Source organism: Crassostrea angulata, chromosome 6 (genome assembly GCF_025612915.1).
Source record: "Crassostrea angulata isolate pt1a10 chromosome 6, ASM2561291v2, whole genome shotgun sequence".
NCBI lineage: Eukaryota > Metazoa > Mollusca > Bivalvia > Ostreida > Ostreidae > Magallana > Magallana angulata.
In genome coordinates, this window is record NC_069116.1 from 13498206 (window position 1) to 13635595 (window position 137390).

A 137390-nucleotide genomic window follows, 5' to 3' on the forward strand; every position below is an offset into this window, starting at 1 on the left:
AGAAGATAACGATGACAGGAGTAAAAAGAAATATGGCATGAAAAAGGATTTTTACTCTGACAACACATTCTTTACTGATGAACTGTAAAAATGCAATTCATGATGATACTTTGTATTATCAATTTATGTTTTAACCGAATAAACAAACCATTTCTTATATACAACAAAAATGATACACGTGTAATGAATGCCGACTGAGAATGCTCAAAACTTTTGATTCGTTTACTTTTACCGGATAAGACCTCGGGAATTTGCTACTTATAGCAGGCCCAGGATATAACAATAAAAAACACCAAAGTATAACACTCTTTTTATAGATTAAAAAAAATCAGTTTTCTTTCATTTTCAAACTTTTCTGCGTTTCAAAGCTAATGAAAGTGAATGTTATGTTATGTTATAAAATTTTGAAACGAAAAACAAACAAAAAATTGTAAGAAGTTTACCTTATCTTTATTTAATGTCCACCATAATATGAGACTGAGACAAAAGAAACTCAATTTTTTTTTCAAAAATATAAACAATATCAATGGTTAAATATAAGATTAAGAAGAGATATTGAATGAAACTGAATGTATTTTGACTTCGGTTTATGTTTTCAAATGATTTCACCAAGGTGATTTTGAGTCCGTCTGTTAAGGCTACTGTAGATTCTTTATTTTACGCGAGTACTTAATTCCGCGATTCAACGGTTTTCCATCAAATCGCGAATGCCGAAATTTTATCATAGTTTTATGTAGTTTACATATGTCTGAAAATTGAAAATTAAAAGCGAGATTTTAAAGTTTGCGAGACGGGCTTCTCGCGATTTCACGCGGATATTAATTCCTCGCGTTTAATAAGGAATTTACAGTATTAACAAGGAGAAAAAATCCCAAAAGAAGTTGATAAGTTGAGAAATTTTTAAACACATTTCATGGGCCTCTTGTTCTCAAAAAGTATCAAAGAAAGAACTTTCAAATTATCAGTGATTGTAGATAGTCTTGAACCACAGTGTCTCTAGTTTACCCAAACGTCCGCAATTACTTCCAGTCGTCACCAGATGTTACCAAAACAACGTATTTTTTGATTTTTATATTCTTCAATCATTTTTTAAAAGCTGATAGAAACGCTTTAAATTTATGAATGCAGAATATATAATTTGTTTTAAAAGTATTCCATGCATTCCTCAAAAACAGGGCTCCAAACTCCTGAAGTGAGACCTTCGCATAGGTAGCAAGGGACAGTTTCGAATAAAGTAATATTTTTGAAAAATTGAGAGTTGCTGTACTTGAAATCTTATGAGTGTTGCTAAAATTCATGAAATTATTTTTAATGATTATCATTAGTTAGAGGTGTGTCTGTTGTTGAAATTGATATGCAATATGTAGGCCCCTTATGTTAGGTACATGAGAATAAGAAGTAAAATGCGAAACCTGCAGCTATGACTGTTGTGCTGACTTTACACAGTGAAATTGCAAGTTACAGACGGGAGGTAAAATAACACGAAAAGTAGGTGGATGGGACATTGTAAATTATACACCGGTAAGTTTCTGACATGTGATAGTGCAACATGCACGCTGTACGGAAGGTCAACCCTCTGCAGGGAATTAGCTGGGGGAGGTCTAAAAAGCTGAAAAATCATGAAAAATTAGCAAAATATGAAAGGGTCAAAATCTCATAAAAACCAGTATGTAGAGAATTTTACAGGTTTTGACTAATAATTTTCTTCACAAAATGGTGATTGGCTTTATAAAGAGTGAATTAAAGGTATTTGTGCTGAATGGGAACTGAGGAAATTCTAGTTACAGAGTTCCGAAGACATGCATCCCTTGGCTACAATGAATTGTATAAAAAAAAACTGTCCCCTGCAACCAAAGCTCAGTTGTTAGAGTGGTGTGCCCAGGCGACCCGAGGTCCGTCCCCGAGTGCCAAATATTTTTGCTTCCCTGTGTTAAGATTTTTGACTTTATATTTGAAATAGTAGATTTTACTTATTATCCCCTCGCGCAACTTGTTGCGAGGGAGATATTGCATCGCTGCTCTGTGTGTGTGTGTGTGTGTGTGTGTGTGTGTGTGTGTGTGTGTGTGTGTGTGTGTGTGTGTGTGTGTGTGTGTGTGTGTGTGTGTGTGTGTGTGTGTGTGTAAACACCTTCAACCCACTACAGTACCTTGTTTACACATCAACCAACTCAATTCATTTCGGAAACTCACTACACAAATCACTGTAGTGAGTTGCAATTCTTTTGGAATAGCTATATTTTGCCTTATTATACCCCAAAAAATCAAAATTACGCTTGGTGTCGTTTGACGGTTTACACACGTTTTTTCACACTCCAATTCCATGGTCATTTTTATTCGTTACACACTTTGCCATGTTGACAGAATCTGCGCATGCGCAATCGATGTAAAAATGGCGTCTATGAAGTGATGCAGATAACAAATTCACTCTGGATTATTTCTGTGATACATTCGCAACATCAAGGTAAGCTTTAGTTGCAACTCCATCAATTTAATCTGATGGAATAGAAATATTAAATGAAATTAAACGTGAACACGTGCTTTTCAGTTATAGTCAATGATTATAATTCCGATAGTGAATCCTAAATAAACACATCTTTCATTAAATTTCATGACTTAAACAATGTAAAAATTTTCGTTACAATTAAACCTAATTTAGTTTTAAACTTGTTAACGTACAGAAAACAATCTTGAATTAAATATTTTAATAATAGGAACCAGTTTGTTTTTTTTGTATGGTGTAGTGACTTGTTGTGAGTGTAAACAAAGTGTCATATTTGTAACTTTAAATAATATCATGTTTTATAAATATTTGAAAAGTATGGTATCTAATAAAAGTTAACTTTATTCTTTATAATTTTTTAATCATTAATTTAAAACAAAAACAAACATATATAAGATTATCCAGGAAGTTTGTATAGCACGATGTAGTGATATGATGGGTGTGTAAACAATGTAAACACATGATATTTTGTTAAAGTCAATGTTATTCAGAATGTATATTCTAATTAAACACATCTTTCATCATTTTTAATGACTTAAGCAGGGTTAAATATTTCACTTTACTTAAGCTTAATTAAGTTTTTAACTGAATGACGTACATAAAAAAGCAGCCATTCAATTTTTAAGATTGTTTGTTTTGTTTTTGTTTTTCGTATGGTGTTGTAATTTATTGTGAGTGCTTACAGAATGTCATTTTTTTAAAATTTAAATACTTTATCGAAACTGTTAAATATCTGAAGGAAATCGTATCTGATATGAGTTAATTTTATTCTTTATAATTGTTTAGTCATTATTTTAAAACTAAAACATCCAGGTACATGTAATGATTTGATGTGTGTGTAAACAACGTGGCGTGACTTTTTGAATGTAACTATTTTTCATATCTGCATTGCAAAAACTAATAATATCTTAGCACTTTTTATCGGTATGATCAAACAATACGAGCTTATTTTTATCATTTTGATTATTTTAAAATCCATTGATTTCAATTTTAAAATGTGCCATTTTTAGTAATAAAAGTTACACAATCATTAAATTTACTGATTTCATTTCAGAGTATTTTAGACCAGTTATGGGCGACTTTAATTTGATTTTATGATTTATTTCTTTGTATTTCTCTGAAACAATCAATAATTTTATGTTGTTTTCGGGATTTTGTTTTAAGTAAAGAAAAAGAAGATTTATTACTCCTAAAATATACATTCATTCTGGATTTATTTTTAACATTTTTAAAAAGTTAAAATTCAGTTCATTTTACACCATTAATCCAATGATGCACATTTGCAATGCCCCTGTCATATTTCAGTTAAATCGATAGCTATGTTTGAAATGAAAAAAAAAACCAGTTCTTGATTAAAAGAACTTAATTTTTCCTACTCCAGAAGAGACGAAATAGTCTGTTGAAGAGGAGGAACGTGAAGACGAAAATGAAATTTAGTTAATGAAAAAGAGAAACATGGTATTGTTTCTTTACCCATGAATCTAATTTAAGTTCTCAGCTTATCAAGGAACCTATAAGATAAGGAGTAAACATTATACAAGTTGAGGAGGTATGTTTTAGATATTGAATGTATTTAAATTCCACAATATAAATGTATTAAATGGCGTACGCATTAAATATTAGGTATATCGTAATTTCCTTATTTTACACGAGTGCTTAATTCCGCTGTTTTGTATCAAATCGCGAGAATAAGATATCGCGATCACAATTTTGTTGTTATTATTTCCTCTAGTTCAAACCGTCTGAAAAATGATAGCAAGATTTTTAAATCCACGAGGAATGCTTCTCGCGATTTTACGCGGAAGTTAATTCCTCGCGTTTAATTTGGAATATACAGTACACAGTGCTGCATTTCATGAGCTATGTGAGGATGAGCAATTCTGTAACTCATCGCAAAATTTTAGAATGTTTAAAATACTTCTCACCTGCAGTAATAACTGACCTTATATTGTAGAATGCAAAGCATCAACAGAACATGGAGTATTAAATGAAATAATTTATCATCTAAATATTATTACCTGTATTTATGAATTGTAGATAAATAGGTCTTATTTCTTTTTTTCTGACAACTTCTTGATATCAAACATTTTTCAATTAGCACTATTTTATAATGTAGTTCTGAACTCTGACTATGTACGAGGGTTCGATTCCCTCCCTAGGCATAACTAAAGCTGGTGCAAAGTGGGCAGAAAGCCTAGTGGCCCCGCATAGTCAGAACCGCACAACTCTGTGTACAGGCACACATTTTATAGGGGGAAGAATTTAGCCGTGCTTACATAACACTATACACAAATATAAATAAAATATGTACACCATTGCCAGTTGAAACGATCGAGGTCAAGCTTGAAATACATTACGTTTATATCAGCTAGATGTAAGATTTAACATATAACACAAACAGACACAAGAAAATACATTTTCACCATAAAGTGGCCTCCGGATATAACGAGCTCGGATATTACGAGGTACCGCTTACAACGAGATGAATTTTTGGTCCCAAATTATTTCTTTATTATTTCCTTTTAAAAAATTCCGGATACAACGAGATCGTTTATAACGAGACTCCGTATATTACGAGGTATAAATTTGTGCCCGTTGGTGCCCGCTATCGGATATAACGGGGTACTCGCTGCGCGCTTGATTGCACACGCTAGTCACAGGTAACTAACGGTATTGCCATGTATGGCCATCCAATTTCTACGTAGCTCCCGCGGCGTGTAACTGCGTTTCCACAGAGTTCTACTTAGCGATAGACTGCGCTCTCGCTGAGTATCCGCCGAGCGCTCATGACATGCTAAAAAAATTTACCTCGCATCCACAGCGTGCTTTACTTATTGGTAGGTGAATCAGTATGTGTACAATTGTGTGGGAAACAACTTTACATCTAGTAAATATACGATAAAAACATTGTTTTTGTTTTAATGACATAAGGTACCTTGTAATTGAAACGTAACTAATTTTTAAATACTTTGTGAAAGACAAAAACTTAGTCAAAGAACCGTTAGTTGTTATAAAGCATAGAAACAAGTGAAAACACCAGAACAAAATGGCACGAAATCCATTCACGCGCTTTAATATGCCCTGTAATATTTGCAAATGCTACATTTTACTTAGTCATCCACATCAAGTTTGAGAATACTATACATGTACTGTTGTTTCATCAATATTCGTTGAATAATCCAATTTTCGTGGATTTCGTTGTTAAGTTGATTCACAAAATTAAATGTTCATTGAAGTGCAATTTCTATAAACATTTTGTAATGATGGGGTCATTAGCCACGAATTTACGTATCCTTGAGATTTTGATTTACACTTTCTCCATGAAAATTGATACCCACGAATATAAATGAAACCACAGTATCGCTTAGTATTGTACATTAGCAATTGTTCTTTCTGTGGCCTGACTGACAATGCACTAGAAACGCCGTGCAAGCGCGGTATAATTTAAAAGCATTGAATGCTTATTTCTGGATGTCGTCGGTACCTAACACACCAAGAGTTGCAGACAAATTGAATACGGCGCGTTAGCGTGATATGATAATAGATTTTGTCTGCATCGCTTGGTGTGTTATTTAGCATTCAATGCTTATATCTATATTTTCATACTGATGTCTATTTGTATAAAATAGTGTGTATCGTCGCTATAAAGCCATTATATGCACTCGTACTCAGGACTATGAAACATACATGGAACAGCCATATTAACATGCTATTTAGATCGCCTCCGCCAGAAACTTTGTCCAAAAATTTTTTTTTCGAGGAAATGATATGATTTAACGAATATTTTCAATTAGTACATATCAAACTGGTTATGTAAGTTTAAACGTTTCAATTAATCTTACATTAAAGAAACATACTCAAAACGCGTGATGACGTTTATATTTGTGCTCTTGGTGCATGAATTAGCTAAGTGTATTCACAGGAAATTGAACGTCGAACATGAGGGGAAATACACACTGAATGTAAATATACGCTAATATTTACATTTTCCAGTGTGTTGCCTGTGATAACACTACGTATCGATTTTGTACAATATAACCCATAACTTCAAATGACGCCAAATTGAGGCGCCAGCGGGGTTTGCTAATTTATATTTAAATATTTAATCGTACGATGGCTTAAAATAATGTAAATATAAGTAATAAGGAATCAGTGTTTTAATATTATGAGGTGATAATTTTAGTTGGGGCGTGATCAAATCTATCTTAAAGCCCTTCAGCCTTTATTGGATTTGTTAACGCCCCGACCGAAATTATCACCTCATAATACTCAAAGAATGATTCTTTATTCCTTAATTGAACGCAGAAGAAATTAAACGTCAAGAGAGCGCAAGACTCCGAGAGGTCTCTGTGCACGCACTATCGACCAATTACTGCGTCTATATTCGATTAGGTGCGTTCCTTTAGCGCGCCAACGGAGCTCTCGTGACGCTCTTGGATACCTTACGGCGCTGTCACGGCGACCTCACTCCGTTACTACTGCGTGTTTATCAGAACGCAGAGCCACGGCGCGTTCCTTGTGCGTGTTCAAAGTGCGCGCCGTCGCATGGCGTTCTACAATTTTTTTGGCGATCCCATCGTGAAAAAAGAAGATGCCGTTGCGTTGTTACGGCACTGTAGGATACTATTCTGCAAGTACCTTGGCGTTTTACATTATTTAAGGACGCAGCGGGATGCAGCCCCGGTATGACAGTGTTTTACTTCTTTCGCAAAACGCATTCACACAAGTTTCTGCTAAAATATTTTGTCTGTTATGATGAGGACCAGAATCAAATGAAGGTCACCATGACAAAAGAATGAATTATGTCAACATTTTATGTTAACACACAGCCAACTTGCAACACTATTTAACGCACTTGCAACCAACTACATCTGTGTTAAACAAAATCTTTCAGTTCCTTTAATTGCAAAATGGATTCAAACCAGTATCTATTGGGATATTTCTTAACGTAGCTGTTTGTTATGAGAATCAGAATACAATGAAGGTCAGCATGACAAATTAAATGAAATTGGTCGGCATTTTATACACATGTACATGAACACACACCGGCAACTTACTACACACTTTTACACATTCAACTCACTACACATTTAAATTAAACATTCCCAACAGTATCATGAAATCGCAAGGTGGATTCAAATTAGTGTCTTTTGAGCTTATTTCTTAAAGTGTTTCTACAGAGAATCGGAAAAAATTGTCACAAGTTGAAAAAAATAAATATATTCTGTTTTTACTTCTATTCGTATACACACCAGCAACTTACGTCACCATTTAACACACAAGCAACTGAATACATCAAACTTTTATTTCGCAACAAGAATTAAACCCAGTACTTATACGGGATCAATAGGGTCTAAAAATGGCCACGGCCATTGAGCCCTCTTAACACACGTGCAACTAACTACATTTATGTTAAAATGTTCGTGCAGTTCCCTTCACTCGCACAACACATTCAAACCAGTGTCATTTTAGTTATTTTTTTTTCCTAAATGTAATTGTCTGTTCATGTATTGAATTAATGATGTCCTCATTTTTTTTCCAACAACTTACAATGCATATGAACACAAATACAACAGTCCTTTATCAAACCAAATATCGTTACATTGTCCTTACTCCTCATCAAGGTTCTAATCAGTGTATTCAAAAATTCTGCATGATTTTGTATGATGATCAGAACGGACATCATGGCGACATATTGAATTGTAATATTAAGCATGTAATTTTTTAGTAGACTGGTCTGCATCCTAAATACATGTACTTACATGTACGGATACATAGGACAGCTCCTACTTTCGAGTATATTACATACCATGTGATCCTTGTAGTTACTAGTTGGCTGGTAGTTACTATTAATTTCTTTGCATTGTGCCGATAGAGTTATAAAATTAATAAAGTTGGAAATAATATAAATATAAATAATAAGGAATCATTCTTGGAATATTAAGAGATGATAATTTCGGTCGGAGCGTGGTCAAATCTATCATAAAGCCCTTCGTGCCTTATTGGATTTGACCACGCCCCGACCAAAGTTATCACCTCATAATACTCAAAGAAGGATTCCTTATTCCTTTAACAAAGCAGTTGATTCTGCAAATTAAATGTATCGATGTCTTATTGCAAACGAACATTATTTATAAGGCAGGGGGTTCCATTTGAATGATCGTTGCACATACATCACAAGGTTGTCGTTTGTTCCCAGTGCACTTTACAGTATGTACATGTATCAGTTAAATTGCATCTAATTAGCATTTTTCACACACGAAAACAATACTCCGAGATCGTAAGCCATATCCTCCATGTAGATTCCCAGTTCTGTTTATATTACCGATACGTTTACCCACTTAACTGGCCCGCTCCAAAATTGTTTTTGTTTTTGAGAATAACCATAAAATAATAAAAAAATTCTACACATCCCCCCCGTTTACGAGTTCTGTCTTCTCGATCAATGAAAAGCATTGTCCTTGGTACCATACATTTACCATCATTGAACCCTCTACCACCTACGTATCCCCATCGGCGCTTAATCCGTACTAAGAATTTCTCGTATCAAAATTGAATGTTATCAACTGAAACTACTAGTTCTTCAATTTTTAATGAAATGAAAAACGAATATGTTGACAGAGTTTAAATATTATACAAATATTGACTGGGGTTGAGGGCAACATTGATTATATTAGCCCCCGAGGGATGAAATATTGCCTCAATTTGGCGTCAATTGAAATCGATATAAAGGAGAAAATCAAAGATTTATCAATTCAATTTGACACTTTTTACCCAGAGAAATTAACATATCTTACGGAGATTTATAATGGGCAATGTTTACATTTTTTTCTCCATTCGGAAGTATTCGGGACACCATGCACAATTTTTGAGCGTTATAATCCGGGAACTTTTCATGTCTTCTGCAGTGCAAAATCCCCTTACTCTTACTATTTTTGGTTGTGTATCGCAACCTGAAGCGGTAGATGGGGCGTTTCAAAACATTATCTGGATTTTTTTTTTTCATTCTAGTGGATAGACGTAGTTTGCGCACCAAGGTATTTATGTTTATCATAAAGCAAAAATGTAAAACGAATGTATCGACTTAACAATATACCCTTCTAGGAGGAAAGGTAAATCGTTATTCAGACACGTATCAACTTTTTTTGCAGTGTTAGCGGGTTATGTAATTTTTTTCTGCAATGATCGCTACCTTCATAATTTGCATAAACCATCAAAGAAAGCATTATATTATTTATCATTACATCTTTCTTTTAACATATTAATGAATTGATCGTAAAAAGTAAGAAAAATTTACAAAATCATTGTTAATGTACATCAGTACTTTAGATAAAAGAAAGAGCCAAATCGACCTCTATAGGAATTTGAGTCTGACATTATCTTAAAATTTTAAACGTATTGTTATTCAAATGATATGAATGAATAATTGAAACTTGTTTTACAGGAATTTAATTCATAATGCATTTAATTTTGCTGAGTACTTATCAAGGTAAGACAAAAATGAGCATTTAATAATAATAAAGGGCGATTAAATTTCTATGAAATATCTAGGCCCAGCAAAGCCTATAAAATTGCACATTAAATAATATTACTGTAAAGATAATTAAGATCAGTGATACAAGTACAGACTCATTTGTGTTGAGTGTGTACTGTAGTATGTATAGACGTACGTATAGTTTCTCAATCCTTCTCTTTCTTTCTCTTACCAATTTATAGAGTGTATCGATATTGCCCTTTCCGATATATTTCATTTTATCAAATAAAATATACAACATGACTACCGATGGCTTCCTTGCTTCTTTTTTCAGGTAAAATCTAATTTATGGTTTTTTTCTCTTCAATTTTAAGGTTAATTTAATAGCATTTTCATTTCTTTATTTTGAATGTATAACAGTTCTTTTCATCGTTGAAGTTAATTTGTTTTTAAGCTTCCGGCTCTCAAATTTTCTTAATCAAGTTCTCTTTGGTTTAAACCTTGCTTTTCTATTCTAAATTGTTAACTTTAGTTGCAATTCTGTTTTGGTTTATGAATTCATTATTTTAATCAGTTAGTTATAGATATTTTTGTTTATTGATTCATATCTGACATTTGCGGCACTAGCGCTTCATTTCTTTTTACAAAGTCGGAAATAGTTATTCCGGTTTTGGTTCTTGATTTTAAGACTTGTGTTAATGCAACAGTAACATTTATATAGTAAGTTTGTACTTTAATACTTAATTGATCCATATCTAAAAGAATACTCAGGTAAATTTATGCATTGTTTGAAGTACTGTGTCGTTTGTGTAAAGCCTTGTTAACCAGATCACTGTTGACTTTATTTACTTCAAGAAGTTCGAATTTCCTCGACAGAAAAATGTTATTGTTTAGATTTTTTATACAGAGTGAGTGTTTTTATTCTGTTTAATCACTCTAATAGACACCAGCTTTAGGTAGGCTAGGGCACCCACATTTGTAATGCGTAATGCAGATAGTTACATGTATGTATACCATATTTTTACTGGTGACTAAAATTTTGTTCATTTTGATCGGAGACCTGCATCAATAAAGTAATCATCATTTTCTAAAGGTTTTTCTGCTTCTATTTTCAGTGCAAAAGTCTCAAACCTTTTTGGACCGGACATTGCCAAACTGGTCCTCCACAACAAGCGAGTTTTCAAAAGAATCGATCCCCATGCATATAACATTGTAGTAGTTCAATCAACACAACAATATCTATATGTATCGGTAGGTAAGTACAGCCATATTGTTCTCACTTGAAAAGAGCTTTGCAATCAAAGTATGCGATCTTTATAGTATACAGTATAACATGAGCATATTAATGCGGGATAGGGTACGTACTCCGTTCTCTTGCTCTTTCTTTCTATCGGTCTTCCTCTGTCTCTATCTCTGTCTTTCTCTCTCTCAGAAATTGGAGGATGATAAGTTTTATACTAACATGGACCTAATGCTGTGTGTATCAACGATGTAGTGACTTGTATTGACATCTTCTGGTTGTGTGCTGTGATAATGACATAATGACTTGCACCTTAGAGCAATGCTGTTTCTTAGATGTAACACAGTATAATATGCAGATATTGCTCATGTTTTACATGTGAACATATTATTTTTGAGAAAACTTCAAATATTTGTCCACATATATGACAAAGGTGTAGTGACTTGCTCTGCATCAACAATGTACTGACTTATTGTGTGTGAAATAATGATCTCTCTCTCTCTCTCTCTCTCTCTCTCTCTCTCTCTCTCTCTCTCTCTCTCTCTGCAATGCAAATGTTCTCTAACAGCTTCCTATTCAAAATATGCAATCTTTTGAATACTAGAATGCTTCAGTCCTCGAAAATGTTCTACCTTCGCATTTGTGCATTTGCTCACTGTGCGTTCATCGAGCATTTGCATTTGTTGTGCGTTTATCGTTTACAATTCACCTTTCACGAAGCATTCAGTATTCGCTCATATTGAGTTTTAGAGTATGCATGCGCTCAGCAATCATTTAGCGTTCGCTTACTGTTTAATTTAATTTTCGTCTCCATTGTCATTTGGGACATCATATTAGAAAACAGACTGGATAACAAAATTGAGCATTGGCAGAAAATTCATATAATACAGCAGGGATGTCTTTATATATGTTTTATTACATGTTGCAAAGTATGAAGATTGTTGGCAGTAAGTAAATAAATTTATTATGAATTGGCTAGTTAAACTTTTTTAATTATAAAACATCATCACTGTTTGGTTCTATCTGTCTGAAAAGATGTTGTTTTAAAAAATATTCTATCCACTTAATCAAAACTATGTTGTTAGCAATTTTGTATATAATGATAATGAATATCGAGTCTGATGCTATACACAAGCCGTCAGCATGTAAAGGCATTATTGCATACTTGTTGTATGAAGAGTTTTAAGGAATTGTGGATTTAAATATTTAGTGCCCATGGGCCACATCACTCACCTGAGCAACAACAGCCTTATATACTAATATCAGATTTATGGAGGCATGTACAAAATATCTGAACAATGTACAGTAAAACATGGTTATAGTGAACACAGTCGTTTAAAATGAATTGATGCTTGAAGCGAAGTGAATTTCATTCCCCGTAACTTTATTACAAGTTGTAAACTTGATGGATATAACGAATTACGCTTATAACAAAGTAAAATTGCCCGTCCCTGGGACTTCGTTATAAGCGTGTTTTACTGTAGTAGAATAGATCCTAATATAATAGATTTGTAAATTTTTCTCTGGATATTCTCATATTAAATATTACCATAAAGTCCCGTGTATAACACGCACTTTTTTCAGTCAAAATTTGATCAAAAGTGGGGTGCGTATTTTACATAGGACCAACATTTTACCTCATTTTTTTTTCAAGCCGTGATTCCTGATACCATGGAGGTAGTGACAGCTGATATAGCGTGTTATGCAAGTTGTATGAGTGTATACTAAATTTACTGCGTCAGAAATACCTTATTCTTAGTTTTATTTCCATGTACATGTATTGAAATATTTATCCTCTCCAGGTACTTAAATAACAAAATTATTTACGTCTCTGTCCTCTCTCAACACTATTCCTTGCATCAAACAAATTTAAATATCGCCAGTGTATTCCCTATTATGTAAGCAGCCACCTGTTGACTCGGCGCATGGTCAATGTTTGTTTAACAATTTCCGGTGTCAGAGGCATGCACCGTTTTCATGTCGGACTTCACAGGGTGTTTTCAAGTGCATGTAGATTAGCAATAATTATGATTTTATTTAACTTTATTAGTTTATGTCCAGTTATGCAACTTAAACGTTATTGCTTTACATAGACTCTGCTAAAAATACATCGATCATTTGTACGACTTGATAATGACAGTATATGACATACATAAGTTTCTTCACAATGTTTATTTAACAACAATCAAACAGTTTGATTATAATTAATCAATTAAATCATTTCTCTTGATGTTGTTTTGGTTTATATCTGCAAACATTATTACTTAAGCACTAGGCTCAGTTGCCATTCTTCTCTACTTATGATGATTTTCAACTTCTCCGCTGTTGTTTAAGAAACTGTATCTGTACGAAGTGTCGAATGATAGGCCCTATTTGATACCACTTAGGTAAATCATACCATTTTTTAAAGTAAAATTGTAAGAACTTTGACTCTAATATCGCTTGGGCCATGTTCCGACCACAAAATTACAGTAAATTGCACTTGGGTTATAAAATTATCATTAAACATCGATAGTTATTTGGAAAAATGGCAGCCTTCGATTTTCATCGTCTGTCTAGCTATGTTCTGATTACAAAATTACAGAAATTGCTTATGGATTATAAAATTATCATGAAACATTGATAGTTTTGGGGGAAAAGGCGGCTGTTGATTTCGACATTTTCTGAGTGCGTATTATACATAGGACCTACTGTTTTTTCACCATTTTTTGGACAACTTTGAGGGGTCCGTATTATACACGATACTTTACGGTAAGCCCCTGTTGTAACAGGATGATATCATCATATCACATTTTGAGCTTTGCAGTTCACGAGAAGATCTTAAACATATAAACCTACATCAACCTTTGGAATCCTTGTGGGCCACAAATATTGTACAGAGGCCAAACTCTAAACAATTAAGAGTCAACAATGTCAATACTTTGCATATAAGTAATACTGTATATGTATATCTTATCATTTGAGTTTTTGAAAATAATTTAATTTTTTTCCTATGCAAAATTGTACCCTCTGGATACTGTGGTCCCAACCAACCCCCAATTTGAAAGAACATGATTTTGACAAACTTGAATAAACATTATCTGAGGTTCTTGAAATCATTAAAGTAAGGTTTAAAAAGAATAATGGTTTGTTTCCGCTTTCATGCTTAAAAAAAGTAGGGTTGGTAGGTCAGAATTTTTGTTAATTTTTACCAATTTTTTTTTTACCTTTATTGTAGTATGTTTACATGTATGTGCCTGTTTGATATTGTAAAAAATAATAAATACTTATAATCTTTAACCATAAGTTGAACAATGCCTGAATTCTTCAAATTGATATTTATTTTCATTACAATACATGCTACATGTACATACAACAAACATTGGCATAGTCATTCTAATGAAATTTATTGCGGGAAGCCATTGTCTGCTTTCACTTTTAAAAAATAACAAGATTTATCTTGCTTAAAAGACAGTGTCATTGTTTGGTGGATAACATCTACCATAAGAGCATATAAAATTAATATTTAGATTCTCATCCTGATTTGCAAAACATATGGGGTGGGTGGGGGGATTTTATTTATTATTTTTTATTTAAAAAAAAAAAAATTCACCGGTCATGTTCTAGAAATAACAATTGCTCTATTCTTTTAAGTTGTAAATGCTTAAATGAGTACACAAACCCAGTTATAATCTTTTAATTCCATTTTATTTTAATGCATGAAGAAATTTGTATCCTTATGATAACAAACATGACTAGAATCAAAACGGTAATCAACATACCGGGGTATTTAGGCATGTTTTGAATTTTTAGTATACGAGCCAGACTTTTTTTCCCCAAAATTTTTTCCACACATTTTTTTTTTCAAAATGAAATAAAATACATCGGGGCGGGCCATTTTCAGAGGGGCGGGCGTGAATGAGAATCTAAAAATTAATTTTGTGTGGCCTAACAGGTGTTTGCTAATAAGGGCTGAGTGTTTCGTGAAAGTGGCCAACCATCCATGAGAGTTGACAGAGGTGTAAGCTGAAAGTCATATACGCAAGACATTTCAATAAATACTTTCTCATGGATGTCACCTGACTATTTAGCTGGCCTATCAATATATATTGTATATATGGTATATTCTCTCTCTCTCTCTCTCTCTCTCTCTCTCTCTCTCTCTCTCTCTCTCAGTTCCTATCATTTTTGCTCTTTTATTTTTCTGATGTAAAGTTTATTGTCATTCTTTGTTTGAATTTTTTTGGGTGAAATTTGCATTGAGATCGACACATGTTTTTGTCATCATAAACAGGGTGATGAAGCTCACATTTGTCATTTGATAATGCATGTTTTCTGCTGTATGGAACATGGCAATGCTAACAAGATTATGTTGATCCAAATCTTGATATCAATTACACACATTTTATTTTGAAATAAAGTGTTTTTATGGTATAGCTCAAGAAAATTGCATTTTAACAAAAGTTTAGTTTTCACTTACTTTCTCAAACCTGCAAAGCTTATTCCTTTTTTTTTTTTTACAATTTTCACATTCTATCTAGGCAAAACCATCATGTTGAACAAAATTATGTAAAAAAAAAAAGAAGTATAAATAACTGATTGTAAATCCAGTGTTTAGTCTCTATCAATTTGAAAAAAGCTATCTGGCAATCTGAGTCATTGTAATAATTCTCTTTTATAATTACATAATGTAAAAGCAGTATAGCATACTAAGGGTCATACAATGCAGAGAAAATAAGATCAATTTGTTAAGTGCCTAGTTTGATTTTAAAGTAATTTTTTTTAATTACATATATAGGTCAAGTAAACTTTGAAAAAAAATCTGAGAGCTTTTTGGAATGTATGTGTGTTAAAGAAAAGGTAGCAAGACCTAGTAACTTCATACTGAGTTTAGGATAAAGTACCCTATAATGTTTTTGTAAAATTGAGAGTATAATTTTATGTATTTGAAGGCTTTTGAGTGTTGCTAGAATTCATTAATTGATTTTAAATGATTATCATGCGAGAGAGAGAATGAGAGAAAGAGAGAGGTGATATACATATCATATATATACTAATGAAATAAAGTTGAATAAAAACAATTTAGTAAAATAAACCATGATGTACTTTTGTGCATTAATCAAAAGTCATAATTAAAAATGTAATTTGTAATCATGATCATGTAATTTTATGTAGATTATGCTAAACATTTTGATTTTGATGATTCTTACATACCTTTAAACTATTATATATTATTCTCTTGTTAGTTGTCAAGAAAAGTTACTTGGTTCATAAAGGGAGGGGGTCCTTCTATTCTTCACATTTTCAAAAGTTCAAATTTGGTTCATTTTACACCACCTATCCAATAATCCACATTTGCCAAGATCCTGACTAAAACTTGGTCATATTTCAATCAAATTGATAGCTTGGTTTAAAGTGAAAAAACATTTTTTGATTATTAAAAGGACTAAATTGATATTCTTACAGCAGAAGAGATAGATTTCTTTTTAAAAGGAAGAAAGTGAAGATGAAAAAGAAATTTAAAGAATCATGGTATTGTTTCTTTGCCTATGAATCTATTTTCAGTTTTCAGTTTATTAAGGTTCTCCGATCTGTCAGCCTCAAGTTTTTTTCATCATAAGAATGATATTTTTATACCCCCCGCAAACGAAGTTTGGGGGGGTATATAGGAATCACCTTGTCCGTCCGTCCGTCCGTCCGTCTGTCCGTCCGTCCGTCCGTCTGTCCGTCTGTCTGTTCAATTCGTGTCCGGTCCATATCTTTCTTATGGAGAAACATTGGAAGTTCTTACTTCACACAAATATTGCTTATGACGTAAGGGTGTGTCATGACCTTGACCCAAGGTCATTTGGGCAAGGTCAAGGTCATTGGCAGAAAAAGTTCAAAATTCGTGTCCGGTCCATATCTTTTTAATGGAGAAACATTGGAAGTTTTTACTTCACACAAATATTGCTTATGACCTAAGGGTGTGTCATGACCTTGACCCAAGGTCATTTGGGCAAGGTCAAGGTCACTGGCAGAAAAAGTTCAAAATTCGTGTCCGGTCCATATCTTTTTAATGGAGAAACATTGGAAGTTCTTACTTCACACAAAGATTGCTTATGACGTAAGGGTGTGTCATGACCTTGACCCAAGGTCATTTGGGCAAAGTCAAGGTCACTGGCAGAAAAAAATCAAAATTCGTGTCCGGTCCATATCTTTCTTATGGAGAAACATTAGAAGTTCTTACTTCACACAAAGATTGCTTATGACCTAAGGGTGTGTCATGTCCTTGACCCAAGGTCATTTGGGCAAGGCCAAGGTCACTGGCAGAAAATACAAAATTCATGTCCAGTCCATATCTTTTTAATGGACAAATATTGGAAGTTCTTAATTCACATCAAGGTTGCTTATAGTCTGAAGGTGTGTCATGACCTTGACCCAAGGTCAATTGAGGAAGTTCAAGGTCATTGTTTTTAAAAAAGAATCGGGCTCAGTATACTTATAATTAAAAATGTTTATATTAAATGGCTGCTTGACATGTGGAATTTTGTTTGATTCGAGTCATGTTTGTTAACATAAGGATGCAAATGTCCTCATGCATTAACAGTTAACTTGAACTAAAATGGAATTTAAAGAATAGAAATTGGTTTGTGTACTCATATTAGCATTAACAGTTTTATTAAAAAATAGAGCAGTTGTTATGTATAGAAAATGGAGAGTGAAATAGATTCATCCGATGTTTTCTATAATAGAAAAAATACATGAGTTATGATTTTCATAGCGGGGGGTATCAATTGTGAGCTTGCTCACAGAACCTCTAGTTCTTTCAACCTTTATAAATGAATTGATATAAAATGAAAGTTTTAGAGGGTATCCATGCATTTTACAAAGTTATTGCAAATTTACCTACGATGGATATATAACGGAATATATAAACAAGTTGAGTTTTAAAAAAAAAATGCTGATGCATCGATGGCTCGAACTCTATAACAAGATGTATCTACATGGGAGAGCTCCGCGGATCCACTACGCCAATCATGTAGTTCTATGATTATTTGTTATACTAGCAGTATAATACTAAATTAAATTGTCTGTATAAAAGTCAGATTTATGGTACGAATAAAAGAAAGGAACCTTTTACATAAATAGTAAACATTATTAAATTGAGAAGTTATGCTTAATAGATATTAAATGTATTTAAGTTTCACAATATGTATTACATGCTATAAGCATGAAATTGTAGGTAAACATTGTGCTGCATTTGATGAGATATGTGTGTATCAAATGCATGTGATGATGAGCATATCTGTAATTCATTGCAAAAAAACTTGCCTCCTGCAGTGATAATTAAGTTTATTTTGTTGTTTGCTATACATCAGAAGAACAGCAAGTAAATCTGTTGGCCTCATAAAGCTTCCTTGTTACCAAACGCACATATTCATTTAAACAATGCAGATAAACCTTCCTGTCTTTTTGACCACTTTTACATATAAAACATTCTTTAATTGATAAACGACATTTTTATGGTGTAGTTCTGTACTTTGACTATGTATGAGGGTTCGATTCCCTCCCTAGGCATAACTGAAGCTGGTGCAAAGTGGGCAGATAGCCTAGTGGCCCCGCATAGTCAGAACTGCACAATTATAATTATATTCTGTGAGGCACAAACTATAAATTATATTGGGTGGGAGGGAATTAACTCCTGCTTGCAGGAGACTACAGAATTTTCAACTGAGCTAAATGTAGCAATTTACATGCAAAACACTCAGGTGGTCTATAAATACAGTAAATATATTTTCGCTATATGTATTTTAGTGACTTTCCTGTGTGTATAAACATTATGTAGTGACATTACTTGTATGTATCAACAATGTAGTGACTTGGCTGTGTGTCTCAACAATGTTGTGACTATGTCGTGTGTATCTGAGCAATGTAGTGACATTGCTGTGTGTATCAACAATGTAGTGACTTTGCTGTGTGTATCAACAATGTAGTGACTTTGCTGTGTGTATCAACAATGTAGTGACTTTGCTGTGTGTATCAACAATGTAGTGACTTTGCTGTGTGTATCAACAATGTAGTGACTTTGCTGTGTGTATCAACAATGTAGTGACTTTGCTGTGTGTATCAACAATGTAGTGACTTTGCTGTGTGTATCAACAATGTAGTGACTTTGCTGTGTGTACATAAAATATGTAGTGACTTTGCTGTGTGTATTAACAATGTAATATTTACATTCAGTGTATATTTCCCCTTATGTTTGCATTGGACGTTCAATTTCCTATGAATACACTTTGCCAATTCATGGGCCATGAGCACAAATATAAACGTCACACGTGTTTTGACTATATTTATTTTTGTAAGATTAACCAAAACATTCAACCTTACATTACCAATTTGATATGTACTTTTGAAAAATAATCATTGCATTATATCTACTCCTTAATTAAAAAGATTTTTCTCAACAAAGTTTATGGCACTATATTTTTAGCCGTGGAAGCGTACTAAATAACATGTTAATATGGCTGTTCCATGTATGTTTCATATCCCTTACTGAGAGCGTATATAATGGATTTAAAGCGACGAGACACATATATTTCATATTAGAAATAGACATCACTATAAATATAAATATAAGCATTGAATGCTTATTTTTGGATGTCGTCGGTCCTATGACACACAAATGCGGTGCAGACAAATTATCATACCGCGCTAATGCGCTATTCAATTTGTGTGCACCACATTGGTGTGTCATAGGACCAACGACATCCAAAAATAAGCATTCAATGCTTATTATAAGTGACTATGCTGTGTGTATCAACAATGTAGTGACTTTGCTGTGTGTATGAAAAATGTAGTGACATTGCTGTGTGTATCAACAATGTAGTGACTTTGCTGTGTGTATGAAAAATGTAGTGACATTGCTGTGTGTATCAACAATGTAGTGACTTTGCTGTGTGTATCAACAATGTAGTGACTTTGCTGTGTGTATGAAAAATGTAGTGACATTACTGTGTGTATCAACAATGTAGTGACTTTGCTGTGTGTAATAATCAACAATGTAGTGACTTTTGTTGTGAGACTAATGCACCATTGAGCAATGCATCTTCTTGGTTGTAACAAAATATGTAGATACATGTACTTGTTATTGACTTTGTGAACATTTGAATGTTTTGCTAAATGGATGACATCAGTGTATAATTATAATGTAGTGATATTTCTTTGTGTATCAACAATGTAGTGGCTAATGTATGTGTAATTATGATAAATATCTTGCTGTGTGTATTAACAATGTAATGACTTGTGTTTGATATAATGATACACATCTTTCTCTTTTCTGTCTGTCCATCTGTCTCTCTCTCTCTCTCTCTCTCTCTCTCTCTCTCTCTTCATTTCAATATACATCTAATGTACCTCAATTGTTTAAACTTTTCATCATTATGATATATGCTGTTTGAATGATGGAGAAAAGAATAAAACAGGAATATAAAAGAGAGAAAAATAGACTAAGATTTAAGGTACTTCAATACACCCAGACTTATACTTTTTAAGACACTACATCACAAGATGGCGATTTAAATGTTTTGTTAAACTGTTTATATCGTTCGATTCGGTTGTATATCTTCGTAGCTCAGTGGTTAAAGTACTGGGCTTCCGCAGATCATGAGTTCAAATCCGCCTGGAGCTTTTGTTCATGTTTACTGAATTAATTTTTCGAAAATGTTATTTTTCATCCAAAATTGCACCTTTTTTTTTTTGCCTATTTGACTTAAATACTTCTTATCCATTATATTATCTATCATAATCAAGTAATTTTCTGCTGATTTGAGAAAATACTTAAAGGTGTAGTGAGCCACCTTAAGTCAAGCCTCAGTCACAACTGGCCGTACGTGTTTGGTGATCGTGCTTGCCAGTCGTGGCTCCCGTGGCTGGAAGCGTTAAAAATCGTATTGAAGTGATTGCGAGTGTAACGTAAGACAAACGGACGTTTGACGTGCCAGTCGGATGTGTTACGTACAATTTTTGTTTAAAGACGGGTTGCCACTCGCAACGTGCGATGCCCGTAGGAACCGTACTTCCGTCTTACGATTGTCTTGCACCATACGTACGTTTGCCTTGCGAACGGCAGCAATAACATCAGCGTCGTAGGTTACCTGCAAGTCTTAATGTGCCCCACGACAGCTGCACGGACCATTATTAGTTTTCAGTTAAATAAAGAACAGTTTTTCTCTAAACATGTACTGAAATATAACTACTGTAAGCAAGTAAATATTGAAACGTCAAAAAGAACTCGAAGAAAAGAAGACTATTATTCTTTAATTGCTGTTTTGGTGATTAGACTAGCTAAACTGGTCGACACAAATTAAGAATGTTTTGAAATCATAATTGATCTTTTATATCTAATACCATAAAATATTGAAAACTTTTCTGAAATCTAGAAGGAAGTCTTTGCAAAATCTCACATCAACGAATTAATTATAAACTGATAATATTTTTGGACACTGTAACGTCTTTAAGGTGGAATAACACATCATCACAAAATGGCTGACCTCTTATCATGTAAATCACTCCATAGCCGAGTGGATAACGTGTCGTGCTTGTGATCCGTACATTCCGAGTTCGAATCCCACAAGGGCTTTTGTTGTTACTTACTGAATTGAAATTTTTAGATTATCATTTTTTTATCCCCAAACTGCAAATTTTTCGCTTATTTGACATATGTACAGTTTATTTATCATTATATCTTTCATAATCAAATAATTTACTGTTAATTTGAGTGACTTTTTCCAGGTATGTTATTCCATCTTAAATGAGTTTACAATTTTGTTTACTCTTTGTTGAACTTTACAATATCTTCGAAAAATGCCTTGACAAATCTTTCAATTTAAGTAAAGAAAGCCACATTGAATTACATTGTTTTTACATATGTTTTTTTTTATTATTAAAACACCATTTACACTTCATACATTTTAAAAAATCAAAGTCTACCTATTCTTTTCTGATATTCTGATTATGATACAATTATGAAAACATTTTATAAAGTTTGAATGATCAAATGAGATGATAATCAATATTTTCAAAATGGAGAAAGTAATTTGTTTACAAACAAAAATTACATACTCATGAAAACAAGAACTTCTTCCAGTAGAGTGTGTTGGAGTTTTGGGGGTTTTTTTGTAGTTGGTTTTTACTTAGTTAGAAATATCGTCTGCGTGTAAAGATCATTTTTCCTCTCCTTACTCCGAAAATGTACATATGATTCTATCTTAGCACGCTTGCAGATCAAAGTGATTAGGAAATCCTATGCCTTTTTTCTACTTTTACGACTTACATATCTACTTCAATATTCAGTTCTTTCATGTCATGTCCCGTTTTTCTTCTTTGCCTTCCATCTTTTTGTCCAAAAGAACGTATTTGTTTGTTTGATTTTGGTTTTAAGAAGAGGGTTTAATACTAGAATCTTTGATTTGATTTTGATAAATGGTTAAACCGTTAATTCTCTTATCTCTTATATTCGCACGTACCACGAGCAATTGGTGTACGCATGACGTAAGTGTGACGTACGTTTACTAGATGCGTTTAATTTATATATTGATGGTGAGCACATGCGACTTGCAGTCAACGTACGTATAACGCAAGGGACGAATGAGATATCATTACGTCAGTCGTGCAATTCAAATCGTACGGTCATCTTACGAGTTCCTTGAGTGAAGCGCAAGTGCATCGTACGTATTTAGATCTCGCAAGGAAACTGTGGTGATTGTTGTGCATGTCCAATAGCCACTGTGCGTGCTTACGGAAAGCGTACGTCTTTCCAAATTTGTAAGATGCACTTGCATGTCTCGCAAGAATTTCATTAAAATCCGCCCCTAGACCACCCGTAGATGCACGTACGACCATTTGTGGCGAAGGCTTGAACAAACATACCTAGAGTTACAATTATTCCTAATAAGTTTATTTTAAAAGCAAAATCACAGTTAAGCTGAGCAGCACGTGGTACATCTCGTTTCTGATCTAAAAGATTAATTTTAATTGTTGTATATTCAGTATTATAAACTGCTAGGTTTGATTAAGTTTGCATTCCATTGTTGTCAATTTTAAATAACATTGAATTATCTATTCCACTCCTAAAACTTATTATTTGATATACAATCAACATATATGAAACTATGCCTAGAGCTCTCTCTCTCTCTCTCTCTCTCTCTCTCTCTCTCTCTCTCTCTCTCTCTCTCTCTCTCTCAGCGCCGATCAACGAAAAATCAGCCCGACGTCCAACTAAAATCACACGTACAGCAGTGTCTCCCCAAAAATGTATTTTCAGTATTAAATCACATAATTAATATAAATACAATGATAAAGTTCATTTTTGTAGAAAATAAGAAATAAATAAATACATAAAGTAAACATATTCGTTATGCACTCGCGTTTGCGCTCTATTTGCGTTCTACGTGCATTCACCATTCATCAATGCGCGCCGTACAATCACCGTTCACTTGGCGTTCGGTAACCGTTTGCCCTTCCTTCATGTAGGAAAAGTACATGAAAAGACAGATTACAATGAATGAAAAATCAACAAACGTAAAAAATAATTAAAACCAAGATAATGTAGAACGTTTCATGGACTGTATATACTAGTAGCATATATCTCTCTCTTTCTTTCTCTCTCTCTCTCTCGTACAGCACGGTTTATTTTACAAAGTTATTTCATTAGTATATATGATATGTATCTCACCTTCCCCACTCTCTCTCTCTTTCTCTCTCTCTCTCTTTCTCTCTCTCTCTCATTCTACGCGTGCTAGGGGAATCGATCCGTACTCTCGCTCGCTTGCTCTCTTTCTCTCTATCTCCTCTTTGTTTTCTTTCAAAGAAGTTGGATTATAAGAAATTTTACATGCGCATTGATTGCATATAAATACATGGTAAAATATTTTTACCTCTGTTTCTTATCTTTATGGTAATTTTTGCGTTTTATAGTGTAGTGACTTTTCTGTGTGTATCACAATGTAGTGACTTGTTCTGTTGTGTCTTTGATAATAATGGTTTTAATTACCTAGATGTTATACAGTGGGAATATAGAGCTTATAAAAAATGATTTTGTAAAAACAGTGTAAAGTATTGCAAAATTTTTGCCAGCTGTATAGTAACTGTGATGTATGTATTAAAAGTGTAGTGACTTGATGTGTTGTGTGTGTGTGATAATGACATGATATAATGGACTCTCTCTCTCTCTCTCTCTCTCTCTCTCTCTCTCTCTCTCTCTCAAAAACATGGAGTTTGAAACTTTATACATGAAAACATGCATTACAGATACCGGTATATTGACAATATTGTAACCTCTGTTTCTAATTTTGTGTAATACCTTGCTTTGTCGGCGCATTGATAATGTTGTGAATGCGAGTTTAAACCTTTTAGTAGGCCGTGATCTGAGCAAAAGCGAAGTCATTTTTTTTTTATTTTTATAATTTTCATAGTTTATATAGCTCATTATATGTTTATGATCAAAATCTGTAAAAATAACCTACACCCGTTTTAATATTTCTTGTTTAGCTGACGACTCTTTTTTAATTGGTTTAAAACTTCATATATGCAAGACATTAAACTCCTGTACAATATTAGGTATTGTGTGGACTTATGGTGTGACATAAGACATAAAACATAGGTCGTTCGTGCCGCGCTAAAGTGGCGAAAAGGATTTTTGGTCCAGTGGGACCCCTGTGGTGTGTTCTTCTAATGTTGTAGTAAGCAAAATGTTTAATATGAATGTGGAATTTTGTCTCCAAGAGGCGTTGTCTAAATCGGCACCAAAAAATAAAAAAAACGCACCAAAAAACAAAACAAAACAAACAAAAACAAAAACGACTAACAAATCAAATCAATACAATATGCATGTCATTCCTGCAAAAACACAGCCGTTGGAATATGGAGTAGGCTTTCTCCATTTTATATGTTCACTTTAATTTATTTACTAACTAAAGACTTATGGATTTTTCAGAATCTAATATTACCCATGTTCAATCTGATATTATTTACCAATTTCCAGGGTGTTCTGTCTATATTAGCACACGTAAGTTTTAATTTTGTACATTGTACTTGTACATGTATGCCCATATTATCTGTGAGACAAAGATGTATGAAATATGGCAAAAATGTACACTAATCATGATAAAAAATCCAGCAAAATACCGGGTATATAAAGAGCAAACGCTGACATATAGAACATCAGATGGTGGATCAAGTACAACTGATTCCCTGATGACCGATCGCACTTGTTGTTTAATTCCAAAATGGAAAAATACATAAACAGTTCGTTGTTTGCCATTAATGAGTGACTTGCTTGTCAAAAGTTAAAGCGTGAATGATTCAAAGGTTGTAAAAAAAAATTAAACAAAATGGTGACCGTGCGACATGGAATTTAAGAACTCAAGTTACACCGGGTGCGTTCTCAATGCAGTCCTGCTGCGTTCTTTTAAAAATGTAAAGCATCAAACTGCAAGCAGTAAAAGCTCATACAGCTCACACAGCGCCGCAACAATGCAGCAACATCTTCATTTGTCGCGGTGGGATCGCCTAGAACGGCATGAGACGGCGCCCAATTTGAGCATACACAAAGTACGCACCGTGTTTCTGCATTCTATTAAGCACACAGTAAATAATGAAATGTGTTGTCATCATGACAGCGCCTTAAGGTCTGCAACAGCACTACTACTATAGATCTCCGTCGGCGCGCTCAAGCAACGCACATATTTGCAGTAACGATAAGTTGATTGCGCATGCACAAAGACCTCTCGGAGTCCAACAAATTTGGGATGTCACTGCGTCTCTGTCGCGCTCTCAGTGCGCATACACAGCGTTTGAACGTGTTATTTTTATTTTCGCGCGCTCTTAGAGGTCGCTGTAGTTGCGATTATTGCGCTCTCTTTGCGTTCCTTCTGCGTTCAGTTTTCTTAACGTAGAAAAATTCTGCTGAGTTTATGTAATAACACATTTTTTACGGGCAAAATGGGAATTTTTTTCTATGTAAAATAATAATCGTTTTTTGTTTAATATATTAGAAGCGTAAAGTTTTTCAAAGTGGGAGAATGACTGGGGGATTTTGTTCTCATCAAAAATATCTTGACAAACCTTGTAAACTGTATTTGTTTGTTTTCAGTGTTTAGAATACGTTGCAATTGTCAAGTATATATAGCTGCGTTAACTATCATGATTCACAGTGTAAAATTCAACAGTTTAGTCAATAATGTTTTATAAAAAATAGCTTAATATGTATTTTTTTCAGTTGATGTACAAACGATCACTTGTGGTGATTATGTTTTCTTGCTGACCAGCTATGATTTTTTTATGTAACCGTATTTTGATTTTGCTTGTAAAGCACTGCAATGAATAGAAAATTCAAACCCACATTCAGATGCGCAAGTATAAGAAAATCGCTTAGAATTAAAACGCAGATAAGATTATTTATGAGATTATAATGCGATATATAGTATATACATCAAAATGTAGTGATTTTCATGTGTGTTGTCAATAGTGTAGTGAAATGCATGCCATTCTGTCAGTATTGAGTTGCATGTGTGTTTTCATAAAGTGTAAAAATGTAGTGAGATGCACGGCATTTTACAGATTCTTATTTTAAATGAAAATAAAAATCGCAGTATATAGCGATCATTAGGATACTATTTTAAATAGAATTCTGAATTTTCTTCGCGTTTAGTATACGAGAAAGCAGTGTAGTCAGTTGCATGTAAATTTTCAGGTGTAGTCAATTGACGGTGTTTACAAACCTGGTGTGTGTGTGTGTGTGTGTGTGTGTGTGTGTGTGTGTGTGTGTGTGTGTGTGTGTGTGTGTGTGTGTGTGCGTGCGTGCGCGTGCGCGTGCGTGTGTGTGTGTGATTTAAACAAAAACTGATTGTACTGGGTTAAAAACGTTTACAATGCGATTAAAATTGAAACTGTGTACTGGATCTCTTATCAAACATATACATTGTATAATGGCGATGTATTTACGGTTAAATCCAAGCTGATAACTTACAAAATCAGCTCATTTTTAGATACATAATTTTATATTTAATATCAATGTCTAATCAAAATTTATGTAGTATAGTACGAGTTGTTTGTTTCAATCATAGGCATTTTTTGAGTTTGTACAATCCTACTTAAATTGAGGTAGCAAGGGACAGTTTCGAATAAAGTACCCGTCAATATTTTTGTAAAATTGAGAGTTGCTGTACTTGAAGGCTTATGAGTGTTGCTAAAATTCATGAAATGATTTTTATTGATTATCATTAGTTAGAGGGGTGTCCCTTGTTGAAATTGATATGCAATATGTAGGTCCCTTATGTTAGGTACATTAGAATCAGAAGTAAAATGCGAAACCTGCGGCTATGACTGTTGTGCTGACTTTACACAGTGAAATTGCAAGTTACAGACGGGAGGTAAAATAACACGAAAAGTAGGTGGATGGGACATTGTAAACTATACACCGGTAAGTTTCTGACATGTGATAGTGCAACATGCACGCGGTACGGAAGGTCAACCCTCTGCAGGGAATTAGCTGGGGGAGGTCTAAAAAGCTGAAAAATCATGAAAAATTAGCAAAATATGAAAGGGTCAAAATCTCATAAAAACCAGAATGTAGAGAATTTTACAGGTTTTGATTAGTAATTTTCTTCAGAAATTGCTGATTGGCCTTATAAAGGGTGAATTAAAGGTATTTGTGCTGAATGGGAACTGAGGAAATTCTAGTTACAGAGTTCCGAAGACATGCATCCCTTGGCTACAATGAATTGTATCCAAAAAACTGTCCCCTGCCACCTGAGTTTCATGATTTGATCCGGTGAGTGTTCCCACTAGTCTTACATAACCACTGTCTTTGGTAATTACCCTGACTGGATTACACAATTGTGACCGCGTAGATTTTACGGTGCTAGAGAATACTTCTGGGTCTTCATCGGTCGTGTGCTGTACGAACCGGGTGAGGGAATGTTGGCGTAAAGGATATAAGGTATAATGTTGTGGCGCGCTGTGGGCCGTAAGCTAAAACGAAGGGTAGGTTTGCCGTATTCCCGAAGGTCCATCAGTATACAGTTCCAGAGAAATAAACAGGCAATTGATGTAGGATTCCGAATCGAATTTATAAGGTGAGACTCAACGATAGCAACATTACAACAATTTAACAGACAGACATGTTACAAACAAGTCGGATATGGCCAGTAGCGGCCTCCGGACGTGGCCGAGGCTGGCCGCCGTATTTCAGACTGCCGATTAATAATTGTACATAACTATTTATAAGAACATTATCTGAACAATGAGTATACATTGACAAGTGATGACTTAAGTAAGCTGAGTGAAAGGTTAACAGATATAAAATAATTAAATAAACTCAATGAGTCTTTGATGTCCAAGAAATGAAAAACTGATAATTGCACAATATTTAATTTTGTTTTTAAAAGATTAACAGTCCTTGAGACATGGCACTCTGTCTCTTTGAAATCACATTAAGAGTCCGAAAAGTGTCAATTACTAAATAAATAAGCAACTTTGTAAGAAATAAACTGTAAGAAAATATTACGAAACATATGTTGAATTTTAAAAGTCAAGTCCAAAATAAAGTTATATTTGAACAGTGAATTCTGCACGGTGATACAATTCTGATTTTCGAGTGATTTTCTTTACGAAAACAGATAAAGTAAATTGTACGATAAATAGGTCGATTTAACTGCTCCTCTTGTTTACAGGAAGTCAATTGAATTCTACAAACAACACTATCAATTTCTTATTTAATCCTTGTTTAAATACAGAAAACATTAAATTTCTTCGGCAGTAAGAGTGTCCTTAAACTTCTATAAAGCTTCTGACTTCATTTTGCTTCTTCTTCACAGCATTGGTTACTTTTTGTCTTTAAAAATAGGTTATATATTTCAGTTATTTGTTTTAATATGATTTGGGTTCGACTCTGATTTTTAATTTGTTTTAACTTTAGAACGACTGCTTTAAAATCCTCTTTCGAATCAACATCATGATCTAGCCTGATGAGTGCTTTATACATGATGTCTAACAGTCTTGTGTAACTTTTGACTGAAATTTCGGTAGGATTTGATATTTCCCGAAAAATGGTCTGAATCCTATATAATCTTTCAATGTCATCTCCAATACCAAGGTTTTTTCCCCAGACGGGATTACCCCAACCTGATTTTGGCCAAAGTTCTTCTTCAAGGAAGAATTTAAGTAAACTGTATAATACATGGACTGACTTTTTACGTTCTTCTTTTGATTCAAAAATGCGATTGAATTCTTCAGACAATGTCTCCTTCAGTTTGCTTTTTTCTTGGTCTGTTAAATCCTTAAATAATGTTTCCACTGATCTCCCAGTAAGTCTTCTGATGGTCGCTGCCATAACTTCCTCTGTCAGTTTCAGACCTTCTTTACCCAACAGGTTGTACAGCCCTGTACACAGTTCTTTACTATCTTTCTCTGCAAAAATTGTATTTTCACATTTACTTTATTTCTTTGATCAAAATTGTCTATCTGTGGATAATGATTTTTTTACTGTTTAGTTTTTTGTAAAATGATTTTTGTAACATAATCTAATATATAATTTTGATTTTTGGCAGCAAAAACAACCTTTTTTTTCTTTCTACTCAAACATTTTTAATGGAAAAATATTTTTTTCTTCATGATTTTCTGTATTATATATTCATTCATAATTCTAATTAATATTTCTGTTCCATAAAAATGCAAGATAAACATTTGATTAGATATATACATCATGTTATATTGTTCACCAAGATAAAAACTTGGTGAGTCACGTGATCAAATCCTGTGAAGCCAAAAGGGCTTCTCAACAGATCTAATCACGTACCAACCAAGTTCATATTTCGATGAACTTTGTAACAATTCTGTTTATTTCTTATTGTGTGAAACATCTCAAAATCGGAGAAAACCAGACTCTTTACCAACTGTTGCGCCGAAAAAATGGCCGGTTTACAGGGGTGAAGGTTTACCAAGATTCGATAAAAACTAGCCAATGTCAAGGAAAATACATATCTGTTTAACGTATTTATATAAGTATAATATAGATGTATAATGCATCAGATTTATTTACAAAGTAGAAACTGTTCACTTTGATCATGAGAGTAAACCAGCGTCCCGTTAAATATCTTATTATCAAACTACTGAAGGTACAAAATCAAGAGGCCTAGGGGCCACATCGCTCACCTGAGCAACAATAGCCTTAACTCTGATCAAATTAGCATTACAGTATCAAAATCTCTTGGCAACTAAGTACAGAAGATCTTGCTTAAAAATATTTTTATACACTTATCTGTATGGAAAATGTCAAACCCCTTTTGTTGTTGTACCTGTTAGAACATTTTTTTCTATTTCTCAACCCCCCATTTTGTGGCCCCAATTTTCTCTAGGGTATCGTGGTTTGATCAAAGTTTATTCTGCACTACCCGTTCTTACTGCTTTTTGGACTAAGAACTTTCCCAGAATATTTTTAAAGATGTTCTCTATATATTCCTATGTAAAAATATATCACCCATAGGGGCCCCCGCCCTACCCATGGGGACCATGATTTAAACAAACTTAAATCTACACTATTTGAGGATGTCTCCACAAAAGTTTGAGCTTTTCTTGCATAATTGTTTTTGAGAAGAAGATTTCTGAAGAATTTCTCTATATATACCTATGTAAAAATTCATTCCACATTGTGGCCTTACACAAGCCCTGGGGACCATGATTTTAACAAACTTGAATCTACCCTACCTGAGGATGCCTCCACACAAGTTTAAGCTTTTCTGGCAAAATAGTTTTTGAGAAGAAGATTTCTAAAGATTTTCTCAATACATTCTTATTTAAAAACCTATCCCCCCATTATGACCCCACCCTACCCCCAGGGACAATGATTTTAACAAACTTTAATTTACACTAATTGATGATGCTTCCATAGAAGTTACAGTTTTTCTAGCCTAACAGTTTTTCAGAAGATTTTTAAAAAATACCAACAATTTTTCAATAATTCTAAATTCTCTTCCCTGAAAAGAGGGTGTGGCCCTTTATTTGAACACACTTGAAACCTTTTAACATAGTGGTGCTTTGTGCCAAGTTTGGTTGAAATCTGTCCAGTGGTTCTTGAGAAAAAGATGAAAGTGTAAAAAGTGTATAACAACGACAGACGACAGTCAATGTTTTGCTATTCATTTTTTTTCGACACTTAATTTTTCCGGTACGTTCGACTCGTCTTGAAACGCTGTTAGAAAATCCACGCTTCATGAATTGTTTAGCTTTGCATTTTTGTATTGAGTTGTGCTTAGCTTATGGTTTGAGATCGCACTCTTTTGCGAGTTTCATTTAGGAGAGTGGATCTTGCGATTTTGCCATCTAGTTCTTTCTTTAAATATCGCCGTGCTTGCGATGTCGTTGGGGGCGGCATGTTCAAGGACATTGGAATCCAAGATTGACATAGCAGCGACAGATAAAAAAGTATATTCACATTCTACTGTGTTTTCATTTAATTCTGTGATCTTTGAATGCCTCTAAAAGCAACAACTGATAACTTCGTATGAATTCAAATGTAATTTACACATGTAGTTTTTAAACATTGATTTCTATGTTATCGGATTACGCAGCACTGTTAAGGTCTACTTTGTGGTCCCACCGACAAGAAAGTACGCAAAAAATGTTAACTATAGCATAACACGAAACAACAAGTCATTAAAAATAATCATAAAATAAGTAGTTAGCGATTGCTATCGGTACGAACACATTAAATTACATTAAAATTACCTCTTCGTGCAACTTTGTAGTCTAATGAGTACCACAACGTTAAATGAAAAAGTGACAATAACAAACCGTGATCCATCTCAAAATCCAATGAACGAAATACATCCCTACGGACAATCCGAGTGACACCATGTGAACTTCGGGAGTCTGTGTTCCTTATAGACTCTGTGGAGTGAAACCTTATACTGGGAGACGCGTCTGTCCGTATGGTAGTGTTATACGTCATACTGAAAGAGGAAGTGCCCAACAAAAGGTATCCTCGGGGACAGACTGTCTACCAACATGTTTGGTGGTTAAAATATAAACAACTGACTGATCGCGATGCACTTGTCGATGTGACGTCATACTGTTAATTTTGACGCATTATTATGTGTAGAGAGAGGCGGATCGGTCATTTTTTTTACATGGGAAAATGCATTTTTTAATTTTGCTTTTATTCGACCTATTTTAGAGTATGCTGATATAGTTTGGGATATTTTTACACAAGCAAATACAGAATTGCTTGAAAGGTTCAGGTAGAAACCGCAAGAAATATAACTGGTCTTAGAGTTTATTCCTCCATATGTTTACATGTGAACTAGGCTGAGAACCTCAACATCTTTGAAAAACAAACCATAAACTACATGTACATCTTATGCATAAGATGATTTTAATGGTACAGCGCCAAATTATTTGTATGTAGTTGTCCTAAATCGAATTAAAACAAAAGTGGACAAGAACCTACGAGACCGACAAGCATGGTTCAGAAGAGAAAGATCGTGTATTGACCAAATAGCCACAATGTGTATGATTATAGAACATTCAATTAAATGGAACAGCTCCCTCTATGTAAACTTTATAGACTTTGAAAAAGCATTTGACCGTCTATATGGAGAAATTTTATGCAAACTACTTGACCACTATGGCATACCAACCAAACTTATAACTTAGATAAAAAATATGTATAGTGACATGAAATGCCAGGTCATACATGGAGGAGATACAAGTGAAGATTTTGAAATCAAAAAACAGGTGTACGACAAGGTTGATTGTTCTCCCCCTTTTTGTTCCTTTTGGTCATTGACTGGATTATGAGAGAAACAACAGCAGGGGGAAAAAAATCGAATCCAGTGTAACCTGATGAACTAACTTGAAGACCCAGATTTTGCCGATGACTTGGCTCTTTTATCACATACGTACGACCAAATGCAAGAAAAAACATCAATCTTAGTCAAAAATGCAAGACTGGGCTCTGAATCAACAAGGAAAAAACAGAGCAAGGAGAATAAACACAAACCACATCAACAGCATAGAAATTGATAACACCCAACTGGAAAATGTTACATCATTCATATATTTAGGAAGTGTTGTTAACCATAGTGGAGGAACACAGGATGATGTAAAATCACGCCTAGCAAAAGCATATACAGCATTTCGTATGCTAAGAAAAATTGAAAAGTCCAAGAACATAACAATCAAACCAAACTCAGGATATTTAATAGCAACGTAAAATCAGTGCTACTTTACGGGTCGGAAACATGGAGCCTCACAATGGCAGACGAAAAAACTCCAATCTTTTGTAAACAGATGTTTGAGAAATATCCTTCAGATATGTTGGCCAAACAAAACGTCAAATGAAGACCTTTGAAGAAGAACTTACCAAATCCCTATTCCACAAAAAATCAAAAAGAGAAAATGGAAATGTATTGGTCATACACTAAGGAAAGGCAGATCTAACATCACCTGTCAAGCCCTCCCATAGACTCAACAAGGGAAGAGGAAAAGGGGAAGACCAATACTAATCTGGAGAAGAGTCCTTGAAAAAAGAAATGGCCGAGAAAGGATACAGCTGGAACACCATCTACCAACTAGCAAAGGACAGAGAGAAGTGGAGAAGAATTGTCTGTGGCCTATGCTCCACAGGGGAGTGAGGAAGGCTTAAGTCAAAGTAAGTCAATCCATTTATTTTATGCTTACTTCATAAACTTTCTTTTCTGGTAATCTGACTTGCATTTTCTTGGTATCAATTTCTATACCGAGAACAGTTGCCACTTGTTGGGGACCCTCACTATTTTCCCATACTATTGGAACCTCAAATTACATGTACCTGCATATCTGTACAATCGTCCTACACTCATATGCGTAATTATCACCAACAAAAAATCTTTTAAAATCATATTACTAATGTAAGACTTCGCTAGAGTCAGCGCGCTTGCACACTGGCCACTCTAAAAAGGAAGAAAATGTCTCAAAAGTGGAACACCCAAAGGGAAGCCACTTGTCGAAATAAAAACCATCAAATTTAAAACCTGGAAGCTCAAAATCACCCGGTTGGATTGGCAATAGTCTGAGTGCACTTTTAATATCCGAATAACTTATTGCATTGCGATCCGCGCCAAAACGTTAATCCATGCTAATCCCCTCGTCAAAGGTGTAGTTCACAAAACAGAGCTCGTCGTCATTAAAGTGATTGACGGATTTCTGGGTGGGTTATGAGAGGAAGTGAATATCTCTGAATTCACTCTCCACTTTCTTGGGTACTTCTCCCAGCGGTGAAACTCGGAGAGTTGACATAGGTCGCTATTTAAAAGGACCGACCTTTATAATATTATCTGAATGTTAATAAAATGACGGCAAATTAAAGGTCCTCATTTTTACTTGTGGACCATGATAGTGCAAACGAAAATCAAACTGAAAACTATTTATAAGCTCTTCTGCTACAGTCCCCGCAACGTTATTTTTTACAATCCTATCCTTTCGTATCGTGTATCAATCCTATCGTATCGTGCGTGTATACTGTTCTATCGTGCGTTAATTCTATCCTATCGTGCGTGTATACTGTTCTATCGTGCGTTAATCCTATCCTATCGTGCGTTAATCCTATCAGGTTTATCGTTTAATTTCAACAATTCTTCCGTTTATCCTATCGTGTTAATCGTTTCGTGCCTTTTCATAAGCAAGTAAATTTATTACTAAGTTGCAACTCGTTCGGTGCGCCGTATACTAATATTTATCGAACAAGAATTGTAAAATCCTATCCAACATTCCGTCAGGATACTAATTTTTAAATTTTTTAGATCAAAATTAACCAATATTATATGTAAATAATATCTGTTAACATTGAAAATGAAAAACGAAGTTCTTAGGAACAAGGTAACATATTTACCTGTATATCGAATATATTAACGAGGCCGAGTACAGAACGAGTACGCACGCTTTCGCGCAGCGTTTTATTTGTATTGTGACGTCATCTTTTTGCTTGGTTGACGCCATGGCATGATAGTTTCAACTGCAGATATTCAGCGAAAATTGTTGAAAATATATCGTTTGGTGCGTAAAAATAATGTTATATTGTGGAAAAAACATAAATGTCTCGAAGTATAAGCTATATTTGGGCTCAGGTCGAAAACGTGAAGAGGGTTCAGCAAGCCTAGCCCTCTGTCACGTTTTCTTAACCCGCCTAAATATATCTTAATTCATATATTTCAAGAAAGTAACCATGTATTTTATATTAATGACCCTTAATATGTTATGTTATATATTGTTTTATTAATTAAATATGTCTGAATGTTTTAATAATACTATATAGATCATCTTTTCCGCCTTTGTCAAATTATCTGACTAATCTGGGAAATTGGGCATACAAAAATCAACTTTGAAAAGACCCCTGGTACAAACCAGGTGGTAGAAGGGTTTTGGTATTTGACCATTTGACGCCTTTTAGCAATAACTTTAATATGTTGAACAGAAAAAGAAATCCCTAGGGCAGAAGTTTTGAAAAAATGTAAAAAAAAAAAAAAAAAAAAAAAAAAATATGCAAAATTGATACATTTCAAGCAAAATCCCATAGGGTCCTATGTTAAAGATAAACAAACTTTGAGATGACCCCCTAAACAAACGGTGTGGTAAATGTCTTATTTTTTAATCATAAAATAATAATTATATCAGTAGAAATTCATGTAAAGAGTTTCATCCAAAAATCTAGTGCAGAAAAAATTAGACCCGGCCTCGTTAAATCGTACGCAGAGTGTACATACATGTATGTGTAAATTCGGATGGATATTCTATAAGGAATTTTCCTTATTAAGCCAATTTGGTAATTGTGGAATATGCCAGAGTAGATTTTTGGATTTTTGTAGGTTGCATTGGCGTTAGGAGAGCTTGAAAATTATTAGATAGAACATAGTTGCGAATATCTGCAGTTGGCTGTATTGCAACATTTCTTGTTGTACCTAAAACAAACACTTGTTTTGGTTAACACTTGCGTTGCCGCGAAGCTAGATTTCGGCTTAGATGGGGCGGCTATCAAACGCAGCCATAAATTAGAATTTAATTTTGACGAACGCTGGCAAGAAATTGTTTGACGTATTCTGAACTTCTTGTCCAATTTTTTTTCTCCAGCCCATGCCCGAAAATCTCCTTGCATGATCGCGAATAATAAACATATAAATAGATTCTACGAGTTCCGCTGTCCTCCCTGGGTGTCTTTGAGCATAAACATGCAAAGATATAAGGAATGCATCTCTCAATCTATCGATGGTTGCCTTTTCTGCTCTTTTATTTAAAACGAAACTTCTTCCGGCAGCAAACTGCTTTAATTTCGCACTGCCTGATGTTAGCAATGCTAAGTTGATATAATACATGTAACCAGCCCAATTTTTCTGTTTTAATAAGAGCGGCACGTGGAAACTTACATCGTGTCCAGCACATGCCTCCATATTTAGCATGGCTCCGATGCTATCTGCCGATGTTAAAGCAGTTTTCACCGGGATTGACCAGGACAAGTAAAATATAATTGCCTACCCGCCATTATTTGCACTTCCGTATCATTTTTCGTAAGGTTGTATCGATTATTTAAATGAAAAGATACCTATTTTTATATTAGAATTGCCCGTACTTCTCCGTTTAACTTGTCCGGATAAAGAAAGCGGCTTTAAATAAGATTCTTTGAAAATTTGCACTGCTAATGGTAAAAATAATGTCTAGATGATAATATTTGAAAATTATGCTAGGTATTCCAAAAGACTACCTTAAGAAAAAAAAGAAAAATATGCATAAAATATCTCAAAAAGAAATTTTAAATTATTGTTCACATCAAAACAAATATAAGATATGATATTTCAAACTACTATGCTTCCATTGATTCCTATTTGAGGAATGCAAGTAAAAATAATCAAAGTTATATTGGAAGTTAATAACATAAAAATTCACACCAACTCTACTTGATATCCATCAATACATCAGACAGGCAACACTGGCACTATGAACTTTGCATTTTTAGATGCTGACAAGATATAACGTGTAGATACATACTTCAAGTCAATTTCATATTAAGATAACAACAATAAAGAACTTCCTGTTTTGCAAATCAAGATTACAACCATATATCAAATCTTGTCATTCGAGAACTTGAATACTTTTTACATTTATCTGGAATACCTGTTAATAAAGCAGTAAGTCATGACAGTTTAAGCTACAATATGCTTAAATCCTGCAAAAACCCCATTTCAAAACCCATATGACTGCTACTTAACAAATTATTATCATTCAAGACTTTCCCTGACTGTTGAAAACGGCACACGTAGTTCCACTATGTAAAAAAGAAGATCAATCTGTAACTTCAAACTACAAATCAGTTTCACTTTTATATTAGTAGTATTTTGGGGAGAATCTTATCCAAACCTTAAATTTTTTTAAAACTTCAACATGCTTGATTTTTTTCTGGGGGGGGGGGTTGCCTGGTCATTGATCAACATATTGGGTTGATCATTTTCATAAACGACTTGGCTTTACCAGTGAAATTGATCAATCTTTTACACTTTCGTAGTTAGTAAAAACCTCAATAGATTAATAGTGAGAAAGCTCATATCTGATACTCCGAAACAAAATACTGTAACTAAAGTATTTCTCTGTTGGAAAGTACCTGGAAATTGATGCGACATTTTTGTGCCAGTAAAATTGAACTTCCACAAATGACCAAACCTTAAAGTCATGACATAGTTTGTGGTCACATCAATATTAGGATCAAGTCTTAGCCCCTAAATAATTTCCATTACAAAACATGGGTGAAATGAAATTAAACATTTTGTTTTATAATGACCTTGAACTTGCAGAGATGACCTGGGTCAAGATAACTACAACCATCATGGCATAATAAAAAATGACATTAAGAAAATTTCAACCATCTCAAAAATCAATAAAACGATATACAAATACAAAGCAGGGCAACACGGACCTCTAGGGCTAGGTGCCTAGGAGGAGTAAGCATCCTCTGCTAACCGGTCACACCCGCCGTGTACCCGTACGTAATCTTTATGGATACCAGGGACTTCCAGTGTTTCTTCAGGAGGAAGATATAGCAGACATAAATTATGAACCTTTTCTTTCAGTGACACCTTGAACTTTCCAAAATGACCTTGATCAAAATCATGACACACCCTCAGGCCATATACAATCCTTATGTGAAGTAGGAACTGCCATTGTTCTCTGCAAAATATATTGACTGGACACTGCTATACAGACGGACGGACGGACATACAGACAAGGTGATTTCTATATATGATTATCTCTCCAAACTGAGTTTGCGGAAGGTATACAACATTTTTGACATATATCTAGAAAAAAACTTTCACAGGATGAATGACCATCTTTAAGTCCTCCTTAAAGAAAGCTTAAAGGTGTTTAAAGGTAGCTTAAAGACGATCTTTAAGCCACCTTTAAGCTATATGTGTTGCTTAAAGGTGGCTTAAAGAAAGCGTAAAGATGGCTTAAAGGCAGCTTAAAGACTATCTTTAAGCCACCTTTAAGGACAACTTATAGGTCCTTATTGTCCAAACTTCTTTAAGCCACCTTTAAGCCACCTTTAAGCCACCTTTATGCCACCATTAAGCCATTAAAAAAATTTAATTCAATATTGTGCTTAATTTCCAACAAAATGTATTAACTTTATGAAAGAAAAGGTATTAAAACGGTTTTTGTTCTAGAAAAAAAAATGAAAAAAAAAAAAACCGCCCACGGCGAGAATTGAACCTGGGGGCCTTAGTTTACTAGCATCACCACACTTCCTCTGCGCCACGGCAACTTTCATACTTATGAGCGTTTTTATATCCTATATATCAGTGGATAATGAATCAATGTATTGAATGTGTTAACTTAAAAAGATTTTGACAAACCATTCAGTTTGTAACAATCAATTATATCTAATTTATAAATTACATGCATGCAGTATTCAGAATGAAATACGGAACTTGGTCTTCAGTGAACAAAAATATATTATACCTAAATGGAAACCGTTAGGTTCACTAGTAGGCTTTCTTAGTTAATAAATTTAAACATAGTAGATATACGTTCATCTAATTTATAGCTATAAAAATGTAAGAAAGAAAATAAAATCATTTCTTTTATTAAATGCATTGATACTATTAGGGTATTTGTTCAATTTCCCGCAATTTCCCGGTTTTCATGATCGCGGCGCCGTTTCAATATGTTTAAATATTTACATGTAATTGTATGTACAGGATTTTTAAACAATCAATTCTATAACAAACAATATTACCAATTACCGGTGACGTATTTACTGCATGTGGCAATTGCAAATGATGTATACATATACTTGTACATACAATTGTATGATGTGCCAGGCCGGGTATGTGACATATTTACCCTTATACATATATTTAAATAATCAAACCCTATTTATGATCACCGGTACATTAATTAATTAGCCTCAAGATTTTACTCTTACATAGATGTATCGTTAATTTGTAGACGTAACATTTTTGAAACCCAGAGCTAGAAAATAATACTTTGAAAATGAATTACAAATGTAAATTAAGTTTTATTCACTAGACTTATCGTATACTCGTACATACTAAGATTCAACGCCTTTAGAAACCCTGACGTGCACCTGGGCACACGGCACACCTGTTGTGTATATCTTGTATATTCTGTGTTAGTTCCAGGGGTTTTCTTAAGTTGGACAAACAATAGACTTTAATTAGATATACACAAACATGCACCTGGGCACCCGACACAACTGTTGTGTATATTTTGTATATTCTGTGTTAGTTCCAGGGGTTTTCTTAAGTTGGACAAACAATAGACTCTAATTAGATATACACAAACGAACAAAACTATGTCTAGACAAACAAAGCAGTAATATCCTGCCCGATATAACAAAGGCAATTGAGAGTCTTTTCATCTTTAACATGTATCTAGCAGATCTAGAGTTAGAAATAATGAAAATTGAAAAAAAATACAAACCTTAAACCGATTATCAAATTAAATCATGCATTTTGGTTCATTGTCTTTATTTTGTTTGATAACCGGATGAACTGAGAGAGAGAGAGAGAGAGAGAGAGAGAGAGAGAGAGAGAGATTTTTTTCACCGATTAATTTATAATAGGAAACAAACATACTTTAATTAGTTTTATGCACATATTTAGATACAGAGACTGCGTTCACCCCTACAATAATTTTGAAACCCCCCAAAAATTATAAAGAATTTTATACCGGCAATCTGTGTCCATCGGAGCGGTGCTGATGATAGCGATCTGTAGTTAATGGAGCGACAATTAAAACCGCCTGGAACACCCCCCCCCTTCCTTGGAAATTATATTATCACTCGGATGACCCCCTCCCATCCCTATAAAAGAGCTTTTGCATTTAATATATGTATTTATTGTTCAGCTTGATCAAACTTGACTTAAAGGGAACTTAAAGATGGTTTAAAGACAACTTAAAGGGAGCGTAAATGCCACTTAAAGATGCTTAAAGGTGGCTTAAAGATGGCTTAAAGGTGACTTAAAGAAGTTTGGACATTAAGGACCTATAAGCTCAGCTTAAAGGTGACTTAAAGGTGGCTTAAAGATTGTATATCCTTTAAGCCACCTTTACGCCACCTTTAAGCCACCTTTAAGGACTTGCTTAAAGATTGTTTTTCGCCCTGTGTTTGTTATATACAAACCTGTTGGATGTGCTATCCTTTTTAAAATTTCCACGGTGTCATTAAACACATCAGTCTTTTCCTGCGTGTCTCCTTCTTCATAATCTGATTTGTCTGAAACATTACATAAACCTGATGCATTTTCTGCTGATTTTTCCTTATCGTTTTTTCTTCATTTTAACGAAGAAAAAGAGTGCATTTTAAGTATTTTTTTCAAATTTATAGAAAATGAGTAGCTTTATTGATATAACAAAAATCTACTTAAACAGAGTTTTAATTTTTAAATCATTGATTGAAACCTGATGAAATTAATGCCTTTCCTTTTTCACTACCTTGGATATTTGTACTCTTTTGATTAGGTAACTAATAATAATACCCATACGATGCGGAAATCATCTTCAACATAGCATTACTTCTAAAAAGCTATAATTGACTCATATAACATTACAGAGAATATAAGTTGCGCTCACCTGCTGTTGTTCCTCCTTCTTTTAAATCCTTTGATATGTCAACTTCTACTGGTTTACTTGTATTTGACTTCACTTCATTTGTCCTGAATTCATCGTTATCACCTTTTTGATGTTCATCTAAATGTACAGATCAGTATTATATAATTCTATGCAAATCCATCATGCTAATTGTAAAGAATACAGGTTTCAAATCCAGAAATGAATGTTATACATGAGTTGTGTATGGCTTTAGGTTCGTGTTGTTTGTTTTAAGTTGTAAATTGTCAAATTCAGATTTTTATAAAGTTCAATTTCATGAGTAAAAATAACACTTAAAGGCTCTATAACAAACAATAAATGCCTGATTTTCATTAATATCATCAGTGGAATTATTTCGCATTTTTTGGAAAAGGTCATCCTTGAGAAAGTATAAGGCCTAGTTTTATTCTAGTTTTTTAACCAGGTAGGGAAAAGTTGTTCGTTAATTAAGGTATACGTTTACTCAGAATAAAAAAAAATATCCACTGATGATTCTGAAAAACCATCTATTGTTGGTTATAGACCTTTAATTGAAGTGGATTTTTTTTCACTTAAGAAAATACCCTAAATATTTTGCACTATGAATGAGATTTTCTTAATTGTGATAATATTACAAATAGCTAAGCTCTTTTAAAAATGAAATACAGTTTATGAATGGCAATGACACGAAATAAATACAAAACATTGAGATTTCATTCATTTTTATAAATATGTTATGTCAATCATAATTTATTTCATAAATCTGAGAACGCAAACCATGAGTAAACAACGTCCTTCAAGAGATTGTTTAAACTATTCAACAAAAATAACGGATGAAATGGGTGATGGTCGTTGCATATTCAACACTCCTTAATGTCCACTTTACACAAGCTTCTTTTAACACAAAAGTACGGCAATATAAAGCTACTGGAAATCCGTGCGTTGTATGTTAATATTTAATAGTATAGGATACATATACTAACAACCTAAAGTTTGTAAAAAAAAAAAAAAAAAAACACCTTTCATGCAATTCCTGATTTGTACCAGATATATACATGACATTATGTAATATTTTTCTCTTGCAATAGAATCTTAGAATTCAGCTCTATGAAACAAAGCAGAATACTTAGCACAGCTTAGATTATAGACTGCACACAAAATCCTACAATAACGGTAATTTCTCCGTTGACAATGCCACTCTCTTAATATGTTTTATCTTTCTGTGATCATAAATTCGAACTTACAAATACTTATGTTGTGATATGTTGGCCACCCTTAAAGTACCTTACATATACTACTTTTTACAATTTAATTTATGTGATAATTTTCAACAAAAATTCCAGAATTATCTGCCTTATGTGTTTTTCGGTGGACAGAAATGGATTTAGAACTAAACTCTTGAAAAATTAATTCGTTTGTTCTCAGGCCCGCCTACATATGATTTAACATTTCTAATTTTTATCTGTAAATGCTTAAAGTAAAATGCCTTAAGTGTGCTTGTAAATTCTAAAAAGAAAAATTTAGTATTAAGGACCACATTTAAAATAATTAAGTCAGGTGGTGGTTCAAACTAGATTCCAATAAATTGCAAATGACCGTCCAATTTGGTTACAACACATTGTGTTCGGTTATGATCGCGACGGCAATGATTTTAGTTTCGATATGAAGGTCATTGGTTAACTTCAAATACAGAAGGAGAGTTCTTGCAGTTTGTATTATTCTAAATATCCAATGATATAATTAAACACAGGTCTCTCTCAAACCTCGTATAAACATGAAGCTGTGGTGCTTTCAGAAGAACATGTCAATTTCATAATTCCATTTAGTTGAGCTAATAAATCTAAAACAGATACATTTATTGCCATGTAACCTTTATTTAATTAAAAACATCACTTTTGTTTGGAATATGATGATAAGAAATGCACCTTTAAAAAAAAAGAAAATCCAGCATGCCATTTTTATAAAACAAAAGAACCGCCCGACCGCATCTGTCTTTGAAAATATTGGCCTGTGAACCAAGTATTTAATGTTTCATTGCCGAACATACATTTTTGTGGGGGGTTGGGGGGGGGGAGAATACTTGAACATGTACCATTTGATCAATAGTGATACAACTTTTCATGCTATTTTTATCTATAACCACACAAAATGATGATTGGTAAACACAACAATGATATTACAATGAACCTACTAATTTTACTTGTTACCTGTTGATACTTCAGAGTTCTTTTGTTTTATGATTGTCGGAGAAGAGGGAGCTTCTTCAAAGTGCTCTGATGAATCAGATTCATTCATATCTGCAGGACCATAAGCATAAGAATTAACTGAATATAAATAGAAACTTTATTAAATAGCTTTTATCACAGATTTCTCGAATTTATAACATCTATAACAAAAAAGAAGAAGGTGGAGATGACATGATAATTTTATGTCATATTTTAACAAGGATATTTTTAAATACTTTTATTAATGTTTTAACATTCTCTTGCTTGATGTAAAAGAAATCAAAAAGTGGAGAAGATAAAAGCACTTTTCTTTTTCTGAATACAGATCTGGAAAGGAATCAGGTTCTATTAGATTTAATAATTTCATGACTATAAAACAATTACAAAGAAATCTACTAATAACAATCTAACCACTCTTTCTTGTTTCATTTGTAATTTCATCTTCATGCCTCAACGTTTGGGAACGTTTTGATGTATCTTTCACCTCATTCCTCAAAAATGGTTGTTGTTCTAAATTATCCTCATTCCTCACTGTGTCACTCAATTCTTGACTTTCCACAGGATAAACTATCATTTGAAAGATAAAACATGAGGTAATCAGAGGTTATAAAGCTCATCGAGAGAAGGCATCAACTTTATGAAATAAAGATGTATATATAATTCACCGAACTATCAAGGAGTAGCGTTCCTACTTTTTAACGCATACTCCTTACCCCTCCAAAACGGATAAGGATTCTTATGATTTGCGAATTTATGTTTCTTTTTTCAATAATTTTTTTCTTGACATGCTATTGTTTCTTGAATGAACCTGCCCCCCCCCCCCCACCCCAACCTCCCCAAACTTTCAAAGACGATGCTACGAGCCAGTTTTGTGAATTCTTTTCTGAAAAATCAGAATCTGTGGTAATTTATCACAAACTGTATGTAAAACCTGTATATAAAACCTTCAATAGTCCTTAGTTACTCTTGCTGATTGAATCAATTTTGTTACAAACCTATACAACAAAGTGCTATTCTGAACTTGAAAGAAGTGCTTCACTTTGTTTTGAAAGATGATTTGACGTTGTATATAACTATTTATCATTTTTATGTGCATTTAATATTTTTAATTTAATGCTGCGATGGTAAAATTTTGGCTTTTTTAATCTCTGTCTAATTTTCTTCATTTCATGATCACACGCATCATCAATTAAAAAATATCTAGCAACGTTTCATTACTTTAACTTTGTTTCATAAGAAACTCTTGGTATTGACTATATTGACTTGATAAAAACGAGTGATCGGAAATGCTGATAAGAATCTTCAATTTTTGGTGAAATAATCATGCTCATAGGAAAAAGATGATTACTAAATCAATTATACACGAAAGTTTGATTTCATTTAACAATTTTTTTTTGGGGGGGGGGTAATATATAGATTCTTTTCATATACTACGATAACTATTACTGCATGGAATATCATCTCTTCAAAGATAACAATTTTAGCTCATTTCTAGCTGATAACTGTATGGACAAAATACAAAATCATTTTACCTATTTTGCACAGTAGATTATCCATATACCCACGGATGAATAAAATCGCAGCAATAGACAGGAAGACAGCAATGCCAGTAAAAAGAGAGAAAATCCTTAAATAAAAAAACACAACTGAGTTTCGAGCTACGGAATCAGTTTCTTGTTTTCTACCAATCAAATCATAAGAATTAGGGTCAAAACGAGACCACAAGGTGTTTTAGTACCCTGGGTTCGGGAGAGGTAACATGTTGTAAATATATATATATATATATATATATATATATATATATATATATATATATATATATATATATATAAAGAGTTTTATATTATATATATATATATATATATATATATATATATATATATATATATATATATATATATATATATATATATATATATATATATATATATATATACATAATATTAAAATCTTTTCCATGAATTTAAGTGAATAATTGACAACTTGCCTCAAGACTTCTTGTCCCCAAGACAACTCGCCATCAGTTGAAATTGGTTTACTTGTACATTCGTTTACAACTTCATTAAGGTTTTTTTTCTTTAATTTCAGCATCTTGACCGATAAACACTATGTTGTTTATCTTCATTGCCTTTAGTGATTTAAGATTTTAATTGTATTTTTTATTTCATTTATCATCATTGTCACAAGAAAAGCAAAACGCTATCATTTGATCGTTAAAGGCAAACCTGTATTGGTTTTACAACATAACAAGTGTAAGGTATTTTAAAATTTTAAATAATAATTTCCTCTATATGCTCTATCAGTAAAAAAAACTGTATAAGGAACAATACTCTATAAATAATAGATTGGTCAATCATTATACATACACTGCATTTGCCGATTACAAAGTGAATTTAATTTTTAAAAAATAATAAATGAATTAAAGTTGTGATCGAAGGCTTTGTTAATGAAAAGAGTTTAAAGAAAAACATTTTTTTTAAAAAAACTGAATATACCAAATCATAGATAAATATCTACAATAAAATATTGGGGTGAGTTTTTTTCAATGGAGGTTAGTGGTCTTTGATTGAGGGCAGGTTGTCTTCGGTTGTATGAGGGGCGGTAAATCTTGAGGGCAAATTATCTTGACTCTATTTAATTTTACATGTAGCAGTTTAAAGCTGATTAGAATGACTTATTCACTTTGAAAGAGTTACTATTTTCTAGAAATTTTGCTTTAGATTTGATTCAATTTTTATCAAATATTTTCCATAATAATTAATGTAATGATGAATAAAAATTATTTTATCCAGCAAAAAAGTGTCGAAATCTAAACCAAAAATGTGTTTATATCTATATTGAAAAAGGTATAAATACTTAATGTAAATTTAACTCATAATGAAAATTATCACTTACAATCCTATACATAAGGAGTTTTCTTCTATAACTTCTGTAAACAATGTTAAAATACTGCTAAAACCATGAATTTCATATGCTGTCGTGTACATGAATAATTACAAATTGGACAATCCCGTCTTGAGACTAATATTGGGTAAATACATAAACAATGTCCGCTAAATCTGTATAATAAAGTTTGCGGACACGAACAAATTATTAGTTCATTGATAATTGTTTTTACGTATAAGCAAAGGAATTTACCAGGCTTTTGAAGTTACAGATGATTTTGCAATATCTCCATTTGAGGTAGCATTGTTTGAGGTAACTAGAGCTGGACTGAAATAAAAATAAACAATTTTCAATATCGATTTCAACAGGCAAATTTGCACCTGAATAATTTCTGAATCTTTAAAAAGTAAACCTCAACAATGTCACAATTAAGTTGTCAAATGTGTATTTACATACAATGACTCAATGACGTATTTTGAATAGATGTGCAATGGCATATAGTCAATGCAATAATGTCAAGTCATACACCTATTTATGCTTTCATTAAAACATATGACATTTAACAAACCATTCAAACTACCTTAAATTTAGTCTTATTCTATTGAGATATATTTCAGAAGAACAATGTTCTAAAAACTGAACATTTGCCAAAACTTCATTATACATTGATTTCCTTGACCATTTGTGATACAATAAGTTTAATTTCTGAACGACGTCATGTAATTAACAATTTTTTGCTTTGGTTTTTGTATTTGAATCTTTAAACTAAATAGTTCATTAAATCGGCCCTAATCGGCACGTGGCACTTAATTTAAATATCAGTAGTTAATATTCAGGTCTTTCGTTTCCAACTGAAGACCTTATAGTGATTGTTAGGATTTTTAAGGTCTTCCGTGTCCAACGGAAGACCTTATAGTGATTGTATTGTTTTTTCTTTCTTTCTTTCTTCTTATTTTTTTTCTCCTTTTTGACTGCAGGAATTTTCAACGATGGCTGAATAGATTTCCCTGAAATTTTCAGGGATGATAGAAAATGATCATATCTCGAGGCGTTTTTTTTTCTTCATTTTTTCAAAATAATAAGAAAGAAAGAAAAAACCTATAGCTAACAATCACTATAAGGTCATCCGTAGGAAACGGAAGACCTTAACAAACATATTTTGTATGTTCCCTATTTAAATCAACCTGAAAGTTTTTTAAATACAGCGATTTCCTTTGGAGCACATTGCTTAAAGTTCTTGGGTGTTAGACCTGTATTTTAAAACTCACTTATTCAAGCACCACTGTGTTACCTTGATACTATGGGTTTTCCGTGTTATCTACATTGTCTCAATCCACCCTGCTGCAAATGTGTACGAGCTTTCGTTCGGGGTTTAGATAGTACAAAACAGGTAAGCTGAATTTTCCTATATTTTTTAAAAAATATTTTGTTATTTGGAATGAAATCCATATATATGTAAAATTTTGGGGGGGGGGGTCAAACTTGGCAATTTTTGCCCACATCGCCTTAAACCTACCATTTGAATCTCTTTTCAGTGGAGTATAAAATGAAATAGAAATAGTTACTTTAAAGATATTATGTTTGTATTGCTATAAGCTCAGGTAACTTAAGGTAAAATCTGATGTAAGATAATGTAAAAAAGCACTTGTATATGATATTTTTAGCGAAAATTTGCAACACTTCATGGTCTTTAAAAATTTGTATACTGTAGTTTAAATTTGATTAAAATTTAGCAGTATGATTGTCAAGGCACCGAAAATAGATATATTAAAACAATAAACATTTGACCGTGGGTTTTAGATGAATTGAGGTTTATGTACTGTAAATCAACTTTATTCGAGACGACTTTATTTCGCGTTTTACTTCTGATAAACTGATTTGCGACGACATAAAGACATAACGCTTAATTGCAATTAATTTAACGAACGTCACCCAATGGTAGATTTCGAATTGTCAAAATACACCTCAATGTTTGTGTCTTGTCAAAATACACTCAAAATACACCTCAATGTTTGTGTCTTGAGTAATTTATAGGTATGATTTATATTATTTCCATAAGATGATAGATTTAAATTAACTTTCACATAATATTAAGCCATTATTTTGCTTATAAAAAAATTGAAATATTTAATTTCACAGGTGTTTCGTACTACCTTAATCTACGATGGAATTAAGTATTCACGGAGAGTACTAGGCTTTCATGACTCTCATTATCTTAGCATCATTGGAGCAAGAGTAAAAAGTAAAACACCAGCCCAATACGCCTTGTGGGTCAAAAAGTATTCAGCTGATTAACGGTTACATAAATGGTGATCCAGCAAAACAGCAAAAGCAGAAGGTATGAAAAAGTATTAAAGCAACGGTCTTCCACATAAAGCTGCAGGGTTAGCATGTACGCTTTAAAATTATCGGAAAAGAATTTGCATCTTTGTACATCATCACAGACTACATTGTTACTGAAACTTTGTTTAAGCTCTACGTCAAAAGATACAAACATCATGTCATAGCCAGGCTTTTAAGTTCAAGATGCATGATTTGTTACAGCTGTAAATTTTGTTTTATCTTTTTTTTTGTTATATTTAAGTTTTGTTTTAGATATTAGTTGAACACAAATGTATATAATATCTTTTTTTTTTTTTTTTTTTTTTTTTCCATGATTTATTTGACAAAGACAAAGACAGCAGAAAGAGATACAAAGGATACAAGTACACATATATCACAATGTAATAGCTTGTCTCTTAAAGAGAAAGATCATAATGTAGGTCTATATATTATGCATATATATACATATATCTTTACAAATGTACCTGTATACTACTTGAAAAAAAAAGATAGTGAGAATAAGATGAAAGAAAAGTGTTTGTGTGCGAGGTGGGGTGGGGGGGGTAGTACATTATATAACCTATTGAATCTAATGAATATAGCTAGTATATCATAATAATAAGTCACATATTTTTTGCCAGTGCCTTTCAAACTCTGAGAATCTACAATTTTTAAGCAAAATATATTTCTCCACGGAAATTCTGTTTTTCATTATATTTTCGAGTGCACCAAAATTCAGCTTTGGAACTTCTTTATATCTACTTACAAATATGTATTGTTTTATTATTAGAATTAAAAGATTATGTACTTTATACAAATTTCTCTCTTTATATTTTCCAAATAAAATTGAGTTTTTGTCAAATGTTACTTGCATTTCCAATTTCCTTAACAACCACTCCTCACATAGTTCCCAAAGTTCTTTTACACAATAGCAATCTACAAATAAGTGTTCAATAGTCTCATTAACTCTTTTACAAAAGGAGCAGACTGGGGATTCTTTAACCTTAATCTTGTGAAGATAGTCATTTGTTGGTATTATTCTGTGTAAAATTTGAAATTGTAGCCATTGTAGTTTTGACTCTTTAGTAATTTTAAACGGAAGTTCAAATATTTTGTTCCAGTCTTTGTTGTTAAAAATAAAGCCCCTTTCTAGCCATTTATTTACAGATGTAATTGGATCTCTTTTCTCCTTAATAAGTTTGTTATACATGTCTTTACAACCTTTTTTATTGGTGAAGAAGATATTTATATGACTGGGGATACTTGGGCCAGACTTGTATTTGATTTCATTGATATTGTCTTTATCTAATCTTTCAAATATTGCTCTCCTTAGGCTTGCGTATTCGATAAAATTTGTTTTTATATTTTGGTTTTCTATTGTTTCTAGACTAAGAAAAACACCCTCATTATCAAAAAGATCTTGTATATGTATAAAACCAGCATTAAAATAGTGTTTTAGGAAAAAAGAATGGTTATTAACTTTTATTTTTGGGTTGAGCCAAATGTTTTCAAATGGAACATTCATAACTTCCTGTCTAGTTGCTTTTACGATTAAAATCCAGCTGTTAAAAACTTCTTTCCAAAAAATATTTTTTGTATTTTTACATAAATTAGCTGTAAAGTCCATACCTTTAACCCATAAACCCGTATATAATATCTTAATATATATAATGCCAAATTCTATAAGGATGTTTAAAAACTTAATGCAAAAACTATGTGTCATAATCAACCGATAGTCAAGAAAGGTTAACCATCAACAGAAAGTCACGAATTTCACAAATTACAGAAGCTTCCTTTCTTTTAATGATTATACACTATTATTCTATTATACTATTTATTCTGTCTGCTTGATGCCTTTGATAATCATTAATTACATAATTAATCTGCATGTTCTACCTAGTGAACATGCTGGAAATGCTGTAAAGCTTATGCACTGCAACTGATAAATTGAGAGGGCAGTTTGCTGAATAATGGGAATTTTACAATTTATTACAGTTCACATTCAGTAAAAGATCATTTACCTTGTAGAAGTAGATAAAGATGTACTACTGTCTCTTTTTGCATAACATGCAGTAACTGAAAGAGAAAATGAATAAAAATAATTCATTTAATTTCGAATCAAATCATTTGATGCCATGCAAATTTGTATTATGACTGGTATACCAATACCCCAGATGCATATTTTCGTTGGTTGTCAGATATCTTTTTCGAAATATTGATTTTAAGAATTTTACATAATATAAGTATTTGCTCATGTAATGTTATTCCTACAGATTAAAGTTTTACACAGGTATTATTTCAGCAATTTTAGTTCAGATTTAGGTATAACACAAGCATCTGCACATTTAGATCAGTCATTAGAATTAAACAGGTATCATTCCTTAAGAGTCACTAAGATATAGTTTAAGTTATATTGAGATACATAATCTGCTAATCAATGAAAGATTGGTTATCATATCAAGATAGGCATATCAAGATAGGCAAATAATTTCAAGTAAAATGGATATTCTCAATCTAAAATCATTGTGTTTCAATGTTAGACTCACCAACTCACCAACTTTATTGCAGTGAGCTTATTATTTATTCATTCATGAAATGTATCGAATCAATCAGCATTACTTTGAAATTCATTATTGCCAAACTTTTAAATAACATCAATTTTAAGCTGTCCTTTTCGTTTATTCTAAGTTTCTTCTAAAATAATTATCTAATAAATATAAATTGAATACCAACCTTATTCCTACAATATAGATGGTCATTAAATTAATTGCGTATATTAATTAATACGTTTTATTTTAGTTTTATACTCCAAAAAATTGATTAACTACTGCATTTAATTTTGAGATTTTTGATTGAAGTTTCTACTCATTGAAACAATTTTCCTTTAAAAGATTTAACGCATTATGGAATATAAAAAAAACAATATTTTTGAGATTGTGAATAATTTCAAAAATGACAAAACAATTCGTGGGTTATAAATTTTAGTTGTATTAACATATTGTGAGGAAGCTATCTTGAGGCCTTTATTGCGGCGGCATTTCAATAGTTTCGCCCTCTTTAAAAATTAAAAATCAATTCCTCAGTAAAAAGATGTTTTTCTTGAATCTTAATTATTTACTTAATCTTTTTTTATTTTTAATGTATAAGTTATATGCAGAATGTTTGTTAGAGTGGGTTCAGCAACATCCTCGTTTACCAACCATGTGTCGAACTTCTCAAAACTATATTCCATACGATTTTTTTCATTGTTCTTAATATAAAATAAATGATATTAACAATTTTGCATAATAATTTATGTATTTATCATTTAAGCTATTTATAAACCATATTTTCATGTTTTCTGAACGCATTTTTTTCACGATTTTCATGATACAAGTAAAGACATCTTGCAAATAAACAACAAACTGCCTGCACCAGAGTAACTACTTACACTTTTCGTATTTCAATACATGTAAGATGATGTCCGTAAGCCATAATTAATTTTAACTGATAAGTAATTAATGTAAATTTGATTTTAAAAACCTACTTTCATTTTTGATAAACAAGCTCGTAATAGCAAAATTGAGAGTAAGGTGGCGGACACGCTTTAGAGGATCCATGTCAGGGGTAGTTTGTATCAAAATATATACTTGCATTGAAATTCAATCCAGATGCTACAAAAAGAATTAAGGCCACGCATATGCATATATAGACAATTTCAGTTTAAATTTTCATCTCTTCCCGTTCTTTAAACGCACGATGCTGTTGTATTTTAATTTCATTCAGTTTTAAAGTATAGTCTAAGAAAGCAAAGTAAGAAAAAAATCGGACACAGAAAATACAATAATAATTTTAAAAAAAAATAACCTGGTTTAATAAATTAAGCAATGTTTTATATTTATGTGTAAAGTGTAAATTCCTACGCTTGTGAAAGTTTTCATCTGGCAAGAGTACATGTAATAAAAACATGCATCTTAACTAATGCAAGGTTCAAATTAGTAAATAAACGATATTTTATGGGTTCAAATACAAACTTTCTTGACAATAAAGAAATCTTGTTGGAATAAAAGAAATGAAAATCAAATATTCTTGTGTTAAACATTTAAACCCATTTGCTTTGGGGGGTTTTCTTTGTTTTATTTTGGGGTTTTTTTTTCTCGATCTAACGGTTTTTGATAAGAAGATTTTATTTAATTCCAATGCCAAACAATTTTCAAGGATTTTAAATTAATATCCCCTTGAAAAAGGGTCTGACCCTTTGTTTTGAATAGCTTGAATCCATTTACCTAAGAACGTTTTGTATGAAGTTTGGTTGACAGTGACCAAGTAGTTCTGCAGAAGAAATAAAAATGTGACAAGTTTACAACGACAACGAAGAAGACAGACAACGGACAAATTTTTATAAAAAAAAAAAAAAAAAAAAAAGGTCAGCTAGAGTCTCTTGCTTAGGAGAGGTATAATATTAATTTACCCGGATCGATATATCAATATTTAAAATCAAAAGACACATCTTGCTAAATCAACATTTTTAAAATATGTATTTGCATGCAGGATAACAAGAAAAAACTCTCCAGAGTAAAGGTTCTCCTATCGAACCCGTATCCTATTCCAGAGTATGACTTTTCAATATACCGGTTTTTGCAACAAAAGAAAATCATTAAAAAAAAAAACTCATAAAGCTTTTCAAGTATTTAGAAATGTTATGCTAGTAGATTTTCTAGGTAAGTCATGCTCGATATGCAAAGAAGTTTTAAGTGTTTGTCTTTATAGTTTAGCTATGGACCAGAGTGTTACTATTGAAATCAACAATATCTTCCCAAACAAAAAATAAGTACATTAAAACTTAAAAGAAGTACATAACAAGAGGCCCAGGGGCCACATCACTCACCTGACAACACCTGCCTTAACTCTGATCAAATTAGCTTTACAGTATCAAAATCAAAATATCTTGACATTAAAGTACAGTATATTATCCTCAAAAATCTGCCGATTTTTATCCACATATTTGTTTGGTAAATATCAAGCCCCTTTTTTCACTATTCCTATATAACCCCCCCCCCCCCTCCACTTTATGGCCCTACTTTTTTTCTAAGGAATCATGGTTTGATCAAATTTTATTCTGCATGACGTGCTTTCACACAATTTACTGCTTTTTGGACTGAAAACTTTCCAAGAATACTTTTAAAGATTTTCTCTATATATTCCTTTGTAAAAATTCATCCACCATTGTGGCCCCGCCCTACCCCCGGGGACAATGATTTAAACAAACTAGAATCTATACGATCTGAGGATGCTTCCACTCCAATTTGAGTTTTTCTGGCCCAATAATTTTTAAAAAGAAGATTTTTAAAGATTTTCTCTATATCTCCTTATGTTAAAATTCATCTTCCATTGTGGCCCGTCCTACCCCCCGGGGACCATGATTTGAACAAACTTGAATCTACACTATCTGAGGATACGTCAACTCCAATTGGAGCTTTCCTGTTCTAATACATTTTGAGAAGTAGATTTTGAAAGATTTTCTCTATTTATTCCCGTGTAAAACTTGATCCCCCTATTGTGGCCACACCCTACACCCAGGGACCATGATTTCATCAAACTTGAATTTACACTACCTTTTTTTTTTTAAAGATTTCCTTTTTATATTCCTGTGCAAGTCTTAACACCCCCCCCCCCATTGTGACCCTGCACTGCCCCTGGGGAATATGATTTGGACAAACTGGTATCTACAATGTCTGAGGATGCTTCTACACAAGTTTGAGCTTTTCTGGCCTAATTGTTTTCGAGAAGAAGATTTTTTTAAATTTTCTCTATATATTCCTGTGTAAAACTTGATCCCCTAATTGTGGCCTCACCCCACCCCCGGGGACCATGATTTGAACAAACATGAATCTACACTATCTGAGGATGCATCCACTCCAATTTTAGCTTTTCTGGTTGAATACACTGAAATCTACATTACCTGAGAATGCCTCCACACAAGTTTAAGCTTTTCTGGCCAAACAGTTTTTGAGAAGAAGATTTTTATAGATTTTCTCTGTACATTCTAATCTAAAAATCCACCCACTCCCCCATTATGGCCCCACCCTACCCACGGGGACCATGATTTGAACAAACTTAAATCAACACTACCTGAGGATACTTCCTTACAAGTTACAGCTTTTCTGGCCTAACAGTTTTTGAAAAGAAGATTTTTGAAAAATGCCAACAAATTTTCGATAATTCTGAATTATCTCCCCTTTAAAGAGGGTGTTGCCCTTCATTGGAATAAATTTGAATCCCCTTATCAAGTGATGCTTTGTGCCAAGTTTGGTTGAAATCTATCCAGTGGTTCTGGAGAAGATGAAAATGTGAAAAGTTTACAACAACGACAACGACAACGCCAACGAAGACAGACAACGGAGAAATTCTGATCAGATTAGCTCACTTGAGCTTTCAGCTCAGGTGAGTTAAAAACGTTTCAAATCTGAACGAGAGGAACAGCATTTTACTTACATTGGATATTTTTGTTGGACTCGAACTGACGATTGTGTTCAGAACAAGTCAGACTGATTCCTGGGTTGCACTGCCTTTCATCAACATTGCCACTTCCATATGTGTTGAAATATGCACATTTCCCTTTAGTGAAAAATAATTATGATTGTACATTACCTTATTGGACAGACATGCATTAAAATCGATTTTTTCATTGTTTTCAAATACTTTGGTATTTAATCCGGTACAACATAAACTATTATTTATAGATAATCATCTATTTGTGAACATATAAAAGCAAAACATTTGGTAGTTACATCAAAACATTAAAATGTTTTGTTTAAGTTCAATGTCGATACCGGGTTATCTATGCAGAGAATGTTTTATTCACAGCAAAACCTATCTTGCTGAAGATTAAAAGAAACTTTTCTACTGATGAAAGTCATAGTAACACTGTGCGTCAATTTCAATTTCTTTTGTCTAATATCATTTTCTAGTAGTATTTCTTTTGTATTAATTATGGGTTTTTTTTAAAAACAATCATCGTTAAATATTACTGCGCTACAGGAATTTGCTTTGGTGATAACCTATTCCCCTTTAGTATGGAACATGAACTGTGTTGATGTTTTATATATACCGCGGTAATCAGAAGATTCTGAGAGAGAGAGAGAGAGAGAGAGAGAGAGAGAGAGAGAGAGAGAGAGAGAGAGAGTACTTCAGCCTGCTTCTAGACGTTCATGCGATTATTAGTATAAATATTACAATAGAGCTGATTAAGCCTTTTAGTATAGGTTTCGTCAGATGATCCCTAGTTTATATTGAGCTTGAGACATAAACTTGTTAGAAATTCTTAGGCCAGCAACTTTAGTTAGGCCAGTTTCCTGGGGAAAAAGGTCCTAGCCTAGACTAATAAGGTCGGTAGCCTTAAGGTAGCTCGCGGGTTTACCTGCTTGTGAGAAAACCTACCTTGAAAATTTGTCCACGTGATCCATAGGTTTTAAAGTTTTATTTCTAAAATTTATTTAAGATTCGTCTGCGCGGTAATAATGTTATTGTGTTTCAAATACAGTGTCATTAATAAAATCAAGCAATGCCATTTCAATGAAATATATAGTAAAATGCACATTTTAACCGAGAAACGCATTACAAAACTATGCTCCAAACTTTTTGTTGATATTTTCATAATTAATTGTCCTGCAGGATCTTGGGTGTAACCGGATATGTGTCTACAGATGAACTTTATAACCGCTCGTCTGGACACACGTTAAACATGTTACCGTTTCATTAATTCACAATTTACTTCTAGTTCACTTTTCAAAAACATCAAACTCAAAGTTTTTTTACATAGATATAGTAGAAGGTCGCATGGAAGTGAATATGAATTGTTATATAACCTTTTAAATGTAGAGTTTCAACATTTCATAGAACTTAGTTATTCAATGACTAATCCTTACCTTAATATACGATTTGGCCTCAAATATAACCCTTTGCAAACATTAGGCATTTTCAATATTATACAATATTAAGTTTAAAAGTATTTTTTTTAAAACGCAAATAACACAATCATCATGCTCTAAGAGTCTTAATTATCTTACTCGACATCATTAAAATATTCAGGTTTTGTAAGGGGTCTATAGGAAAGTAATTAGTATACAAAAAAGAATTGGATATTTGACTATTTGAACCACTGTAACCAAAAACATCAGATTAAAATTATTCTACAGGTATTGTAGTACACGTTTACTTTGAATTAGTTTTATTTTAACGTGGTCTTCGTACTGAAAAATAGACAAATATTTCAATAAGTGTCTTTTCTAATACAATCATGTATATAGCCATATATATTGAAAATGCATCTGCTGAAAATGTTAGGTGCGTTGCCTAGTGGTAACGCGGAGGTCTTTTTGATTTTGTGGTCGCTGGATCGAATCCACTTAGTAGAATTTTTTTTCACTTAAATTGAAACATGAACAGAATAGGGAAATTAAGTTACACGTATCTAATCTTCTGGGGTTTTTTAAAATTATCTTGTTTAATTCAGTCTGAGTATGAGCACACCCAATATATATTATATATATCTTCATTAACACTGTAGATGTACTCTATTTACACTTAGATCCATTGCACTTTGCTTGAACTTATCACAGTTCAGAATATCAACTACTGTTATACACAGAGTTTCCCGAACTTATGACAAATCAGTTGTTACAGACACCATTATAAAATCAGTAGAGTGTATCCAGGTTTCAAAAATCATATTGCGACAGCTTTTTACCTGAAGCTATTTTTGGTAACAGGTACTTTCCGTCCAAACACAGGTGTGGGCGAAATAATTGGAGAAGGCGCTATACCTCTTAACATAAAATTGACTGAGGTGTTTTCATGCGATAATCCAGATTTTTTTTCCCAAAGGGGGGTGGGAATGGGAGTTTTATAATATACTGAATTTTCGAGGCATAATATCGGTAATTTGACTTTGAGAAATTAAAATTTTTCGGGGGGGGGGGGTCCATTTTAATACTGCGATGTAAAAATTATCATATTGTTGAAAAACATTACGTTGTGTATTTATTGACAAATGGCAATGAATAGGGTGAGCTGTGCTAAAAGTAAAAAAGAGCTACACGATGATTAGAAACGTGGTCGCTCGTACCTCCAGGTATCCACTTCCACTCCCTACAGACCTCAAACTCTTGGGTATAACTCTCATCAAAGAGACAGTGATAATCATGGTGACTACAGATCAGTCGGTACTGTTGGTTTGATGGTTTAGCCAACTCCAGACAAGTTGTGTTTACAACAAGCCTTGACTGTGTCTGGACATTTTGAATGACAACAAATGCTATGTACACGTCAACCAAATATCCATTCGTCATTCGTGTAAATTTTCTGCAAAATATACGTTAGCATGATATAAATAAAATGTACACATTCATAACACGACAAGTTGCATATTGTAAGTACATGTATTTGTTTGACCACTTTTGGTTTGGGAAATCGTTGTTTTGGTTTCTAAGCAAAAAGAAAGACTTACCACGACAATTGTTTCATAATTCAACAAAGTAAATTAAACTGCGCTTTCTTGTTAATCTTAGTGTCCGTCATCAATTATCAACATAAACCATTTCAACTTTCGTTTCAGAAAGTGGAAATGCCATTTGTTTCGCTGTACTTTCATTTTGAAAGAGGTGTGGTCGCGATTTGTTTATGTTCTTTTTTTATTTGAACAGTATAAGGTATACATGTAATAATAGATAATAGATAATAGATAAATATAGATAATAATTATAGCTTTCAGGTAGAAAATTGTAAAGCAAATGAAACGTTTACCAGTGTAATACAACTGATCATTATGGGTGTAAAATTATAAAATACAAATGCAAATGCTTCGTTTACTTAAAACAAAGTTGTGACATCCGCACTCTGTTTATAATATATGTCAGCTGACTGTAAAATGGAACAATTAAATAAAGGGGAAAAAACCCTGACCATGCCATATTGAATCAGGAAGAAAATTATGAATACTTAGAAAAAAGTTAAACATTTAATCTTTCTTTCATGTTAAGACGGAATACGTGTACCACCTACCCATACTTCATCCTTCTTGCATCATTTTACCAAGCTGTTGTCCTAAGACAATACTTTTATAGCTTCCTTTGAGAAAGGAAAACAAGACACGGTCCTTGATGGCCACCTGATTATAATAGCCCTACCTTAGTATACCTGTTTGACATACCTACTGAGAGGCCCGACAGAAATCTCCCGGGTATTTAGAATGAAGCAAAAAAAAAAAAAAAAAAAAATTTAAAAACTAATCGAACTGAATGCTTGGTACCAAGTGACTCCAACAGAGACGCCAGAGTCCTCTAGCTGATATTCAATATCCGCCAGTGTGAACAATTTCTATCAACATCGGACTTCACACAGATCGTTTGGCGTGTTTCTAAGTTAAAGTGTACTGTCAAGACAATTCATTTGTATTAAGAAATGTGTATCATGTTTGCTGAAATCATTTAAAATGAAAATGATTTCTAACCTACTAAATACATCAATTCATCGGCAAAGAATAGTTTTTTAACATAATCAAAGTATACTAGAATATGATGATAACATAGCAATTATACATGTAGGTCTTTAACACGATAATATGTCATGCTCATGAGCTAATGTCGTAAGATAAATGTTGTGCAAAACATACATGTATCACTGGCGTCGGAAGCAAATTGAAAGTGGGGGGGGGGGGCTAGACTAATCCTCAGAAATATCGAGGAAAAAACCTATTTTCCAAAATCATGAAAATCCTAATCCGTGGGGGGGGGGGGGGGGGAGTATACCTATACTTCCGAAAATAAATTTCTCTACCCAAAATTCTTTCCCCCAAATCACAAATCATGAAATTCCTAATCCGTGGGGAGGGCAATAGTAGTCCCATTCTTTGCCTATTATATGGACCTTATTGAATAGATATGATAAATGAATCGAAATGGTAAACATGCAAAAACAACGTCAATGACCAATAGGCAACTTCTTCATAACCGTCAAGCTAACTTTATAATTTTACATAATTGTCACTCTTAATACTAGTACATGTACCTGCACTTATGCTACATCAAAGTGATCAAATTCATTCTTGTCTAAAAAAAAATTAACGAATCACCAAAAGACATAAAAATAGATTTTTATTTAATGAACATTGTACAATGTAAGTGAATAACATAAGTTTACACAGCATACTGGTTTTTATAAAAAGATGTTAATTTAATTAAATTGTTTTTTCAAAAGAAAGTATAACATAACAATATGGAGGACCATCTTTAAAGTATAGATGACTTATCTATATGGAACCTGGACCATGAGAGAAGTTCCAGACAAATGATCACAAAACCATATAATACCATATAATAAAACAAAATTAAAAAAAACATATAATCTAAAACTACTGTTTCATTGAGAAAATATAGGTCTGTAGCATGACTACCGGAACTTTTATGATAAAATTTATGCATCAGGATGCATTACATTAAAGTTTGCTGATAATTGAGACATGCTCCTATAACATCAAACTTCTTCAAAAACTTTTACCATCTACAAAACGGAAGTTTAAAATAAAGCATTTGAAACCTGACTGTGTACAAGGAATGACGTATTACGCTCTGTTGATTCAAGAATGCGATTGAATTCTTCAGGAAATTTAATTTAAGTTGTTATTTCTTGGTCTGATTAATAGTTTAATATTGTTTTCACCCATTTACCAGTCACTCTAGTGATGGTAACTGTCATAACTTCCTGCTTCAGATCCTCTGTAACTTACTGCTTCAGACCCTCTGTAACTTCCTGCTTCAGATCCTCTGTAACTTACTGCTTCAGACCCTCTGTAACTTCCTGCTTCTTACCCTCTGTAACTTCCTGCTTCAGACCCTCTGTAACTTCCTGCTTCTTACCCTCTGTACCCAGCAGATTTTATAGCTCTGCACACAGTTTTCTATCTTGTTCATCTGCGTAATAAAACAGGAACATGAAAGGCATTGAATGAAAAATGAGGAAATCAAATCACATTGGGTATGCATTGATCTCAAGATCATTTTGACATTCAAATACCGGAAATTCTGTTTTCGTGTTAAAATTACATGCCAGATAACATGTATTGAATTTATTTGGTTTTAATAATTATGATATTGGGCAAGTATAAAATTTGTTATGTGGTACTCGTTTTACATGTTAAAGAAGTCCCACTAGCAAGAATATTATCTATCGAATTGAAAACCTGTAGTACTGTAGCTCTATCTGATCAGAAAATTTAGGATGATAACCATAGAGGTACACGCAAATGACAAGTAACTTACAGTTCATGAAAATGTACATTTGAAATTGTACCTACCCCTTACTTCCTAGGTTGTTTTTTTTAATTTTGAATTTTTTTCAAACTTAAATAACTTGCTGCAATATTAATCCGGCAAATTATAGTCTCCATTTTCCTCTGTTGAATAAATTTGTTTTTAAGTTCAATGTTAGCATTCAAGTTTATTTACCCTCGTACTATACCGTGATTCAGTATACGCCCCATTCTTGGAATTGCCGATTATTATCCCTAATTGGTGGCTTTCTTAAGAAAGAAGTCTTTCCTGGTTTTAAACTTGTCACAAGTAAATTTTATTAAATGTTCATTAAATCAAGGTGAGAGGAAATTAGAATATCCTGGGTTTTTTTTACTGTCATACAACTTGGCACAGGAATAGTAATCAAAGCTTAGAATTTAACGAGGACTATATTTTTGGCGGAACATTTGCGTAAGAAAATATCACATGTTTTGCAATTCAGAATTGCTGTAGATTCATGAGTCTATATAGCATTTTTAAAACAACAACATTAATGTTCGATAACATTAATGTTGGTTTTTCAACTAATGTGAACAAATGATAAGATGTTTGGGTTTCAGATAATAATTTTGAAATATGATTTGCCTATCAAATTACATTTTTATTGGCTTATTCTCTTATAAAATGGTCAATATATTAGCTTTTCTGTCAATTCATGTCTTTGTATTAAGTCTTCATAATATATAAATATAAGAAATATGTCAATACATGTATTGGAAGCATGAAAAAATAATCAAAATATCTTCAAAGTTTAAGAAAATTAGAGGAAATGCAGGCTAAGCAATATCCGTTTTAGTTTAAATATTTGTAGAAATATTCAAACATTAATTTAGTAAAATAAGCTGATAGACATTCTGATATTCTATCATTTCACTGAAGAATAGAAACTTAAACATATGTCTGCATAAGTGCAGATAACTACATTTATATTTATCATTTTTTAATATGAGGAAAGAAGGTAGTGACATTGACCTGACCTTTATGCGAAAACAAGATGGTCCACTTTGATTAAACTGATAGAATCATTTGATTATATGATCTGCTTGACTCTGTCCAAATTTCATAAATTTCTTAATATAGGAAGTAAGTCTGTATACGAGAAGACTCCTTCCTTAAACCATTTTGTTTCCCCTCGAACTGACATGTCACACTTTAATTAGTTACAACAGGGCATGTGACTGTCGGATAAATTTCCTGCTGGTGAGAATATTTATTCGGCAATACGGCCAACGCTTTGCCTACTAATCTCGACATTTATTTTATCTTAAACAGAAACTGGGTTCTGTATATATTTTTTTTAATTTGATTAGTTGCTCTTAATAATGACATGAGACATGACATGTGTCTGGAGCAAAATAAAATGACAAATTTTGAGCAAACCTCTACAGAGAAAGAGAAAAAACATTCAAAATAAAATAGCAACATAACATTGAAAGTGAACAAGAGGCAGCAAACATTTTCTAGGACTATTTAAAAGTGACAGTTGAGAATGAGAATTTTAAAGAGTTCAACGGTATGACTGTGTAAAATTAGACGAGGTGTAAGGCTACTTTTTCATAGGTTAATGCGTATATCATTACTTCTTGTGAATAAATGTCTCACTGGATAGTCCTCAGGAAAATAAACACTTCTGGATGACTGCAGAAATAGATTGACTTGATCAAACTCATAGACGACTCGGCTTTGCCTATGAAATCAATCAACCCGATATGTTCCCGTAGTCATTAAGTAACAAACCTAGAGAAATAATACTCAAATAAAATAGAAATGAACGTAGTTTAAATTTGAAATACACAAACCTGTTGGTTGCACTATTCTTTGCAAACTTTCAACAGTGTGATCAACCATAAGTAGCTTTATCAATACAACAAACACCTATGTAGATAATGATTTAATTGATTCAAACCTGGTGAATCATTGCCTTTCCTTTTTACTACCTTGGAGGTTTATTCTTTTGATTAGGTAACTAATAAGTGCACCCTTATGATGCAAAAGTCATGTTCAATATATGATGGGTTTTTTTAATCCGACAGTCTATACTTTGATACTCTGTGATAATAAGATCACATATTGCAATATTCTTCAGTGTGACTTTGATAAAGATTCTAAAAATACATGTACGGAGGTATAACGATATAATGCTACTGAAAATACGTCTACTTGATGTTGTCATTTCATAGATTTATGATACATTTACATATAAATGTACAAACAACTAAAAATTTGTAGAGAACACGAACATTTCATGCAAGTCTTGCTTCGTACCAGAAATATACAAATATGAATGTAAACCCTTTTTTTCTTTGGCGATAGATCTCAGACATTCAGCTGCATGAATAAAAAAGCAGAGTACTTGGTATAGCTTGCATAATAGACTGAACAAAAATACTATAATTTCTCCGTTGATAATGCCACTCCCTCAATATTGTGTTCAGTCTTTGTGACGAAAAATTTAGGCCTTCTGATGTTGTCATATGCTTTTTGTTATTCTATAAATATCATACATATACTCAAAGTTGTACTATATTTGCCAATTTTAAACTATGTGTTAAGTTTTAACATAGTTATTTTAAATGGTATTCCTCTTGATTATATTGGAAAATTCGAAAATTTTAAAAAACTAGTCTTAAAATGAAAGAAGTCGGCATTGAACAGTAAATTGATATCGGATTGGTTCAAAAATGAAGACCAACTATGGCACGCCAAACAAAGTGTGTGTTAAAATGTTAAACGGCTGTGACTTATGAATATGACAGAAATTTGTTACGGACAGACAAACACACTAGGGTAAAACAGTATAGCCCCCTTTCCTTCAGAAAAATACATTACTTGTGTTATGTGCCACATTACAAGATAAAGCATTCAAATGGAATTTCTTTTTTCTTCTTATTTTGGAAAACTATATACCTTTTCTGTATATATGTACATATTTCAAATGCATAAGTATGAAGTATATCACAGCAAGAGATACGAGAAGAACAATGTTGCCTAAGATAAATGGTATAGCATATATACCTGAAATAAAAATAAATAAAACGTTTATATTCAGGGTACGATTGACTTAAAAAATAAGATAAACAAGAGGCTTATATCTCATCCTTACACCCAAGGGTTTTGAGTCAACTAACTCCCCAAATTTAGGGGAGGGAAGTAGACTGAAAATCCCTAGCTAGCAAAGATGTAGGTAGAACATTCAATTGTTAAAACAGGCACGTAGCATCGTTTTTGAAAGGGGGGGCAGACTCATCGAAAAAATCTTGACAAGCAAAAAAAAAAAAAGAAAAAAAAAGGTAAATTTAAAGTTTCCCAAAATCTTCAAATTCCTAATCCGTTTGGGGGGGGGGGGGGGCGTAGTATAAGTTCAATTTCACTCCTCATTTCCTTATTTTCATATCAATTTTTACATACTCCCATAAAAAGTGGGGGGGGGGGGGCAACTCCATGATAATTTAATTTTCTATATGTAAATTTTAAAAAAAATTGTTTCTGCGACAAAAAGTGGGGGGCCAGGCCCCCCTGCCCCCCCCCCCCCCCCCCCGATGCTACGTGCCTGTAAAATGATATTGTCCTATAAACCGATGTCATATATACTGACCATGATAAGGATTTGTCCTGATATGCAGTTCGAACACCCTGTCTGGTTTTTAACATTAATTAGATATGTTTAAACAATAATTATGTTTCAACTGGCACTTTGGATAATACAGGTTATTGCAGAAAGAATTTACAGCAAAGCTTTTTCATATACGATGTCTTAAATAAATCTTTTATTGCACCAGCCAACGTCTTAACGCTGAGTCTAAACAGGGCTAACATTTATTTGAAGTTGTATTAAGTTGTATTAATCAAATCTTTAATCATCTAATATATAAATGTACAAGGGTACGTTGACTGCCTCATAATAGATTTACATACTGTATCATTATTTGCTATTACAAAAAAACATTTCTCACACATACCTTTGACAATGTTTGTCACTGGTAGTTGAAATTTTTGTTTCATTTCCTCTATCAGAAGTCTCAGTTACTGAGCGAGTCCCTCCAACTGACTGAGTTCTAGTTGGACTGAAATAAAAAGGACACAGAAGTATTATGCATTATTAAATTCAACAGGATAAAAGTTCTCCAACAATGTTCATTTTTACTGCAAGCTGTATTTATTACAATTAAATATGTGCAAATTGTCATTTTCAATTCATATATTGGTTTTAATAATTACCAGCTCAAACGCAATATTAAAGATGGGTTATCAAATATTACATAGCTAGAAAAAATTGTCAGGAGGCCAGGTCATTTGAGAAAAATTTAACTAGAAATGTTAAACTATTGATGCATGGACAAGACATAACAATACATGGAAAGCATTTCAGTGACATCTTATTTCTTTAACAAAAAATGGAAAGAATCAGGACATTTATAATCGTCCTTGGCCAGTATGACAGAAGAAACAGGGAATGCTCACAGCAACTTAAAGACATTGAGAGCACATTATCACCTGATTCAGATGAATGCAAAGGTTTTAAGCTTACCTTGTTGTACTAGGCGGTGATGTACTGATCTCTTTCTTTGCATAACAGGCAGTGTCTTAAAGAGAATAAATCATCAATTATACTTCATCTATACAGTGAAATATCTATTTTCAAATATATATTAAACTGATTGTGTTATATATGACAGTAACAACCGTGCACCCGCTTGTTTGCATCATACACTCCTCTGTACCTGGATAACTAAAAAATTGGACATAAAAAAAATTAACACAAATGTTTGTAGCAACGTAACCATAAAAATGTCTATTATTTCTACTTTATGCATTCCAAAACAACTAGCTCAATGATAATTTGCCTTTTTAGCCTTTAAATTTGTGAAGAAAAATAAAAAAAATTGTAATAATTGAATCTAATTTTTCCAACAGTAACCAATCTAGCCGGTCACATCCGCCTAAATCGGAAAAATGGACAAAAAAATACCCATATACTTTTAGGTGATCAATTATGGCCTAACATTATTTCTTTTTCAACACCAGTCCATTAGTTTTTTAATACCCTCATCGAATTGGTCAAATGGCTTTAGATTCAATTTTTATTTTTCTACTATTTTATCAATAAATCTTATCAATAAGAATTACATTATTTGTTCTCTAAAGAGTAAGTTATAGAAAATATTAACATTAATAATGTTTTGTTTCATTTTTAAGCACGTCAGTCTGAGACATAGAAAGCTGCTTTTACTCACTTTTTGTATTTATCGCAGATGAGGAATATACAGTACCCTGTGAATAAGTCAGATTGTTTTTGGAATGCAGTTCTTTTCGTCAATGTTTCCACTTTTATATGTGTTGAAATACGGACATTTTCCTTCAAAATTATTCATATCAATACATATACAGTATAAGACAAGAGATACTTGAACAAGGTAGTAGAAGTTATTCGGGAATGAATTCGCTGCCTATCTGAGATATCTCGACAGCCTTAGACTGATTTCCTTGCGACGTACAGATAAACAGATCTAGAAAATTTATTGGAAAAACCTGCAGTTGAACCTACATGTAAACCACAGCCTGCAGTATCTGCACAATCTACGTACAAAGTTCCTGAACAGCTAGACCTTGCAGATACATTTAACTTATTTCAGACATACTTGGACTCAAAGATTGAGAGTTTCAAGGAGGAGTTCTCAAGTTCTGATTTAAAAAATGATAACATTACTAAGTCTATCAAAAAGAAGTGCCAGGAGAGTTTTAAAACGAAGGAAATAAAATACAGTATAACTTTAATTCTGATTTACTAAGTGATTTGGAAAAGGTGCAGAAGCGTTTAAACCTTTATAACTGATGACAGGGCTTATTAATGAATTCGATAAGAGTTGATTTGAACATCAGGAAAGTTTCCCACAGGTTACATGACGGTTAGAAAGAATGAGAGCAATGGCCTTGCGTCAGATTCTGGAGATAAGAAATGCATGCACGAGGCGGAGACCCGTGACCAAAGGACAATCAAAGTTATATATAAAGACAAGTAAAAACTTTCCAAAAAAGCTTGCCTGATTAAACAAAATTATTCTATGGAAGCATGCATGTATCAATTAGACTATCTTATCAGCAATGAATTTTAATTTTCGCTGCGAATCATAAATTTATAAACGGGACGTGCAAATTAAAGACGAAATGTCAGTTTTTTCTTCGATCTAGAACATGTACATATGTATCACTTGAAATTAAATTATTTTAGTGATTCAATTTCTTTAGGAATGTTCACATATCAGATAAGTGCATGTAAGCTTGAAAACTGGAGATTAAATAGGAATTTTTTTTAAAATTGTATATGTTATATTAAGATGCAAAATCAACTGAAAGGCGTTTTTCAAAATGTCCAACCATATCAAATATGAAAGGGTATACAAACACGCATTGTTTTTGAATGTGTATGGGGCAGCTTCATCAAAATCATCTTGACAAGCAACTAAAAAAGGAATGAATTCTCAATTCATAAAAAAAACTTAACTAAAACTTCAATTCAATTAGAATTACTTATTTGCAGTTCCATTTATTACATGCTCCTACAAAAGTGGATGGGGGGAGCAAATCCATGACATTTCCATTTATTATACAAAGTTAAGAAAAGTGCCTGCTGCTCAAAAAGTAGGGAGGGGGAAGCAGCCCCCCCCCCCCCTTCATCCCAACCTCCGATGCTACATGCCTGTGATGTAAACACACAGTGTGCTCTGGGGTATTCGCATGATCGTCCACTATTAATTGGCGCACAAAAACTATGAATGAGACATTATGGCGCGAAGTCCTGCTTTACCATTCACGCAACGGTTAATGTTTGAATGAACTCAGCCATTGGCAGAGATCCATGGGGAGGGGGTCAACTGAATTTGTTGACATTTGTTTTGTAACAGCTACATACATGTATATTGTACTTTGGATCGGATTATTTGGAATAAATCTATCGAATTAACAAACACATTTGATCAGTAATTGTTAAATGTAGTAATGTACCATTAGTAAGCCACGTGAGTTACATGTATGATCCCTTTTCAAGATTAATGATATCGCCTAACTGAACAAAAATCGGGTCACATCCCGCTTTGGCGATTTAGTTTCTCCAGTAAACATTCCAGCTGTATAAATATATATTTGTTTTAATCCAAACTGATTACTTTCTTGTAATAATGATAATCAACACCAATTATTACTTACATTATACCGTAATAGACAATATGTTACAATTTGTTGCGATGACCCCCTCCCTCTTTTTCACCGTTCAAATATGGTGCAATGATGATATTTTTAAATTAGGATTACACACGTGCACTAGATGGTGAAACTCTTTTACTTGATATTTCTTGCTCGCTGTTGTTATAACATCCCATATAACATTTTCATCAATTATGAATGTAAATGCTGATACCTTAAACATGCATCGGTTAATATCATGATATTGCTTGCTCCCATTGTCTACACTGTTTCAGAAAATGCAAATTTTAAACCTCAGATATGCCCTCGTCATGACGTCAGGTAATAAGATTTTAAAAATTTCTTCTCAAAAATCATTTTGCCAGAAAATATATTTGTACATGTGTTAAAGCTTCCTTTAACTAGGTATTGTAAATTCAAATCATGGTCCTTGGGGTAGGGTTTGGCCACGATGAGGGAAAGAAGTTTTACATATTTTACCTTATGATACATGGAGAAAATATTTAAAAATATTCTTTTTTTAAACCGTTTCTCCAGAAAGTTCATACTTGTGTGGAGACATCCTAAGGTAGTGTAGATTTTAATTTATTCAAATCGTAGTCTTCAGGTGTAGAATGGGGCCACAATGGGGGAATGAAGTTTTACATAGTAATATATAGAATTACGAAGTACGCATCGTTAGCCCCAAATAGTTAATGGGGGGGGGGGGTTATTGCAACTATTTTCGTCCCCTTTTTAAGTAAATGCCTATGTTACTTGCCGGTTTGTTTGAGTGATAGACTTTAACTGCCAAAAAGCATTCATATAAATACTTTTTGCTCTACTAAAGACTCAATTATTTTTCTTTACTTCAAGGTTATCGATCAGAAATTCGTTAGGCAGATCCCATTAGTAAGGAACAGTAGGGAACGCTATAGGCATCTGAAATCATTGGGTATTCAACAAGCGAATCTCTAATCCATTTGATTTTTCTTGTACAAATATTAGTGTTTTTGGCCTCTGAGGAAGAACTGAGCATCTCGACTTGGGAATATCTCAGTTTACCATGGGTGAGGATGAAGTCCGTCCTTTCATCAAGTCTATTGGTCGTTTAAAAAAACATTCAAAGACGGTCTCAAACATCGCTGCGCAGAACAAAAGAAATTAAAGCATTACTTCGTTTATGATGACACAGAATAGAGTATGCTATGCTTATACTTTACTTACCAGGGGGTCATATGCGAGGGGAAAATTTTAAATCGATCTTTTGCAGATGTTCTGAAGTTTTGAATGTTAATACCAACAAGCTTTTGACGAGGAAATCGTGCGAAAAGGCGGGATAGGAAGGCATTTTTACCAACCAAACAGACAAACGTACATGTGCCACTAGTTTATAACAAAGTGGATTATTTGAGCAAATGATTCTGCACAGAACCGGTCATCGAAGCATAAATGAAGACCATAAAAACAGGAAAAAGAGAGTCCAGAACTGAAGTATGTTAGCAACATTTTAATCCTCCATCAAAATAAGCTTTGTCCTATTTCCTTTCCCTCACCCAAATATAGCTAGTGACAGTGATAATCATATTGACTCCAGGTTAGACGTAACTGTTGATTTGATGGTTTGGCAAACAAGTTGTATTCTCCACAAGTCTTTTCTGTGACAAGACTGTGTGAGAGATCGTAAGTACTTGGAATAATATCATTCTGATCATCATTTTTGTATCACGTCCTTTTAATCTGCAAAATAAATGATTTTAAGAGTGTTCTAAGTTTGCAATTAGCTTCATAATTTTCAATGCAGACTAAACTTTATGTTAACCGTACCATTGGAATACCTTTTGTTTGTTCTTTTAACGATTTTTTTCGTGACCTATGCTTTTAATTTTTATCTTATAAATTGTTGTATGTTAAGATATTAAGTAAACCTTTGGATTATGGTAGTTAATAATATTGAGTGTTGAATATTTCAATCTGAAAATAAATAATCACTTTTTGTCAAGTTTTTAGGACTAATGATATTTAAATTTAGCTTGAAATTAATAGGTTATTATATTTTTTTAATAAGTAATTTTAATTTTTATTTTGCATATTGATTATAGCAACATGCATTTATCTCGTAATTAAATACACGACTTTTTAACTCATATTAACAACGTTTTATATTGTAGTAGATATTAACGAGGTAAAAAGGCCATTATCACAACTTTTAATAGTCGGTACCATAACTTTTTATCGACTTTTTACTTCATTATCATGATTTTTTTTATTTCGTTATTTCGACTTTTTACCTCGTAATAATGACTTTTAACTCTTACCACTATTTTCAATTTGACTTCACGATATTCGTATATCTTTGATATTTTTTGAGAAATAAGTTAATTCAATCGATTTAATGGGTTTTTGGAAAATTACTTCACAATTATTGATATAATTTGTCCCATGACCTTTTCAATACCATTTGTATCTAAATAAATAAAATTCGATATTGTGTAAATATAAACAAACCTTAGAATCAGAGCTAGATTGTTCATGCATGATGATAACTATGCCACACTCCAACCCTGGGCCAATCAATAAAATAGATGAAAACAGATTTAAATATAAAATAACAATGCAACAGACACCAATACTACATGAGCTATAATTGTAAGATATCTATTGCACAGTGCCTCGTACCCACCCACCCTTCGCACCTGGAAAAATAGTTGGTGGTCTAGGGACATACTACATGTAACTAGGCAAAAACAATCCTTATGGACTCTGGTCAACTGACATATCAAACATGTAACCGCTGTATAACGTGAAAATCCTATAATTAAGGAATAAGAAATAATTATTGGGGTATTGTGAGGTGATAATTTTTGTCGGGGTGTGATCAAATGCAATAAAGCCCAATGGGGTTAAAAAGATTGATCACATCTCCTACCATAATATAATGATCCCCTCCTCTTAATATTCAAAGAACTATTCCTGATAACTTAAATTTACATGCATAATTTTCTGCGATTGTTTAACAAGATATAAAATCATTGACATTTTAAAGTTAGTTTCATTTCGTATTTATTATGCAAACCCCGCTTGCGCTCCGAAAGTCTCTTATTTTGGGTAATCGATATAATATGTTGACCAATATGTTTAGCCGTAACTTGTTATCACAAATAAATATACAGAAAATTGGAAAACTTTGTATAATACAAAACTAAACAAAAACTCACGTTTTGAAACTGTGTCAATTCTTCGAAACCGAAACTAATTCTTAAAAGTACGGAGAAGCGCAGTTGTCATAATCGGGATCAATAAGGAAGTCAACAGTAACTCTACTGTATACGGTGTGTGGATCAATGTTTAAAAAAATAATAGGCCTGCACCCTTTAGGTTATGCATAGTGATAATGCATTGGCGGATCCTTTAACAAATTTCAATTGTAATGGGGCTATCATTTAATATTAATTCGTTTGATGAGATATCGGCGCTTCTGGTTGGTCGAAAAATTTCTTTGATACCTGCATCAATAAAATTTTCGCCGGATCTACTTTTCTCAACTGTTCTGATCTAACACTATTTATAGAACGGGAATTTCCAAAATAAACACTGTCAACAAAGTGTAAAGTTGTGTCAGTTTTATTGTCAGCAAACAAAATACAACTTTATAAACATTAAAACTTGAAAGTCTAACCTTAAAAAATAAACAAAACACAATATCTTATTCACGAAATAGAAAATTAAGCGTCTTCTCACGATTTCGTCTGCTTCAGATCAATCAACATTACTGCGAGGCTGGCTGTTCCTTTTCCAGAATAATCATAACGAACATATAGGCCCATACACTTTCACGGTAACACTGCTGTTCAAACTTGGTAACGATGATTTTTAAACTTACACAGTACCCTACATGATCGGTCATCAGAAATTCAGAATAAGCATCGTTTTGAGTACAATGCATCAACTCCTTCGGCGCATTCCAAGCGGCAGATACTATAGTATACCATTTAAGTACATCACTGGCTATATAGTTACCACAATGTTTACAAAAGTCGCTTATACATACTATTCTTTGTCGACATATAAACTATTTTCGTCCACGATCGCCTCTCCTTGGATGGTTACGTCCAGTTGCATTTTCCATCGATCTCACATGAAAACTAGTGTTATTACGAATTTTTCTGCACAGTGAATAATATCACAAGCTATCGCATGTATTTTCCTTTCGTTTTCAATTCAGCCGGTTCAGATTTTAACTCACTATTTGTGTTTAATCCATTAAATTCAGTTCAATAGCTCTGCATCAGCTGAAGGCGCATCCATTTTGAATATTGTTGCTGTTGTTATGTTGTATTCATACGCGCCGCTTCATTTACATTATTTACATTTTTGATCAATGACACTTCACATTTTTTGATTTGAAAATGTTTTATTGAATGATAAGAAATGAAGATAATAATTTTTCTATTGATCGACGTATCAACGAAAAAATTGACCGGAAAACTTTTTCATCAATGCGCTACGCGCATTGATGAAGTTTTCCGGTCAATTTTTTCTTTGATACGTAAATCAATAGAAAAATTATTATCTTCATTTCTGAAGTCAACTTTTATATGTACACATGAGTTCCACTTGATTTTGATTTTAACCCTGGTTAAACTATACTTTGTGCAAAATTTAATGGGTGTGCGTTGTTTGGATGCCTACTTTTGATCTCTTTGTATTTAAGATCAATTCTGTGTAAGAATCAAAGATTTATAAAAGGGTCTGGCCACTCGATCATAGTCACTAATTTTTCGTATATTTCATAAATGGACACACCAAGGTGGTTGCTAAGGATAACCATTGCCATAGTAATTGATGCTAAAGATGGAAAAATAGCCAAACTTATCTACTTTGAAGCCATATAAGGTTTTGCCCACTAATGTAAACTATGAAAGACAAAAAACAGCCTTTGTCCTATTTTCAATTATTTAATTAAGAAAAATGATGGAGAAACCAATACTTTTAAAATGCTACCATGGAAACCGTTACAAATTTTTGAAATTAGTTTTTTGCGGTATTTTGATAAGCCAAAATGGGAAACTGTTTTAAATTTTTTTACATCCATATCAATATTCATGCTAAATAAATTTTATTATGAAAATTGGCAGCCGTTGCTATGGCAACAAGGCCAAGAAATAGTAAAAACGGAGAACTGTAAGAGGTTTTGTATATGCATTAATTCCCGATTTTATAAAAAATTTTGCAATTTTTTTAGTTGGAACTTAAAAATATATATCTAAATTTGCATTTTATACCACAAAAATCTTTGTTATGCAACAGAGAAGTGTTGTTTCTATGGAAAATTAAATTGCGTAAAAAATCACACAGAAATTCCTACTTTTTGAAAAGTCCATAGCAACGGCAGTTGTTTTTAGAAAATTTCAGATTTTTTTCAAGTGTCATTAGAGTTTAGGACATGCTTCATTTTTTCCTCACCATTTGAATGTATATATTAATTCGTTATAAGTAAATAATATCCATCAAAAGAGGCCTAAAAATATCATATTTTTCCTTATATTTAAGCTTGTACCATAGCATCGGTTCTCAATTTTCATATTGAAATTCTTAGTTGCACAATCATAATAGTGTTAACCAAAAACTCCAAAATTTGCACTTTTTATTCAAAATAAATGAAGAAAACAGATTTTAAAATTTGTTTAGTAACCATGGAAACACTCGAAAAATATGGGTGTTTGACTTTTTTACTCACCAAAGCCTATCAAAATTGTCGAGTATGAAGAAAATCCGTGACTATGCGTGGCCACCAAATTTTGATTCTTACATAGAATTGGTCTTAATGTACTGCACTATACTGCAAGGGTAAATCCAGATCATGCGCAGATATCCGAATTTGCTTTTATTTTTATTTTTTATTTTTTATTTTTTTGCCGCAGGGTGGGGTGAGCGGAGATTTTGAGACTCTTTAACTTATCAATGTTGATATCAAAAAGTTTTCATTTTTCCATTCATAGTGTCCAAGTAAAACTTCATTTGCAAAACATTTTATGGAGATGTAATTAGGCCATTTTGTACACATGCAAACCAAATGTAAACAATTCTTAAACTGATTTGTCCGTGCCAAAACCTGACCGAAAGTGCTGAAAAAAAATACAAAAGCAATGAATACGAGGCTTTATGTGTTGTTTTGTATGCAAATTACTAACAAAAGTATATAAATATATAAGATGATTGAGACTTCAATAATGTTATAAATACTATATATTTACATTCCAAATATTTTTTGCATGTAATGTTTGTGAAAAGATACTGCAGTTATAAGACACTGTAACACACACAGGGTACTCAAATGTTAGAATGGCAAGTTTCATTATGACGTCACAAACATTGAACGCTGTAAAATTCAACGTCACAAGCGAGAATCAAAGTTCACGCTTGTGGCTGTTACAGTGGCTCTTCCATTGATTTGAACTTACCCTTAGGATAAAACAGAAATGTTGAGGTAAAAATCACACTTGCAGACAAGGAAAGAAGTTAAATCAAATGTAAATATAAGCATTAAATCATTATTTTTTGACAGATATAGTCTCATAACTGCAGCGCGTTATTAAATTTGTTTGCACACACCGCTGCAGTTATGAGACTACATCTTTCAATAAATAATTACTCAATGCTTAAATATCCCTCCCCCTAAATTGTAACCACTCTCTAATTTCATGACTTAAAATCCTTTTTACATTCAAATTACGGCTTCCATTTTCTACCAGAGCATGAACAATTGGGACCTCTTTCTGAATCAAAAGGACATATAGAAGATTGGCAATTTATCACACCCTCCGACTTCTATTCTTACTTAGCAAGCCTCAATTACCAAAAACTTTTTTAAAATGTGCACCAATTTGCCAATTGGACATGGTTTTATATTATTGATCATTGGCTCTTTGGAAATATCTCACCCCCTTCTAATTCATTTTTAAATAATATTTTTATAAAAAAAAAAAGGGGGGGGGCTTATCCTAACCTGAATGCCCTTCACCAAACGATAATGTATGCAAAGTTTTGTTTTGGAAAACCAAAAATGCAAGTGGTTTAAAGACAGATTGAGGCCATACAAAAGTAGACCAGAAAAAAACTTTACTCCTGTTATAAGAAGATGAGCTTTAATGATTTAGAAACAGAAATATGACTATTAAAAGTTTTCAATTCCTTTATTAAATATAAAGCACAAAATAAATTAAATGGGTAAAAATTAAAAATGGATTTCTCAAAAAAAGTTTTAAAAGCAATGAAAGTCCTATCTTCAGCCTATTTAATAAGCTATTAAAGTTGCATATGTATGACAAATGAATCAAAATGGTTTACACACAAGAACATCAATGATAAAGAAGCATACTTACAACACCCAATCCACCTTTTATTTAGTTACATAAAAGTCGGTCCTAATACAAGGAGAAGTACTAGTACTAATACATCAAAGTTAACACAAGCAACTTTGTAAATTCACTCATACCTAACAAAGGATACTTAATGAATCACAAAAAGATGTAAAAAAAATGTACTTTTCATTTAGTCCTTCATCCAGAAAATTTTACAATTAGCATTTACAGTAAGACTGGTATAATAAAGCTTATATGCATCATCAATGCACATTATCATTAAAGGCCCAAAACTTCTTAAAGGTAGACCTGATCCAAAATAACGCATCTCTCAGGTCTAAAACATGATTGGTATTTATCACTATCAAATACATCCAATGAAAGTTTATTTCATAAAGGCATATAAATGTTTGAGATTAAGATAGCGATAAAAACATCGTGTCAAAAAAATTAGCTAACCATCTACAAAATACTAGTAGGGGAAAAATGTAGGAATTGAAAATTCTGATATCAACAATGATACAATCAATTTCAAACAGGTGGTAAAATTTATCTTCTGGATGAAAAGTTTTTCGCATGTCATTGAACAATAGCATTGCAAAAGGTAACGCCCATCGATCCCGAAGAAAGCAAAAACGATTGACTGTGTTCACCCACTGGAACGTATATATAAGAAACTGAAGACGTTTTCTAGTCCACTCGGTGTATAAAATTGAGAGGAAGCCAGAGTACCTGGAGAAAACCCACGTGTGCGAGTGGGCGACCACCATACCCTCTCACGTACAACCACTAATGATCACGGGGATCGTACTCGGATCGCAGCGGTGAGATGCGAATGCGCTTACCACAGCGCTACCCGGATATTATATCTTTTCCCATAAGTCATTTTTAAATTAATGTGTAATTGCGCTTTCTTAATTTGTTGCTGATGAATGGACATGTCTCATTTAATTTTATCAAATTAAGAAAAAACTGAATCCCCTTAAAATAATCAAAAATCTTGGCAAAAGTAAAATTCAAAGTCGTACAACATTGCATTTTGGACAAAGCAAATATTTTACATTTGAGTAAAATTGGTGATTAACGTAAAACTTGCAATTTTAAAAGCAATCTTTTGTAGCCATTACGAGAGAGAGAGAGACACACAGAGACACACACACAGAGAGAGAGAGAGAGAGAGAGAGAGAGAGAGAGAGAGAGAGAATTTTGAAATCAAATTTATAACTCGAATCAATGGATACTTCTTTTAATCCCATTTTTCATGTATTGTATTAGTTAACATTTTAAAGGAATACTGCGGAATAAAACAAAATTCGTATATTAAATAATATATATATTAAGTAACTACCTGTTAGTTTATTGAAATTAAATGTCTAGACTAAGTGTCTTACATGATACACACACGTCCTTTTTTTTTTTAATCAACCAGAAAAGTAATAACAGAAAATATCGAAGTCTTAAATTAAGTTTTCCTGTCTTCAAGGGGAGATCATTTTGATCGGTCACGTGGCTGACGGGATTTTGGGTGCAATTATGACATTGAGACGTAAATCGAACTTTGTATTGAGTTTGTGTATTGAACACGTTCCGGTGGGTGAACACAGTTAATCGTTTTCGCTTTCTTCGGGATCGGTGGGCGTTACCTTTTGTAATGCTATTGTTCAATGACAGGCGTAAAACTTTTCATCCAGAAGAGAAATTTTACCACCTGTTTGAAATCGATTGTAATGATAATTTATCCACAATAAATAGATACAAGAATTCAAAGTACATACAATACTAGATACTTTACTAAAACAACAATCAATGCTTCGTTAATAACGATATTTATATTGTGTTTACTGTTTACCAATACAGTTGTATTTAGCAAATCAATATATGTACAATAATGACTTTGTAAATCTATGGACCGATTTTATACGACATATTTTATATTCTTGTGGTTTTTTCTAATATCTGGACAGAACAATGTACTGCAATATAAATTGATTAGTGGATTTCAACAAACATCAAAACATAGAAAAAATTAAGCTCTGTAGCAACCTCTAATGATACAACGTCCACTAATGATATAATGTTTCATTAGTGGTCAGGATGTTGACCACTAATGATATAATTTTATCATTAACGAACAACCTAACCGTCCGCTAATGATATAATTTCAGATTTGTATCATTAGCGGTCAAAAACCGTAACCTCAAATGATATGGAAAAAAACTGAGAAATAAGTACTACCTTGACCACTAATGATATACATTTGCACACATTTTCAATTGCATTAGTGGATGGATTTGAAACCTTTAATGATATAACATGATAAAAGATTAAATATATATATATATATATATATATATATATATATATATATATATATATATATATATATATATATATATATAGGTTTGTTAATTATAGATTAGAACAACAAGGAATATCAATTAAAGTTGGTTGAATTAAAACTACTTAAACAATAGGGATCATGTCGTTGTAACAAAGAATATTAGCCCAAGTTAAAAATTGGCCCGCGTTTCATTTTTCAACATTGATTATTGATTCGGGGAGGGGGTGGGGGTGGGGGGCTTTTTTAACGTTGAAAACTGAGACCAAAAGTCGTGAAATGTATACCCGGATTTCATTTTTCAACATTGATTATTGATTTGGGATATTGAGGGGCGGGGGCTTTTCTGACGTTCAAACTGCGACCAAACGTCATTTTTCAACAGCTCAAAAAAGTTTTTTTTTCTAATCTCTGATGACCTCACACGTTGAAAATTGACCAACTACAGGTTTTTGAACTGTCTCTGAAATGGAACTTGCTCTACCTAATTATTTTGTATCTGATAAAAAATTTCAGCTCCATGTTTTAATTCCTAATATTGTCCGATATTCATGCCGATATGGATTTTTGTTTTTGTTTGTTTTTGTTTGGGGCTTTTTTCTCGATAGCAACAGTTTGTTATTAAGACTAAGAACTCTGTCTCTTGTTGTTAAACTGTGTAGACAGAGCTAAAAGGAATATATGTCAAACAACATCGTCTCAAGCCATGGTCCGGTGTCCGTTTATATATATATCTCTCTCCACCATGATCGTTCATGTTGACCGTGGTTTGCTAAGATTGTCAAACCAATACCGGCCGTTTATGTTATATTTCCGGTAAATCGCTTCAACTTTAATTTATTTTGAGAAGTCATGATAATTAACTGACAGCACAATAATGGGCAGTTTTCATATTTTTATCAGACAAGTCGCGTCAGTGATTATTTAATTAATTCAACTTAACAATAACTTTTCTTAAACTTGCAAGATCAACAAAATTATGATTAATAAGCTACTTATCTTGATTTGACAGAAAAAATATTGTGTTCAATACAGATACAAACACTACACAGAAACTTTTTCGTGGGTGTGTTTAGGGAGTATTGGACATTTATGACGCATTCGCCGGCGTTACGAGGAATCTTGACCCGGGTTGAAATTTGACCCGGATATCATTTTTCAACGTTGAAAAATTGATACCAAAAGTCGTGAAATTATACCTGGGGTCAGTTTTCAACAGCTTGAAAAATATTTTTCAAACTTCTAAGGACATCGACACGTTGAAAACTGACCCTGTTGAAAATTGACTCCGACTTCAGAGTTTTGAACTGTCTTTGAACAGAAGTGTAACTTGCTCTTCACAGTTTAATTGTACATGTGTGTACTTAAAAGTTTCGGTTTCAAAACTTCAACTCTTTCATACTATCCGCTATATTTGCCGTCTTGGGTAATTTGACATTTCAAAGGTTGATTTTTCTGACTTCAATCATTTAATATTTCATTTGATTGAAAACGTGGTATGTAGCAACCTCTTTTATTATACTTTCATGTTAAATACTGAAATCTGATTGGTTTAGACGCAGTTGATAATTTGTTTTATTACCCTCAGCGTTAGCAACACACTTGGCAACGGGTAACACAACGAATTGTTACATGCGCGTAAATTATGCGCGTACAGTTCGCCGTAGAATTCACGTCATTTCTATACAAAAGCAGAAAAATTTCTTTAAAATTAAGACATTCAGTATAATAAAATAAATAGTGCCTATTTGGGAGGATAACAGTTGAAATTGACACCCCTCGAAAACCATTGTCAACCTCCGCTTCGCGTCGGTTGACAATGGTTCTCTCGGGGTGTCAATTTCAACTGTTACCCTCCCAAACAGGCACTATTTATATAGTGATACACTGTCCACTAACGATATAATGTTGCATAAGTGGACAGAATGTTGACCACTAATGATATAATTTTATCAAACCCGGGTCAATTTTCAACCCGGGTTAACATTTTTTGTTACACCGACATAATCACCATTGTTGAAGTAGTTTTAATTCAACCAACATTATTTCATATTCTTTATTGTTCTAAGGTATAATTAACAAACCCACATATTCAACTTAACAATAAATTAGTGATTCAATTGTGCTACAGACCATAATAGCAAATAGTCTTGTGTTGTCTATGGTTTAATTTTAAAATTCTTCAGAAATATTTTTTTTACAAGCTAACCACTTTGAGTTTAATATACCCGGTAATCATTTTTGGTACAAGTTAACTATATCTGGTCAATCACTCACTTCCTGTCAGCCTTACTGACCAGTCCGGTCTCACTTTGTCAATCGTCTTCAATCTTGTTAGATGCGTGCCTCGAACCACTAAGTAAGTCTTTTTTATTGAAGTAATTGCTCAAATTTGTTAGTATTAAATTGTATTTTTGAAGTATAGTTACAGATGGAAATTTATTTTACAGATAAAACATTCTTAAAAGTATGGCACACCATTATGGTCTTTAAAGTAATTTACAGTTAAAGGTATAAAGTTAAATTGTATATTTTCCTATTAAGTAATTTGTTATTTCTATTTGTTGTAGTTTTTTACCAATATTATTCATGACGGCAACGTTTCCACACAAAATAAAATATGAAACCCGTGTGACTTTTGTTTGCGTTGTGCAAGGTTAGCTATCTGCCTGCACCAGGCAGAATAAGTCTTATGAATTGGACCTTTTTCATGTTAATAAAATCCCGCTAAAAGTTTATCAATAATGTTTTAATATCGTAAAATTGTTTTTCTTCAAACTTTCTTCAACTAAAAATATTTAGCACAACTCCTTTTTGATTAATGATAATCAATTTGGATCTTCAAGTAAACAGACGAAGTCATAAATGGTATGTATTTTGTCTGTATGCGACTATTTCAGTTCAAGTAAAAAGGTAAAATGTCAGGGTAATGTCAGAATGGTGTATTTTAAAGGACAAAATACATGTATATGATCAAATAACGCCCCCCCCCCACCAAAAAAAAAATAAAAAATTAACCAATTCTTATGCAGTATCGTATGAAAATCAAATCAAATATATATATATAATTTTATATTAAATTATATCATATTATATCATTAAAGGTTGCAAATCCATCCACTTATGCAATTTAAAATGTGTGCAAATGTGTATCATTAGTGGTCAAGGTAGTCCTTATTTCTCATTTTTTTTCCATATCATTAGAGGTTACGGTTTTTGACCGCTAATGATATAAATCTAAAATTATATCATTAGCGGACGGTTAGGTTGTTCGTTAATGATAAAATTATATCATTAGTGGTCAACATCCTGACCACTAATGCAACATTATATCATTAGTGGACGTTGTATCATTAGAGGTTGCTACAAAGCTCTTTAATTTTGAATATCCAGGAGCAAGTCTGCTGTCCAGCCTGAACTCTATTAGCATTTATGATTACTATTACTCCCCATGTATTGAACACCACACCAATGAAACTCTGTATCCTACATGGTGATCCACTTTTTCTACCACTTTTTGAATTATTACTATTTTTTCTTTTACTTATGCTTACTGATACATGTATTACTATGTTGTATTATAATATTATGATATACAATTTATTAGACCCTTGACATCACAATTTAATGCAAATATGTTATTGTACCTCATGTATCATTGTATGATAAAGGTTTGAGAAAATGAATTGAATTAAAATTGAATTAAATTAACATGCTACCTTAATGCAAGTGCTCTGCTGACATATCTATAAGCATCATTGAATAGACGACATTTAGTATGCCAGCATATCAATTGTTGTTCATTGCGTCATCGTTATTTTATAATGCTACATCAAACAAGTGCCAGCTTCTTAGTATTTGCATCTAGGGTTAGAGCAAACACAAATATTATGTCTAAGAGACTATTATGAAAAATCCTAGACATGTTCAAGTCTTTCAGTTTCATAATTAGTGTTTTCTTCATTATTTCTAAATGATGCCAAACAGATACATGTACGTTTGAGAACACACAGCAGAAATTAAAATTTTTGAAACATGGTAAAATTTGCAAGAAATATAGAAACATTAAAATAACATAAGAGACTTGAGCAAGTTGAGCAAAATCTGTGTAAAATTTGTATAACATAAGCTATCATAGGTTATATCAGTCCGAGTATTTAATTAAGAAAACATGGCAGCGATTACTTTTCAGGTTTTTCAACTAGTTGTTAAGATTATACATCGGATATTACTTGTGTCTAAAGTTAAAAGTGAATTTTATTAATTCCCTTTTTTATGAATTATAGCATGGCTTAATCATGCATGAAAAACATTTGGCGATTATCTACAACCAAACTATCAATTCTGTATATCAATTATGATATATTGTATTGGTCATAGTATTTTTAAGCTTTTGTAACTAATGAAAAGTTCAGATACTTTTCTGCTTATAATTTTTTCTAAATAGGTAAAATGTTAGATATACAGGACCAAAAGTATCTGAAAAGCAGTTCTTTTTAAAAAAAAAAAAACTCTCAATATGTCTTAAAAAGTTTACATACAGTACAGGCAACGCGGATCCCGTATTGGCCCGCGTTACCGTCACGGTATTTTTATCGTTCCCGCGATACACCATCGCGGTTTTTGATCGCGGTATGGATTGCGACCGTGATGACACCACGACGGTGTGATTTACCGTTAATCCTGCTGCTGCTTGTTCTTGTTACTTTACCTGTACTGTACATTACAGGCAATGCGGGTCGCGTAAATCCACGTCAAATATGCGACTTCAGATTTAAGCATAACAGCTGCATTGTAAATAAATTGTGGTTCATATTAATATAAAATTAATAAATAATATTTATGAAATAGAATTTCGTGAAATTGGAAACTACATTTGAATTACAACATAACACAACATTACGCAAATAAATTATGTGATGTGTAAATAAGAACACACATCTTTGTATTTGACGTGCTTATTTCAGTTATTATTTCTATTAGTTGTTAATCCTGTTTTTAGAACACTCTTAAAATTAAATATTTCATCGTATCAATGCAGAGCAATTTCATCTTCTCATTTTATAAGTTGACACGCATAGCGCCGTAAACTGTCAGTACATGTGTATGTTTTAAATTGAGAAATGAACAAATGTCGGGAATCAACTATCAAATATTTTTTTCCATTCAATAATAAAATTATCATTCAAATATAAAGTTGGTGCTGCTTTAAAGCGCCTTGAATAATAACGTGTCAGTATGCGTTCTTGTGTATACATATAAAGTTTAAGTCACGGTCATTTTCTGTGTATACATGTAGTGATTAACAAACTAAAGGGTAGAAGACGACATGCCCTTGAGGGTTTTCACACCTATTCACGACAAAAGAAAAAGTTTAAATCGCGTACGGCTTCGTCTAATCGCTCAACACCTTACAGAAGAGAGAGAGAAAGAGAGAGAGAGAGAGAGAGAGAGAGAGAGAGAGAGAGAGAGAGAGGGGGGGGAGGTAGAGAGGTGGGGCGTTTAGGAGTAATTTAACGTACACTTATGTAAAATATAGTAATATCCAATTCTAAATATTCATAAAATTAGTATTCATAAAAGAATATGGTACACTGTGATTGAATACATCATGCAATTTCAGATTTGAGTCCACGTGCTGCACCTGTCAATCAAATCAGCCCGCTAGTTCTACCACGTGTTCCCTCCATGACAAAGTTTCGTTCTATTAGTTTTATTTTTAATAAAGAAAATAAGAAGTATATCTAACAGTTAAGTTTTTACAATGTTCGTGATGCTTGATTTACTGTGTTTAGAAAGTTTAATTCGTTGTGTTTTTTCTCTCTCTCTCGTTTACTTAATAATGGAGGTTTTTTGCGGGAAGGAACATCTTAAACACGTTTAACTGTTAAAGAACGCAGTAAAATGAATCAATTATTTAATATAACTATTAGTAAAATTGTTTGATATACATGTAGAATTCTTCTTGGTCAATCGTTACACAAATTATCTACCTGCCTCATTCCTGTGTATTCTGTGCGTTCAAGCGTAGAGTGATTTCCTGTCAGTGCGATAGTTTCACACCTTTGTGTAAAACAATAGGGACTAAAGTCAAATAAAGTAACTTTGACAGACATAAAACTTTGAGGTGAGTGGGGGGGAGAGGTTAGGTTACGAAAACGGGTTTACATATGTGTAGTAGCTTTATATACAATAAAATTACAAGCACACATAAAATGATATCAATACATTTACTGAAATGTTTAAATGTGGTTTTTTTCGGCATGAAATATCAACAGCAAAACTTTCAAAACATGTTCCTAATTCGTTTGAAATGTGTAAGAACATAGGAATACGGTTTAACAACATTTCATTCTCAAAATAAATTATCTAGTTATTCTGTTTAGAGAGAGAGAGAGAGAGAGAGAGAGAGAGAGAGAGAGAGAGAGAGAGAGAGGGGGCTCGGTCGCGAGCGAACGCTAACCTCCGTCACGGCGGGTAGCTGGTACACCATCACGACAACATGACAAGGGATACCCACAATATCTTTCGATTACATAATTTTATGCAACTCTGGGTATCTCTAATGCTCCGTACTCTCTATTTGTTAGAGATACACGTTCATTTGATTTTTCGCATTACGATGGGGCGTATTCGACACGATTTGAAGCTGGAGATAGTTAGAATGCATCGGAGCGGTACTTCTGTAGCTGGGATTCGTGGACGACTTATCTCCATGGGACACATTAAATATTCAAGTCAGACTGAGTATTGAAGAACACACGGCTTCGCACTTGAAGATTGTCGTCGCAAACGTAACGCACTAGAAAGTGGGAATCCTCGCGCAATGACAAACGTCGAGCCAAACTTAAAGTAACGCAACACAAAATCACTAAAACGTGAATACACAAAAAATGTTCTTTACACGTAGAAGACCTTGAAAGAAATGAACCGAACGTGCTAAAAATACCGGGTTGCTAATCATAGGAAGCCCTGATTTTGAATCACTTGCTCATCATTAGTTGACACGCATGGACTTCAACAACAAACAATACAAATGTAAGCGGACCATTTAATTGTTAAGAAAACACAATCACACTGCGTACACATTCATAATTTTAAAATCATTTCATGATAATTTTTATTTTAACGACCTTCTTGAAATATGATAATGGAATCGAAAATATTTTATTTGCGACTGCTGCACAAGTATTAAATTAAATACTATAATAATATATTTAATAGCTATGAAATAAAAAAAAATTATTAAAAAAGATTACAAGTATTTTGATTATAATCTCTGTCAAAATCTGGTTAAATATCGTCATTAAATATAAATTAACATGCAATTTATTTGTCATTCGGGGAGATAACTCCCGCTTGTATACGATACTTTTCCATCGATAATTTTACCGTGACGGGGACAGGTAGATGATCAGTTTACCGTGATGGGAACGCGGGATACCTGTCTCACCTGGCCGATCACCTCGATGTGTTTATACCGTGACGGGGCGCGGGAAACACGGGATCCGCGTTGCCTGTACTGCAATAAACTCTTCTTACAAATTTCATAAAAATTTGAATCACGCTTTTCTGTGTTGACATTTAATTTGTTTAATTCATAAGGGCATTATACCAGAAGCAAAACGTTTAAGAGTATAATAATTTGATAATGGTAGCTTACATTGTTTCAACAACTTAAATAACAAAGTAAATTGACTCATATTTTTTAAAAGATTGACTGTATTTTAATTTGAATAAAATGGAAGAAATCATGAACACAGTACGAGGTTCCAAGGCAAAGTGGGTAAGCAATCATACAATGCACAGTGTACATTATATAAATTCATTCTGATACTCTTTTTTTTTTAATGTTCAATATTTTAAGACCTTTACTTCTTAAAAATTTACCATATTTTTTTTACAGTACTTTTAATTGTTTTTAACATTGTTTGTGTCAAATTTGGGTTTTTGATACTTTCCAATTTGCAGAATAGTATCTTATAATCCTCCTTAAATTCAGCATCAGGATTCAGCCGAGTGAGTGCTTCTATCATAATGTCCAACAGTCTGATGTAACTTTCTACAGACACAGTCACTGGGTTTGGTATTTTTTGAAGAATGATTTGAATCCTATTCAATCTCTCTATATCATCACCAATACCAATGTCTGTACCCCTGACTGGGTTACCCCAACCTGATTTTGGAGACTTCTCATCATCAAGGATGATCCGATGTAAACCGTATGATACATGTAATGAAGTGCCATGCCCCGTTTTTGATTCAAGAATACGATGGGATTCTTCTGGCAATATTTCTTTTAATTTATTTTTTTCTTGATCAGTCAAACTGTTAATTAGAGTTTCCACTGATTTCCCTGTCTCTCTAGTGAGGGTAGCTGCCATAAATTCCTGCATCAGCTTCCGACCCTCAATTTCCAGAAGGTTGTATAACTTTGTACACAGTTCTCTGTCTTGTTCTTCTGTAAAATAAAACATGAATGTGAATGGCAGTGAAAGAAAAATGACCCATCGGAAGACATTGACGATCGCAAAATTTGTGTCTGCTCTGTATCTTCCTTATAGAGAAACATTGGAAGTCCCTGCTCACCCATAAAGATTACTTATGCCATGAGGGTTGTAGTTACACGCATATATTTGTAGACACAAATTTAAAACTTTTTCTTTCATTGACCTTACTTGCCCAAATAACATTTGCTGGAAATCATGACAAATCCTCAGTTCATATGCAATCTGCGTGGCAAGAAGTTACTTCCTAAGTTTCTCTGTAAAAGATACGAACTGTTATACAGATAGACAGACAGACAGACAGATGGACAGACAGACAAGGTAATTCCCTTATACCTTTTCAAACTCTGTTTGCGGAAGGTATATTCAGTAAAAATATTTACCTAGAAAAAAAAGAAATAGTTTTGTAATATATAAAAACCTGTTGGATGTGCTATCCTTTGTATACTTTCCATTGTGTCATCAAACACATCAGTCAGTTCCTGTGTGTCTCCTTCTTCATTATCTGATTTGTCTGAATCAATACATACACCTGGTGCATTTGCTGCGGAGTTTTCCTCATCCAGTTTTTTTCTTTGAACATCTAAAGTATGGAAAAGAGTGCATTTTAAGTTTCTTTTAGATTCATAGAAATAAAATTAAGTAAACTGATATAACAAAAATCTGTGTAAACAGAGTTTTAATTTTGAATCATTGATTGAAACCTGATGAAATTAATGCATTTCCTCTTTTACTACCTTGAATTTTTACTCTTTTGATTAGGTTACTATTAATAAAACCTTTATGGTGCTGAAGTCATCTTCAATATTTCATTTTTTAAAACGCTATAATTGACTCATACGACATCACAGAGATTGTAATTTTTGCTCACCTGCTATTGATACTCCCTCATTTAAATCCTTTGAAATGTCAACTTCTGCTGATTTACATATATCTAAGTCCACTACAACAGTTCGTAATTCATCTTTATCACCTTTTTGATGTTTTTCTAAGATCAATATTATAGAATGTAATGCAAATATATTATGGCTCATTGTAAAACAAAATACAGGGTTCAAATCCAGACTTCAATGTTACACATGGGTTGGGTATGGTTTAAGAATCATGCTGTTTATTCAGGGTTTGAGTTGTCAAATTCAGATTTTTAAAAAGTCCAATGTCATGAGTAAATATAACACTTTAATCAAAGCTCTATAACATGTACAATAGATGCCCGATTTTCATATATATCATCTGTGGAAACTTTTCGCAGTTTTTATAAGTGAATTAATTAAATAATTAATTAAACAAGTAAGGTTTACTTTTATTGTAGTTTCTGAACCTAGAAAAGACAAGTTTTAGTTTATCAAAGAGACTGTTTAAACTATTCAACAAGAAATTAAGCGTGAAATTGGCGATTTCAAAATTCTTTTGCTTGATATAAAAGAAATTAAAAGCATTTCCCCTAAATACAGATATGGAGAGGAATCAGGTTCTATTGAGTAATGAATTCCTGAGTATGAAAGCCTATTACAAAGTATTCTACTAATAATATTCTAACCACTCCTTCTTGTATCATTTATATTTTCATCTTCATCCCTCATTGTTGTTGGACTTTCTAATGTATCTTCCTTCTCAATCCTAAAAAAAAGTTGTTGTTCTACAAAGTCCTCATTCCTCGCTCTTTCCGTGCATCGGAGTGCTAAAAAATAATGATTTAGCAGAAAATCAAAGAAGGAATCTTGTTGAAACCATCATAGAAAACAATGGTTCTAATTTTTCATGGGATTTAATCAATATTCCTACTCATCAAAAATGGCTTATTTTTACTTCAAACAACTTATGCAAAGTAAAATTAACAATACGATGGAGGAATGCTCTATTGCAATCACTATTAAAATACAACCACTTTAAGATAAATTATTTCAATGGTGATTAAAGATGTATTTCTTTATAAGAACCACTATGCTACCAATATTGAAAAACCACTACTATTGCAATAAATAATTTCAAAAGTAGTTGGGGGTGTATTTAATTATAAAATCACCTCGCAACCACTTTTGAAATTTAACAACTATTGAATGTAGTTGGGAATGAATATCGGTTTTTTTTTAAAATCTTAAATCATCTCATTAATCAACAATCAATATCTAATGACAGCATGTGTTCATCAAATGCTTTTAAGTTTAAATTCAAAATATCATGGATCGTGGTTATCTCGTTTTTTAATTTTGAAAAAAATGTAATCTGGTTGACGTGGGAAACAACATGCCTAAAAGTTGCTAACACTAAACTCTAGTTAATATATATTAACAATAGCAATAACAATAGAAATATAATTTTATGGTTTAAACTTTCCGTATTTGGTAGATTTTCAATACACAGAACTTCCGTATTTTTTTCCGAAAATGTATAACTTTCCTACTTGATTTTATCACATTATGAAAACTTTATATGTATACTATTATTTTAATAATAACAGTTGCTGAGAAATCAATCACGAAAATCTGTTTAAAAATTAGTTTAAAAGTAAACAAAGTCGTCATTATCATTACACAGGAACTTGACATCTGATTTTTACAAAAATAAAACCCCCTATAGGGCATGCCTAAACAAAGTGTATGTTAAAATTCTAAACATCTGTGACTAATTGTTGTGACACAAATTTGTTACGGATAGACAGACACACTTGGGTAAAACAGTATACCTCTCTCCTTCAGAGAAAGTTTCGTACCTTTTCTGTATAAGGGTACATATTTTAAATGCATAAAGATGAAGTATACCACAGCAAGAGATACGAGAGGAGCAACAATGCCCAAAATAATTGGTAAAGGATGTCTGAAAATAATGTAAATAAAAAATTAAAAATCATGGAGTAGTTATTGAAAAAACTAAGCAGTTCAAGAAGCTTCCATCTCACGATCATCTAAACTGCCACATGGCTTTAAATCAACCGGCTCCCCACATTTTTGGGGAGTGGATTAGACCCCTTAGCTAGCAAAGATGTAAGAATATTTTATTAATTGCAATAACGATATCGTCCTATAGACCGGCATCCTACAAACTGATACGGGCTTGTCCAAAGATGCAGTAAGAAAATCCTGTCCGTTTTATAACACTAATTAAGATATGTTTTAAAATGATTAAGATATCAATTTGCACTTTGGCGAGTTGAGGTTATTGTAAATAGAATTTACAGCAAAGCTCTTTTCATATACGATGGCTTCAAAAGTGTTTTAGTTGCATCAGCCAACGTCTAAACGCTGAGTCTAAACTGAACGAACATTTATTTGAAGTTGTATTTATCAACTCTTAAATTATCTAATATATAAAGGTACAAGGGTAAAGTTGACTGCCTCATAATAGATTTACATACTATATCATTATTTGCTATTACAAAAATAAATTTCTCACACATACCTTTGACAATGTTTGTCACTGGTAGTTTTAATATTTGTTGCATTCCCTTTATCAGAAGTCTCAGTTACTGAACGAGTCCCTTCAACTGCCTGAGTTCTAGTTGGACTGAAATAAAAGGAAAATAAATATTTTTTTTCATAACTTATTTCAACAGGATACCAATAATGACATATAGGACACTGAAGTATTATGCATTATTTTCGAATTAAATTCAACTACCTGAAAGTTGTTCAACAATGGTCATTTTAACTGCAAGATTATTATTTTTAACAAATAAATATATGCAAATTGTCATTTCGATTCATCTATTGCTTATGATAATTATCCGACAAACTTGTTCAAACGCAATTTTAAAGATAAGTAATTAAATATTACATAGCTATAAAATATTGTCGAGTCGCCAGGTTATTTCAGAAAAATTTAACTAGAAATGTTCCAAAGTTTACTATTTATGCATGGACAACGCATAACAACACATGGAAAGCATTTCAGTGACACCTTTAACCAAAAAATTGAAAGACATGACATTTATAATCGTCCTTGGCCAGTATGACAGAAGAAACAGGGAATGCTCACAGCAACTTAAAGACATTGAGAGCACATTATCACCTGATTCAGATGAATGCAAAGGTTTTAAGCTTACCTTGTTGTACTAGGCGGTGATGTACTGATCTCTTTCTTTGCATAACAGGCAGTGTCTTAAAGAGAATAAATCATCAATTATACTTCATTTATACAGTGAAATATCTATTTTCAAATATATATTAAACTGATTGTGTTATATATGACAGTAACAACCGTGCACCCGCTTGTTTGCATCATACACTCCTCTGTACCTGGATAACTAAAAAATTGGACATAAAAAAAATTAACATGTTTGTAGTAGTTTGAGCATTGTTTTTTTTACTTTATGCATTCCAAAACAACTAGCTCAATTAGAATTTGCCTTCTGGGCCTGTGAATTTGTGTAGAAAAAATAACAAAGTGCAATATATTTGAATCTAATCATACCAACATTGGGCAGTAACCAATCCTTCATCGTGATATATATATATATATATATATATATATATATATATATATATATATATATATATATATATATATATATATTAACAGTGTTCTAAATGAAAAGTCCACAGGAAATCAGGAGAAGAGCCTAACATGGACCTCTTAAAAAAGATTAGAGGTATAGGAACAGGTGTCATATATACTTGCATGAATGAGTGAGTATTAAATACTTTTTAATGCCTTTATCGAGTTGGTCAAATGGTTTTGAATTCAATTTTTTTTCTACTATTTTATCAATACATCTTATCAATAAGGATTACATGATTTGTTGTCTAAAAAGTATAAGTTAGCAATAAAACATATCAACATTAATAATGTTTTGTTTTTTATATTTAACTGCTTTTACTCACGGTTTGTATTTGATGCAGATGAGAACTGAACAGTTGAACAAGTCAGATTAGATTTTTGGATGCAGTTCCTTTCGTCAATGTTTCCACTTCCATATGTGTTGAAATAAGCACATTTTCCTTCAAAATACATATACAGTATAAGACAATGGTAATTTGAACAGATATCCTATAAATGATTTTTTTTTTGTTTTTTTATACATGTATCTTTAAACATGTATAGTTTAACAATGTATATTCAACCATAACAAGAGAGTAGTGGAATTTTTTTTATTCCATTTAAACAATATTAAATTTATTATGCAATATATCACATAAACGGGTGGGATAACAGGCATTACCTATATAAATTCTCCGGTATACAATTTACCTTGTAAAAAATTACATTAAAATCATTATATCAGATTTCTAAATGAAAAGTGTAAAAACTATTTATCTTCTGATAGTATTCAACATATGTATTAATATTAAGATAAACATATTAGTAACACGAGTTTGAATATTGCTGTTATAATTATTTATATATGAACGGTCGTTTCTATTACTTTGGCGTATCCAAAGTGACCTGGGTAGCTGCTTAAAGTAGTAGAAGCTTTTACGGGAATACACTGCCTATATGAGGTGTCTCGACATCTTAAGACTAATTTACTTGCGTCATACAGATAAGCAGACGTAGAAAATTCATTGAACAAACCTGCAGTTGAACCTAGACAACAGCTTGCAGTATCTGCACAATCTACGGACAAAGTTCCTGACAGCTAGACCTTGCAGACACATTTAACTTGTTTCGGACAAACTTAGACACAAAGACTGAGAGTTTCAAGGAGGAATTCTTATTTTAGTAAAGACATTGATAACATAATTAAGTCTATCAAGAAAGAAGTGCCAGGAAAGTTTTAAAACGAAGGAAATAAAATACAGTATTACTTTAATTCTGATATATTAGGTGATTGGGAAAAGATGCCGAAACGTGTGTCTGACCCCACCGCTTTAAAACTGGTGACGGGGCTTATAAGAATAGCAGGAAAGTTTTCCCACAGGTTGGACAACGGTTTGAGAAAATGAGAGCGATGACCTTGTGTCAGATACTGAAGATGAGAAACGCATTCACAAGGCAGAGACCTGCACCCTAAGGGCAATCAAAGTAATAAATAGAGAGAGATGAGATTTAAGAATGCTTTTCTCAAAAACCATTTGGCCAGAAAAGCTGATATTTGTGTGAAAGCTTCCTCGGGTATTGTAGATTTGTTCAAATCATGGTCACCGGGGTAGGGTTGGGCCACAATGAGGAAATGAAGTTTTACATATTTTACCTTATGATGTATGGAGAAACTCTTCAGAAATATTCTTTTCTTAAACCATTTGACCAGAAAAGCTCTTGTGTGGAGGCATCCTAAGGTAGTGTAGATTTTAGTTTATTCAAATTGTAGTCCCGGGGTAGGATATGGCCACAATGGGGGAATGAAGTTTTACATACTAATATATAGAATTACGAATTACGACTCTTTAACCCTTAATAGTAAATGGGTTTTAGTGCAGTTTCGTCCCCTTTCTTTGTAAAAGCCAATGTTAGTTGCCAGTTTGTTTAAGTAATTGACTATCTGGCAAAAAGCATTCAAATAAATATTTTTTGCTCTACTCAAGTGCTCACTTAGTTAAGTTTTTTAATTTCTAGGTTATGGGTCAGAAAATCGGCAGGCAGATCCCATTAGTAAGCGACAGTAGGTAAAGCTATAAGCATCTGAAATCACTGGGTATTCTACAAGCGAATCTCTAATCCATGCGATTCTTTTAATTCTGTTTCAAAAAAAAAATTCAATGACGGTCTCAAACATCGCTGCATAGAACAAAAGAAAATAAAGCTCATTATGACACAGACCAGAGCCTGCAATGCTTATACTCTACTTACCAGGGGTTATATGGAAGGGACAATTTTACAAGCGACCCATTGCTTATGTTCTGAAGTTTTCGAATGTTGATATCAACAAGCTTTTGATGAAGAGATTGTGTGAAAAGGCGGGATAAGAAGACAATTTTACAAACCAAGCAGAAAAACGTACATGTGACACTAGTTTATATCAAAGTGGATTATATGAGCAAATAATTATGCACAGAACCGGTCACCGAAGTATAAATGGAGTCCGTAAATACAGGAGATAGAGTTCAAAGAGCAACTGAAGGATGTTAGCAACATTCTAAATCCTCCATCAAAAAAACTTTGCCCTCTGTCACGTTTTCTTACCCTCGCCCAATATAGCTTATATTTCAAAACAGTATAGCCATGTATTTTATGTCAAGACTTATCATTCGTCATTTACAAATTCGATGGAGACGCCTATATGGTGCTTACAAAGACTGCGGCTTCAATATTTCAGACCCACGGTTCCTCTTACCTCCTAAAATCCACCTCCACTCCGTGCAGACCTCAAACTCCTTGGTAAAAGTCTCGTCCAGGAGACAGTGGTAGTCATTTTGACTACAGGTTAGACGTAAATGTTGATTTGATGGTTTGGCTAACTCCAAACAAGTTGTATTCTCCACAGGTATTTTCTGTGACAAGACTCTGTGAAAGACCGTTAGTACTAGGAATATTATCATTCTGATCGTCATTTTTGTATCACGTCCTTTTAATCTGCAAAATAAATTATTTTAAGAGTGTTCTAAGTTTCCAATTAGCTTCATAATTTTCAATGCAGACTAAACTTTATAACCGTACCATTGGAATACATTTTGTTTGTTCTTTTAACGAATTATTTTTCGTGACCTACATGCATGCTTTTAATTTTATTTCATGAATTGTTGTAGGTTAAGATATTAAGAAAACCTTTGGATTATGGTAGTTAATAATATTGAGTGTTGAATATTTCAATCTTGAAATAAATAATCACTTTTTATCAAGTTTTTGGGACTAATAATATTTTAATTTAGCCTAAAATGAATAGATAATTTTTTTTTTTGAATAGGTAGTTTTTATTTTTATTTTGCATATCAATTTATTAAATAGCAATAACAGCTTTAATTTTGTCTCTTAATAGCAACATGCATTACATACACGACTTATTAACTCATATCAACAACTGTTTATCTTGTAGTAGATATTAACGAGGTCATTATCACAACTTTTAATAGTTGGTACCATAATTTTTCATTCACTTTTTACTTCATTATCATGATTTTTATTATTTCGTTATTGCGACTTTTTACCACGTAATATTTAATGACTTTTAACTCTTTCCACTTTTTTCAATTTGACTTCAACATACTGGCACTATACCAGTTATCGACTATAATTTTACGTTTTCTTTTCGTGTTTCCTTATTTCTTAATATATTTGAATAAAACTTGACATACTTTGAATGGTGAACTCCTTATTTATCCATCGTTAGATTATATCAACATTTAGAACCCAAACATATTGTTTTTGTGCTATTTAGCACGCTCCGAATTTGCCGAGTTTTTACGATTTACTGTACCAGTTATCGGCTTCGTGATAATAACCCAGTAAAATTCCTTTACATGTTGATTTCATATTCTGCAAAGTGAAAATTGAATTATGTCCATTGCAGGGTCAGCTTATAGGTCGTAGGGTTAATATACATAAATAAAACTCATAAAATTATCCGTTTATCATCATACGGTAATACATAAAAACGTATGCTGTTCAATACATTATTGTGCAATTAGGCGTTCAACTGCACCATGAATCCTTCAGAATTTAGTGAATTCCTATTGTTGAGAAATTTAATATGCATTGATATTATATGTCAAATCAAAGAAGGGATATAATAACGTATCACAAAGAGGTCATATTCTATTTTTAACTTATTACGTCACTTTCCCCACTGCTGAAAGTGCAAAGATGTAAATCAGCGGTAAACAATGATCGTTAAAGCTCATGTTTAAAACATATTCAAGAAAGTTTTCAAGCAAACTTACTTTTCATTATTCGAAACAGACGACTGAATTAAAAAATCTCGGATAGTCGCGTGCTATAAACCCGAACCCTCAGTTTAGCCGATAATTGGTCTTAGCCGATAACTGGTACAGTACCAGTACACGATATTCGTATATCTTTGATATTTATTGAGAAATAAGTTAATTCAAGCGATTTAATAGGTTTTGGGAAAATTACTTCAGATTTATTGACATAATTTACCCCATGACCTTTTCAATAACATTTGTATCTAAATAAATAAAATACGATATTGTGTAAACAAACTCTAGAATCAGAGCTAGATTGTTCATGCGTGATCATGACAATACCGCAATCCAACCCTGGGCCAATCAATAAAATAGATGAAAACAGATTTAAATATGAAACAACAAAACGACAGACACCAATACTACATGAGCTATAATTGTAAGATATCTATTGCACAGTGCCTCGTACCCACCCACCCTTCGCACCTGGAAAAATAGTTGGTGGTCTAGGGACCTATTACATGTAACTACGCAAAAATAATCCTTATGGACTTTGGTCAACTGACATATCAAACATATAACCGCTGTATAACGTGAAAATCCTATAATTAAGGAATAAGAAATAATTATTGGGGTATTGTGAGATGATAATTTTTGTTGGGGTGTGATCAAATGCAATAAAGCCCGGTATAAAAGATTGATCATCCCTAACCAAAATAGTGATCCCCTCTTAATATTCAAAGAACTATTCCTGGTAACTTAAATTTACATGAATAATTTTCTGCGATTGTTTAACAAGATATAAAATCATTGACATTTTAAAGTTAGTTTCATTTCGTATAAATTTATGCAAACCCCGCTTGCGCTTCGAAAGTCTCTTATTTTGGGTAATCGATTAAATGTGTTGACCTATACGTTAAGCCGTAGTGTTATCACAAATGAATATCTATATGGGAAAATTGGAATACAAAACTAAAAAAAAAAACTCACGTTATGAAACAGTGTCATTTCTTCGAAACCGAAACTAATTCTTAAAAGTACGGAGACGCGCATTAGTCATAATCGGGATCAATAAGGAAGTCAACAACAACTCCGCTGTATACGGTGTGTGGATCTATGATGATAAAAAATGATAGGCCTGCACCCTTTAGGTTATGCATAGTGATAATGCATCGGCGGATCCTTTAACAAATTTTAATTGTAATGGGGCTGTCAACTTCTATATGAGTTCCACTTGATTTAGATTTCAGGTTAAACTATACTTTGTGCAAAATTTAATGGGTGTGCGTTGTGTGGTTACTGGATGCCTACTTTGGATCTCTTTGTATTTAAGATCAATTCTGTGTAAGAATCAAAGATTTATAAAAGGGCCAGACCACGCATAGTCACCGCATTTTCCTTATATTTCATACATGGACACACCAAGGAGTAAAACGCAAAAAACCACTAAAAGTTGGTTGCTAGGGGTAAACGTTGCCATAGTAATTGAGGCTAAAGATGGAAAAATCGCAAAACTTACCTACTTTGAAGACATATTAGAAGGTTTTGCCCACTAATGTAAACTATTAAAGACATGAAACAGCCTTTGTCCTATTTTCAATTATTTTATTAAGAAAAATGATGGAGAAACCAATACTTTTAAAATGCTACCATGGAAACCGTTACAAATTTTTGAAATCAGTTTTTTTGCGGTTTTTTGATAAGCCTAAATAGAAAACTGTAAAAATTTTCCATCCATATCAATATCCATGCTATATAAATTTTATTATGAAAATTTAAGACTTTAAGATGATTTTAATATGCTTTAATTCCCGATTTTAGAATAATTTTGCAATTTTTTTAGATGGGACTTAAAAAAAAATATATCTAAATTTGCATTTTATACCACAAAAATCTAAAAATCTTTGTTTTGCAACAGAGAAGTGTTGTTGCTATGGAAAATTAAGTTGCGTAAAGCCCCTTTCACAGTTTGCGCACGAGCAGAAGCGACCAAATATTCGTGCGACCAAAAAAATTTAAGCCCCTTTCACAATTGGTGCACGAGCACTTTACAACACTTTGCGACCGGAATTTTTTAGATTCGCATGAGCTCTCTCATACGTTGCATGAACTCTCGCATACGTTGCACGAGCCTTCGCACTCGTTGCGTGCGTTTTTGTGCTCGCATCAAGTCTCCTCAAAATTGTGGACATGCACACTATTCAGACGCGACCGAATGCGATCCAAACCAGCGCAGTGCAACGCACGAACATTAGTACGAACGTTTTACAACGTTTTGTGTACTCGCAAGAGTGATGCACGATTTTTAAAGGTCGTAAAATAAATCGCAATTGTTAATGTGCGTATTGTGCGACCATGAGATTGTTGCTCAACATGTCTCATGTGAACTTGCAACGTTTTACTATCATTGCACGACTTATCAGTAATATGCCATGCTTTGCCACTAGTATATATACCCTGTATAAGCATCTCTGTTTCAGACCACAATTCAACAATATACATATATTGCATGATGATGAGGGAAATATGAAGATTTATTTCTCCAAGAAAAATCATATTTCCCCAGGGCATCGCCCGAAGGAAATTTGTTTTTATGGGGGAATAAATCTTCATTTTCCCTGAACATTAATGCAATAAGCAAACAACGTATGATTTTACAAAATAGGTTGATTTATAGAAATTGTTTGATTTCCTCTGTTACTGTCTCACTTTTCTTTCATAATTTCGAATCATAGATGATCAAGTTGGTTTTGTGATATATAGAGAATCATAATGATAAAATATTTTTAATTTAATCATACTTGTCTAAATCATATGCTCATATCGACTATTTCATTCCTATGAAATCGCCCTGTCACGTGACTATCTAGACCAATCAAATATAATAGAATAATCATATTGAGGTATAATAATAAATGCTGCTGCATCTCTGTTTCTTCTTGGGCGGCATGTTCTCTCGCTTTCAACTATATCTACTGAAGAGCGTCGGAAATGGGCGGTATACGAGGGTTGTTCGGAAATTATTGAGACATTTACTATTATTTCCTTGGGAAAAAAGATAAACCCTTGAAATTTCACCAAAACGTACATCAGGATAGAGTTAACCAATGTAAAAAATTTATTGTCCATAGCATGATAAGATCATTCCTGGTAAACTGACCATATTGCCATCGCCCAGATACCCGGCGCAACCGCAAACTTACTGCAACGTCATTTTAACGCTTCTTATTGATCCTATGCTTTAAACACCTAACAAACAAAGTGAAATTAGAATAAATTCTTCATTTCTCATCTTTTGTTTACATTTCAAAATGTCAACATTCGTATATTCCCCCCATTCTTGATTTTTGTGAAAAAAATCGGGTCATTTCTTACCGAACGTCAAATTACTGTGAAATGTCTCCTATAGTGATTCTGTATACATATTTTAGAACTATTGACATCAGTTAGTGTGTAAAAAGTACTTGATATTTAGTCACTTTGTCTGAATTCTAGCTAAACAATTAGTAGAAAAGACTATAAACTGAAGTTCTCTATCCCTTGCCATCGTATAGTTTTTGTTAAAGCAATTGGGTGGCATTAAAAGGTCTTTTTCCGAAATTTCCATCAATCTGATGTATATTCGCTGCGCCACCTTGACGTCAAATTTGTATATACCGTCGTTTTCAAATTCCTATTGCTTGGTAAATATATCTGTACCATATCCGTATTACAACTCAAACACCAATGAAACTTAATTAAAAGTTAATCACAATAAATAACAAAATGAACATATATAATCTGATTTCTTTTAGTATAAGCTGTGAATTTGCCGACACTTAGATAGACGATGTTTTAGTTTTCTTACTATCCGAGTTTATGCTTGCGCCGGGTACCCCGACCACCGATTTGTTAACTACCGTTGTAAACAAAATATTAAACATTTTTTTAAATATTACTTTCTTTAATTATTTGTTAAGGTTTCTTCAATGTTCATGCCAATTTTCACCATAATTTGTCGCTTACCCCCTATGACTCGCACGAGCATTCGTACTATGGAAAGCATGATCGCATGTCCAATCGCATTGGCGCATGTTCAATCGTCCGATCACCTGGTCCCTCGCGCGATCCTATCGCATTATCTTTCAACAGTCGCTTTCATTGTACAACAGTCGCATATAAACGCAAGATATATCGCAAGATTTAATGCGTTTACATCGCACAACGCTCGCTAAGATCGTGCGAATTTCGTACGAATACTTTTTTCGTACGAGTGCAACAGTTAACGATTCATGTCTAATTTTATAGGACGCACGAATATTCAGTCGCTTCTGCTCGTGCGCCAATTGTGAAAGGGGCTTTAGATATGAATCGTCATTTGTTGCCGAAATAATCGCATATGAAAAAAGTATTCGTACGAATTTCGCACGAACTACACAGGGTACTCAAATGTTAGAATGGCAAGTTTCATTATGACGTCACAAACGTTGAACGCTGTAAAATTCAACGTCACAAGCGAGAATCAAACTTCACGCTTGTGGCTGTTACAGTAGCTCTTCCATTAATTTGAACTTACCCTTAGGATAAAACAGAAATTTTGAGGTAAAAATCACACTTGCAGACAAGGAAAGAAGTTAAATCAAATGTAAATATAAGCATTAAATCATTATTTTTTGACAGATATAGTCTCATAACTGCAGCGGTGTGTGCATACAAATTTTCATAACGCACTAGCGCGCGTTATTCAATTTGTATGCACACACCGCTGCAGTTATGAGACTACATCTTTCAAAAAATAATTATTCAATGCTCAAATATCCCTCCCCCTAAATTGTAACCACTCTCTAATTTCATGACTTAAAATCCTTTTTACATGCAAATTACGGCTCTCATTTTCTACCAGAGCATGAACAGTTGGGACCTCTTTCTGAATCAAAAGGACATATAGAAGATTGGCAATTTATCACACCCTCCGACTTCTATTCTAACTTAGCAAGCCTCAATTACCAAAAACTTTTTAAAAATGTGCACCAATTTGCCAATTGGACATGGTTTTATATTATTGACCATTGGTTCTTTGGAAATATCTCACCCCCTTTTAATTCATTTTTAAATAATATTTTTATTAAAAAAAAAGGGGGGCCTTATCCTAACCTGAATGCCCTTCACCAAACGATAATGTATGCCAAGTTTTGTTTTGGAAAACCAAAAATGCAAGTGGTTTAAAGACAGATTGAGGTCATACAAAAGTTGACCAGAAAAAAACTTTACTCCTGTTATAAGAAGATGAGCTTTAATGATTTAGAAACAGAAATATAACTATTAAAAGTTTTCAATTCCTTTATTAAATATAAAGCACAAAATAAAATGGGTAAAAATTAAAAATGGATTTCTCAAAAAAAGTTTTAGAAGCAATGAAAGTCCTATATTTAGCCTATTAAATAAGCTATTAAAGTTGCATACATTGTATGTATGAAAAATGAATCAAAATGGTTTACACACAAGAACATCAATGATAAAGAAGCATACTTACAACACCCAATCCACCTTTTATTTAGTTACATAAAAGTCGGTCCTAATACAAGGAGAAGTACTAGTACTAATACATCAAAGCTAACACAAGCAACTTTGTAAATTCACTCATACCTAACAAAGGATACTTAATGAATCACAAAAAAAGTAAAAAAAAATGTACTTTTCATTTAGTCCTTCATCCAGAAAATTTTACAATTAGCATTTACAGTAAGACTGGTATAATAAAGATTATATGCATCATCAATGCACATTATCATTAAAGGCCCAAAACTTCTTAAAAGTAGACCTGATCCAAAATAACGCATCTGTCAGGTCTAAAACATGATTGGTATTTATCACTATCAAATACATCCAATGAAAGTTTATTTCATACAAGGCAAATACATGTTTGAGATTAAGATAGCGATAAAAACATCGTGTCAAAAAATTAGCTAACCATCTACAAGATACTAGTAGGGGAAAAATGCAGGAATTGAAAATTGACTGTTATAATGAATAATATAACTTTACTTGGTTTTTTATAGGTGAGCTGAAAATACAGCTCATGACAAACTCCCCTCACTCGGTCAACATCAAATGAAAAAGCAGATAATCAATTCTGATATCAACAATGATAATAAATAATTTATCCACAATAAATAGATACAAGAATTCAAAAGTACATACAATACTTGATACTTTACTAAAACAACAATCAATGCTTCGTTAATAACGATATTTATATTGTGTTTACTGTTTACAAATACAGTTGTATTTAGCAAATCAATATATGTACAATAATGACTTTGTAAATCTATGGACCGATTTTATATGACATATTTTATATTCTTGTGGTTTTTCTAATATCTGGACAGAACAATGTACTGCAATATAAATTGATTAGTGTCAAAACATAGAAAAAATTAAGCTCTTTTATTTTGAATATCCAGGAGCAAGTCTGCTGTCCAGCCTGAACTCTATTAGCATTTATGATTACTATTACTCTCCATGTATTGAACACCACACCAATGAAACTCTGTATCCTACATGGTGATCCACTTTTTCTACCACTTTTTGAATTATTACTATTTTTTCTTTTACTTATGCTTACTGATACATGTATTACTATGTTGTATTATAATATTATGATATACAATTTATTAGACCCTTGACATCACAATTTAATGCAAATATGGTATTGTACCTCATGTATCATTGTATGATAAAGGTTTGAGAAAATGAATTGAATTAAAATTGAATTGAATTAACATGCTACCTTAATGCAAGTGCTCTGCTGACATATCTATAAGCATCATTGAATAGACGACATTTAGTATGCCAGCATATCAATTGTTGTTCATTGCGTCATCGTTATTTTATAATGTTACATCAAACAAGTGCCAGCTACTTATTATTTGCATCTAGGGTTAGAGCAAACACAAATATTATGTCTAAGAGACTATTATGAAAAATCCTAGACATGTTCAAGTCTTTCAGTTTCATAATTAGTGTTTTCTTCATTATTTCTAAATGATGCCAAACAGATACATGTACGTTTGAGAACACACAGCAGAAATTAAAATTTTTGAAACATGGTATAATTTGCAAGAAATATAGAAACATTAAAATAACATAAGAGACTTGAGCAAGTTTAGCAAAATCTGTTTAAAATTTGTATAACATAAGCTATCATAGGTTATATCAGTCCGAGTATTAAATTAAGAAAACATGGCAGCGATTACTTTTCAGGCTTTTCAACTAGTTGTTAAGATTATACATCGGATATTACTTGTGTCTAAAGTTAAAAGTGAATTTTATTAATTCCCTTGTTTATGAATTATAGCATGGCTTAATCAAGCATGAAAAACATTTGGCGATTATCTACAACCAAACTGTATCAATTCTGTATATCAATTATGATATATTGTATTGGTCATAGTATTTTTAAGCTTTTGTAACTAATGAAAAGTTCAGATACTTTTCTGCTTATAATTTTTTTCTAAATAGGTAAAATGTAAGATATACAAGACCAAAAGTATCTGAAAAGCAGTTCTTTAAAAAAAAAAATTCAATATGTCTTTACATAATACACTCTTCTTACATAAAAATTTGAATCATGCTTTTCTGTGTTGACATTTAATTTGTTTAATTCATAAGGGCATTATACCAGAAGCAAAACGTTTAAGAGTATAATAATTTGATAATGGTAGCTTACATTGTTTCAACAACTTAAATAACAAAGTAAATTGACTCATACTGCTGTATTTTAATTTGAATAAAATGGAAGCAATCATGAACACAGCTGGAGGTTCCAAGGCGAAGTGGGTAAGCAATCATACAATGCACAGTGTACATTATATAAATTCATTCTGATACTCTTTTTTTTTTAATGTTCAATATTTTAAGACCTTTACTTCTTAAAAATTTACCATATTTTTTTTACAATATTTTTAATTGTTTTTAACATTGTTTGTGTCAAATTTGGGTTTTTGATACTTTCCAATTTGCAGCATAGTAGCTTATAATCCTCCTTAAATTCAGCATCAGGATCCAGCCGAGTGAGTGCTTCTATCATAATGTCCAACAGTCTGATGTAACTTTCTACAGACACAGTCACTGGGTTTGGTATTCCTTGAACAATGTTCTGAATCCTATACAATCTATCTACATCATCTCCAATACCAGTGTCTGTTTCCCTGACTGGATTGCCCCAGCCTGATTTTGGAGACTTCTCTTCATTCAGAATGATCCGATGTAAACCGTATGATACATGGATTGAATTGTCATGCTCCGTTTCTGATTCAAGAATACGATGGGATTCTTCTGGCAACATTGCCTTTAGTTTGTTTTTTTCTTGAACTGTTAAATTGTTTAATAGTATTTTCACTGGTTTTCCTGTCTCTCTAGTGATTGTAGCTGCCATTACTTCCTGCGTCAGCTTCAGACCCTCTGTATCCAGCAGATTGTACAGCTCTGTACACAGTTCTCTATCTTGTTCATCTGTAAAATAAAACAAGAATGTTAAAGGCCATGAAAGAAAAATGACTGATCAGAAGATGGAGAGGATCACAAAATTTTACTGATGAAATTCAAGCAAAATTCCAGCTGATGTAACAGTTTTAAATAAATCCAAGATGGCAGCGATATCTACCTTGTGTATTATTAGGTAGAGGATATATATTGTTTATTATGAGAAAAATATATAATGTCACGAGCCTGTGGGTGAGATGTAAGGCAACTTTTACATAGGTTTGCATAGATCATTACTTCTTGTGAATAAATGTGATTGTCTCAGTTAAATGTTCTCAGGAAAACAAAACACATATAGGGTTTGTCAGTGAATGACAACGGGAATATATTGGGTTGATCAATCTTTTGACAACAGGAATATATTGGGTTATATTTGCCTGTGAAATTGACCGATCCTTTACCTTTTCGTAGTTAATAAAAAACCTGACTAGAGGTACAGTGAGCAAGCTAACAAATGATACCCCCACAAGAAAATACTAAACTAAAGTATTTCTCTATTGGAATTCACCTGGTAATGGATGCATCACTTTCCTTCCACTGAAATTGAACTTGCACAAATGACCAAACCTCAAATTCAGGACATTTATTATTTTATCAATATTTAGGTCAAGTCTTAGCTTCTTACCACTTTCCATTGCAAGATATGGTCCAGATGGAATCATACATTTCTTATACAATACATTGAACTTGCACAAATGACCTTTGGTCAAGAAAATGACACAACCTCATGTTATAAGTAATCTATCTGGGAAGCAGGGACTTCCAATGTTTCTCCATAAGAAAGATAAAGAGCAGACACAAATTATAAAAAACTTTCTTTCAGTAACCTTGACTTTGAACTTGCCCAAATGACCTTGGGTCAAAATCATGACACACCTCAGGTCATAAGCAATCTGTGTGTGAAGTAGAAACTTCAAATGTTTCTCTATGAAACATATGAACCAGACACTGTAGATGGACAGAAATACAAGGTGATTACTATATACCCCTCCAAACTGTGATTGCAGAGGGTATTATAAGTAATAACATTTACCTAGAAAAAATAAAAATATTTTTGTTATATATAAACCTGTTGGATGTGCTATCCTTTGTAAACTTTCCACAGTGTCATCAAACACATCAGTTAGCTCCTGTGTGTCTCCTTCATTATCTGATTTTTCTGAAACAATATATAAACCTGTTGCATTTTCTGCTGATTTTTCCTCATCCAGTTTTTTTCTTTGAACATCTAAAGAAAGGAAAAGAGTGCATTTTTTAAAAGTACTCCTTTTAGATTCATAGAAATAAAATTAAGTAGTTTTATTGATATAACAAAACTCTTTGTAAACAGAGTTTTAATTTTAAATCATTGATTAAAACCTGATGACATTAATGCCCCTTTTATTTATCATTATTTTATTACTACCTTGGATTTTTACTTTTTTGATCTGATAACTAATAAAAACACCCTTATGATGTTAAAGTCATCTTCAATATATGATGGTTTTTTAATTAAACAGTCTATATTGTACTCATACATCATCACATATAGTGTAAGTTGTGCTCACCTGCTGTTGATACTCCTTCTTTTAAATCCTTTGAAATGTCAACTTCTGCAGATTTACATGTATTTGAGTCCACTTCAGTAGTTCGTAATCCATCGCTATCACCTTTTTGATGTTTTTCTAAAAGTACAGATCAATATTATAGAATGTAATGCAAATCTATTAAGGCTCATTGAAAGAAATACAAGGTTCAAATCCAGACTTAAATGTTACACATGGGTTAAATATGGTTTAAGGATCATGCTGTTTACTTAGGGTTTGAGTTGTTAAATAAGATTTTTATAAAGTTCAACGTCATGAGTAAATATAACACTTTTATCAAAGGTCTTTAACATACAATAGATGCCTGATTTTCATTAATATCATCTGTGGAATTTTTTCGCAGTTTTATTAAAGGTCATTCTTGAGCATTTATAAGGCTTAGATTTATTGTAGTTCTGAATCTAGTAGAGAAGAGTTTTTAGTTTATAAAAGAGACTGTTTAAACTATTCAACAAGAAATCTTCAGTGTCCACTTTACAAAAGCTTCTTATGAGACTGAGGTACAGCAATATAATTCAACTGGAAATCTGTGCACTGTTATTGAATTGTTATTGAATAGTATAAGATACATATACTAACAACCTAAAGTTTGTAAAGAACACCTTTCATGCAATTCCTGCTTTGTATTAGAAAATATAAATGTAATCTGTTTCCTCTGCCAATAAAATCTCAGACATTCAGCTTTATGAAACAAAGCAGAATATTAATTAATACAGCTTGAATGATATACTGCATATAATCCTATAATAATCCTATGATAAAGTCACTCTCTCAAAATGCTTTAAATTATCTTTCTTTGAACACAAATTCAAACTCACTTATGTTGTGATATGTTGGCCACCCTAAAAATACCTTACATATACATGTAATCACATTTGTACTATTTTTGACAATTTTAAATTATGTCTTAAGTTCCAACCTCTTTATTTTCAATGGTATTCCTGTTGGTGACATTGGACATCCTTTACAACTTATCTGATCATTTGGGATTTGAATGAAACAAGATTAGGTAATACAACTCCAGCAGAACTATATATCAGGAAAAATGACAGAATCAACTTCTTTTTCTTTCTTTCTTTTTTTTGGGGGGGGGGGGGTGGGGTTGGGGGGGCAGCAAAAATGGCTTAAGAATTAGGTGCCTAAGGCCATCAAAAATTAATTCCTTGAGTCCCAGGCCCACTTACATCTGATTTAATACTGCGACATTGCTAATTTTATCTGTGAATAAATATGATAAAATTTCTCTAAAACGCTTGTTAATTCAAGAATTGTTTTTGTATTTAGGACCGCATTTTAGATACTCATTTCAGTATAACGCTTAACTTTAATGAAGAACATTATTGCAAACATCGCGGTGCAAATGACTGTTCATTCTAGATACAAGACACTGTGTTCAGTTATGATCGTGACAGTTTTAGTTTAAATATAAAGAAGGACAAGCCCGAGAACCAAGGTGGGGGGGGGGGGGGGGGGGGTGGACCTTGTACCAGTTGATCAATAGTGATACAACTTTTATGAAATATTCATCTATAAATTTTTTCTATAGACTATAACCACACAAAATGATCATTGGTAACCACCATAATGATATTACGATGAAACAAGCAATACATATTCACTATGAACCGATTGCATTTTACTTGTTACCTCTTGATTCTTCAGCGTTCTTTTGTTTTATGATTGTCGGAGAAGAGGGAGCATCTTCAAACTTCTCTGAAAAATCTGATTCATTCATGTCTGCAGGATTACTAGCATCAGAATTACCTTAATGAAAATGAAACTTCAATTACCGATAACTACATCTTCACTAGCGAAGGGATTTCAGTCCACTCCACTCCCCATAAACCCTTGGTAGAACTCAGTGATGTGGTGGCTCTATCTTGCAAGCAACTTGAGTTACGCCTCTTGCATATTTACATGTTATTAGAATGAAGCAACGGGTAATATACATGCTAAAGCATAAATACAACTTGAAAACATGTTGTCTTGCGAGAATCGGAACATAATTAAGATTGTTATACTTTCATGTAAAATACTGAAATCTGATTGGTTAAGACGCAGTTAATAATATTTTATATTACCCTCAGCGTTAGCAACACACTTAGCAACGGGTAACATTAAAAAATGTTACATGCGCGAAAATTATGCGCGTACGGTTCGCTGTAGAATTCACGTTATTCCTATATAAAAGCAGTAAAATTTTCTTAAAAATTTTAAAAAAGACATTCAGTATAACAAAATAAATAGTGCCTGTTTGGGAGGATAACAGTTGAAATTGACACCCCTCGAAAACCATTGTCAACCTCCGCTTCGCGTCGGTTGACAATGGTTTTCTCGGGGTGTCAATTTCAACTGTTACCCTCCCAAACAGGCACTATTTATATAATGCTATTTAATAAGGAATTAATTAAGATATAACCTAGAGAAAGCAAGAGATGTTTTATCTATAGTGTCTGTAGGGATCTGTACTCGGAGTGAAAGAGTTGCTGATATATGAAAGCTTTCATTCCATAAAACCAGGGGAATGTTCAACAGAGCGAGCGCTCTCTCTAAAAAATTCCCTATACCCGCAACACAAATTTTGGCGAGCGCTCTCTCTGCTGAACACGCCTCTGGTATTGTCGTTATGAATGTTGCAGACACAAGAAATTAATTAAATAAAATACAACTCATTGAACCTTTAAAAGCAATAACAATAAGCAGGGACATGTCCACTGATGGGATAGACAACTTCGCCATGTTTACTTCCCACACTATCATGCCATCCTTGACAAGTTTTTTTTAAACTCTGTTCAATCCCAGTAAAATATATTGATTTTTAAAGCGATCTGGTTAGAACCTCGTCTGGGAGACACTGTACTCAAGCACTTATCTATGAACTTAATAAAAGCCCCGAATGTTTAACAAAAGATCACACATTTGTTTGCTTTTAAAGTTTATTTATGAGCACCTGTTTTAAACAGTGCAATTGGATCAGCTACTTGCAATTGCAGCCAATCATAAAACTTGCCACAAAGTTTTTGTAATGAGATCTGCCATGGGTTTATGGGTTTATGGGGGTTCGGAGTGGACTGAAAACCCTTGGCTAGCAAAGATGAAGTAACAATTATCATAGATTTTTAAAATTGTAAAATTTGCACATTCATAACCAAACAAAAGTACAATGACAATTTTGTGTCTTTATTATATTTTAACTAGTCTAGAATATTTTTAAATGTTTTTTTTTCATAATGTTTTAACATTCTTTTGCTTGATATCAAGAAATCAAAAGGTGATGAAATAGAAAGCATTTTCCTTTTCCCAAATACAGATTTGAAGTGGTATCAGTTCTATTAGGTTGTTATTGACTTTGTAACTGTAAAACAATTACAGCATATTCAACTAATAATAATCTAACCACTCCTTCTTGCTTCAGCTATATTTCCATCGTCCTGCCTCATTGTTGGTGGACTTTCTGAAGTACTTGTACCTTCCACCTTAATCCCTAAAACTGGTTGCTTTTCTACAATGCTCTCATCTGTCATTGGAAAGACCAAAAAAATAATAGATAAAAAAGATTAACACAGATAAAGTGTATTGGAGGAATCAAGTTCTATTAGATTAATAACTTTTGACTATAAAACATTAATTACAAAGTATTCTCCTTTACTATTGGTACTAATTTTCTAACCATTCCTTCTTGCTTCAGTTATATTTTCATTTTCATGCATCATTGTTGGTGGACTTTTAGGATTATCTTCCACCTCATTTTTCAAAAATGGTTGCTGTTCTAAACTGTCCTCATTCCTCACTTTGTCACTCGATTCTTGGCTTTCTATAGGATAAGCTGTAATTTGAAAGGAAAAAAAGTAATATTTAAAAGATGAACACAGTTAAAGTGTATCAGAGTAATTAAGATATGATAATTGAACAGAAAATATTACAGGGAATCATTTTGAAACTATCACAGAAAACACCTAGATGACAGGTCCTATTTAATCTGAGGATTTAAACTAATGTAACCAGTAACCACTCCATCAGCAATAGATTATTGTTTGCTTCAAAAAACTTTGCTCAAATGAAAACTGCCAAGAAGTTAGAGGAATGCTTTCTGGTATGAATTCGGTCATGTGTTTCTTTATCACCAATGAACCTAAAATCTCGAGGTTCCTAGTGTAGTAAACAAAGTTGTATGCATGATTTAAGATTAACAGATCAAATGGACATTACATACCCATTTTTTGGCAGGAAAAACTCCACTTGCATAAAATATATGACCAAGCATAATAATTATAAGAGAAAAAGCTATCAAACTACTTTAAGACTTGTTTATTGAAGCTTGAATCTGATTGGGTAACATTTTTATATTTATTTATAGCTCTGAGATTACCTCTAGGGAATGTTGTTAGATCTTGTATAGCATATGGTAGATGAGTGGTTTTTTCTAAAGAAAGTTTGGGTATATTGTTGTTACCTCGTTCTGTCCCTCTGTCACATTTACTTTCTCAAACATATATCATAAACCTGCAGCAAACTGAACTCTTTGAGTTTGTTTTGTATCGAATTGCTTGACAATGGTTTTCTCATGGTGTCAATTTCAACAGTTACCCTCCCAAACAGGCACTATTTATATAATATGATTGGGGGTGTCATTTTGAAGTGTAATCAGGTTTCAGATTTTTTTTTTATTATGGGGATTGGTGGGCAACAAAAAAATAACGTTTGCAAAAAGAAACAAGTTTGGTTCCCAGAAGTCCTCTTTCAACTTTTGGAGTAGCTACGTCATCTCTTGGGACATGATAGGAGCTGTCCTATAGATGTGCAACATAGTTTTAAAAATTTTCATCCAGATCCAAATAGTAGCAGAAAATTGATGTTTATCACTTCATAAAAAACCTAGATCCCAGATCTCCTCATGATTAGATGCATCATATCTTGGGATTTGATAGGGGCTGTCCTATAGATGTGCAATAAGGTTTTTAAAATCTAAATTTTATCCTGAGTCAAATAGTAGCAGAAGATTGATGTTTTTCACTCCTTAAAAACCTACTGGTAGATCCCAGATCTCCTCATGATTTAATGAATAGACACATCATATCTTGGGTTATGATAGGGGCTGTCCTATAGATGTGCAAAAAGGTTTTAAAAAATCAAATTTAAATTTACTTTTAGAACCATTTGAACAAGATTTTGGACTTTCAGTAGGGCTTAGCTATCTATTTCTTGCGTCAAAACAAGTTAAAGTTTCAAGCAAAACATACACTGATTGTGTCACCCCTGCGAATGTTATTATCATTTAAATCTTAGACCACATGGTTTTGTTTGACCCTTTCAGTTCCGCAGTAAAAGTTATACCTCGTGTTTATAATATATTTCATAGAATCTAGGTACTTGTAGTCAAATATAAAATCTAGAGGTTTAGTGATTTTTAACTTTATCTTCATTAATTGGTGGGAAAATTGTGTTCTAGAAATAAATGTAACAATACAAAAATAAATTTTTGTCTGCTGTTGCATCAATAAACATGCTAAGTAGAGATCAACCAGAGGATTACTTTTTGATCCGCGCCTGACCTAGTAATAGCATCAATAGTAAAACAGACTATACTATTGTGCAGAATGTTCCTTGAAAATGGCTCTATATATACAAAGATTTTATGCAAAACAGACACCAATTATTTATTTAAAAACATGGTATTGCTCACCAAAAGCATCAAACATGGCTATGTTTTATTAAGCAACCCACTTTACATGTGGTACAACACGAACGATAACTCTGTTCTGAATATTATCGTTTAGTATAAATAACGGCTAAATGGTTGAATAAGACATAAATCTTAAAAGATTTTCATGTTTTAACATAAGTCAAAGTAGGATATGATATGAAAAGCAACCAGTACTTACGTATTTTGAGAATATTATTCGAGCACTTATACTTCCACTCGAAATTTCACAGGAAAATAACAAATCTCGGTGAAGTTTAGTGTACTTTCATTCAAGCACCTCTGGATTTATTACATACTAAGCAACAATAAAGAAAACATTCCGAACACATTCACAGGGGTGTGCGTTGTCTTAGATCAAAAGCCAGACAAAACTTGTTGATTTCAAAGAGCCATGGCTGAGTGGCCATGCAGGAATAAAATTGACAGACCAACATCACAGTGCTGTTTGACAAAACTACCCAAAGATCAAGTTCTTGTTAAAATGGTTCTATCACTCCTAAAGGAACCTAGATCCCAGAACTCCTTTATGATTTAATGAATAGACAACTCATATCTTGGGATATGATAGGGACTATCCTATAGATGTGCAATAAGGTTTTGAAAACTTTAAGAACTGTGAACGCCTTTTTCCCGCCTACATTTTACATCCAAATATTTCGGAAGTTCTTTCAGATATTCAAAAACAAATTTATCTTCTAAACTGTATGATCAAATCCTAATTGATTTATATCAAATTAAAATTTGTAGTCAAATTATTAATTTTTTAAACAAAAGTTTTGCTTATGGAGGGTCTTAATTTTTTTTTTATTGAAATCAGTCTCTATGGGTGAGGAAAATATTATTTAGCGGCCGATATGTGCATAAAAACTTAATAATCACATGTTTACGTTAGATATTAAAGTAAAGTTTTATTTTAATTCATATCATAATTTTTCAAAAATTTACAAAGCAAATTTTGATTTTTGGAATGTATTTTGGTCTGTAGACATATGCCCCCCCCCCCCCCCCCTCAGTGAAACAACAAATCCTTTGGTATAAAAATGCTAAAAGGGGGGGGGGGGATGTTTTAAAAAACATTTCCGTTTTCTGATATTTTCTATTATGAAATGAGCTATTTTAACCCTAAATACAAAGTTATCTCTCTTTGTTTGACCAAATCATTCATATTTAATGAAAATATATATAAATGTTAACATTATTATAAAAAAAATAACTAATTAGACAATTTTCCAAAAATCACTTTTAGTGAAGCGGCTAGACAATGCTTTCGTTTGCAGTCATTTAATCCAGGGAGTCAAATGGTAGCAGAAAATAAACATTTATCCCATGTGCAGATCTAGAGGGAGGGTCCATAACTCCCTCCAAAATTCAAGAGTTTTCAAAATATTTGGTATTTTCCCGTTTCCTATTATAACTCATTTAACAAGAGGCCCATGGGGCCACATCGCTCACCTGAGCAACAATAACTTTATATGGGCATATAAAGGATATTGTACCATATGGCCCCTTTGTAGAATAACAAACATAGGTAATCACAGATTACAAAGCTCACCGAGACAAGACATCACCCTTATGAGACTTCACCTTTATGAGACCACCTTTATCATATTAAATGAAAATCATACTTTATGATCTTGGATATTCATGGATTCTGTTTTGACACAATATCGTATATCATCTGTTAAAAAATTGTATGATAATCATATGTTCATATGTTAATCAATATAATAATATAAAATTAAATATTGCATCCTATCATATTTACAACATATATCATATAATACAATAAAATACCATAATAAACAAAAATGAGATATGATGTTGTAACGAATGATATGACATTGTATTGTGTTATACGTTATTGTATTTGATCAAATAATACAATATCATAATATATAAAACAATATAGTATTATATTACAATATCATATTACATAATACATCATAACATTGAAACATATGATATTATATTGTATAATATAGTATGATATTGTATGATACTGTATAATTTTTGAAACATAATATGATGTTGTATCATATGATACAATATAATTTGATTCAACATTGTTTCATATCAAATGATACAATATTATGTGATAAAGTAAAATATATAATACAACATTATATTATACATATTGTACCATATGATACAATAATATATTTTACAATATCATACAAAACATTTCATGTGATGTGATAATATATCATATTATAAACCAATTTCATATTATACAATATTGTATGATACAATATAATATAATATACAGTATCATATTATACAATTTCATGTGATATAATTCTAGATTAGAGAAACTAATATCATATTATACAATATCGTATGATACAATATTATAGGATATACAATATTGTATCATAGGATACAATATTATATTTTGCAATATCTTATGTGATAGTATCATGTGATAAAATAATGAATTAATAAAACAATATAATATTATACAATATTGTATCATAATATACAATACTATACATAAAGATATCATGTTACAATATCATAACATAAAATATCAAAAAAATTCATACATTATCATATCGTATCATATAACTTTTTGTAATATTACATATGATATTATATTGTATCCTATCAAACAATATTGTTTTATACCATACAATACTTTATCATAGGAATCTTGTTATATCACTTATCAACAAACACATCTATCTATCGAGCAGGTTTGAGTGAGGTAGGAGATTTCTTAAGCATCCTTGATAATGGAGATCAGGCTCTGCATCTGAAGCAACCTCTGCATTTCATTTATAATATAGTTAAATCAACTATGCAAGCTATCATCTATAAAACATGTGACCTGTTCCAAAAAAACTAAACCGCATCCAGCATCCGAAACCTATGGCTCAGATTCAGCATTCAAGGTGCATCAGTACACATAAGAGCAATCTCCATGCAAGTTTGGTGAAGTTCAGACCAGTTATAACTAAGATATCATCATCAGAGGGCACTAGCAATTAAAACCTTAACCTGCTCCAGCATCCGCAACCTATGGCTCAGATTCAACATCCATGCCTGTCAGGTGCATCTGTATCATAAGACACACCATCCATTCAAGTTTGGTGAAGTTAGGACCTGTAATAACTAAGATATATCTTTTAGCATCCTTGATAATGGAGATCAAGCTCTGCATCTGAAGCTTCCTCTGTGATTCATTCATATTACAGTTTAATCAACTATGCAAGTTTGAAATAGTACTATTATCTATTAAACATGTGACCTGTTCCAAAAAACTTAACTATATCCAGCATCTGAAACCTTTAGCTCAGACTCAGCATTCAAGCCCGTCAAGTGCATCAGTATCATAAGACGTACCATCCATGGAAGTCTGGTGTAGTTAGGACAAGTAATAACTAAGATATAATCATCAGAGGGCACCTGTTTCAAAAACTTTAACCAGCTCTAAAAACCTTAACCTCCTCCAGCATCCGAAACCTATGGCTCAGATTCAGCATTCAAGCCTGTCTGGTGCATCAGTATCATAAGATGCACCATCCATGGAAGTCTGGTGAAGTTAGGACAAGTAGTAACTAAGATATAATCATCAGAGGGCACCTGCAACAAAAACTTTAACCAGCTCTAAAAACCTTAACCTCCTTCAGCATCTGTAACCTATAGCTCAGATTCAGCATTCAAGCCTGCCTGGTGCATCAGTATCATAAGACACACCATCAATGCAAGTTTGGTGAAGTACAGACCAGCAGTAACTTAGATATTGCTATCAAAGGGCACCTGCAACAAAAACTTTAACCTCCTCCAAAAACCTTAACCTCCTCCAGCATCCGAAACCTATAGCTCAGATTCAGCACTCAAGCCTGTCGGGTGCATCAGTATCATAAGACACACCATCCATGCAAGTTTGGTGAAGTACGGACCTGCAGTAACTTAGATATTGCTATCAAAGGGCACCTGCAACAAAAACTTTAACCTGGTCCAACAACCTGAACCTCCTCCAGCATCTGAAATTTAGGACTCAGATTCAGCATCCAAGTCTTACAAGTCCATAAGTAGGTCCAGGTGCATCATCCATGCAAGTTTGGTGAAGATAGGACAAGTAATAGCTTAGATACAGGACCTGCAACAAAAACTTTAACCAGGTCCGGACGCCGACGCCGAGGGTATAGCATAAGCTCCCCCTGACTTCGTCTCGGTGAGCTAAAAACTAAATATTGTAAAGTATTTGAATTTTACACTTATTTTTGCATACACTTACTCTTAGACAGTGTACCTTTATGGAATACCATTTTTACCAACAATAAGAAAATCCTATGTAAGACATAAAACTAAACATTTGGTAGGGGTACACTGTTAAGTTAACTTACAATTCCCTATATTTTTTTTCTGCGCTCTCCTTCCAATCACTTTATAAAGCGATCAAAATATTTGAGAGCATACAGGTACTTAACTACTTATTAGTTATTCTATTTTTTAACAAGTGAAAAGCTGTCAATGTGACAGCAAGCCTTAAACTGTAAACTGTATCCATAATCCATGTCAACCCTGAATTGATAAACACTACCAACTGTATCCAGTGAAATTGAGTACCCTATATATTCAATATTTCGCCAAAAAATTACTAAGTTCAAAAGCTAGTATTTTTTAAAGAAATTATCAGAAATCAAAATCCTAGCAATATGCACACCTCTAATATATGTACAATTGATCTGCAAAAGAACAACTTCGTTTCTTGAAAACTGTAGGAGGAGTTATCCGTACAATGAGGACACCCTATATGCAATATTTTGTCAAAAATGGCTAAGTTAATTTCAAAAGCTAGTATTTTTTTCAGAAATTATCAGAAATCAAAATCCTAGCAATATGCACACCTCTAATATATGTACAATTGATCTGCAAAAGAACAACTTCCTATCTTGAAAACTGTAGGAGGAGTTATCCGTACAATGAGGGTACCCTTTTGGCAGCCGCCTGCCCGCCCGCCATTTTCACCATTTTAATAACCGGATTTTTCCGTTGGAAAATCCGGTTAAAAATTATTATAACATTTATTGCTCAATATTACACCAGTTGGTGGAATGAACTATATGGGAAGATTTTATTTAAAAAATTCCTATAGATGTGAAGAATAAAATTGTGCCTCATTGTTCATTTCCTCTAATTAAAAACATTCAATAATTTAATTGGTCTTCCCCATTATAAACGACTGTTGTTTACCTGGCATAAACTCCTGTGACTTGTTAACCTTACTTACTTGATTGATGAATACACTCGAATGAAAAATGTTGTCACTTCACATGTCATTCAAAGAGTTATTTTAGTCAATGTATTGACAGGCATATCACTGTATTTTACGAAGACCTACCCATTATTTTCATCTTTATTCAAAACAACAAATGGCTACAAACCAGGATGATTTTACGCTGTAATATTTTCTTAGGAATAGCGATAATGTCTCTACTCCATAACAAAATGTGTCAGAACTATGGAAACTGTTTTAACGGTGTAGTTTTTATTTACCTGTGTCTGAAAAATCTATCAAAATTAATGTTTAATTCATATAATTTATCGTTTAAGGACGGGGCCCCAGAAAGTAGTTACAGCATATCATCTTTTAAATTTTTTGTACATTGTACAAGTATTTAACGTTAAGCGAGACATTTCTAATGATCAACCAAAATTTCAGCGCCAATCGTAGAATTATAAGCAAGATACAGAAATCACAATTTTGCTTCATTTTTAGACGGGTCACGTGACCCCGTCTATTGGTTTACTGTCAGCCTAAGTCTCAAACCGGAAGGCATGCGTAGAACACATGAATTGAGTCTACGCGTAAGAAAATAGTGCAGAAAGTTTTCATGCATTTCAGTCAATATGTATTATAAAAATATGCATTAAATCTTTTTAAGTCCTCTGTGTATAAACAAAATTCTATTTAGAAACAACAAATAGTTTTATTGATCAAAATATTCTTGCTCGGGTTCAAATGTGGAATGAGTTACGTAACTGAATGCACAGGCCGTTGACGATTCAGTTGGTGTACGAGCTCATTAATCAATAGAAGAGGTTGATGGTGGAATCGAAATTAAAGTTCCCCAACGCAATGTGCCATTTTTGAAAAGTTGTGAATTTTATTTTGACAATCTTTCACCATAATACTACCAAACTTCATGCGCAAGCCGAAGTTAAAAGTAAAATTATTTGATATTTATATATACCTCTTGATTCAGACAATGTTCATTCAATACATGTAGTATGAAAAATCCAAAGATTTCCCTTTTGAAACACCCCTCTAGCTTGTCAGGTTTGAATACACGGCTAAAAATAAGAAGTCTACAGGGATTTTCCATTGCTAGAGAGATGAAGGTACCCAGATGATAACATTGAAAAATTGTGCAAGGTATTCCGAGTTACTTCAAAATAAAGAAAAATGTCAACATTCCCCATTATAAACCTCAGTAGGAAATCTGTTTTCATTCCTGTGAAATAACAAGGGAAAAATGATAATTTGTGAATAAAGTTATGTTGGAAATCTTCCCTTTCATTGATTTCAATTGCACTTCTTTCACAGGTATGTGTATTTTTATTAAAAATCTTCCAAATGTGCAGCATAAATATCATTGACGGACTATAACTCATATAAAATATTCATTAAAATCACTATTGTAGAAGTGAATTGGGTCTGCCGTCCTTAAAAGGGGAAAAAATTTGAATGAATTTGTTGAATCACATAAACAAGTTATAAGGCCCATTGGCAACGGCTCTAGCAGGGCATACTGGTGGATGTAGCAGTACTGCAGTGATCTACATAAGCAGAGAGAGTAGATTACTAGCCTATCTGAGATGCAGTGAGGAGAGCAAAGACCAATCCAAATACAGATATTTTTCAATAATAACACAATGCTTATTCTTAACAAGCACATTATTTACCACTTTCTGTGCCAAAAAACTTAAGGGCCCCTGAGTCAGGTTAGCATGTCCTTAATAATCAGATTGTCAATTGAAATATGTGTAAAGAAATTAATTCAATCAATCAATTATCTTTTTGGATTGTGACTATTTGTCTTTATGATGGGTATACATGTACCTGATACACCAACTACCGGTATGATATAAATTATAAACAGTGTATGTCATGCTTTATTGATTTTTTTTATTTCAACTAATAATTCAAGTTTTGAAGAAAATTAATATCAGTAAAGCCTATTACAATATCTATTGTCCTAATATAAGATATAAGAGGATTAAGGTTTTATATATTATATATATGATCATAATTTTCAGGGAGGATAAACATTGTTTGAAATAAAAACTTACAATATTATAGTTCTGTGTATTGAAAATCTATCATATTAGGCAAACTAAAACCATAAGAATATATGAAATGCTATTGATATATAACTTATGTTTAGTAGGGCTTACTGTTAGCAAAAGCATTTTGTGTCTTACCTGACCTAGAGAGAATTTTTTTCAATACTGAAAAATGAGATATCGATTATCTGTCAAACAGTTTGGGCACTACCGTTCCTTTATTAAAAAGAAATTGAACCAAAAGGCATTTGATGCTCTGAAGACAGCAATACAAAATCTTCAACAAAGACAAGGAAAGTTTTCCTATTACTCCATTAAATGTACTGGTACATGTATTAAATAATGAGATGTTTTAGGCATGCATGGGCTTTTTCAAATGGTCCATTGATTCAAAATTACCATGGACACTCTAACAGGAAACATTTAGGATTTTATTTCAATAGTTAGATAGGTTTTTTAAAACTACTTTGCATGACAAACACTTGTATTTACTTTTTAACTATTCTGGATATAGAAAATGCTTCTAAACTTAATGTACATCAATATTAAAAATGTGTTCAAACAAAACCTTTACTCAGATGTATGTGTGTAAAACTTAGTACTGCATTTAACATAATCTTCGTGGTAGCCAATTGATTAAAAATCAAGTTTATGCATAATAATAATAATGACAAAAAGGATATATGTGAGTCAATGCTCACTAATGATACACCCGATACCCTGATTTTGTAATGAATATACAAATAAAGCAAATCTTCATTTGACAGGAAGTTAAAGTCTGATTGTTAAAAAAAATTCAATTCCATTACTTGGTATACATAAAAAGAAGAATGTATTAAAATTTCAAGCATCTGCAATTACTAGTTGTTTAGAAAAATATGACATAAATTCGTTACAGACAGAAACACACACACAAAGATTAAACAGCATATGCCCCTGTCCTTCGGATCTGGGATTTAATTATCATTTTCATATTCTTGTTTAAACATGTACATGTATTTACTGCCATTGTTTTAAATGCTTTCCCCTATACTTTGTGATGTGCCATATTACAAAATAAGTCATTCAAAAGGTATTTCTAAGCAAAACAAGAGTTTCATACCTTTTCTGTATGAGGGTACATATTTCAAATGCATAAAGATGAGATATATCACTGCAATGGATGCAGTAGGAACAATGCTGCCCAATAAGATAATTAGCAAAACATGCCTGAAAATAAATATAGATAAAGAATTTATATTCATGGTACAATTGCCTAAAAAATTAAGAAAACAAGAGGCTCATATCTCATCTTTACTACTCAAGGGTTTTGAGTCAACTGACTCCCACATTTTTATGAGTGGAGTAGACTGAAAACCCTTAGATAACAAAGATGTAGGTATAGAATATTTTAATGTCCTATAGACCAGTCTAGTTTGGACTCTGAAAACAGAGTCTTTGGCTCCATCATGCATTGTGGTAAAATGGTGTTTCTATTGTAAACAACGTGTAAGTTATGCCACTTATTTCCAAAGGAATCTCTAAAATTGGCTAAAAATGCACCAAAAACTAATTTTAAACTTTAAAAACATTTTTATATGTTCATAAATGTTTACTTGTACTATGTAAAATTAATTTTTTAAAATTAAAAATATACCCATAACTTTGAACGGGCACAACCATAACTGTTTTGAAATATATTAAGCGCTTGGATATGGTTATTTATCACTGTTTGTTGAACGTATAGTCTCATTTTAATCAATTTCAGGCTAAATTATTCAATTATCTTGAATAATTATGTACTTAAGGTAGCTCCATACTCGTAAAATTCTCTGAGGAAAGTTGAAAAACCGAACTGATTTCGACTTAATAGACTTAAATGTCATCAATTGTTAGAAAAAATATACATGTCATCACACTTTTTGAGATGCCAGATAAACATAAACTAAAGCATATTTTAGCATTAGAAAAATGTATTTTTTTCTGTTAAAAGTAAAATCTTGTAGGCAGAAATCTGTTTTTCTTGTTTAAATTTAATGTCAACTTTATCAGAAAACTAAAATTACAAAAATATTTTAAAATTAATCTTTGGAATAAGAAAAACTATAGCATTTAGACATACAACTGAGAGAAAAGTCAGAAAAAGAGTTATTTCCCCTTTGCATAGATAAAATATATAAAAATTTGGAAATTTAGTATAAAATTAAGTGCGAAAATATCTTTAACCTACCAATAATTCTAAATACATCCATGTGATTATATTCACATAAAATAAATAAAACTATCTTGCACAATTTTTAAAGAATTCAAAGTTTTACAAAAAAATGTGACGTCACAGAACACTGGATCTACTTTAAACTGGTTTCCTAACAACAGAAATGCCAAGAGCGATTATAATTGTTTTGATGATAATTATCTGTTCAATTCAAAGAGTTACTGTATCTAGAATGACAATTTGGGTTTTTTTCTAGGCTTTTATTTAAACAATCCTATTTTTTTAATACAAATAAGACGTTTTTAATCATCACTAGAGCAGCCAGTTTTTGTTAGTAATTGGAGCTCTTTTCATTTACGCACTTCTCAATTTGTATGTTTGGTGATTTTAAATTGTAACACAATACGAAAAAGTAAAATTTAATTCAATTTACCTTTAAATAATGATAATCAAATAAAAAAATCGCTTTTTAAGTATTGTCCAAACATCCAGCTTCATAGATAAATAACTTTCTTAAAAAACCCCAATTTCATGCAAATAAAATTGATAGAAGTCTGCCAACACAAGCAGCACTTTGCAAGATGGTTTCTTGTAGACCCCATGTTTTCATCGAAAAATCGCCATATTTAAGGTCTTCCGTTTCCAACGGAAGACCTTGTACTGATTCTGTTGGAAATTCTTCATTATTATTTTTCTTCTTCTTTTTCTTCTAGACGTTTCTTTAAACTGTAATATCTCGCTTGTTTGTCATTAGATTTTATTCAAATTTTCAGGGTTTATTGTAAATGACAATAGCTTACTATAGCAAAAAATATGGTGGAATCGCTACTTCCGGTTTTGAGTTATTCCCCTTTGAATATTTTTTTAGTGGGTCTCGTGTACCTGCAAAGGCTCCGAGTAGATCCTTAGCAAGTAGTTTTAATTTACAAATCTTTAATGTAGACATCTTGAACGTTGTCCTCCTAGTTTTACATGTTTGATTAACACACGTATACTGCTTAAAAAATTACATCAAAATTTATGTTTCAAAAAATGTTAAATTTTGCTTATATCTTTGCTCAATAACTTTTTAGTTGTAAATTTTTTCTAGACACATATAGAATAAAAGTTAAGCAAAATATGAAGAGCTTTCATTTGATACCATAAAAAAGGGGCTAGCCCCTAAAATAAGGGGTCTAGATCCCTTAAAAGTCTTTGCTTCATAACTCTAAAACGTTAATTTTTCGATATGGGCGTCGCTGCAAAAAATGATGTTTGTGACTTTATTGATCTCATAAAACTGTTTTTGTGTTCGGGTTTTGCATAATATTCGGGTAAAAAGTAATACGTGTTGACCAGTACTCGCAGCAATTTGGCCAAGTTAACGAAACTCTCCCTCGCCCGCGGCCGAGAAAATCGGTCACCATGGTCGCGGCTGGGCTACCTAGCGGTCAGCGGTTATCTAATACACGAGAGTTGCGTCTCTCACAAATGAGTTTATTTAGTCGCAAACTCAAAAATTGTTGTAGTTTTGATTACACATAAAAGTTAATGGACTAAACGATTGGGTGTCAATTAAGAAATCGTTCAGTTAATTAATAAAAGCAATGTCATTCAAAATCTAAAGCAATATCAGACATAGATCAATTGTGGGTTTTAAGTTTAAAATAAAGAACTTCTATTTGATAGAACATGGTCATTATACTGCAAACTTTTCAAATCTTCCTGGGTTCTTAGATGTGCGTGTCTGTGCGTTGTACCCTTACGTAATCTTTCCTACGACCACGGCCGAGGAGATCAGCTAGCGGTACGCGGTTATCTAATACACAGGATTCGCACACCGCGACGCACACTTAGATGAAGATGAACGTGTTTGAGTTTATATAGCCGTAAATACAAGAACTGTTTAAATTTTATATTATAAAAGTTTGTCCATCTTGCATTTATTTAATTAAACATTTGAGTGTAACTGAATATTAATGAAAGATATTACTCCAAATCGGAAACATAGTCAGACATAAATTAATGGTTGGTTTGTATATCTAAAAAAATTTAACCCCCCCCCCCCCCCCCAAATATTAGATGATGATCATCCCTCGCACATGGCCGAGGAGATCCAGCGCGAGTGGACAAGTGATCTGCGGTCGACTCGTGTTCTTCTACATGTACCTTATCACGCGTTCATGTTTCATATTTTGCACGGACAGAACTATATTTTATTATGTTTTTAACTATTATATAGATTTAAGACGAAAATAAATAAATTTATTTTACTTGTACAGTTGATTAAGCATTGTTTTAATTATACGATAGCGTACAAGGTAGTTTAAAAATCAAATCAAATTATAATCAAAGTTTCATGTTACATGTTTGCGGAGGTGCTAGCACGATAAAAGAATGTCCTGAATTGTCCTGAATTGAGGCATTTGATGATTTTTTAAAAGAATATTCACATGAGTTTTAAACAACTTAAGATTAATAGATTCTATCAGTCACATATTAATCACTCTGTAGTTTTTCTACATGGTTGTTCGTTTCAGTGTGGAAGCGAACTCAGTGCTGTGTCCCCCCTCCTCCCGCCCCTCTGACAAGTGCTCGCGCTGGATTTTTTTAAATTGGCGAAAAGATATCCAGATCTGTCGAAAATCATTTTTGGTGACTTCTTCTCATGTGTAACATTTTCTCCTCAACGTGTTTAATTTTCCCACCCGTGTGTTTATTCGGTCAGTCTATGTTAATTCAATCGCCACGTGCGACCCAAGATCTTGTGTCGCTTCAGCGCACACAACTCAGAACATATGTAATTGAGTAACAGTTGGAAGGGTGCTTTTATAAACAATAAGACTATTATTCGAAGTCAATCATCTTCACATTAAAGATGTGAAATCGTAACCTAAGAATGTGGCTAATAAATTAACCTGTTGAACACGCTAAACTTTTATAGTTATGAACATAATAATTTATGATATATTATAATTAAAAGTTTGAAGACAAAGACCATTTTTTTTCTTGGGAAATACGACTACATTATGCAATGCAGTCAATCGCCATAGAAATCATCAAGGTACTGCAACTGTCGACGGATGTCTTATTTCTTTGAAAGACCATAATAATTCATTTGACTTGCAGACTATAACATAGCGACATATCTGCCTCCCAAAAAAAAATATGCGCTTCTCAAAGTTACACTTAAGTGAGATAGATGTGCGTTATTGGGAATTTTATTTATTGCTAATTGTATGGAAATTGATTAAAAAAGAACTTTTAATTGAAGTTGTGTATTATGAGGTTGTAATGCAACTTAATTTACTTACAAGGTTAGCTACAGCCAGTGGAATATAGCTGGCTTTTATGTGAACAATGAATACCCAATATATTAAGATACAAGATAAATAGTTTCCAGAACTATAATACTAATATGCTTGTGTATATGAAGGTTGCATCCTCATTTGTATGGCTGTAGGTGAGGAGTTATAGGTGTATCGATGTACATACAATGTATGACTGCACATGCGGATTCCGGACCATGGCTACAGACGATACCAATGATAGTCTTTTAATACAACAATGCACAGTTTGATCTAGAAACTGACCAGTTTCATAACTTCTTCGAATTTCTCTAACACGGACTGTCCAATTCCTTCCCAGAATTCCAATTAACGCAAGCGCAATTGAAGTTTTTTTTTTAATTTGATTAGTCAACCCACTGACATTAAAATAAGGATTTTGCATATTATTACATCGTCGAGAGAAGTAATATTCATTTCTGTAAATAAGGTTATTTAATTCACATTACATAGCGGTGTCTCTATGAAACAGCACCATCTGGTGTAAAATTTAGATGCTCGCCTTTGCATAAATTCTCCCGCTCATCTTTTTTTCTAGCTAATTATATATTATTTTGAATGTCCAAATCTACTCGTATCATTAAATAATATCAGACGACACACATTTCCCTGTAGAAAATCTCAAAGATGCCATCAATTTTGACTAATTACTACATTTTGTCAGCACGTAACAATTTTCAACTTGCAAATAGTCTTCAAAAATTTAGAAAGATTTAAATAAACAAGTTATCTTAGAGAAAAGGTTACGTGTTTTGTAGGCAAGGAAGGTTTTTTTTTAAAAAAAAAACTGCAATTCTTGACATGAATCATGAGTACGTACTGTTTATAACAATGCTTGCTACCCTTTGAAAATTTAACTAGCCATTAAACATTTCACTCTTTATAGAATTTTTGAAACGATTACACAGACTGTGTTTGTCAAATAGTTTTCCTAAAACATTTTGTTCCTGTCTTGTTCAAAACACATTTTATATACAGGCTTTCAATCACAACACGTTTTTATAACAAAAGCAGAACTTAAAGTTTAGTCATTATAATCGTTTGACACCATAAAACATATATTTTTAACCCGCAGCAACAACGGAAGACCTACTCGTGGCTTTGCCACGAGCTTTGCTCTAGTCTGTATTATTATGCCTTCTGTCAGTTTGTCACTATATATTCAATACTCAGCTATTTTCGCAAAGTATACAATGGATTTATATAGCGTAAGCATACTATGCCGAAATAGAGCACGGCAAATGTTTTCAACAGCAAACTTACAAGCACCGACAGCGGGTTTCAAACTCATGACGCTAAAATCATTACAGCTTGAAGCCAAACGCATTACCACTATGCTATATTAGTCGATTATATCTTTTACGGTATTTATATATATAATATAGATATATTCGACCGACATCAAGCAATTAAAATTATTAATTTTTCCAAAAACACTTCATTATTACAGTAATTTTAAAGTTAAAGTTTTTGATAAACTTTTGAACAAATTGATTGAACATTTTTCAAAGAAATTCTACATGAGAATCACAAAAACATTTTTTTAAATGAAGCTTGATAAAGAATTACAAGAAAAAAAATCAATGAGATTTTGTCTGCTAAACATTTTAAGTTTTCTCGGTAAGGTCAAACGTCTCTCATTTCTTGAAAAGAACATAAAACTTTGTTGACTTTTTATTGTACAGCAACTTGTTGATTAAATAAACAATCAAATCAATTGATTAATTTGAAAAAAACAACAACAAACAAACGCTTGATTTCCCGGTGATTATTTTTAGGGACTAGTCAACTTTCGAACGTCACAGCTACTTATAGCAAAGCACGTCAGTATATTTAACAGTCTGCATAATAATAACAATGGTGTTGTGTTGTGCATGTACTATGCTAAATAGTAGTCAGGGTTTGATACATAGTGCACTCGCCTCCGGCTCATGCACTATGTATCAAACCCTGACTACTATTTAGGAATAGTACATGCACAACACAACACTATTATATAAATAGATTCCGAAAACAGAGTCCAAATTGCTTGCAGAAATTCTCTTTTGTTGACTCAGTTTTGTAGACATGTGCCCTATAGACTAATAAGGGTTAGTCCTGAGACACAGTAAAAACCCAGCCACATTTCAATAATAATTAAATTATAAACTGGCACTTTGGTTAATGGCAGGCTACTGTTTACAGCATAGATCTTTACATAAACATTGACTTAAAAATAATTTCTTTATCAAATTTAAACACTGAGTCGAAGCATGCTAAAGAGGGCTAACATTTTTTAAAGTTATTATTTAATTATCACCTCTCAAATTATCAAATATATTAAGATACAAGGGTAAAATTGACTACTTCAGTAATAGATAAGGAATAAGGAATCATTCTTTGAGTATTATGAGGTGATAATTTTGGTCGGGGCGTGATCAAATCCAATAAAGCCCAAAGGGTTTTATGATAGATTTGATCATGCCTCTACCGAAATTATCACCTCATAATATTCAAAGAATGATTCCTTATTACTTATATTTATATAATTTTGAGTCATCTTACAATTAAATATTTAAATATGAATAAGCAAACCCCGCTGGCGCCTCAATTTGGCGTCATTTGTATTATGGGTTATATAGTACAAAATTGATAAGAAGTGTTTTCACAGGCAAGCTCCTGACACTGGAAAATGTAAATATATTGACATAACTTATCATCTAATTTCTATTAAAGAATAAATCTCTCACCCTGTCCTTTCATCTTGTTTGTCACTGGTAGTTGAAACTGATGTTGCATTTCCTCCATCTGATTGAGTCCAAAATTGACTGAAATGAAAGGGAAAATTATAAAGGACTATGTGCGGTATGGTCAAATATCTGCCCCCGATTTCAACCAATTTTTAAATTGTATCGTATAAAAATAAAATCTTCACAAATCATTGTATAGAGGATTCCTATAACTTTGATGTTGATTTTAGTCATCATTGCTCATTCGCTGTTTATCTATGACGTCACCTAAATGACCGAATTCCCGCAAATTTGCAAACAAATGAAAATATTCTCATTTTTGCGCTATATTTTGCATTCGGAAGTATAGAGCACAGGTCTGCTCAAGTGCGATTTTAACATATGTTTTTCTTTAGATAGTTATACACATTATACTAAAAAATGGTACTTGAGCAAGCCTGCGCTCGATGTTTCCTAGTCGAAAAACCATCGGAAAACACCCATATTTTGCCACAAATCATCAATTTATCAAATTAAGGCAATCTTCATGACGTCATTTCTACATTATGACGTCACTGTGGTGATAACCTTTTACACATTTATTTCTGACATGATTATTACTATCTTTCACCTTATTTTTAAAGCTCTTTCTTAAACTTTGATTTGGGGGGCAAAAAATGCATAAAACCGCACTTAGTCCTTTCTTTGATACCTTATTAAATGACACCTGGATAATATATGCATTTTTAGTTTTTTACAAATATGGAAGTTGTTATACAATGTACATTTTTAACAGCGATTTATGACATATAAATATCTACAAATTGCCAATTATTAATTTTGGTCCATATGAAATATTGGTTTTGATAATCACCAGGCAAAATTAAAGATCGCCGCGCGTATACCGGTATTCAAAGATGATATAGGTAGAACATTTGGTCACATGTCAAGGTCATTTCAGAGATGAAAATAGAAATGCTCTAAACTTCACTGTTGGTGCATTGACAACGGACAACAACATAACACATAAAAAGCATCTGAGTGAAACTTTATTCCTCTGTCAGACCAAAAAACTTAAGAATCATGAAATTTACATTATAATTGTTCTTGGCTGAACAATTTCAGAGAAGAATAAACAGATCTTTTGCTGCAACTTGCCAATACGGAGAGCAAATTATCAGCTGATTCAGGTGAATTCTAAGGCTGTATACATGTATATATACTTACCTTGTTGTAACAGGCAGTAATGTACTTATCTCTTTCTTTACATAACATGCTGTGTCTAAAATCAAAGAAATTATCAAGTTTACTTCATTTTTATTATTAAAAGATCTATATTCAAACATATTATAAACTAGATTGCGTTATAAATTTGTGACAGTGACATCTGTGCTTGAACTTTGTTTGCCTCATACACTCTCTGTACCTGGTTATTAAGCTAAAAATTAGGCAACAAATAAAAATTTACATAAATGTATGTGATGTGATAATTCTTGCATAAAAAGATCTGTTTTTTCTTCTTTGTGTATCCCAAATCAAAAGGCTAGGTGATACATGTTGGCAATTTTTTTGCCTTTTTAGAATAGACGTAGTGTATCAAAAACTTCTTAGAGGGTACAAATACACTGTATTTTAGTAGACTGAACAAAATATATAAAATGAAAACTAAAGTCAGACACCTTAAAACTGATTAATTTTTGTCCCATTAAGAAGTAATTGTTTAACACATTGATAGACACTGTTAATATAGTTATTGTTACAACTTGATGACAATGTACAACATACAGATGTTTCTTTACAATGTTTATTTAACAAAAATCAAAGAATTGGATTAATTATCTCTACAGCGCTTTGAATACCATACATTATCAGCACTAGCACGTATGACTTAAAAAATCATGATTGAAATTTCTTCGTTTCTTGGGTGCATTTTATACATATGAACAGCAGGCTTTTTTTCAGCATTTTACACCTAACTTTGGATTGCATAATATATACAAGCTACTGAGCACTATACATGAGACTTTACAGTAGTTTACTGTCAACTACCTTTTACAACTGATAAACGTAGTTTATCGACTGCAATGTTTAGCTCATCTTTGTAAATTTAGCGTGCCATAAATATTAAACAGTATGCTTTTTAAAATTAAATGTTTTTTTACATGTACAATTTATTACACTAGCAAGTCAATCTGTGATATATAGAAAACTGCTTTTATACTCACATTTTGTATTTGTTGCCGATAAGAACTGAACAGTACCATGTGAACAAGTCAGATTGGGTTTTGGGACGCAGTTCCTTTCATCAATGTTTCCTCTTCCATATGTGTTGAAATAAGCACATTTTCCTTCAAATGATAATACATATAAAGTTTTCTCCAACAACCGTTAAACAAATATTTGCGATCCTTGTTTTTTATATATATCTTTTAACCTATATATCCAACCATTACAATGATTTCCAAGTGCTTGACAAAGTTATTTCTAATGCACAACCAATTTTTGAATGTCAGTTGTTAAGATACAGAGATTATAATCCATGTAATCCCTTGTTATGTAAACAAGGCTCATGAGTCTCAAATTTTGGTTGACTATTGATAATACATATAGTAAAGCATATAAGCATTAAAAATGGAAAAATAAAATTTGTAAAAAGTTTTCATCTTAAACTGTGACCTGATGCCTATTTATACAAGGTCCTGGTTGTTTCCATTCTAAACTATATTTACAATGAATTCATTTAAAAAAACAAGTAAGGATTTACCTACTTTATTTGTCAGTAATTACAGAATAGAAGACAAAAACTATCATAAAATCATTAAGTCTTGTATTTCACAAATTTAAATTATAGAGATGAAACTATTAAAAAAGTCTTTGACATGTATATACATATTTTCCGATTTAACCATATACAGTTGAACCTTGATATCGTGAATACTGATAACTTGAATACAAAGGGTATGTAGAAGTGATTTGTAAGTCCCAACCACTTATTTTTTTAAGTATTTCACCCTTGATATCTCAAATACTCGGATATATCAAAGTTTTTAAACAGTCCCCTCTAGTTCAAGATAACTAAGTTTGACTGTACCATATTTTGATGGGGTGTACATTGAGGTATTGTCTAACAATTTTTAAATACAGCCCAATGGCCTTAGGTATATAAATATATATTTCTATACACACATGTACATGTATTATTATTGAATTCTACAGGATATGTCATCTTCCTGCGAACAGTTAGACAATGTTTCTTGCTAACAGTGCTTACAATGGTTTTTGTGTACACCTTCAATATTTCAGACACCCAATTCCTCTTACCTTCGGGAATCCACTTCCACTCCCTACAGGCCTCATACTCCTGGGTATAACTCTCATCCAGGAGACAGTGATAATCACTTGGATCACTGCAGCTCAGACGTAACTGTTGATTTGAGGGTGCGGCTAGCTCCAGGCAAGTTATGTTCACCACAGGCCTTTTCTCAATCTGTGATTGGACTCTGTGAGAGACCATTAGTACTAGGAATATTATCAGCCAGATCTTCATTCTTTCGTCTGCAAAAAGTAAACATATCTTAATGTATTTTGATTTCAAAATAATTTATTTCACAACTTTGAGTGTACATGTATCAAGGCATTAACTTTTGCACAATAGATCATTTTTAATTGCATACCGGTAGCTAGAACTAACAATATAGACATAAAGATGGTGACCATCTCAAAGTGCCATGCTTGAAAAAGGTCATTAATAGGATGAAAAGCATTTAAGAGCACTTTGCTTTGACCTTAACCTCTGACATAGAAATTCTGCATTTGACATAGACCTTAAATTCAGGGTCACTGAAAACCTAAATAACCTACAGGGACTGTATGTTGGTTAAATCTGTGCAGAGCAAGATTGAGCCAAGGTGATAGAAGTTATGGTCTAAAAAGTTCTGGATTTCAAACAGATCTTTTATGCCTTTCACTTTTAACCTGAAAATGTTGTTTGAACTATTTCAACTATGCACACTGTTCAAATCTGACCTTAAGCCATTTTACATTATCATATTTAATTATTTTAGAATCTTTTATAGCTGGCATATCTTTAAGGTTATAGTGTATAAAGGATCAAAATATAATTGGTATATGATTCACAGATTCTTTTTACATCTATATGAACATATTCATATGTAATACAAGTACTTGTGCTTTCTGGTTTCCATATTTTGTGCATAAATTGATTTTTGATTTAAAAAAATATTTGTTTCTCCTGGGAATCAGCATAAAATGTCCTGTTTGTGAACGGAAAAATATTTTTTTGTGTTACTGTAAAAACTAAACTAAATAAGTAATGTTCCATATGTTGTTAAAAAGACCACAATGGAAATACACTTTCGAGCTTTCATGGGCTATCCTGGTATCATATTTATGTTTTTCAAAAACCTAATTGCTTATGAAACTATACATGTTTAATATGATCATTTAAGAAATAAGGTATTATTTTTGGATGTATATCGGGATATAAATATGGGTTGGTCACGTGATCAAATCCCATAAAGCCCGAAGGGCTTTATGGAAGATTTGGTCACGTATCAACCCGTATACAACTTCAATTTCAATCCTAATTTCCTTATTTTCATATCAATTTTTTACTTCCTCCCAAAAAAGTGGGGGGGGGGGGGGGCCAACTCCATGATAATTCAATTTTTTTATATGTAAATTTTTAAAAATTTGTTGCTGCGAGAAAAAGTGGGGGCCCCCCCCCCCCTGATGCTACATGCCTGGACAAGACAACACTTTTTATCATTAAAAACGGAAACAGAAAAGAAAATTCACTTGTACAATTGAAAAAAACGATTGAAGCTTGGCGGAATAGTACCACCTCTGTTGAAGTCGCAGAGCGGTTAGAAATTTGAAAACAAAGCGATGGAAAGTTGAGTTAGAGACTACTTAGGCATTTTCAGGGGAAACCCTATGCCAGAATCAGATTCAAGAGCATAATGATTTCCTCCGACATTATAGTCTAGAGGAAAACGATTTTAACATCCATCGAATCTCTTTTTACGGAACAAATCGGACAGAAAAGCACAAGGAGTTAAATTTGACCGCGATCCGTGAATAGACTTAACACGAAAGGTCTGTGATATTGCGTTTGCAATTTTGACCGAGGCTTGTAATAAAGTCAGAAATGAATTTAACTGAATTAACTCCTTTGACAAATTGCGATTGTAATTTTCAAGAACGACTCGTTACGATGTCGATCCATAAACATTCTGTTTACAGGTCTAACGCCGTTATCTAACATGAATCATTTATCCAGTAATCAATGTTATATTTTTGAAGAAAAACGAATGAATAAAACTTTGTATGACAAAATCCAGATACGTTTATTTTTTTATTCCTAAATTATGTTTTCATTACGATATCTAATAGGTGTGTTTCAGCACAAGTCGATTAGTTTGTGCACATAGAAAAAGTAGTGACCTAGATTATTCATGCGCTACTTAATTTGACCTCTTGACCCATGATGATGTTATGCAGGAATAACAGCAGATTGCAAAAATAGTGTTTTATAAGGGAAAACATTTGCAAGTGTAAATATTTGATATTGAAACATAGTACGAACATTAATATGTATGTTTATATGTATGATGACATGAGACCAAATTAATCTATACACATGTACATGTATATGTTTATATCTTATCTCATAGTCATTGGAGAACATATTATAAATGAATATATTGTTACAGTAATTTACTGTAAATACTGCATCTTCACATCAACAAAATTTATAAACTGGTATGATTTCTCCTTCATCAATATATCGTGATATTTCATAATTAAAGCAATATGAGCTGCAATTTTCATGCTGATATTTTTAAAAAAAAAAAAATTTAAATGTTATTTTCTACTAAAATGACAAAAGATATCATGGTTTTTTAATTTCTGTTCGCCTTATTTTTGTGGGAAAAGTCGTTAAGAAGCCTTAATTTAAGCAGAATTGAATTATTGTCGTCCTGTACAAAAATTAAACTGCTATATATTCCTTAGAAGAGAAATCTTTCTTCAGACAAACATTAATGATTTTTTCAAATCTTGTTTATCATAAAAATTTAAGTTACGTGCAGACTTAGCACACTAGCAGGTTTTTGCAGCAAAATAAAACGATAAAAAATACAGCTCATATTGCTTTAAAGTTGCTGAATTAAAAGAAACATGATAACAATACAGTATTATATCTAATGAGCGGCATTAAACAGCTGGCATGTGTGCTGCATCATCTAGGGATAATTTTATCGATGTATATTTGTCTCTAGATAATGTCAGGACAGTGGATATAAGTGAGTTGCATTTCTCAGTCATCTTCTATATAATCATCATTTGAAGTTGGATTAATTACCAATGTGCATTCCTTACATGTACCATGCATTAATGGACTCATGAAAAACATTTTGATTTCCTCTCCCCTGTTGGAACCTAATTAATTGAATGATATCATTGAGATGACAATGCTGCCACATGCAAGCTGTGCACGATTTTTGTTGAACATCTATTATTGGTTCTCTTTGATCCATCAAATCGTGCACAGCTTGCATGTGGCAGCATTGTCATCTCAATGATATCATTCAATTAATTACAGAAAAAAACAGATGGATACAATATGTAAGATTTACCCATTATAAATCCTTGCAAGAAACATCAAATGTTGTGGAGCACATACATGTAGCTAAGTGGTCAAAAGTATTATATCAGTAACCGAATGGTCACTAGTTCAAAACCCTTTGGTCAAACTTGACCTGAGGATGCATCATGTCCCTAATCCGAGTTATTGATCAAGTCATGGTCACATCACAATCAAAATTCAATTTTACAGAGTGTGTTAGTCCGTTTCTTAAGATATATACTTTAAAAATGGTCATATTAAAAGAATTTGTTTACTGAAATCATTACTGATTCTGTGAATATAGTTCTGCTAACCTGATTCTTTCAAGGTTTGACATTGCATGTGTATCAGCCTCATCAAAATTTATGCAATTGCATAGATAAAGCCATGGTCCCTTGGAGAGGAAATCTACATTTCCGAGTGTACAGTCCAGATAATTAAGCCAGACAAGTATGGGCTTAAAGCTTACATACTTTGTGATGCAGAAAATGGGTATTGTTTGAAAATGAAGTTGCACACAGGGAAATCTTCAGACCCCCCCCGTGACAAAGGTGAAACTTACGACTTGGTTATGTCACTTTTATGAAACCACTATGCTTTTGGACCCATTCTATACTGTGACAATTACATGTATTATTCAAGTCCACAACTATTCATGGATCTATGGTGTCTCGTAATGGGTGCTACTATCTGGCACAGTCCGTTCTTATTGACGTGGGGTACCCTAAAAGGTTCCCAAACTATTTTCAGATAGTCATTGCAGCATTCTACTTTCCTATGTTGCATTTGCTATAAACATTTATTTTGTGCTCTGTTGATCTGAAATGTTTTCAACATAAACCAAACTTTACCAAAAATATATTTTATTGATAAGCAGTTTTAAAATGCATGAATTAAATTGTAATCACTCTCCAACCATGCATGTGGAAAGTAGAATGTATTTATTAGGACTCTTGAATTGATCTTTGCTTGCAGTGAAAACTTTGAAATGGTGGAAAAAAGTATTTTTTTCACATTTTGACCCTCATCATTTTAAATACTTATGTCCTTTACAAGGAAAATTGTGAAGAGATCATAGGCTTTTTCAAAGAAAACTGATCCATAAGCTCCTGAGCAACTCTGGTGGTAATATTTAATGTGTGGTACAAAAGGAGGAATGAGCATATAAATACAATTAAAATCTAAGGTTGGACAAGGAATCGTAGCTGGGACCCCTGCAACTCTAGTCAGGAGCCTACCATTGAGCTATCCAGGCCAATATCCACTGTCATATCATATAACCCCAACTACTACATTCCTCTCTCCTTAAATAGTCTTCGACCCCGAAGACGCAACACAAGTTCACCTTGTCAAGACTTATATTTATATTGCCTGAACAAGGAAGGTCACGACATCATCTGTAGTAGGAAAGGAGGAATAAGCATATAAATACAATGAAAATCTATGGCTTGACCTGGCAACATGTGTTTGACTTCAGGTTGTGTTCAAGTTAAATATGTTTTAATAGCATCAAATAATGGAGTTAAACAAATAATCATTAAGTATAAGGATGTAACGATGACATAGGTATGCCATTTCATAATAAATAAAACCAGTTTTCCTACAAACGCATTAAAATGCATACAAATAATTATATAATAATAAATTTAACTACATGTATATGATATAGCTTTATCATACATACTTGGCCATTTATTCAAGTGCCAAAAGATGGGCTTTGGTAAAAAAGAAATATTTAAAATGAAAAGTAGCCTTTAATTACCTAAAAGCGTGATACCAAAATAATTAACAGGCTCCTTGCCTCTTGGTTCCCGCCATAATAAAAACATAAAATATAATAGAGTTCCACACAAAAGTAGCAGGCAGACCAGCAACTGGCAAGTCCCTGGAGAGGCTTAGTGGTCACCACTTTTTAAGAAAAATTGTTGTGACTAAGACTGTCTGCAGACTCTGTTTTGTATATGCAGCAAAGTGTGCAAATGAGTGGAAGGAAGAAAAAGGCCAGGAAGGCAGACTTTATATGAATGTAGCCAATGCAATGTGGCATTGTGCATAGAGCCATGTTTTGTGATATACCACACCAAGCAAGACTATGTTCTAACTTATAAGAGGCTATTAGGCCAGCCCACTGAGAGGTGAACTCACGTCACTATTTAACTGTCAACATTTTATCAGAATTTATAATTTATTGACATTAATTGACATTTGATATTCATTCATTTAACACATGCATTGAAATGAATTTTTTGAATTGATTTCTGATAATTTTGCCAGCAATTCTTTTTATTTTCTTGATTTAATTTCTCAAAAGTACTTGTATTAATTTTGTTTTCATTTAATTATGGGAAGTTTGATGTTATCCCCATAATAAAACATTGAATACCAAAAAAATCTTCATTTTACTTCATTTATGTTGCCATGGTTACCGAAAAATGGGCATACATGTAAAAATCCATCTTGATTAATTTGTGTCAGAGAGAGCTGATATTAAACAATATCTGTAACAAATTTCAACAGCGTAAGCTAACAATTACTAAAATTACTTCATGTTAAATATGATATGCTACTAAATTTGCTGATGTTCTTAAACAACTCAGTATTGGGACATAAGTTGCCGTAAAACAAGTCAGCACACAAAGGGTTAAATTAAAGTATGTTATGAAGTCACAGTGAAAGGTATATTGAACACTGATAGAAGATTTTTGCAATTTAAATGTAGGATAATATCTAATTATGCAAATAATCACCAGTTATTAGGAATCCATGTTCTAATCGAGCCCATCATCCTTAACCCAGAAGTGAAACTCTTGGCCACAGGTTCAAATTTTCTTATTCCATATATATAATACACTACTATATGTAAATGCTACAAACAATTATAGTACATGTACAAGTAATACATACATGTACTAAGAGTGTCACATATCAAATACATGTAATGAATCAAACTTGCGTTTCTCCCTTTCATATATAAACTTTATTCACAAGGGCGTAATTTAATTCAAAACTACTGCTCTGAAACATTTGTGCAACTCACATACTGATCTTGCTTCAGCTGAGGCAGCCATGATTCAGTCCACGCAAAGATAGTGTAACCATTTATGCTAACAAATGCATCAATAAACTACAAACATATGTGCTTAAATGAGCCTCTGAACTGTCAATTAATATACACTTACATTAAATAAGGGATGCATGTACATGACGTATTGACAGACGCAGTTATTCCCTTTTACTGTATAAGTATCATATAATTTAAAATAATCAATACTAGGGTTATTTTTAAGGTTAATTGTTTACTCAGGGTTTCACCGTTTGAGTTTTCAAATTCGGATAATTATTAAGTTCAATCATTAATGTCATAAGTGTCATGTGTTCAGAACACAAAAAGTATTGATGAAATGAATTATTATTGATATTTCTGCTATATTTCTACTATATTATGGATTCAGACTCAAACTAAATTTTGCTCCTAGAGAAACAGAGGGAATTCGGACTAAATTTTTCAGATTTTGTTTTTCACTGAAGAATCTTTAGGGATTTTCAATTAACACTATGATTCAAATGAAGTATCTGTAAGTGACTAAGTAAAACAAACAAAATATATGATAGAAAATTAAAGACTGTTACTCAGGTTATAGATCACACATCAACCATTATTTATTCAGATATAAAACCATGCCATAATAAATGCATGCATGCTCATGCAGCTGACTCACTCTAGGGAATGAGAGTACCAATGCACCAGATGTTGATATCTGCAGCTCAGAGGTGTCAATAAAAGATCAAGCAGAGCAGAAAAAAATAGGGCTTATTTGATTGGCTGAATTAATTGCTGAAATAATATTTATTTTAAAGTAAAATTATCACTGATTCACTGTTTAAATTCATTGATTGAATGAAGAAGTATCGCAAAAAGTAAAGAAATGAGAGGGATTATTGAGTTCTTTGGGAAATGAATTTGGTACTTTTTTCCCTCCCTAACACATGCAAGTACATGTTACAAGTTACACATCATGTACATCCACTTACTGTAATTTTTTGCCAGTTTTTTTTTTTTGTCTTAATCTGTGCAGTGAGCATCCGGTTATGTTTAAAAATAGCATATAGATAATGTACCGGTAATACACCGTGTGCAAACAATTAAGGAAGAAAAAGTGGGTTTTTTTCTTA

General features: G+C 32.7%; 3 protein-coding genes and 1 long non-coding RNA gene across 4 annotated transcripts; all 4 read right to left on the reverse strand.

Moving 5' to 3' along the window:
* Positions 1 to 28681: 28681 nt before the first annotated feature.
* LOC128189353 (uncharacterized) lies at positions 28682 to 58958 on the reverse strand. The gene is made up of 11 exons (XM_052860927.1): positions 58821 to 58958; positions 57886 to 58121; positions 55254 to 55376; positions 50801 to 50855; positions 46710 to 46784; positions 45104 to 45198; positions 43983 to 44138; positions 43554 to 43643; positions 41350 to 41466; positions 40901 to 40993; positions 28682 to 29643 (listed from the first exon to the last, which is right to left on the reverse strand). Exons 1-11 carry the CDS (start codon positions 58829 to 58831, stop codon positions 29030 to 29032), a joined length of 1665 nt encoding a protein of 554 aa, XP_052716887.1. The 5' UTR covers positions 58832 to 58958; the 3' UTR covers positions 28682 to 29029.
* A 975-nt stretch (positions 58959 to 59933) lies between these two features.
* LOC128189355 (uncharacterized) lies at positions 59934 to 68727 on the reverse strand. Its single transcript, XR_008244227.1, has 3 exons — positions 65637 to 68727; positions 65068 to 65172; positions 59934 to 60727 (listed from the first exon to the last, which is right to left on the reverse strand). It is a non-coding gene; the product is annotated as an uncharacterized LOC128189355 (long non-coding RNA).
* Positions 68728 to 85521: 16794 nt separating this feature from the next.
* On the reverse strand, positions 85522 to 96329 carry LOC128189350 (uncharacterized). The gene is made up of 10 exons (XM_052860923.1): positions 96225 to 96329; positions 93707 to 93945; positions 91317 to 91433; positions 90539 to 90593; positions 89896 to 90000; positions 89210 to 89313; positions 88037 to 88177; positions 87368 to 87439; positions 86918 to 87079; positions 85522 to 86450 (listed from the first exon to the last, which is right to left on the reverse strand). The coding sequence occupies exons 2-10, from the start codon at positions 93921 to 93923 to the stop codon at positions 85876 to 85878; spliced, it is 1548 nt and encodes a 515-aa protein (XP_052716883.1). The 5' UTR covers positions 93924 to 93945; positions 96225 to 96329; the 3' UTR covers positions 85522 to 85875.
* Positions 96330 to 100555: 4226 nt separating this feature from the next.
* Positions 100556 to 130130, reverse strand: LOC128189352 (uncharacterized). The gene is made up of 11 exons (XM_052860926.1): positions 129890 to 130130; positions 128794 to 128916; positions 127796 to 127850; positions 126590 to 126667; positions 119443 to 119549; positions 109014 to 109169; positions 108741 to 108860; positions 106991 to 107107; positions 105305 to 105421; positions 104827 to 104985; positions 100556 to 103727 (listed from the first exon to the last, which is right to left on the reverse strand). The coding sequence occupies exons 1-11, from the start codon at positions 130113 to 130115 to the stop codon at positions 103153 to 103155; spliced, it is 1833 nt and encodes a 610-aa protein (XP_052716886.1). The 5' UTR covers positions 130116 to 130130; the 3' UTR covers positions 100556 to 103152.
* Positions 130131 to 137390: the final 7260 nt, after the last annotated feature.

Excerpts from the sequence above, each read along its gene's own strand:
- LOC128189350 (XM_052860923.1), bottom strand. The coding sequence starts at position 93,923 with ATGACGATCAGAATGATAATATTCCTAGTACTAACGGTCTTTCACAGA. Across the intron at positions 91,434-93,706 it reads GTGGAGGTGGATTTTAGGAG|GAAAATGTGCTTATTTCAAC; the intron begins GTAAGAGGAACC and ends TGTATTTTGAAG. Across the intron at positions 90,594-91,316 it reads ATCTGCATCAAATACAAACC|ACACTGCCTGTTATGCAAAG; the intron begins GTGAGTAAAAGC and ends ATTCTCTTTAAG.
- LOC128189353 (XM_052860927.1), bottom strand. Across the intron at positions 50,856-55,253 it reads GTCCAACAAAAATATCCAAT|TTACTGCATGTTATGCAAAA; the intron begins GTAAGTAAAATG and ends TTTCTCTTTCAG. Across the intron at positions 46,785-50,800 it reads TCTTTATCTACTTCTACAAG|TCCAGCTCTAGTTACCTCAA; the intron begins GTAAATGATCTT and ends TTTTTATTTCAG.
- LOC128189352 (XM_052860926.1), bottom strand. The coding sequence starts at position 130,115 with ATGAAGATCTGGCTGATAATATTCCTAGTACTAATGGTCTCTCACAGA. Across the intron at positions 126,668-127,795 it reads TTACTGCCTGTTACAACAAG|TCAATTTTGGACTCAATCAG; the intron begins GTAAGTATATAT and ends CTTTCATTTCAG. Across the intron at positions 107,108-108,740 it reads AGCTGAAGCAAGAAGGAGTG|GTAATTCTGATGCTAGTAAT; the intron begins GTTAGATTATTA and ends ATTTTCATTAAG.